We start from the raw sequence: 144,179 nt of genomic DNA on the forward strand, positions 1-144,179 counted from the left end.
CAAGGAATAGTTCTTGACAAGAGAATCTTATATGTCAAGAGGTCAGTGGGAGTCTTAAAGGTCTTGAAAAGTTTCAAGAACTAATTAAGAATAAAACTGTTGTTTATCACTAGAACACGACTTGAGGTTTATAGCATATCGTGTTGACATATTCTTGTTTCTATGCCCATTCTAGTTAAAGTTCTCTATGCATGTGGGTTCTATGAGTTCTCAGTTGTTTGCGTAACAACCTGGAAGCAATGGTATGCCTTTGTGCTACCAGGTGGCAAGAAGTTAAGATTAAACAAGTTTAGTCAATATGAGTTTGGATTTGTCACTAACCTCCTCTCATGGTTATGAGAAATTCACATGGATAGGAACACATACACCATAAAATCTAAGTGTTATAAGGTTTGTCTTTGATTCATGAAAATGATGGTGAGGAAACGCTTTCGCTAAATAGATTTTAAGTAGATAGCAATTGTGATATTTGTGTTCTCAATTTCATTAGTGGAGCGTGTGTGGTTAATCGACACACTAACATGGACTTGTGAGAAATGGCAAAGGTCTAAACAATTGAGACTATGATTACGGTATCCCTTTTTCATAGTTCTAAAATTTGTTTAGACACAAATGTGAGCTATCTAAGAAAAGGGTGTACGATATTGATTTCTATAAGTCCATCTGATTTCTGGATACATATCAAAGCTAGTGGGAGCATAAATGTTATGCTAATAATAATTATCATGTTAGTGGGAGCATGATTATTATGTTTAGTATTGTAAGCTAGCAATATTAATTATAGAAAGAAAAAGGGTTTCAATTCGTGAAGTTGCGGGGGTTGAAAAGTTGTTTTCTATAATTAAGGGAGAGGAAATTATACTTCATTCCAATTCTAAAAGCTTAGATACTGAGTTTTTAATCAAATTTAGTCATAATTACATTATTTTCATTCTAAAATTCGATTATGATTACAACATCCCTTTTCATAATCTGAATTATGAGAACATGACAAATAGAAATAGAAATATTATGGCAAAAGAATGTTATAGTATCACGTTTTTATGTAAGACATCATGAATCGTGTCCCATATGCTTCGGATATAGGATCGATTACATGTGTTTTAATATTCATCTGTTCTAAATTTTTCCAAATGCCTAGGGCATTAAGAGGGGAAAAGTATTAGAACTGGATATGACTAAAATGATTAAGAAATTGTCAAGGACAATCTGAGGTTTACCAAAGATTGGTTGCTCATGGACAATTAGAAGTATCATGTTAATTTTGGAAGGACCATATTGACATATTCTGAAAGGAGGAAATTCTTGTTCAGAAGTGATAGTCAAAATGGGAATGTGGAAATGTTTCCATAGGTGGAAGTTATTCATTAAATCTATGTAAGATTAGAAAACTAAATACAAGAAGGATGTTCAAAGGAATGTACTTTGAATATGAGACTTCGTTTCCATGGAATTGCTCTCCATTGGAATAGTTTGTAAATATTTGTTGCCAAGTCTTTGTGACTATCGTGGATAGACATTACAAGAGGATCAATGCATATAAGATTAGAATCTAACACATTTCAGTAAATGGAAAAGCATATTGTATTCTTACATTTGCGGTAAGGATTTGGGATTGTGAAATGTGTATCAATGGAATCATGTTCAATTGGTCTATTTCACAGAGTAAGGATCATAGACAAACATAGTGTGCATACTTGGAGTATGGGAGAACTATTGTTTGGACAAACATAGTGTGCATGGTTGGAGCATGGCATGACTATTGTTTTAATTCAAGTATTAGGTTGATAAATCGAAACATTATACAATGAATAATGATTAATCAATATGGCGATAAATAAAAGGTGTTTTATTTATATTCATAAGTTCTGAGACCATATTGGATTTGATTATTCTTGTGTTTCACTTTGCATTTTTGGACTTTCCAAATAACTAGGTTATTCAAACTCTCCACAGTCAATCATACTTTGGAAGTAGGTATGAATCCAGACTGTCATGAATTGGGCTTGTAGATGTCTAAAGTGTTTAGACATAGTAAAAGTTGTTGCAACATTCATGAGTGCTCCTGGAATGAGATTCGAGTACTGGTTTAAACCCATGCTCATTTAACTCACTTCATGGATTTTATCACGAGTGATCATCAGACAATAATATCTTATAATCTTCAAACCTAGAGATATGAGTTGTTGACTATGAGTTGGTTGTACATTGATTGTACGAAAATGCATTAGTAACTTGATGTTATCAAATGTGACTTTGTGTATGATTCAACAAGTAGTTAGTACGAGCATATGAGTCGAAGTTTATCCATTCATTTTACCCTTGGAGGGATAAAAGTGATATCTATGGGCCCCTCGATGATTTAGTGATGACAAATGTAAGTGCTCGGCCGGGCCTGGACTGATTTGATTTGTTCAATTAGTCAGTTGTCATAAATCGGAAATCGGGAAACAACAAATGGACAGAGAGAATGATTATAATCCATGTCTCAGTGCATATGATATCTAGAATGGGGGAATATATGATCCATTATCTAATGGACATGTCATTGACAAGGTCAGAGTTCGACATCGGCTTTTAAGAGCTACGATTGCTAGTTGGGTTTTGGAGTCATGCTTGCAATAATAGTTTTAGACTTATCCAACTGGGAGACTGTTGGATTAGATGTATAAGCCCATAACTATTATTGGTATGTACTTGACCCGAGAGTAGCATGGTTCATTTAGGTTGTATATCATCAGGACAATTTGTTAGGATAGACTCTGGAGAGAAGGTTATGTATGATTTATTAATATATTATAAGTTCTAATATATTAATATGAAATCATATTTTTAATTAGTATTGATCAAGATTTAGTTTGGAATTAATTTAGTGATCGAAAGCGAGTAATTAAATCTATGGGGACTAATTATGGTAATTAGTTATATTTATATGTGTTGGGCTTATCATCCATGTTGGACCAAGTTTATGTATGGATATATAAAGAGTTGGGCCACATAAACCATGGATCATAAACCCATGGGTATGGGTTTGGGTTAAAACATGACCTTTGGAATTCCACACATAAATATGTTACTTTATAGCCAACATCACCACTAATGTATTCTTGGAGGATATGGACGGTTTTGGTGTGTATGAATTCTCTCTCAAGTTTCATCCTTTTGTCCATGATGTGTTGTGACTTCATTTGAGGATTCCACATTATTGGGGCTAAGCTCTTAAGGCCAAATACATCAAGACTTTAAGCTACATGAAAGGTATGTTACTCTAACTATTATCTTATATGGTATATGACAATTTCATGCTAGTTATAGGATCAATGCCTTGAAAACCATTTGCATGTATAATTTAGGAAAACATAGATCTAAGGTATTTAGGGTTGTATGTACACCATAGGATGTTGTAATATACAAAACCCTTCATCTCTCTCTCTCTCTCTCACTCACTCTCTCTTATGATCCCTCATAGATCCTTAATCTTTCTTATTACTGTTGAATCCTTCAGGGATTCCATAGTCTTAACCCCTTGTGGGTTACATCTAAGTTCTTACCAAGAAATCTCTTATCTTGTTCCTCTTAGGGAACCTTTCTCTACATTTTCTGACCATACTTAATTTGAATTCCCACATGAATCGTCTATATATATATATATATATATATATATATATATATATATATATATATATATATATATATATCCCTAAAAGCAATAATCTATCTCTTTCCCCATAGGGACATAATCTCATTCCTGAAGGAATAATATTCTTTTTCCCTGTAGGAACCTCTATTTTACTCCAGTAGGAATCATATTCTTTTTCCCCAAAGGAACCACACACTCATTCCCGTAGGAGCCATATCGTTACCGTCGGAACCATACTCTTATTCCCAAACGAATCATACTTATTTGTCCACGAAGGAATAATAGTCTTATCCCCAAAGGAACCATCTTTCTCTATATCTTTATCTTGGTTATGCGAGTCATTAAATAACACTTGTACCTTGGACATTCTTTCTCTTTGTCTCAATAACATATCATTTATTGCTTATTTAGTACTTAACTCATTAAGTACTTAATCTATATATATGTCTAGTATGAAAAAGGCATTCTACACAATACTAATGAAGACCAGACACAAATACTTACTACTATGGTTATGTTGCACAAAGTCACCCATTGTTACTTTCTACTATCTCCAGGATACTAACAAATACCATTCTCACCTCTAACCATGCGTAGGATTATACTGAATATAATCATGTTCTTTTTTTTTTATCTATTTTATGGGTATTACTCATAATACCTATATCTTTCCTTGTACATATACAAATTCTTTGGTTACGTACACATGCTCGGGTACATGGTCTTACATGCATAACCACAAGCACTTAATCTTCATAGGATCATATCCTACATGATTCTTTCTTTTCTTTCCATATGTCATGCTTAGACACATGATTCTAATATACATAAACATACATACATATATAAATAAAATGTATAAAACAATTTATAGAAAGAGAGTGTGTGTGTGTGTGTATGCGTGTGTGTGTGTATTTGTGTGTGTGTGTGTGAGTGAGAGTGAGAGACATAACTCTCCTTGTTAGTTATTGAGGACTAACTAACTTTCTTGGCTCTATTATTCAAATGATACATCTTGGCTCATCTACTTCTTAAAACTTGTCTTAGCCTATTACTAGCTTATCTACTTCTTAATGTCAAAATGATCACTTAATTTATCATAATTCTAACATTTCATGCAACAACAGCAAGTGGAAACCTCTGCCATCCCAGTACCGAGCAGACCATACGAGGGAAAACTCCCGAAATGTGATAAGTGTATTTTCCATCATCATGGGGCTTGCCATGAGATTCAATGCTGTAATTGCCTAAAAATAGGGCACCATGCTCGTAGCTGTGGAGCACCTGCACGACCCATCACTAAAGCCCATGACATCAGAGTTAACCAGGCTTATAATGGTGGTGTTAAAACTAGACCCTATGAAAGGAAAATTCCAAAGTGGATGAACAAGGAGAACACTCGTGTCCACGTCACTCTAGCTCGACATTTCACTTCCACCACCAATGTTGGTGTTGTCCAGATATGTCACCAATGCGGTGAAATTGGACACTTCAAGAAAGATTTCCCGATAGCGAAGAACTCGGGTGTAGATGGGAAGGTTCTCAGGATCACAGCTGCAGGAGAGCCTACTCCGGAGCCCTCTTTAATGTAACTTAGGTGTGTGGTTGTAACAGACTTATAAACTATCCAGAACTAGTGTGACTAGAGTCTTACCTTTTTGCGAGATTTTGTCAGTATAAGGATGCTCGTGCTACGTATACTTCTCTTTTGTAGCTTACCTAGTTTGCAGTAATGGTCTTGTTGTAAGTCTAAAGTATTGTAACTCCGTTGATGGTTGCACAGTTGTGTTTTGTCTGTAAACGTCTTATGTTCAAATCTAATGTCTTTAAGTTTTAGTATTGTAGGGTTTCAAAGCACTCCATGGATGATGGCAATGGGCCCCTTTGATGAATTCTAGGTTAAAAGCCCAAGACTTGTCTTTTCCCTATAAATAGTCATGTATTATTCACAATTAGGGTTAAGAGTGAGGCAAAATGTAGCCGCCACGTGAGGTTTCTTATGTAGTGTTAGATTCTTTAGTCTATGCTGAAAGTGTAATTTATTCCTCATATTTGAATAAATTGAGTGATCATTCGACCTAATCTTCATATTTGTGTTTGCACTTATTTTCCGCATCTTGTTCATCAAATCTCAGTTAGGGTTTTAATTCCAACAAGTGGTATCAAAGCGGGTCTTTGAAGATCTATTGATTTTTGAAGTATCGGTTCTTGATTTGATGATTTTCTACACATGTTATTGAAGATTTATTGGTGTTTTGGCGTTTTGGAATCAAAATCTTGTTCAAGCTATTGTTCATGAAGATTTATGATATTCTTCTATTGTTCATTGTGGTATTTCTCTATTCTTTGGATCTGATTTGTTTTTAGATCAATTTTTCTATAGATTCATGTTTGAAGCCAAATAATCGATTCTTATTTCCATTGATTTAGCCCGATTGTTTTAAGCTATATTCATTCATCCGATGACGTATTGTTCTTGAGCCCATATTCATTGTTTACTGTTCATTCGTTTCACTCAAAAACCCATTAATTTCGTTCAATGTTCATTGATTGTTCTTGTATTTCCGTTTGACATAACAAAATAACGCAAGTCAAAATTCTTCTTTGATTTAAGAGTTTAACTTCATGGTGATTGAACACTTTTTTGTTCTGCTGTAGCTTCTCGATTTCTATTTGATTTGCTCATCGCTTTGGTCTTGCTGTTGAGTTTTGGTCTTAAAATCGATTTCGTTTGACCTAATCGACTTTGTTCTCTAGTTTTAATTTGACCCAATCAACGATTGATAATAATTTTAGTGAACCAGAATCACATCTTGGTATCTGTATGATCGGTTGTGATAATGGGTCTAGATTTGCCATTCGATGTTAATTAGGGATTGTTGTTGATGAATTGATCATTTATATTTTGAGAACTGATGAAGACGAATCAATGAGTGGATGTTTTTGGAACAATGGGGTAATGAACAATTTGGTAGTCGGAATGATGCCACTCGATTGAAACTTAAATCTAAACTGAAATTGCAAAATCAATCTGAATCATGTTGCTCAGAATGAAAGAATCGGAGCGTTCAGGAATATAAGCGATTGGAAGAAGATGTTTTTGGTGGTTAATTCTAAAAGTCAAAATTGGAACAAATGGTCTCACCTGCGAATACAATCGGATACAAAGGCTGTATGGGAATGACTGTGAAGTTCAGAACAGAAACCTTATTCGCATTTGATGGTAGATTTTGGGAATTGAAGTGCAGGTCTCGTAATCGTCATTGGCGTATCGATTGGGAAATTCACTCGGAATCAGAATCGGTAGTGTGATGTTGGATCGATTGATTCGGAATCGGAATTGTGATTGGGCTTGTATTCGTAACTCACATCTACATCAGAAACGAACCTGTGCTCGGAACGTTGAGTTAAATCGGAGTTCGTACTTTTGTTCGATCTCGGAATCGATTGGCATTCGGAACTGGATGCTAGGAATCGATGCATTCGGAGTTCACTGTTGCTTGAAATTATTTGGATTCCGAACTTTGGATGTTTTCCGATTGGTTTTCAGTCGATGTCTCGGAATCGGAGTTCTATTTACGGGTCGTGAGGCTGTGTTCGTCAATCAGACGATAAATGAGGAAGATGACTTCGATTTTACACATTTTGCCCCTGTAACTTCACCAACATGGCAATTTTAATTTGATTTTCGGAATTTGTTACAAATCAAAGGGAAAATGATGCAGAGTTACTATTTAAGTCCCTGAATTCCAACAAGTGACACTTTCAGCCCTATATTCAGAAAAGTTTACAAATTTAAGGGCCGATGAACAGTTTTGAATTCTTTAACGCACATATTTTTTCGTGAACAGAAAAATAAAGATTTCATCAAGTCTTGGTGTTTCGGAAAGTCGTTTTTCGTGATAATGTCAAAATTTTACGACTTTTTCGGATTTTATTCTTCATTGTATATATCATTTTGTCGTGGGGGAGCACATTAATTTTTATCCATTCAAGATCATTCTCATGACCATAAGAAGACTTTTTAATCACATTTTCGATTATAAAGCGGGAGAGAATTTGGTATGGCCTTTCGAAATTGGATTTGTGACTTTTCAAAGTTCAATTTTTTTTGATAAAGCTTGTGGTAGAATTATGAAGGTAGCTTTTACAGTGGAAGTTCTTCATCGAGCTCTGCTAAAGTTTTTACAGAGAAGTATCCTTTACAGTGGAAGTTCTTTATCGAGCTCTGCTAAGGACTTGTTATATCTCCAACCTCTAGTGTTTTCTCGATCAAGCGGAATTACGAATCTTAAAGTTTGGGTTGTTACATGATATTTTTTGATGGCTTATATCATTAGTTTATTTGAAGATCATTGTGACTTGGAGGGGGAGCTCTTCAAAGACAAGAAGTGATTCAGTTTCTTTGTTCTGAAGTGGGTTTTTTTTATGGCGGGTTTGGTTTTTATGAAGATTTTTTTTGGGATTACATTCAAAAATAAAGTTTAAAGACATTACTTCAGTTCTTGATTTATATATCCTAGAGTATGTGTTTGAAGACTACTAAAGAATTAAGATTCATGGATTGATTCATATATTCCTCGTTGCAGAACTTTTTATTTGCTAGATGCTTGTTTTGGAAGTTAAAGCATTGTCATCCATTCCATACTTTGAGGGGGAGATTGTAGGGTTTCAAAGCACTCCATGGATGATGGCAATGCGCCCCTTTGATGAATTCTAGGTTAAAAGCCCAAGACTTGTCTTTTCCCTATAAATAGTCATGTATTATTCACAATTAGGGTTAAGAGTGAGGCAAAATGTAGCCGCCACGTGAGGTTTCTTATGTAGTGTTAGATTCTTTAGTCTATGCTGAAAGTGTAATTTATTCCTCATATTTGAATAAATTGAGTGATCATTCGACCTAATCTTCATATTTGTGTTTGCTCTTATTTTCCGCATCTTGTTCATCAAATCTCAGTTAGGGTTTTAATTCCAACAAGTATGATTCCGACATTATCATACGACTCGATTCAATTTGTTCTTCACGAAAATAGCTTCATACATACATCTCTTTCTTGTAGATCACTTTTCTAGCGAAGCCGTCATATTAGAAAACCGAAGTACTCATGCCAGGAGTACCTCTTAGTTATTTTCTTTCCGAAGAAATCCCCGAAGTACCACTCGTGCAGTACGTCAAGATTAATCCAAGGATTCATGCGATTGATCTATCACGGAGGAATGTATACATAAGAGGGATATATAATCAAGGTTCTACAGATTTAGAATTAATGATTCCGCTTTAATTTCTTTTTCCTTGAAAGGAAGTGAGCTTAAAGAAGAATCAGTTATTCGACTACCTTTTCAATCTTAAGTATATACGGCTCGTATACACAAGATTGTGATTGTCAAAACATGTGTGAATTCTAATATGAACTTCAGGACGGAGAACTGCCTAAGCCTACGAGTAATCGCATCGTCATGTGAACAAACTTAGAACCCAGTACGACTCTTGTAAACAGATCGCCCTATAGTCTAAACACCTACGGAGATACCAGAATAGTACAGAAAACTTAACGAACTGCACATAAATAGAATTAGAAGACTAGACTTCTCACGCTGGAGAACCCCGATCATATTCTTCCAGAGATCGACGGATCGCATCGTATGTACCTCGGCTATCGAGTACTCCGTCAAGATTTTTCATTAGAAATCGTTATCTTTGCCTCGCATAGATGAAATGGTTGAGCAAACGCAAGGAAATAATTACTTTCAGAAATGGATCTGAGATCCGAATATCACCAGTTCGAGTGTTAGGGAAGGATGTCCGGAAGACTATCTTCCGAACTCGATGCGGACACTTCGAGTCCGTAGTGATACCCTTCGGATAGGACCAATACGCCCATAGCTTTCATGAGCTAAACGAGTAGGGAACGTGTTTGTTACTTGGATCAGTTCGTCATTTCTCCATGTAATGACTTACTTATCTACCCTCTTAGTAAGAAGAAATCCATGGAAACATTTCCTTCAGAGGAACTTTTCGCGAAGTTCTCTAGGCACGAGTTTTGAAATTGAAGAGTCAAATTCCTATGACACACTGTTAGTGAAGTGGGAAATTTTGAGTACTCTTACAATTTGTCAAAACTGTTGAGAATTTGTCGACACCGGATACACCGACACAAAATTCGCCAAATTCTAGGTCTTACCGACCTACTGTCATAGTTCATCTAGAACTCCTCATAAATTACAGAAACCCTTTCGACCTTGACCCAGCAAGGAGTGGCCCTTGACTGGGAAGTTAAACAAGAAAAGGGAACTTTGGAGATTCCAAGTGAGAGACCAAATTCTTTAGGAAGTCTCACTCGGGAACGGCTTAATACGCTTCGTAAAGCGTGGAAAGCTAAATCCAAGATAGACAGGACCTCTGAGATTCTTACAGAATCAATCCTGTATCTCGCAAACTAGACCTACCCCGCGAACTCAGTAGCGTAAATGCTACTCTTCGCGTCTCGATCGTGAAACCATGCCTTTCCGTTAGGACTCTTGTAAGTCCACTCGTCGAGATCCTCGCCTTAGTATTAGAATCGTAGTGACCCTCGACCGAGAGGTCAAGCGAACGAAACAATGCCGTCGCCAATTAGTGAAGGTTCATTGGATTGCCAACCGAGAAACCAATTTCACTTAGGTGCGCTAGAACCAATCGACTAGGACGTTTCCTCCTCACGACTCGATCATTCGTACCTACTTCCTTGCCTAAAATTATAATTTCGGGATGAAATTCCCTTTAATAGGGGGATGATGTGACAACCCTAAATTTCCATTCTGTACAAACCATTTGAGGCTAATAGAAGTAGAACAGTTTCAGTGAAATTCCAGACTTCGGGTATAAGTTTGGCAGTTTTTCAGGATTTACACTTAAGGAGATATCAGGAGAGTGGATGCACTAGGGTTTTGTGCAACACTGTTATTCCAATACTCTAGGATAGTAGAGTTCATTCCGGGAATAAAAATATTTTCTGCCAAAAATCTCAGGACTATATATCGAAATCTGAACCAAAATAGTTCATTAGTTACATTTCCAATTAGAGAAAAGCCAAATTCTCTCTCACGGATCTTCGGGTTTTTATCCCAAATTGTGAGTACTTCGATCTAGTTATATTATATAGCTTAGATTGTGTTTAGAAACATCAAAATCGGACCAAAACCCCAAGATTTGGGAGTGTACCGCCCAAGAACACTTGGGGAGTAAACTCCATTTTAAGGGCCAAAAGTGTCCCAATGCCCCTCAAAGCCTTGGAACTCAAACTAGAAGCCTCCATTACAATGTTTAGTCCACAAAACAATTAAGAATCAAGGGTGAAAGTGAGTTCACGGACCAAGAGGTTCTTGGGCCGTGAACTCCAGTTTTGGTTGCCAAAATTCCCTAAATTCCTTCATTAAGCCAAGAGACGAGCATAGTACATTACCTTGATGTATCTAGGACCCAAAACAATCAAAATACCAACACCTATGGGTGTTCACGGCCGCAAACACATGGCCAAATGGTTCATGGGCCGAAAACTCTAGTTAGGGGTGTTTTGATGCCACAAACACTTCCTAAGGCTTAGGCTTGAATTTAGACATGTACCCTAAAGTGTTTATAGCCTAGAAAACATAAGGAATCACAAGTATTGAGGAGTTTACAGCCAAGACAAGTTCTTGGGCCGTAAACCCCTATAAAGGGGAAAAATGACACCTAAATTCCTTCCTTATGCCTAGAACCCAACATAGATCATATCCTTGATGTGTTAGGAACCTCAAAACATCAAATGTTACTCCTTACCATGAGTTTACGGCCGTAAACTCATGGGGGAGTGGTCCCAGGGCCGTGAACTCCTCAAAGGAGTTAAAAGGAAGCCCAAACATTTGTTTAAGACCAGAAGCTTTTCACCACTTAAGTTGTATTAAAGTTAGGCTTCATTTAGTGACCCTAAAGAGAGTTTACGGCCAGGATTTTACTCCCCTGGGCCGTAAGCTCCAAAACATATGGTCTTTTAACCATAAACTCCCATACGAGGCCTTGCACTCCTTTGTCGCAACCCATTAGCCTCCTAACACTTGACCAAAAGTGTTTTCCTCGCATTACAATTTTTATACATGTTTAATTGGTGTTATAATCACTAATTGTTTATATACATATGTCTTCATATGTAATTAGGACCATTGTGTGTGTTTAAGACTTCACTTGACACCTAGCAGTCCTACCTCTTCAGTTCATCCGTATCACCCACAACAGGTGAGTTCATACCCCTTAATCAATGTTTTAAAAGTTTTTAAATGTTTTATGGGGGGGGGGGATATAAGTAGAATTATGCTAATTATAATATCAATCATATCTGATTAATAAGTAACATTCAAATGATTGGCTATTCATTAGCCGTTTTACCAAACAATTTCCTTCAAATGGTTTTCATAAACATTTTATATGTTTAAAACTCCTTATTACACTGTACATTTCACCCTGTATGTTTTATTTCAAACTTATTTAAAATTGTGTTTTAAACAAATGTTTCTTTATACTAAATTGTTTTATCAAACCCATGCCTTCAAACCGTTTTATAGATCGACATCAAGTCGATCTTTTCTTAGATAATGATTATGCTAAAAGGTTTTACAAAACATATTTTATGCTTTTATATTATAAATTTCATGCCTATATAGGTATAGTTATATAAGTAATGTTTAAAAGACTTAGGAAGGCTATCCACCTTGTTTCCTTTTCCTAGATTTGGATGTGGTCTGATAGGATATTGGGTACTCGTCCGAAGGTCGTTTAAATATTTATTATATATCATGTGTACATATATAGTCATAAAAGATCCTTCCAGTTCATCCAATGCCCTTGGGTAGCAAGGGTATACATCCATGTTCATACGTACCAGTTAGATTACTAGTAAACTACCATATGGGTAGTTTAGGAAGATACTAGAAGTATTACTAGAACGCAATATCATACAATGAGTCAGTTCATTCATGAGTCAATACTTGCTAGAACATTACAATACATTATTATTCTTACTAAATAGAGAGAACATACATTACAGCTAGAACATTACAGTACATTACTATACTTGCTAGATAGAGAGAGAACACACATTATAGCTAGCACATGTCGAACATTTCAGTACATTACATATACATAAATACGTTGACAAAATTGTGATCCACTGTATCGGAGCATGTCTTAAATGTCATGGCCCGAGTTGTAGCCAGAGTGTCTTAGAGGGAGAGCGTGAGTTTACGTATAGATCTATACTGGATTGACTATCCTACACCTTGCTGCTAGCTACAGCCGGACTTGCAGGTATGCGGGTGCCAAACGTCATTTCTTTTTATGACCATTCGTATGTCGTTGTTACCAGTCAATAGTATGGTGCAATTAATCACATGATGCCTTAATATAAATCCGGTTTAAGGTAGTTAGTACAGCAGTAGTTCTTATAGCGCTACATTTTAGCACTACATTAATTTTCCCTGTACATATAATTAGTGATCTTTTCACTTAAACTTCAAATGTAAAAACTATATTTTGTTAATGATAGTTACACTTGGGAAAACTACACCCTTTTACAAGAAACGAACATTTAGAATAGTTAATTCTTGGTAGAAGACTACATTGAGAACAGTTAGGTCTTGGTAGAAGACACCCTTTACATAATAGTAGGAATCATAGGGATTTCTAGGGTTTTTCAAACGTTTATAGTTGTTTTACAAACATTTTTACACTTACAGTTCATATACATTTTAATACTTACAAATTTTTACATACAAATTAAGACACTAAAATACTTATGATCTCACCAGCTTTAAAGCTGATACTCGCTTTCAAAATTACTTGTATCCTCAGGTCATCATAGACAGGTACCGATGCAAGGATTAGGGAAGATGGAGCTCGTTGAAGACTCATCTTTCATTTTGATTTATGTTTTAGTGTTTATCAAAATTTGACAGAACACACTTGTATAATAATTATATTATTAATGCAATGGATGATGTTGTTGCTTGTTTACTACTTTACATTGTTGTGATACTGTAGATGACGTCCTCCGCCCCAGAACGTTTCCGCCGTTCTTGGTTTTGGGGTGTGACATCTACTTAATCCAACATAAGTCAAAAACCTTTGAAAAGTTCAAAGAGTTTAAGCGAGAAGTGGAGAATCTATTGGGAAGGAAGATAAAGATGCTTCGATTCGATTGAGGAAGAGAGTATCTAAGTATCGAGTTACATGCCTATCTTAAGGAATGTGGAATTGTTTCACAATTGATGCCACCTAGGACACTATAGCTTAATGGTGTAGCTGATAGGCACAACCGAACCTTGGTGGCATGGTTCGTTCTATGATGAGTCGAGCATCGTTACCTATCTCATTCTGGGGGTATGCCTTAGAGACTGCCACACATATCCTTAATCTTGTCCCAACTAAAAAGGTTTCCAAAACACCTCAGGAGATGTATACAATGAAGGTTCCCTCGTTAGCACACTTCAAAGTTTGGGGTTGCAATGCTTTTGTTAGAAAAGAAACTCACGAAAATCTTGAACCTCGAAGTGAGCGATGTAATTTCATTGGCTACCCACATAAATCCTTTAGATATCTCTTCTATAGACTGAGTGACAATGTTGTCTTCGTTGTAAGGAGAGGATTCATTTATGAGAAAGAACTCATATGCCAAGGGGACAGTAGGAGGCAAATTGATCTTGAAGAGCTTCAAGAGTTAAGTGATGAAGGAACCTCAAACACTAGCGCTCAACCTAAGGAGGAAACTCCAGTTGAATCGATTGACGAGTCCTTATCTCTGAGGCGGTCCAGTAGACTTAGATAGAACCCTGAGTTTTATGGTTTCCATATTACTTCTGAGGCTGGTACATTTATCAGCGATAATACACTACTAAATTTGGATGAACCTAACAACTAAGAGGAAGTAATGGCATCCCTGATTCTACAAAATGGAAAGAGGCAATGGACAGCGAGATTCAGTCAATGTATGACAATCAAGTATGGAACTTGGTTGACAATATACCAGGCCGTAAGACAGTTGGGTGCAAATGGATCTTTAAGAAGAAGACCGACATGGATGGGAAAGTACAAACTAATAAGGCACGATTGGTTGCGAAAGGCTTTACTCAAACTCCAGGAGTTAACTATGATGAGACCTTCTCACCAGTGGCTAAGATTAAATCTATAAGGGTTGCTAGCCATAGCTGCATTTCATGATTATGAAATATGGAAAATGGATGTCAAAGTCGCTTTCCTTAATGGAAAGTTGGTTAAGGATGTATACATGAATCAACCAGAGGGTTCTGTCGATGCAAAGTACCCTGATAGAGTATGTAAGCTTGAGAAATCCATTTATGGATTAAAACAAGCATCTGGTAGATGGAATATTTGTTTCGATGAGAAAGTCAAAGAGTTTGGCTTTTCGAGAAGTGAGGATGAGTCTTACGTATATGTCAAAGCTAGTAGGAGTATAGTTAGCTTTTTCGTGTTGTATGTGGATAACATACTACTCATAGGAAAAGACATCCCAACCTTGCAGGAGGTTAAGTACATGCTTGGGATGTACTTCGCTATGAAGGACCTCTGAGAAGCTGCTTATATTCTAGGGATAAGGATTTTGATAAACAGGAGTAAAAGCCTAATATGACTTAGTCAAAGTACTTATTTGAACATGGTGATGAAACGTTTCAACATGCAAGATTCCAAGAGAGGAGAATTACCTATCCAAAGCAATGTCAGACTGAGTAAGACTCAAACTCTGAGTACCGATGCTGAAATAACATAAATGAGTCGAATATCATATGCTACTGCAATTGGCTCGATCATGTATGCTATGACCCGTACTCGTCCTGATATAGCCTTTGCATTGAGCGTGGTTAGCAGATATCAATGGTATCATGGTAAAGCTCACCGGACTGCGGTAAAGAACATTATAAAATATCTGTGAAGGGCTAAGGACTGGATCCTTACTCTTGGTGGGAGTGATAACTTAAGAGTGGTAGGGTATAGTGATGCCAACTTTTAGATCGACAGAGATAATTTCCGCTCTCAGTCGGGCTGGATATTTACCATAAAATGGAGGAATAATAACTTGGAAAAGTTCCAAGTAGGAGAGTGTAGCCGATTCAATGTGCGAATCAGAGTATATAGCAGCGAGTGAAGCGTCGAAAGAGGAGATATGGATGAAGAATTTCATCGGGGACCTTGGAGTTGTACCAGCTATAAAGGAGCCCATGGAGATTTTCTGTGATAGCGACAGTGCAGTTTCCTTATCCAAGGAAACAAGAGATCATAGTAGATAAAGAAACATCAACAAAAAAATATCACTTCATAAGACATCAAGTAGAAGAGGGACTCCTCGTGGTTAAGAGGGTATCGTCAGAAGAGAATCCAGCAGATCGCCTTACGAAGGGACCGCGTAGGGTTAATCACTTGCGACACGCTAGTATTGTCGGGTTGAAGGACGATATTAGTTTTAGGGATTAGATAGAATTTTAGAAATTTGTAATAGTTAAAATGTAATTGACATTTGGTGATTGAATAAAAGGTGTTTTTATTTATAAGTAGTGTTACTGTCTTGTGTCCAAAATAATAAGATTATTCAAACTATCCATAGTCGATCATACTTTGGAAGTAGGTCATGAAAGAAGACTTTCATGAATGGATTTTTTGTATGATTTTCTAAGGTGTTATACATAGCAAAGATTATTACAAACATTCACGAGTGCTCTTGAAATAAGATTTGAGTATTGGACAAAACCCATGCTCACATATCACTTCATGGAATTTATCATGAGTGATTATGAGATGATAATACTGTATAATCTTAAAACAAATATATACGAGTTGGCGATTATTTGTTGATTGTACATTAATAGTGCGAAAACGCATCAGTAACTCGATTTTATAAAACGTGTAGTTATGTATGATTCGATGAATAGTTATTACAAGCATATAAGTTGAAGTTTATCTGTTTCTTTTATCCTAAGATGATGAAACCTGAGATCTTGGGCCCCTCGATGATTTTGTTTTGACTTATGTGTCGGGACCGATCTGAACTCTATTGATGTGTTCAATTAAGTTATAATCAAACAAATCGGAAATTGGGAAACCAACTAGAGGACCATAAGTATGACTATGTTGCATGTATTTTTCCACATAATATCTTGTAGATCAGATGACTATATGATCACTTATCTAATGGACACATCAGAGTATGTGAACGGCTTGCTGAGCGCTACGATTCCTAATTGGATTTTAAGTTGGCAATTACAGTTATTAGACTTATCCAAGGTGGGAGACTGTTTGAAAATGTGTCTAAGCCTACAACTATAATTGGTATGTTCTTGACCCGATAGTAGCATGGTCCATTTGGTTTGCATTCATCAAAGTAATATGTTATGAAGAATATTTGGGTAAGAGGTTAATTACGATTTATTAATATATAACAACTATAATATATTAATTGAGGAATCATATTATTTAATTAATATTGATCAATAATTAATTTAGTGATCAAAAGAGACTAATTAGAATAATACATATGAGTTGGGCTAAAGATCCATGATTTGATTTGTGATGTGCTTATGGGTTAATCCATTAAGTGGTTATCCAAATCAAATGGATGATTCATGGGCTAATGTGTATGGATTAGGGTTACACATGACCCTTGATACTCTACACACACACACACATATATATATATATATATATATATATATATATATACATATATATATATATGTATGTATGTATGTATCTATAAGCTTGAAATCGGTTACACCTTACACACTAAGAAGGAGAATCTAATTTTAGAGTCACAATAACCTCTTTATATTCCTCCTAATTTTTCCTGGTGTTTTGTGATTCCATTTGAGGCATCACACTACTGGTGCTAAGCTTTCATGAGGCCAAGTTATTCAAGCTACTACACAAGGTAATACTCTAGCTAGTTTGTATGATTCAAACATCACCTTGCATGCTAGTTTAGGCTTCATGCTTTGGAAAATGTTTATTGCAAGTATAATTAGAGAAAACTTAAATCCAAAGAATTATGGTTGTATGTGCACCATCATAATGTTAGAGTACATAAAACCCAACACTCTACACATCTATTTAGTCAATTCTCATTTAATTAATACGTGTCTTAATTTATTATGTCACATACTTGGCCCAAACAAAACATAAAATACGAATTTTACCCATTTGACCACATGTCACACCCCGAAAACCGAAGGCGGAAACATTTCCGGGGTTGACTCCACGTTGAGTATCAAATCCAATGTACATAGTAAGTAAAGTAGAACAACCATTACATTACATATAAAAAGTTTTACAATTGTTTCAAAAGTAAAGTAGTACAGTTTGTGATACATAGTATATATATATATATATATATATATATATATATATATATATATATATATATATATATATATATATATATATATAAACAAAACGAACGGGTCTTGTATGCACTCCAACCTGGATCAAGTGGATCTTCGGGTACCTGTTCTGTCAATGACCTGAGAACACAAACGGTTTGAAAATCAGCATAACGCTGGTGAGTTCATAAGTAGTTTTTGTTTTGGAAAATGTTCATGTTTCCTTTCTGTTTCTGAAAATGTAACACACGCCAAGAAAATCCCACATTTTCTTAAAAAGGTTGGTTGGTTGTTTCACATTATGTAAAGTAAAGTTGTACACTCAAAACATGTTTACCCTTGTGAAAATGTACATTTGGGTTATCTGTTTTGTTATTCTGTTCTGGTTATGTACCAATGGATCCCCAGGAAAGTCCCATACTTTCCTGATTGTATATTACCAATTGTAAAAGATGTAAGGTTATCCAGTTTGTTACACTTTTCTAGTTATGTAAATGTTTTCCCCATGAAAGCCCAATGCCTTCCTGAATGTTGGTTACCATTTGTAAAAGATGTAAATATGTATTCTGGTTAAACCTGGTTATGTACAAGGTTTCCCAGGAAAGTCCCATACCTTCCTAAATGTTGGTTATCAATGTAAAAGATGTATTCATTATTACTATAACTAAATCTCTGTTATCCTAATTGCGAGTTCCATAACCATACTATAGACTGAACCTGTGGCAATAAGTCGTCCACATCCTTATGACTTTCGTCACCCTTGAACCATTTCGGTTCGGCTGTAGCTAGCAGCCAGGTGTGGGGTAGTCAACCCCGTATAGATCTATACACTCAAGTCACGCTCTCTAAATCCCAGAGATTCTGGTTACGGGTGTAGTCCTCGACTTGCGTATCTCTGTGGAGTATTCGCCGAGGACGTGTCTCCAATCACACAGGAATAACAAATTTACTAGTGATAATATGATAGTCCTCCACTCGAGTATCTCTGTGGAGTGTTACCGAGGACAAACAGTGTACAAGTTTCATGTTATTATGTTCTAATGTCATGTTTTTAACTGATAAAATGTCGAAAACATTTGTGAAATATATAAAACATAACAGTTTATAAAACCCATTTCACAAATAAATGTTTACGTGATCTGCATGCTCAAATGATTATCAGTTGTATCAATCAGTATTAAAAGCATATAAAATGTGAAACACACACACGAAAACAAGTTTTTGAGTACAAGAAATCCTTGTACTTTGCTTGTGTTCCCCCTGAAAACAGTGAAAAAGGGTAGGGGTATGAACTCACTAGACTCGGAAATGCGACGGTTTCGGATACTAGACGTTGGTTCGGGGCTTGATTACTCGCAATGTCCCTATGTAAAATGAAATAATGCCCATACATATCTAATTAGATTTACAATTACTAATTATATGGAACGTTACGCTCCAACGAGGTTAAACACCTCAAAACGAGCGTTTGGAGTAACCCGGGTGACATCTTCGGACGTGTATTGACACTAGGAACTTGGGATTTGAGTTTACTCCCCAAGAGTAAACATATTAGGGAGTTTACGGCCATATAACACCCACATACATGAGTTCACGGCCGTGAACTCATGTGGGTGTGATTTTGAGGGTTTAATGACTTGTTTGGACTTGGGGATTGTTGGAATGAATTACTAAAATGCCTTGGAATGATTTAAATGAATTTATACCACTTAAAAGGGAGTTCACGGCTGTAAAATTGGAGTTTACGGTCGTAAACTCTCCTATGGTCAAGAGAAATTGATTTGAGGCACTTAGAGCAATCACATGTGTTTCTAGTAATTTTTCCAAGCTTTTGGGTGATTTAAGGGCATCATCTAACACACTTTTATGAGTTTACGGCCTAAGAGTGTGTGCCAAGGCCGTAAACTCCTATATGTGGTATTTTTGATATGTTTAAGGCCCCCAAACTAATTTTAGATGGTTCTATGATTTATTACAAGGCTATTGGTTAAGTTTCAAGGCATTCTAACATGTATAAAGGTGTTTACTCCCCATGTTTGAGGAGTTTACGGCCTAAGCACATGCCTTGGCCGTAAACTCTCTTTTGTCCCATAAAATTCATGTTTAAAGTGTTACAAGTCCAAGATTGAAAGCCTCAAAGTCGTATCTAAGTCCCAACAATGATTTGGAAGGGTTAATTGGCTTAAAAACCCCATTTTTAAGTGTTTACGGCCCAAGCTTGATCCTTGGCCGTAAACACATGTTCCAGGTCCTAAAACTCAAATTAAACATCAATTTGAAGGCTAAAGAGGCTAGATAACAAGTTAGGGATGTTACCTCTTTGATTTGGAGCCTTAAATCTTTGTTTTTGGACCTTTGATTATGGATGAGGAGAGAGGTTGGAGAGTGATTAAGGAAAGATGGACAAAAGCTTCAAATGGAAGCTTTGAATCCTTATATAGTGCTCGGGAATTGGACACGACAGAATTCTACCCGATACCAACGTTAGGCGGGGCTTTTGGTCGCACCCGACCAAGTTGCCGTAACCCGATATGGTCGATTCTAGAATTATTCCGATGACTATTATGGGGTGTTAGAATGATTTCAAATGGCATTAAGACACCCATTAAGTCATTTTAGGTTAATACAAGTTAATGACTTAATTAATTGACGAAATCGGAAACGGATTTGGAAACGGCGTTTGGTTGATCGAATTGGATTACAATTTGAGTTACAAGAAGTGATATGAAATTTCGGGTTGTTACACCATAATGCATTTTCTCATGCATTCTTTGTCTTAAACTTACTCAACTAATATATTCTAAGTGAATTAAACTCTGATTGGCCATTTTCATGATGTCACAACTTTATATTCTCATCTCTTAACTATAATTGACCATTTTCCTATTTTTGGACAATATTTGACTAAAGGTCAACTTTCTCTAAGGGATTCCATCCTTGGAATCTTCTCTTACTCTCTTGGTCATTCTATTACTCAATGAACCATATTTAAGGTTATTCTCTACTTTAAACTCTTAACCAGAAATATCAATCTACTTTCCAACTCTTTTCATAATCAATGTAATAGCAAATCTCTTTTCATTTATTTACTTTAAATGGTTGTTAAGGGACGTATTCTAATCTATCTACCCTTATGCAAGCATATTGCATAGTTATCGCCATTTCTCCTCTTTTTTCCCACTTTTACAACTATGTGTAGAACTTACCTATTTCATTCTTTTGCTCACAAGTACACTAACACATTTCCTAATCTTCTACTCTTACGTAAGTTATCATGTCAAATGCGATTCTACCTCACCATTATTACTCTAGACGGGTGACTACTCACCATTTTCTAAGACTCTTCTAACTCTTGTGAAGTTATACATTTCTTAATCTTCTACTCTTACGTAAGTTATCATGCGCTAAGCATGTCCTCTAGGGTTTGGATTGTTCTCTCACTTTGTCCATCGGTCTGAGGATGATACGCCGTGCTCATATCAAGTTTGGTTCCAAGAGCTTTCTGAAGAGACTGCCAAAATCGGGAGGTAAACCTGCTATCTCGATCAGAGATAATGGACGCAGGTACACCGTGCAGTCGGACTACTTCTTGGATGTAAATCCGCGCGAGTCTATGCATCTTGTATGATTCTTTGATCGGAACGAAATGAGTGGACTTTGTCAAACGATCGACAATCACCCAAATGGTATCATACCCACTCGGACACTTGGGTAGTTTGGTGATGAAATCCATGGTGATCATCTCCCATTTCCATTCGGGTATCTCAGGTTGCTGGAGTAGACCCGAGGGTTTCTGGTGCTCAACTTTTACCTTGGCGCAAGTCAGACACTTGCCCACAAATGTAGCTATTTCAACCTTCATGTTTGGCCACCAATATTGCTTCTTGAGATCTAAGTACATCTTATCAGAGCCCGGGTGAACAGAGTATATGGTTCTGTGCGCTTCCTCCATAACTATCTCTCTGAATCCTCCAAACTTGGGAATCCAGATCCGATCCATGAAACAATGGACTCAGTTACCTCTGATCTCAAGTTTCTTTTCCATTCCTCTCAAGGCTTCGGTCGACACATTCTCGGGTGTGAGGGCTTCCAACTGGGCTTCTCGGATTTGCATGGGTAGGTTGGAATGGATGGTCATCGTCTAGTTCTTCACTTTACGGCTTGCACTCTCCTTTCGGCTAAGTGCATCTGCTACCACATTGGCCTTGCCGGGATGGTAACGGATTTCACACTCATAATCACCGAGTAGTTCTACCCATCGCCTTTGTCTCATGTTTAAGTCTTTCTGGTCAAAGATGTGTTGCAGGCTCTTGTGATCGGTGAAGATCGTGCACTTGGTTCCGTAGAGGTAATGTCTCCAAATCTTCAACGCAAAGACTACGGCTCCTAACTCCAAGTCGTGTTTGGTATAGTTGACCTCGTGTGCTTTCAAATGTCTAGAAGCATAGGCAATTACTTTTCCCCTTTGCATAAGCACACAACCTAAGCCTTGATTAGACGCATCGCAGTAGACAACGAAGTCCTCTGTCCCTTTGGGTAGGGACAGAACAGGCGCGCTGCACAAGGCTTTCTTCAGCGTCTGGAATGCGGTTTCTTGCTTATCACTCCAACAAAAGGGTACACCTTTCTGTGTTAGAGTGGTTAAGGTTTTGGCGATTCTAGAAAAGTTCTGGATGAATCTTCGATAATAGCCAGCGAGACCCAAGAATTGTCGGATTTCTGTGGGTGTCTTCGGTGCTGACCAATTCTCTATCGCCTTTATCTTGGAAGGATCTACATGAATACCCTCCTCACTTACTACATGACCGAGGAAAGTTACCTTCCAAATCCAGAACTCGCATTTGGAAAATTTCGCATACAACTTCTCGGATCGCAGGGTTTCCAACACTAGCCTCAAATGTTGTTTGTGGTCTTCTTCGCTTCGGGAATAGACGAGTATGTCATCAATGAACACAATGACAAACTTGTCCAGATAAGGACGACACACCCGATTCATCAGGTCCATGAACACCGCCGGTGTGTTGGTTAGACCAAAGGGCATCACTACGAACTCGTAGTGTCCATATCGAGTCCTGAAAGCTGTTTTGGACACATCACTTTCATGAACTCGTAGTTGATGGTACCCTGAACGAAAGTCTATCTTGGAGAAGTAACTGGCTGCTTGGAGTTGATCGAAGAGGTCATCTATTCGCGGAAGAGGATATCGGTTTTTGACAGTCAACTTGTTCAGTTCGCGATAATCGATACACATCCGAAAGGATCCATCTTTCTTCTTGAGAAACAATACCGGATCTCCCCCGGGTGAGGAACTTGGTCTAATGAATCCTTTACTGAGCAATTCGTTGAGTTGACTGGATAAGTCCTACATTTCTGCTGGAGCTAAACGATACGGAGACTTCGCTACAGAAGTAGCTCCAGGAATTAGGTCAATACGGAACTCGACCTGACGTTCGGGAGGAATTCCTGAAAGCTCTTCGGGAAATACGTCAGGAAAGTTACAGACTTCGGGGATGCTCGCGAGGTCTTTAACTTCCTGCTTCTCGTTGATTACATGGGCCAAGAATGGAATACACTCCTTTTGCAGGAGCTTCTGAGCCTTGATGCAGGAAATGATACGAAGGTTGGAACTGAGTTTATCGCCATAGATTACTAGAGTTTGACCCGAAGGAAGGTTGAGACGGATTGCTTTTTCGAAACAAAGGATGTCCGCATGATTGGGACTCAACCAATCCATGCCAATGATGACATCAAAGCTCTTTATGGATACTGGCATGAGATCGATAGGAAACGAATGGTCGTTCAGGGTAAGGGTGCAACCTACGAATACTTCGCTCGCGCTTTCTTTCTCACCGTTCGCCATCTCGACGGTAAATGTTTCGGTTAAAGGTCGGGAATTATGTTTTAGGTTATGTTTGAATGCATGACTAATAAAGCTCCTCTCAGCACCCGAGTCAAAAAGAATATTAGCATATGAGTTGTCGAGAAGGAACGTACCCGAGACAACAATGGGATCGGCGACCGCTTCCTCCCGTCCCATGGCGAGGACTCTTCTGGTGTTATCAGCAGTAGACTTCTTAGGGAAGTTCCTTTTAAAGTGCCCAGCTTCACCACAGTTGTAACAGGCTTGACCAACGTCTGCTCCAGAAGATTGATTGGCTGATTGGGCCGGAGCTTTGCAGAATCGGACTGTGTGCCCCTTCTTACCATAATTGGTACAGGAAAGTTCTCGACAGGGGCCAGGGTTGTGGTGATATTTGCACTTTTCACAGAGAGGGAGATTACCAGCATACCGGCTGGTAGGAGTTTGAGCTGTGGATCCCATAACAGAAGCAGCAGCAACGGGGGTAGTAGCAGCATGAACTGCTACTGTTTGCTGTCTTTTGGAGGATCCTTGGGAAGATTGACCCTTCTTTTTCTTCCAGAATTTTCTTTTCTCACCACTGCTTTTAGTCGACTCAGGGGCGGTGGTGGTTTCCTCGACATCATCACTGTGGTCAATTATGGCTTGGGCTAAAGTCTTAGCACTATCATATGTGTCCGGGCGAGCATCTAAGACATGAACTTTTGTTGGATTAGTTAGCCCCCAAATAAACCTCTCGATCTTTTTGCTTTCAGGAGTGACCAAACCAGGGTAAAGGAGTGCGAGATCATCAAATCGGGAAATGTATGCAGCAATGTCGGAACCTTTCATTTTTAGGTTCCAGAGCTCGTGCTCTAGCTTCTGCATTTCACCACGGGGACAGTATTCGACAAGGAGGAGTTCTTTCATGGCGTCCCAGCCCATGGCATTGGCTACGGGTAGGGTCAAGGATTTGACTCGGCCATTCCACCAAGTCAAGGCTTTATCACCAAAGGTACAGGCTGCAAATTTCACTTTATCGGACTCAGCACAGGCACATATTTCAAAGATGGATTCGATTTTCTCGAACCATCGGGACAAGGAAATGACACCACCAGTGTCATCGAAGGATGAAGGCTTCGCATTGATGAAGTCCTTGTAGGAACCCTCCTTTCGTTGTTCCTGATTACTTTCTTGATCTTGAGTACCACCTCCCGAACCACGGGTGTTTAATTGGGACATAGCAGCTGCCACCGTGGCGGTAACAGCTGTTTGGAATAACACGGGATCAATTTCAGGAGGAGGTGGTGGCGGAGGGTTGTTAGTCATTGAGCTGGGTCTCTTTCTGGGAGGCATCTTGATCTAATAAGATTAAGAAAGAGAGGATGATAACTCCTCTGAATTGAATCGAGAGACATGACAGATATTTATTCCAAATAAGCGATAAAGCAGGAAAGAGTTATCAAAGCAGGTAAACTATCGCTAATGGAATGATCAAGGATCTATACGTGAACGAGGATTCTTACAAAATATTGGCTCGAAAAATACTCCCATAGTATTTCATGATTCGTTACTACACTGGCGCGATGTTTGTGGTATTAGGGTAAGTTTTTAGACATGCCGCATACCACAGTCACTCCCAAGCACATGTTGGCTGTGTCTCGAATGAATATAGTTGGCCAGGCTATATTGACCCTAGACACGACTACATAACTGCCCAGGTTTAACCACAGTACACAACACCCATTTACTTATGTTTTGTTCTACTTGTAATTACGGATCTCGACAGCTCGGTATACTTATATACTTTTTGAAAATAATTATAGTTTGAAGATACTTTTATTTTAGAGCACTTAGGCCCTTTAGTGTTTATAGTTTTATACCATGTAAGGTTTGGTATACTTTGTTCACTATAAACAAGGGCTCTGATACCAATCTGTCACACCCCGAAAACCGAAGACGGAAACATTTCCGGGGTTGACTCCACGTTGAGTATCAAATACAATGTACATAGTAAGTAAAGTAGAACAACCATTACATTACATATAAAAAGTTTTACAATTGTTTCAAAAGTAAAGTAGTACAGTTTGTGATACATAGTATATATATATATATATATATATATATATATATATATATATATATATATATATATAAACAAAACGAACGGGTCTTGTACGCACTCCAACCTGGATCAAGTGGATCTTCGGGTACCTGTTCTATCAATGACCTGAGAACACAAGCGATTTGAAAATCAGCATAACGCTGGTGAGTTCATAAGTAGTTTTTGTTTTGGAAAATGTTCATGTTTCCTTTCTGTTTCTGAAAATGTAACACACGCCAAGAAAATCCCACATTTTCTTAAAAATGTTGGTTGGTTGTTTCACATTATGTAAAGTAAAGTTGTACACTGAAAACATGTTTACCCTTGTGAAAATGTACATTTGGGTTATCTGTTTTGTTATTCTGTTCTGGTTATGTACCAATGGATCCCCAAGAAAGTCCCATACTTTCCTGATTGTATATTACCAATTGTAAAAGATGTAAGGTTATCCAGTTTGTTACACTTTTCTAGTTATGTAAATGTTTTCCCCAGGAAAGCCCCATGCCTTCCTGAATGTTGGTTACCATTTGTAAAAGATGTAAATATGTATTCTGGTTAGACCTGGTTATGTACAAGGTTTCCCAGGAAAGTCCCATACCTTCCTGAATGTTGGTTATCAATGTAAAAGATGTATTCATTATTACTATAAGTAAATCTCTGTTATCCTAATTGCGAGTTCCATAACCATACTATAGATTGAACCTGTGGCAATAAGTCGTCCACATCCTTATGACTTTCGTCACCCTTGAACCATTTCGGTTCGGTTGTAGCTAGCAGCCAGGTGTAGGGTAGTCAACCCCGTATAGATCTATACACTCAAGTCACGCTCTCTAAATCCTAGAGATTCTGGTTACGGGTGTACTCCTCCACTCGCGTATCTCTGTGGAATGTTCGCCGAGAATCATACAGGAATAACAAATTTACTAGTAATAATATGATAGTCCTCCACTCGCGTATCTCTGTGGAGTGTTACCGAGGACAAACAGTGTACAAGTTTCATGTTCATATGTTCTAATGTCATGCCTTTAACTGATAAAATGTGGAAAACATTTGTGAAATATATAAAACATAACAGTTTATAAAACCCATTTCACAAATAAATGTTTACGTGATCTACATGCTCAAATGATTATCAGTTGTATCAATCAGTATTAAAAGCATATAAAATGTGAAACACACACACGAAAACAAGTTTTTGAGTACAAGAAATCCTTGTACTTTGCTTGTGTTCCCCCCTGAAAACAGTGAAAAACAGTGAAAAAGGGTAGGGGTATGAACTCACCAAACTCGGAAACGTGACGCTTTCGGATACAAGACGTTGGTTCGGGGCTTGATTACTCGCGATGTCCCTATGTAAAATGAAATAATGCCCATATATATCTAATTAGATTTACAATTACTAATTACATGGAACGTTACGCTCCGACGAGGTTAAACACCTCAAAACGAGCGTTTGGAGTGACCCGGGTGACATCTTCGGACGTGTATTGACACTAGGGACTTGGGATTTGAGTTTACTCCCCAAGAGTAAATATATTAGGGAGTTTACGGCCATATAACACCCACATACATCAGTTCACGTCCGTGAACTCATGTGGGTGTGATTTTGAGGGTTTAATGACTTGTTTGGACTTGGGGATTGTTGGAATGAATTACTAAAATGCCTTGGAACGATTTAAATGAATTTATACCACATAAAAGGGAGTTCATGGCTGTAAACTTGGAGTTTACGGCCGTAAACTCTCCTATGGTCAAGAGAAATTGATTTGAGGCACTTAGAGCAATCACATGTGTTTCTAGTAATTTTTCCAAGCTTTTGGGTGATTTAAGGGCATCATCTAACACACTTTTATGAGTTTACGGCCTAAGAGTGTGTGCCAAGGCCGTAAACTCCTATATGTGGTATTTTGATATGTTTAAGGCCCCCAAACTAATTTTAGATGGTTCTATGATTTATTCCAAGGCTATTGGTTAAGTTTCAAGGCATTCTAACATGTATAAAGGTGTTTACTCCCCATGTTTGAGGAGTTTACGGCCCAAGCACATGCCTTGGCCGTAAACTCTCTTTTGTCCCATTAAATTCATGTTTAAGGTGTTACAAGTCCAAGATTGAAAGCCTCAAAGTCGTATCTAAGTCCCAACAATGATTTGGAAGGGTTAATTGGCTTAAAAACCCCATTTTTAAGTGTTTACGGCCCAAGCTTGATCCTTGGCCGTAAACACATGTTCCAGGTCCTAAAACTCAAATTAAACATCAATTTGAAGGCTAAAGAGGCTAGATAACAAGTTAGGGATGTTACCTCTTTGATTTGGACCCTTAAATCTTTGTTTTTGGACCTTTGATTATGGATGAGGAGAGAGGTTGGAGAGTGATTAAGGAAAGATGGACAAAATCTTCAAATGGTAGCTTTGAATCCTTTATATAGTGCTCGAGAATTGGACACGACGAAATTCTACCCGATACAGGCGTTAGGCGGGGCTTTTGGTCGCACCCGACCAAGTTGCCGTAACCCGATATGGTCGATTCTAGAATTATTCCGATGACTATTATGGGGTGTTAGAATGATTTCAAATGGCATTAAGACACCTATTAAGTCATTTTTGGTTAATACAAGTTAATGACTTAATTAATTGACGAAATCGGAAACGGATTTGGAAACGGCATTTGGTTGATTGAATTGGATTACAATTTGAGTTACAAGAAGTGATATGAAATTTCGGGTTGTTACACCACAATGCATCTTTTCATGAATTCTTTCCCTTAAACTTACTCAACTAATATAATCTAAGTGACTTAAACTCTTATTGGCCATTTTCATGATGTCACAACTTCATATTCTCATCTCTTAACTATAATTGACGATTTTCCTATTTTTGGACAATATTTGACTAAAGGTCAACTTTCTCTAAGGGCTTCCATCCTTGGAATCTTCTCTTACTCTCTTGGTCATTCTATTACTCAATGAACCATATTTAAGGTTATTCTCTACTTTAAACTCTTAACCAGAAATATCAATCTACTTTCCAACTCTTTTCATAGTCAATGTAATAGCAAATCTCTTTTCATTTATTTACTTTAAATGGTTGTTAAGGGACGTATTCTAATCTATCTACCCTTATGCAATCATATTGCATAGTTACCGCCATTTCTCATCTTTTTTCCCACTTTTACAACTATGTGTAGAACTTACCTATTTCATTCTTTTGCTCACAATTACACTAACACCTTTCTTAATCTTCTACTCTTACGTAAGTTATCATGTCAAATGCGATTCTACCTCACCATTATTACTCTATACGGGTGACTACTCACCACTTTTCTAACACTCTTCTAACTCTTGTGAAGTTATACATCTGACTACTTCACTTTCATTCTGAAGTGTTGTAATCTACTGTAACTCTTCTTACTCCATAATCTATTGAAAGTTTATGCACTAAACTTTCTCATCTATCTTTTTTTTACTCTCGGGACATCCAAATCTCATCTAAACATGTAATTTTCTTCCAAGTACAATGTTTATCCTTCTTGTCTTGCCACTTGATCCCCAGGCAGCTTAATGGTTCAACTGAATCCACATAAGTGCAGTATGTATGTAGAGCCCATACTTTTGCATGCACACACTACTAGAAAAACAACATTTTTCGATGCTCATTGCGCATCGTAAAAGGCTCAGAAGACGCGCAAATGCGCGTCAAGGAAGGCCCTGCCATAAAGAGAGATGACGCGCTTTTGCGTGTCGTCTATAGACGACGCGCATTTACGACGCTCATTTACGACGCGCAATGCGTATCAAGGAAGGCCTTGTCATAAAGGAAGACGACACGCATTCGCGTGTCATAACCTTACGACGCGCGTGTTAATGACACGCAATGCGTATCAAGAAAGCCCCTGTCAAGAAAGGCCATGTCATAAATGAAGATGACACACATTTTTGCGTATCATAATCTTAAATGTTTAAAAAAAATATTATTTATAGATTTACTAATTTTCAATTTAAATAATGCATTGAAAATCTCATAATACAAAATAAAATACCATAAATAACAAAGATAATTCATTTCACAAATATGTCAAATACAAATAATTATTCCAATAGTGAGTAATGTTATAAAAAAAATGAACTCATTTATATACAATTCCATTATCTAGCTTACTATGTGCCAACAACTCTCTGTGTGTTTACTTTTGCTTGAGTCTCGTTTCCTCCAAAGCTTCTAAATCACAAACCTTTTTAAACATACTAGAGACGGGATCCAATCCATGGGGTATTTTTGGAAAATAGTCTGAACATTCTTGACAAATCATCAACCTGCAAGTGAAGGGTAGAAAGGGAAGAAACAAATGTTCACAACCAGTAAGAAATCTAAACACTAGAAGTTTCATAGTGATTTTTGATTCCTATAAACTCAAATGTGAGATGAGAGGCTTGTTCACAACCAGTAAGAAATACTAAGTAGAAAGAAACAAGCCAGCACCATTTTCTGCTTCTGCTGCAAGCAGTAATATGGAGCGTGACCCACGACAGATGAGGCAGTCGTCTCCTTGAAAGCTAAATACATATGTTCTCGCAACACTAACATAAAAAAACAAACAATAATGAGAATAATTTGTGGCATTCATCACCTTTAGTATCCAGCCACAAATCAGGACCAATTCATCCATCAAACACACAATCAGCTCTCAGCAAGCCCACTCCACTACCCTCTCCAACAACAAGTCAAAGTAAGCATCATCCAAGTGTTAGTGCCAAAAAAAATCAAAACATTCATTAATTTTAACGTGTTGGGAGGAGAGCAATTAGGTAAAAGGATTGAGAAATTGATACCCTTGCTTATCTTAGCAAATTTGGTTTGGAACACCTGCACAATCAAATATAAATTATCAAAAGACTAAACGACTATCTTACTCTTACATTGAAAAGTCAAAGTGCTGATTTAATATGAAACATGGGTATGACTGTATAAAAAATGAACCTTGAAGCCAGTGTCACCTGGATTGAAGTAGAATCTCTCCTGGTATCCTGAAAAAAAAATGAAAAAAAAACAAGAAATATAAATGTAAGATACCATGTTTTTTTTTTTTATTAAAGATTGTGCCTTTACAAATGAAAAATATGTTGAATTGCAAGTTGTGGGGAAAGAATACGACAAAATTGGGTGACTTTTTCAGCAGATGCAATACGTACTTCAGCTTCATTATCACAAAGTAGCCTCAGCGTATGCTGGAACTAACTCACCCCTGTTATAATTTAGATGCAAAATGTTAAAAAATGAAAATAGAAAAAGAAAATAGAAAAATAAAAAAGAAAAGAAACTGTTTTGGATTTGAAAATTGAACATACTTGGTGGGTTCAGGGCCCACACCTTCACATAGTTCATACAATTGATTAGCAACTATATAACGAACACGCAAAGACTTGTCCTGTTTTTAAGAGAAAACATTCAAATGTTGTTTTCACTTCAAAAAATAAAAAAAAAATTCACTTGTTAAAAAAAATTCACTTGTTTTCAATAATGTAGCACATCCAATAATGATGTGTCATTGTCCCTGGCTTTTGATGTTTGGCAACCTAGGACAAACCAATATCATTTACCGTATCTTAGTTTTCAATATATATATATATATATATATATATATATATATATATATATATATATATATATATATATAAAATAAAGGTTGGTACCTTACAAGCCTAATCATTAGATACAACATAAACTGTAAAACTCTTTTTAATGTATTAGTATCGGTATCGGTTTATTATAACCTGGAGCCATTGGCCGTGACACCAAAAGATAGCATTTCAAATGCTTAAATGAGTGATGATAATCATCGATTGTTTTTTTTTTCTAATCCTCATGAACAAAATGCTAAGATTGTCTTTTTGCAACTTATAGCATTTCTACATGTTGTACTAAAAATGTTTTAAAGGTTGTACTAAAAATTATATACGCTAAAGTGTTGGTAAATCTCAATTATTCAACCTCCAAATAAGCGGAATGTTTTCTAAAGCAAAGCTATAAGTGGAAAATGTCATGGGTTTCAATCTTTTCTCCCAATAATTTCCTGTTGAAGAACATGGCCAAAAGGTAGAAACCTTTTAGGAATTCGTGAAACCCATAGGAATATGGCATCACATACATAAGACAAAGCACACAAAAAATAGTGTATGCTTGGTTTATTCTAAAGAATAAACTATGTCCACAGCCATACAATCGAGTTTGAGTTATCATAGTAAGGGTTTTTAAATTAAAAATGATAGTATTTATAAGTGGGGAAAGGGGAAAGATCTTACCAAGAGTGATAAGTAGACATCTAGCTTGTTTAGATTCAAATAAATAAAGTTGATGGCCTCTCTGATCTCAAAATCAGTCCATTGAGAACTTTCTTGGTTTACATCTGGCAGTGTCTCAAACATCAAAGGAAACGAGTAACCCCCGTCAACAAAAAATCCAATCTGCAAAATGAAAATTTAATTGAAAGTTAGCAAATTTTTGTCCCATCCAAAAACGTATAGAAAACATAGCCTTAACATCCAATCAACTTGAACTAAGGCTGTGTTTGGTAGCCAACCTAGTTAAATAAATAAGGGTAGATTTGCAAAAAGGCCCATGAGCTTATCAAGAAACTATCTCAGCTAGCTTAGAAGCTACTTTAGTTGTCTCAACAAACACTACATTACAATTACCTCAAAAAATAAGTTAGCTTAAACGCGCCAAACACAACCTAAGTTATCCATTGTCTCCCTTTTTAAGTAGCATATGAAATGGAGGGTACTTGCCTGATGTGTTGCACTGAAATGGCCAATTGTTGCTTCTAAAATTAAAAATAAGTCATTTACAGTGCCTAGTAATGCAGCCAATGACTTCCCAGGCTCCTTAAGTATCTGCTCCCTCGATTTCTCAACCTCCACATAGACCTGATGTGTAATAAAAGATAAAAATATGATTCAACATTGAAATATCAAAAGGAAGGTTTCAACTCACAGGACCTGTGCTAAAAATGTAGCCAGTGAGTATCTTATGCTACTTAAGACACTTATCCTCTCAGAGATATATACAGATGCTGAGGATGAAACTTGTTGCATGCCGGTACCATGGAAAACATAGCCATGTAACAACTGGGCTGAACCATCAAGAAATGCTAAAGGCCCTCTCTCAAAAACCATCAAGTATACATTATTAGAAGTTGATCCTTGATACAATAACACTATTGGAGCTGTAGGAATTTAATGCGCTCCTATGGATTCTCTATTGAATTTATGGAATTCATATAAGTTTGCCTTAAGAAGTTCATAAACGATTAATAAATGCTCTAGAAAGTATTTATTATAAACAAGTTAATAATAGAAAAAGGGAAAATCAAATTAATAAAAAAAAAGTTATGAATTTGACTTACTCGGTAGTAAAAGTAATCATAAAGTATGAGAAGGTGATATTTGTCACTGGGTTCATTTTTGTTGATATATTTTCGAAGCTTTATCTCATTAAGACTCTGGTTAAAAGAGTTTGTTGTTTTTTTATTATTTTCACACACACATCCATTCCAGTGTGAATATCATGTGCTTGAATAGCTTTGTTGAATGCAGCAGAACCAAGATACTCTGTAACATGATACTTACCAGCTATCACATAATTTAAAACTACATGGAAATTCTTGTCCTCCTCAAATCCAGTTATGAGAAAAAACAAAAATCAAGGGTAAAATGGTAATTTTAGATGCAAGAGAAGACAATAAAGATTAATAAGACAATAAGATACTCTGGGACATTTTCTGTTGTTGTTTCTGTGACATCTTTAATTCATGGATCATGTTCGGAATGATTTGATTCTGTACTTGGCCCATCCACGACCTCAACTGGAATATGTCTTAGTTCTCTTGGATGAGACAAAAATGGTTCACTACCCCTGAACCTTGGCCCACTATCAAACATACTTCTTGTGAAGTTTGGATCAAGAAGAGAGAATAGGTTCATGCTGATATCTCTAGCAGAAGGAAAGAGGGAGAGAGGAGGTCTCTGAGGTGGAATAGTTCGATTATCTATGTCCATGAAATCCTCAAGTGGGGCAGCAATGGAGGTTGTCTGTCTTCTATAACAACATAAGTGAAATATATGTAAGAAAGTAAGATGTTTCTATCTCCTTCTGTGAAATGTGCATTAACAGCTACATTAAGATCTCCACCATGCTCCTGACAGAAATATAGATAGAAAATATATTAGTAAACTTTGAAATTTACAAAATTAAATCCAAGAAAACATGAAGCAAAAATACTCAAAGCAACAAATCATCACGAAAGCAAATTCAAAATTAGACCATTTTGAAATAATCTCACTTGTTGACCTTTTTGATGCCAAACAAGTTATTTACAAACATGTACCAACAAAAAATCGCTACCTTGATTGAACTTCATAACAAGTAATGTTTGGAGATTTGATATGACAGAAAACCCTACCACTTTTGTGTATATAAGTACTAATTTTGAAATCAAGCCCTAGCCCTTTCTACGATAACATAGTAAATCAAAATTACATCTGTATGGAATTAGTTTATTCGAATCAAACAAAAAATTATGGTATAGTTAAAAACTAACCCCTATATTCTATTATAATATCAAAATCAAGCTCAAGATAACATATAAGCATGAATTAACACTGTTAATATGTACCAAAATAAATCAAATAAACGATAACAATTAATCAACCGATTCAGATGAACCGGTGATGCTCATGAATGTATCGATTGCTTCTTGATTAGGTGTCACCATCGATGGGGGAAGTACACATCGACATGGTGACAGAAGAAATCCGAGACCTGAAGCCCAAAAAACCCTAATAAAACAACTAAATAACGAAAATCGAATAGAAAATAAGAAAACTAACTAACAGAAACAACATAGAATCGAAATTAAAGAGCAATTAAAAACCCTTACCAAAGAATTTATGCATGAGTACAGTTAAAGAAGGCCTAAAAGAAATCCAAGACCTGAAGCCAAAAAACCCTCGATTGAGAGCAAAAAAGAGCAGATCCACCAACAGAAAGAGAATTGAGAGATGTGTAAGCCATGAATCTTGGAAGAACATCAAAACCAATTTACGATCGACTGTGAGAATGTGGGTAAAGGCAGGGGAGCTAGGGCTTCTTGTTGGAGGCACTGGAGGTGGGTGAAGGCGGAGGCCCTAGGGCTTCTTGTTGCTAATTCAAAGATCAACATCGATGGTAGAAGGTGGAGGCATCAGTAGAGGGAACAAGGTAAAAAGAGAGGAGATCGAACCATTTAGTGTGAGGGTCGATTTGGAAGAAATCTCAAACCCTTAACCTTAAACATGATGTGAAGCAATTGATCCATAATCTTTTTCATCTCCGTCAATTCCTTGGCTTCACATAATCGGACAATGGTGGTAAATGAAGCATTCGTCAACAAGGAAGGTGCACCACCGTAGTTTGAGGCTAGAAGAGGAAATGAGGATTGGAGGTAGTGGATGTGGATGAGGGGTGGAGACGAGGGAGAAGAAGGTGGGGGTTTAAAAAATTTGGGGATTTCATTTTCCCTCCGAGACGCGTGTTTCTTAAAAAAAAAATATAAAACGACATTCACAGACAACGCACAAGTGCCTTCCGTGTTTTTAATATTTTTACATATGACATTAATTTAAGGGCACTCAGTAATGCGCGACCTAAATCCTTAAAATTTTTGAAGAGATGACACTTTTTTAATGTCGCTCTCTAATGCGTAACATAAATCAAAGAGCGTTGTGTTTTGCGCGTCGTAAAAGGGTCTTTTCTTGTAGTGACACTATACTTATCTAGATTCAACCTCACCATTGCATTCCTTGGTTCACAAGTGTTATATGTATTTCGTGCTAAATTCTTCTGCATTTACCACACCATCTCTTTTCCTCTAACCGCTTGATGCTCAAGCAACTTAATGGCTCCAATGAACTACAATAAGTACCATTTGTCTGCAAAGCCCATACATTTCATGCACATCATACTTACTTAAGTTCAAAATTACCACTTCATCGCCTAATTCATAAGTATCTTATATCTTTTCTCATAAACCAATTTTTAACATGAAAACTTTTGGGTACTTATCTTTGTCAGTCCCCAGCTACTCGCGATCCATTTACTATGACTTTCTCATCTCTTCTTACTTACTTTATACTTGATACATCTAACAGAAGTATTTTCACATACATATTGTTTTCTTACATTGGGAAATCATACACTCCAGTGTTTCCAAATTTTCATTTCTAGGTGACACTTAGCCATTATGTTCTCCACTAGGACTCTACAACCAATATTAGATTCTTTTCATGAGTCCACTTTCTTTCTTATTCCTCTATCTATTTCACCATCATTTTTTAACTGTCCGTTATTACACATAAGTTCTAGTCTCTGTATTTTTTCTTTAGCAGTTACTCATAAGTATACTGCCATAACATACTCATATCTACACATTCTTATGGGTCCATCCTTTCTCATCTAGGAGTTGCACCTCCTCATCTTTCTCTCTTGTAGTCACACTAACAAAGTATCCCCTTAATTTACATACTCTGTCTCTTTGATTTCCTTAAAAGTCTTTACCATCTTCTCATGTTCCTTTGTTCTTAACACAGCCCCATTGGAACATTTTTACTATCTCTCTTTCTCTTAAGTTTCCATATTGACACTTGTTTCAGTGCTTTGTATTTATCTATATTTCTATCTTATTTTCCTTTACAATATCTCTGGTCAATGATATCACTATAGCATCCAATAAAATGGTGCAAGCATTCACTATACACATCTTTTTACCTAGTCCAAATAATGTTGGACTTTCTATTTTCTACATGCCTATTACTCTCAAGCAATGTCAATCTACTCTTGTACTAACAAGTATACTTCTCTACTATAACATCCTTCAAATCTAGAATCGCTCTATCTTTCTTTTCTTTCTTTGGGTATACAACCCCTCTTTCTCTTTTTCTTGTCACCATTTCTATCTCTATAATTTTTTCGTCCGCCTTTATGTCCCCTTTCTTTATAAATCTATACCAATTCTTATTTTTCGAACACACGGTCTATCTAGTGTCCATCTAATAGGATACTTCATTAATAACACATCTTTCTTTCACGATACCTCAGTGTCGTTCTTTATACATACTCTTGGCATTTATTTAACTAAAGAGCCCATCTTTTTTCATTTCGCAAAATGACTTTTCTTCCTTTCTTCTCTAACAAACTGGACCCAAACCTTCAAGGTTGGTCAATATACTAATCTTTAACTTTTCAGACTCTTTATCTTCACAAGTCATTAGCCATGTACCACAATCTTCTTATCTATCTTCCACCGTTTTAGACAATGAATGTATACAACAAACCGAATTCACTCAAACTATGGCTCTGATAGCAATTGTAATGTCTCGTACTTTCTATCACCTAATCTAATGGGATTATCAGAGTTATTACTAAAAATTTGCGGAATCCTATTACCTCGTTAAAATAAAAACATTTTATATCCCAGGCATAGTCATGGGTTTACAATAAAAATCTTCATACAAATTGGAACAAAAAGGAAATAAAAACTATTCTAAGTCCCTGTGCTTTTGTCTTCACTTTCAGTACCATGACTGCTGTTACCTGAACCTGAAAAACATGAAACATCTTTGCAACATCAGACAACACTATTTGGTGAGTTATGTTCTTTCTATTTTCATGTTACTATGCTCTTGTTATCTTTCATATTCTAATCTTTCTTTTTTCCTTCTATCCAAAACTTTATATTCATAACTTTTCTTCTCATTGTATAAAATCCTAATCTTTCTCTTCTCATTATATCTATCTCTGTTCTTCTCTCTCCTCATGCCCCAAACTTATATTCTCTCTTACTCATACTCTATCCTCTTCTATTCTTCTGCAAAAGCATACACTGTTATTCTTACGAATCATCCATATCTTCTATCTTTCTTACCTTATTCTTAGGATCATCTCATACTATGTACATACTCCATCTCTGTCTCTAGCTCTATCTCTTTTTATGTACTCTATTCTTCCTTTTTTTTTTTATTTCTATATCTCTTCTCAACCCTTTCTCTACTATAATATTTTTCTTCACTATTCTCATCTCTAGTGCCCGAACACTTTATTCTCATCTAGACCAGATGGTCACATCCCAATAGCTCTACCAGATATTCTCATTCGGTCTTGAAAGATCTATTATGCTCAAGAGTCATATTAAAGTGTTATTGCTAATTACCATATGATACTAGTAGGTCACACTAACAACCACTTGATATAATTTATTATTTATTAAAAATTGGTTTTAATAAATATCCAATAAAACTCTTATAATTAAATTAGAAATTATTATTTCATGGAAATAATAATTTTCATTAGCATGTAGCATTACATAATTCATATGGTGTGGATTAATAAGTCATGTGCTACATTTTGGACTAGGTAAAGCTTTTGTCTTTTTAGCAAAAGACAAAGTTTATATCTTATAAACTTTGAGTTTATAAAATATAAACTCAACTTTTCTCTTTTTAAAAGGCATGGCCGGTTTTGAAGAGAAAGAAAAGAGGTATGGGTTAACAAATTGTTTAATCAAAAGTAACTCAACTTTTTTCTTTTTAAAAGGCATGGCCGGTTTTGAAGAGAAAGAAAAGAGGTATGGGTTTCCAAATTGTTTAATAAAAAGTAATGAAGCATGGTGCATGCATGGGGACAAGGTTGTCTAAAGGTCTTAATGGTTAAAGACTTTAGGTCATGTGTATGCTTTAATTGGATAAAGTCTTGCACTCTTGGGCATAGATTAGTTACAATTGTCGAAACCTATTCTCTCCCTCTCATTCTCTCTTAATTAGTTAAGAACACTTGAAGTTACTTGCGTCTTCATGCCCTCTTTAAGTTCATATTGGTTATGAACTTAAAGCTTAAGGGTTTAAGAGTTTCGGAATAGCATCTAGATCAAGTTGGGTCATTTTATGTGTCTCAAATGTTCCATCTTCTTCATCAATTTCCAAGCCTCATAAGAGGACCCAAAGAACAACAAAGTTTGTTATTTCTTCATCCTTTCTATGGTTGGTGTCTTTTCTTTCTATAACTTGCGAGGAGATCCGTGGTGGGTATAAAATGTTATGTTATGTTTATATTTTTGAGTCTTTCATTGCCATATTTTTAAAGTTTAGGAAACTATTTTGAAATAAAACCTAACAATTGGTATCAAGAGCCACCTTGCGAGTTTGGTTATTTTTTTTTTTTTGGAAAACTTTGTTTGTAGAGAATATGGATAACTTGTTTTTGTATAACAATAAGTTCATACATATTTTGTATGACAACTTTATAATTGTTATTTTTTGTGACAAAAGTTTCAGGCATATTTTGTCACTTAAAGTTGTCTTAGAAAAACAAAGGTTGTTTTACGTGTATGTTGATGTATATGATGTGCATAAACTAGCCAGTGACCATTGTGTGTGTTGTGTTGGTTGTTTTATAATAATGATTGTAATAATTTATTTATTAATATGTTATTTAATAAATTAAATAGATTTGTTTTCTTGGTTTAGTTTTTTTAAGTAATAGATTAGTTTTTAGAATTAATTTATTTGTACAAAAATGTAACAAGGGATGAAGTTGGAACCATTTTTTGAAGACAAAAGAGCAATTTTCGAGTCTAAAAAGTGTGTAGGATTTTCAATGACATTTTCTAAAATGTGTCACTTATGCTCTTTACAAAGGGTTGTTGGACTTTTAGTAGGGGTGTCAATTTATGACACGACATGACAAAAATATACGAAACGAAACGAAATCGGGACGAAATCAAAATTCTAATTCGTGTTCGTGTCGTTTTCGTGTCAAGATAAAAAACCGATATCGTGTCGTGTCGTGTTCGTGTTCATAAATCGACACGAAATTGACATGATTAAGCATGTCGTTATCGTGTTTTTCGTTTTTGTCGTGTTATATACCTTTAAGTATGAACGAAATACACTAATAGATATGTAATATTATATTTGTCGTGTCGTGTCGTGTTGTTGTGTTTTAATTGGTTCGTTTTCTTGTTACTGAAAAAAAAACACGACACTGTGTCGTGTCGTTTTCGTGTTATACAAAACTTTGTCGTGTTGTGTCGTGTCAGACAAAAACACGACACGACTGCCCGATTTGATAGCCCTAACTTTTAGCGACAGTTGCTGAGTTTAGTCTTCAAGAAGTTTTTACAATCCTTTGCAAACAATTGGTGTTTACTCAAGTGGAAGCTTCTTCAGCAACATTACAAGAAGTTTTTTGGTCCCCTTAAATGTCCCTTTAGAAATGGACTTGTCGTTTTTGTGTTGGCTCACAAAAATGTCATTAGTTGGTTGTGTTCATGCACATATCTTTTTATGCATGTTTGTGTTGTTTATTTTATGCAATTATTATCTGTGGTTGATAAATTAGTTTTTCGCATTATAAAATAATTTTGGACAAAATAAACATCACATGGATCTTGAAGTTGAAAACTAGACATAAGATGTAACAAGTTATAATTTTTAAAAAACAAAACCTGGTTTTATAAAATCAATAATAACGATAAATTTTGAAATACTCCATTGTAGTTTTTAAAAAAGTGATTTTTGTAACTTTTACAAACTCCAAATATATAAGAAATAAAATGAAGTTTTATTAAAGATATAAAAGGTTCAATTGCACTCAAACTTAATACCGGTTATTAAAATTATATTGCGTCAAATTATATAAAAACTAGCTTTTGATATAGAACCTTTAAAAGTAATTTTCTTTTGAAAATATGATTCCATTGTTTATTATATGCATGTAATAAACATGATATTATATGTTTTTAAACTAGAATTATAAAACATATAAAGACCCTTTTTTACAAACCTCAAATCTAAGCAATCCTTTTGAAGAACACTCACACATCTCTTGTGTGCACTAATGAGATAAATGATAGCTAACCGCTTAGTGTTATCTTTTGATGGTTGGGGTGTCTTCGCGATTTCTATAACCAAAGTATAGGCCGATTACATAAGTTTTTCAAATTAGATGATCTAATAAAAAATCTTTTTTGATAAAGGATATCTAAGCAAGAGAGTTCTGAGGCATAGATGGGATCAAACATGTCTAATTAAATTTGTTACTATAGATCTCATAAATCTAGGAATTATATAGAAATATATAATTGATAATCGATAGCTACCAGGTTGAATTCAAATGGATGAGATAAAGGATACCTAACCATTTATTTGTTTTGAAACATGGATCCTAGACTTTGATAATTAATGTTTTTGGAAACTAAAAGGGTATTAATTATTAAAGATTAAATATCCAAAATACTAAATTAATTTTATTAAAATTTTGGTAGTTAAATAATCCATTCTCATTATCATGAATTGTCATTTTCTTTAATGACTTAATGAAACAATAACATTCACTAGATACGACTTTAATGAATGGGTTCATGTTTTAAGAGACAATCTCGTAAGAGATATGAAACTGTATACACTTAAAGGTCCTAGTCATAAACTATTTGCTTTGAGCAATAAACCTGAAAATGATACCTAGTAAAGGCATCCTTGTGATGCTAAAGATGCTTCTAACATCAAGCTATGAATAGTTATTCATGACTTGTATGAAGTCTTGTATAATTTAAACATATATCTGATGATATAAGAGGTCAAGTAATATCCCAATAAACAATGATGTTTTATTAAAAGCTAGTTTAAACATTGGAATAATGCAAGGATAAAAGAATCACCTTGTGTGATCCAGGAGGCCCATGTTTTATGGACTGAACACATTTAAGCCCAAGAAATCTACAAAAGCCCACATAGATGTATCTTGTTTCGTTTGTGAAGAAACTAGACACTGGAAGAGGATTTAATCCTCTTATTTGGAAAGAAAGTTTGGAAGAGACTAGTACCTCTAGTATCTACTAGATAGAACTCATACTTTTCATATAACACTTAGGTAGTTGGTACTTAAATGTTAATCTAATATTTGAAAATGGATTGCAGATATTTATTGAAGAGTAACCTGTTGAGCAGAATCAAGTTCGAACTACACTCTCGGAGTTTATTTATTTCTTTTATGTTTAGAACATAAAGTACTTGTAATGTACAAAATTATTTGTTTTCGAACAATGTATTTTTTTAAATTTAGCATGTCTAAATTTATGTCTCAGTTATTTTATTCAAATGTGTGATAATTTACTCAATCGTTTTTCATAACGATAATATTCATATTCAGAAATGATTAACTTCTATTTATGAGACTACATCTGTTAATAGAATTGTAAAGTAAATATCATCATTTTTATAAATAAAATTAAGTTCTATATGCAAGACCTTTTTTTGACTTAAACTTGTTTTAAATCAAACTCATCTTTGACATTGGTATCTTTTTTATATAAATGGTATTCATATATTCCAACTTCAAGAAAGGGGTCTTTGAACGAAAAAATGTAGTTTATTTGACATATGTGAACCTTATTTGTATGTAAAGGATTCCAATGATATTTTCACTAAGATGTAGAGAAAATAATTAAGGAATTATACATTTTGGTGTATGACTTCCTTTTTAATAAATGTCTGAGATTAAGCATAAGATACAAAATAAACTTTATTAACCACTATGGTAGTTTTAATTATATTTTAGATGGTGAAGCATAATTGTGAAATCCTTTTTGAAGGTTTCAAAAGTTCAGATACAAACCGGTAAAAACCATCTAACACATTAATCATGATAAAGGATGAATTAAATATTAATTGGTATGATTTACTTTCTAATTAGTAGAAATATCACCCTTTAATCATTTTGGGATATTACTACAATTACTATTAATTGTATCTTGAATACAAATACCAACTAATAAGTAGATTAAGCACTTTGTAAGATTTAGTATAGAAGGGCTCCATCCTCATCTTACGTAATGTCTTATAGATTGGAAGCCGATGTTCGACTAAAGCTTTTAAACCCAAAATCTAATAAATACATATTTGTATAAAACTCTAAATTTGGATTAGACTGTTATATTCAAAACCACCAAGAATATGCTCTTTTATTATTGTGAAAGCTAAGTTAGTAGAAAGCAAGCTTCTAATGATACAGCAAGTGGGAGGTACATGAAACTTGAAGTAGCTGAAGAACCATAACCTTATGTAGTAATAGTTGGCACTATTTTTAACAAGGATTGTTAAACTTGAATAATAGCTATTCACAAACACAAATTGTTCGCATTAGTCGTAGAAATCATCTATGACTTGAGAAATGTGGAATCTCTCATTTATGAGATTTTATTGACGATTTTTGGAAATCCATAAAGTAACAAGATGTTATGTCAGATCTCGAATACGATAAATAACTTAGAGCCATGAACATGAGATGTAATCCATGTATGAGAATCAAGTATGGGATTGATTAAAATTTCTTCTTATAGAATGGCTAGAATGAGTAAATGATTCTTCCAGAAAGAATAAATTACATGGATAACCATAAACATTTAAAGCAAGAGTTGTTAGAAAAGGATGTTCTCATACTAATGCCATTGACTATGGTCCTCATCATACTCATGACATCGAATGTGATCAGACCTTTTTCACAAGTAGCTATGATTAGATCAACAAGGATATTATTTACTATAAATTCATATTCTTAATATGAGATATAGAAATTAGATTTCAAGAAAGACCGTTTTTTCTAATAGACATCTACAAGAAGATATCTATATACATTAGCCTCAAGGTTCTCTTAATCCATGTTATCCTAACAAAATGTGTAGAGCTTGAGATCCACTTGTGGATATAAAGCTAACATCTCAATGTTATGATCATCATTTTATGTAAAACCTCAATGTGAGTTTTCTATATCAAAATGAATAGAATATGTGTGTTTGCTAAGAACTAGTGGGATAATAGTGAAATTCCTAATCATGTATAAATGAGACAAACTTAATCCTTTGAAATCACATTCTGACTAATCAAGGTCATTTTCACCTTAACTCGGAAAGTGTTTCTAAAATGAAAGACTTGGGAAGGAGAAGATACATTCTTGGAATGTAAAATCTATAAGTGATAGATAAAATGAATGTTAAAAGTTTCATGTCCTTATACATATATTGGAGAATTCTTGGCATTATCATATGGCAACATTTTGAGCTAGCCTCAAAAGTACATAATTCAAATGCTTGAACTAGATAAAATGATTTATATTCTATTTTCTTGGTAAATGAATTCATCATTTACGTCATATTATGCATAGGACATGGTATTTCATCATATTGTAAGCATGTCTTATGATACTAATTGAATACATAGTTAAGTCGTCGGATGACTAAGAAAGCATTCTAAGAATACTTTAGAAGAACTAAGAGAATGTATATGAGACAATATGTTTAGAAAGGATCTTTATGGAAAGAGCTACACAAGATGTTAATTTCTAAATAGATATAAATAATTATGAATTATAATTGGATTTTGACTTCATTTTGGAATGAAGGGTATGTTTTGTTGGAATGAGGTCTAAGCAAAAAATAATGACACAATGTATTACATAATAAGAATACTGTAACATCCATAAATTTTTATGCCAAATTTCAACTTTTCAAGCATAAATAAAACCAAATAGTAACAATTTACAAAACATTTTATCAATATCCATCAGAGTGTCCCAAAACAAGATCATAATGATGAGGAGCGGTACGGTCACGCCTTTGCCTTGCCATGATCTCCTCCTGAAGTACCTCAAACAATAACTGCAAATTGTAAGCCCGAGGGCCTAGTGAATTACCCTCAAAATACCAAATTTGTAACCACAATTCAACAACATGCATACTGGGCCATTGGCCTGACTGGACCGCCCTCAAGGGCCTACAAACTATTGAATCTACACCGAGCCTTCAGCATGACTGGACCGCCACGTGGGCCTACAGTCTCCCCAAGCCACTCATAGGGTATGTTGGCCTTCAGCACAAAGCAGGACCGCCTCAACCCAAATCAACAAGCAAATAACCATGTGCGCATACAAAAATTTACTGTCATATAGAAAACATCGAATATATCTAGCTCACTGATTACCACACACAACAATCTGTCATAACTAGAGCACTGACCTAGCAAGACACTAACATAGCAATCCCTACGGATCATAAGAGCATAACATATAGTCTATCCTGATTCTGATCTAACAGATCATATCCACATGTAGCATACCATAACGATAACAACTAAAGGGCCGACCTTGGTGCCTCAGAACCTATCGATATAGTGAGGATAACTCACGTCGCAGATGTCGACTCAGAAGGTAAACTCCAACTCTCGGATCACTTGACATAGGCTCCACCACCTATTATCACACAACATACTCATAAGTCCTTAAGCTTTTGAGGTACTCCATAACCCACTAGTCAACCCCTGGTCAATGTTAAAGCCCTCAGTCAAGGTCAACAGTCCATGTTAACCTGAACTCGCCGAGTACCCTCGGCTAGTCGCCAAGTACCCTCGGCTAGTCGCCGAGTACCCTCAGCTAGTCGCCGAGTTCCTTGAAGCACATTCCAACTCGCCGAGTCATCGGGGTGACTCGTCGAGTTCCTTCGATTCCGATCAAACTTTAAGGCCACCCATCGAGTTTCCTCCTTGCAACTCGACGTATACACACACATACATATCCTAGAGAAAACTCATCCGACTCGCCGAGTTGTTCTTCAACTCGTCGAGTCTATGACAATCTTCATCGGACTCGCCAAGTTGTTCATCCCACTCGTCGAGTTTACAGCCATCTTCATGTGACTTGCCGAGTCAACCTTGCGACTCACCAAGTCCATTCAGTCCTTTTTCTATACAGACTTGTTTTGAGCCATGCAACGGCTCCAAATCACAGATCCAAGCTTCTACGGTATGCTTATCACATAAAGTTGCACTCTTTACGTGCATTCATGGCTATAAAGGCTCTAAATGCCTATTTTAAGTACTTAACGGAGCTTCATGCTCAAGGGGAACCTCAATCATGACCAAAACTGTAACTTTATACTTCTAGAATCCAAGGAGGGTCCAGATCTAAAGTTACAACCTCAGATTTAGCCCATAGCTCATCCTACCAACTTAATATTCCACAAAAACCCTAAAACTCAACCAATAGAAGAGATCTACAAGGAAAATGGCGATTTGGGTACCTCTAGAAGATGATAACTGAGATAAGTGTTGAATCCCACACTCTACTTGCTCCAATCTCCTTCTCCTCCAAGCCTTCTCCCTCCAAAAATCCTCTTTTCAAACTTCAAACACACAATGGGCACACACACACACACGTATTAGGGTTCTCAAGGACACTCTAGAACTGTACAGAGGCCCAAGGGAGGCTAAGGTTCCTTTAAATAGGGTGCAAAACCCCAAGATTTAGGGTTTCATCTGCCAGCTCCTACTCGCCGAGTCCCAATATGGGCTCGTCGAGTAGGTCACTTAACTCGCGATCCCACCCCGCTGCTACTCGACGAGTAGGGCAACCAACTCGTCGAGTAGGGCCTAGCCCAAGAAAATTTATTTAAAACAATACCTGAGAATCGGGGTATTACAAATCTCCCCCACTTGAAGTAGACTTTGCCCTCGAAGTCCGCTGGAATAAACAATGTCGGTTAATGCTCGCGCATCTCCGCCTCCGGCTCCCATGTCCACTCGGATCCCCTCCGATGTTCCCACTGTACCTTTACTAAAGGTATTTCCTTGTTCCGTAGAATCTTGTTCTTCCTTTCCAAAATAGCCAACTGCCTCTCCACATAGTTCATGCGCTCATCGACCTGAATATCATCCATCGATACCACTACCTCTTGGTCCATAATGGATTTTTGCAATTTTGCTACATGGAATGTGCTGTGGATCCGGCTAAGCTCCTTCGGAAGCTCTAGGCTATAATCCACCCTGCCAACCCTGGCAACAATCCTGAACGGCCCAATGTAATGGGGACACAAATTTCCCCTCTTCCTGAAGCAGATCACACCCTTCCAGGGTGAGACCTTCAAGGAGAACCATGTCAGCCACCTAAAATTCCAGTTCAGCTCGGCGTCGGTCGGCATAACTTTTCTGCTGACTCTGAGCGGTCTGCAAACGCTATCTAATATGCTGTATCTTTTCGGTAGTCTGTGGAACTACCTCTATCCGCCCCATTACCCTGTGTCCAATCTCACCCCAGCAGATTGGGGTTCTACACTTACGGCCATACAACAACTCAAAAGGTGGGGAGCCAATACTTGAATAATAGTTGTTGTTGTAGGCGAACTCTTCAAGCGGTAGGTGGGAATCCCAACTCCCACCAAAATCAATAACGTACACCGTCAACATATGCTCGAGGGTCTAGATGTTCCGCTCACTCTGCCCAGATGTCTGCGGATGGAAAGTTATACTAAAATGCAGTCGTGTACCTAGTTCCTCATGGAACTTCTGCCAAAAACAGGAAGTAAACCTGACATCCCAATCGAAAACGATAGAAACTAGAAACCCATGGCGAGAGACAATCTTGTTGACATACATGTCGGCTAATTTCTCTGCCGACGAACTCTCCCGTATGGACAAGAAATGGGCACTCTTGGTCAACCGATCCACGATGACCCAAATAGCATCAAACCCCTTCGCCGTCCTCCGCAACTTTGTAATTAAATCCATCAGGATCTGCTCCTAATTCCACATGGGAATCTCTAGAGGTTGCAGCTTTCCATGCGGCCTCTAATGTTTGGCCTTGACCATCCTACAGGTCAAGCACCTCTCACCATACTCAGCGATTTCTCGCTTCATTCCGGGCCACCAATAACTCAAGCTCAAATCACGATACATCTTGGTGGCCCCCGGATGAATAGAAAAATGAGACTTATGAGCCACCTCCATGACTATCTGTCGAACCCCTCCAGACATCGGAACCCATACCCTACTGTATCGGGTCAATAACCCACGGCTATCCTGAACAAATCGGGCACTCTCGCCCTTAATTCTCCCCAACTTCCAGTTCTCCGGTCTCATACCCTCAACCTGAGCATCCCTAATCATGCTCACAAGCAGGGAATCCTCCGCTATCCTCATACACCTTGTTAGAGTAGAAGACCCAACTGACTTGCGACTCAAAACATCCGCAACTACATTCGCTTTACCAGGATGGTAAAGGATCTCACAATCATAGTCCTTGACCACATCCGGCCACCTGCGCTACCTCATATTCAGCTTCGGCTGATCCATGATGTGCCTGAAACTCTTGTGATCCGTATATATAATACATCAGACCCCGCATAGATAATGCCTCCAAATCTTGAGAGCGAAAACCACTGCTCCCAACTCAAGATCATGCGTAGGGTATCTCGTCTCATGCGGTTTCAGCTAACGCAATGCATAGGCTACCACCCATCCATTCTGTATGAGGACTGCCCCTAAGCCCGTGATGGACGCATCACAAAACACTACAAAGTCCTCGACTCCCTCGGGGAGTGTCAACACTAGAGCCTCACATAAACATTGTCGGAGGGTCTCAAACGCCCTCTGCTGCTTAGGCCCCCACCGGATATCCACCCCCTTCCTCGTAAGACGAGTGACGGGTACTGTAATCTTGGAGAAATCTCGAATAAGTCTCCGGTAGTACCTTGCTAAGCCGAAGAAACTCCTGATTTCTGAGGGAGATCTCAGAGTCTCCCACTGCATAACCGCCTCTACCTTGGCCGGATCGACCAATATCCCCTCCTGATTAACGAGATGTACGAGGAACTGAACCTCTCGTAACCAAAACTCGCACTTTGAGAACTTGGCATACAACCGTTCTCGCCGTAGGACCTCATGCAGCTCCGTGAGATGCTCCTCGTGCTGCTCTCAGGTCTTGGAATACACCAAAATATCATCTATGAATACAATGACCGAGCGATCGAGCATCGGTCTGCAGACTCGGTTCATCAAATCCATGAACACTGTTGGCGCATTAGTGAGCCCAAACGGCATCACCACGAAGTCGTAATGACCATAACGAGTCCGAAAAGCGGTCTTCTCTACGTCTTCCTCCCTCACCCTGACCTGGTGATATCCTGACCTCAAATCAATCTTGGAAAACCAAGATTCACCCTACAGTTGATCGAAAAGATCATCTATCCTTGGGAGTGGATAAAGTTCTTCACCGTTAACTTGTTCAGCTCTCTATAGTCAATGCACATCCTGTGTGAACCGTCCTTCTTCCAGACGAAAAGGATTGGTGCATCCAAGGTGAACTAGTCGGGGGAATAAACTGCTTACCCAACAGTTCCTGCAACGGAGATGACAACTCCTGCATCTCTGGAGGTGCCATTCGGTGCAGCGCCTTAGAGATAGGGGCCGCACCAGGCACTAGATCAATCCTGAACGCAATCTGCCTCTCCGGAGGCACTCCGGGTAACTCCTCTGGAAACAGGTCGACAAACTCTCTAACTACAGGGACCTCCGAAACTGAGGGTTGATCCCTATCCCGCATATCCACCATGTACGCTAAATAACCGGCACACCCATGATGTATATATTGTCGAGCCCTGGCCGCTGAACCAAACCCTGATCTCATCTTGGTGCCCTCGCCATATACCACCAGTTCTCCCCCACTTAGGTTTCAAACTACCACTCGCTGCCCCTCACAATCGATCATGGCGCCAAATCGACTAGGCCAATCCATCTCTACGATCACGCACACTTCCCCCATGGGAATAGGAATCAAATCTATCAGGAAGGGCACCCCGAAAATCTCCATCTCGCATCCCTGGTAGACCGAAGAAGCAGAAACCCAATGCTCGTTTGCAATCAAGACTCGCAACGGGCACTCAAGATCCTCTACCGGCACACTAAACACTCTACTAAAAACCCGAGATAAGAACGATGGACTAGGCCCAAAGTCAAATAATACCAGAGCAGGAAAAGAATTCACTAAAAACATACCTAATCACAGGTACAACCAATAAGCATATCACAAAAACAATAACTGAGACAGAAAACAGAAACGTACCAGCTGATGGGTTATGAGCAAAACATCATTCTTGTGGTGTACATGCAAACCCTAATAGCTTTTTGGATCTAGTTTGTCTAATGAACATGCAATTGAATATCCAAAGCTATAAACCCTAGATCTAGCATACAATTAATCATATTAACAAAAATAGGGTTTAGATCTTACCTTGATTGTTATGTAGCAATAACAATCTCAAATCCTCCTTTGTAATGGCTTTAGAAAGCTTAGAGTCACAAGTGTCACTCCTCTAATGGCTCACAAACACCAAGAGCAAGAGGATGAAGAATGAGAAGAGAGGAGGCACCCAAAACGTGTAAAAACCTTAAGGAATCAGTTGGCCACGTTTTTGGTGCCCTAGGGATCCTTAAATAGTGAGGCTATTAGGGTTATCTAACAAGGAATCCCTAATTTGACTGCTTAGGCCCTAAGCAACCCATGGACTCACTCCTTAGAGGCCTTGGACGATTTCTAATGGGTTTCCCCATAGAATTCGTCCACTCCATCCTTTATGGATTCCATTAGCCCAATATTCAACTATCACACAATTGACAGTTCTAGTCCCCTTTATTTAATTAATATCTTTTAGCCACAAAATTAATTCTTGACTAATATTAATTAAACAATATGATTTCTCCTTTAATATATTATTCTCATAATATATTAGTAAATCATAATTAATCATCTCTCTTCATAATTCATCCTATCAAGCTACATTGATGAAGGCAACCCAAAAGGACTATGCACCATCGGATCAAGTACATACCAAAATAGTTATGGACTTAGACACTAATCCAACAGTCTCCCACTTGGATAAGTCTAATAACTATTCTGCGTATGACTTCAGATCCTGATCTGCAATCATTGCTTTCAAAAGCCGTTGTGAACTCTGATCTTATCAGATACGCGTGTCCTTTAGATAAGGGATCATATATTCCTCGATTCTAGATATCGTATAGATGTGAGACATGGATTTCAATCATTCTCTCTAGAACGCTTCCTGATTTCCGATTTATGACGACTGGCAACAGACTACAATTGAACACATCAAATTAGTCCCGTCTTGGCCAAGCACTTAAATGCCACCACTAAATCATCGAGGGGCCCACATATATCGCTTTCATCCCACTTTTGATAAAAGGAACGGATAAAATTTGATTCAATGCTCGCTTGCACTCACTCACTGAATCACATACAACAATATGTTTTATGACACCAAGTTACTGGTGCATTTACATATTATCAATGTGTAACCGACTCGCAAGATACAACTCACACATCTCGGTTTCAAGAATATAAGATATTATCGTCTCACCAATCACTCGTGATAAAATCCATGAAGTGATCCAAGTGAGTATGGGTTTAATACAATGCTCAAACCATATTCATAAGCACTCATGAACGTTGCAGCAAACATTTGCTTATGTCTAATACACTTTAGACAATCCACACACCAATTCATGACAGTCTTCATTCGTACCTACTTCCAACATATGAACGACTGTGGCCTGTTCGAATAATTTGATTGTTCTGAACCAGTTTAATTATTCAGGAAGTCAAAACATTCAAAGTGAAACACAAGAATAATACTCATCATTTGTTGTTTCGGGTAATCAACTTCTTACTTGAATTATTACTACACTTGTCCCATGCTCTCAGCATGCACACAATGTTTACCTACGGTCTTTACTTTGTGAAATAGATCAAATGAACTCATTTCACAACTCCCAATCCTTATCATAAGTATAAGAATATCAAATTCTTGTTACTTATGCTGGATTCTAACATTTTATGCAATGATTCTTTCATAAAGGCATAGCTCAAAATCATCAAGACTTGGCTAATCCCTATTAGAAACAATTCTATAGATATGATGTCTCTCACTCAAAGTACATTCCTTTGAACATCTTTCTTGCATAAAAGTTTCTAATCTAGACATAGATTCTCAATATCCAACTCCCAATATGAAAACATTTACATAATTGCCATATGACAATTCATTCTTAATAGAATCTTATCTATTCATAATAATGTCATCCAATACTATACTTCCAACTACTCAAGAGCGACCAATCCTCAGCGAGCTTTGGATCGTCCTTTGATTGTTGTTTAATTATCTTAGTCAAAACTGATTCTTGTCCTTTTTCGCTCTAAATGCGTTTAGACATTTGGAAAATTTTAGAATGGTCAAATATTATAGCATTTGCAATCAATCCTATACCCGAAGCGTATGGGACACGATGCATAATGTCTTACATAAATATGTGATACTTTATCAATCTTATGCCATAATATTTTATGTGTGATGTTCTTACAATTCGAACTATGAAGAGGGATACCGTAATCATAATCGAAATTTAAGAGCACACTATGTATCCTTTGACTAAATTTATTAAAATTTCTCAATCTAAGCTTTAGATTTTGAAACGAAGTACAATATTCTCTCCTTAATTATAGCAAAACAACTTTTGAACACGTACGACTTTGCAAACTATAACTCTTGTTTTATATAATTAATATTGCTAACTCGCAATACTTGCCTTAATAATCATACAAGCACAACATTTATGCTCCCACTGTCATGATGATTATTATCATATAAGCATAACACTTATGCTCCCACTAGCTTTGACATGTATTCAGAAAACAACTTAACTTCCAGAAAAACAATTCCAATTGAATTTCTTAAGTTCATATTTCTAATCCCCAATGCTTTGATAATCCTTTATCTAAGCTTCTTAAACTTATACACCTTTGCCTTAGATAGCCCATCTGTGTGTCTAAACAATTCAGACTAATTGCCAAATCTCACAATCCGAATTATGGAAAGGGACACCGTAACCATAATTGAATTCAAGAATACAATTTTCACAGTCACTATCTTAAAATCTCTCTTAGTGAAAGCATTTCCTCACAGTCATTTTCATGAAAGAGGGAATCTTATGAAACTTAGATTTTAATGGTGTATGTGTTCCTATCCATGCGAATTTGTCAAAACCAAATTTTGCGACAAATCCAAACTCATATGGACCGAACTTTCTCAATCTTGATTTCTTGCCTTATGGTAACACGAGTGCCCACCATGTCTTCCAAGTATTTAAGCAACTCACCCTTTCCTATCAAGGTACTTTTCATTGATCAAGGTGCTTGCCTTTTATGCGTTCAAATTAGAACTCACATGCATAATTAAATCAACTGGAACGGCACAGAAACAAGATAGTGTCAACACGATAGGTTGTAAACCTCAAGTCGTGTGCTAGTTACAATCGATAAGGTTTATTCTTGATTTGTTCTTCGAACCTTTCAAGACCATTGAGACTCCCACTGACTCCTTGACATATAAGATTCTCTTGTCAATAAATATTTCTTGACAAACAAATATTCAAGAGTTAGTGTAGCTTTTATCAAGACAAAACACTTCACAAAGTTGGTCTTAGTTGGTCTTTGTCTTATCCAAGACATTACAACTTTCAAATTTCAAATGTGCAAGAATAAGAAATCCTTTTCCAAATTCCACATTTGATGAATGTTATAAACCTTCTTGAGACTTGTCACTCAATTCACAATCTTAACTCTAAAACTTGTGTTTGGAACGAAACACGATTGACTTCTTGATTTAACCACTTCTTCAATTCTTGATTCCTCTTCTTAGACATACAATTGTACTAAGACTCACTTAGAGGATCAATTGAGATATGGTTCTTAATCATTAAGACCTATCATAAAACATAATAAAAGGTACTCTCCCTTCTTCTTAGAATAGAGAAACTTTTATCTTTCTGCCTACTTGATTCTTCTTTATTTGTTCTACTATTTATTGAAACTCTTTCAATCAGCTGAGAATTACACCTAATCTCATAAGTATAATCATATTTACTTAACCTTAGTAAATCATGACGAATGTCTTTGTTACTCTTGTGGTGGACTTGATCAACACACAACCTTGTGTACTCGATCTCCTAGTTCTTCACTTGACACTTTGTCAACAAATTAGTCTAATTTCCAAATATGAAATTTCTCATTCATCATGCAACCAAGTTGTATGATTCCAAGTTTCTGTCCAATTGAAACTTGGGCGATGAGAAACTTTCCCTATTTCTTGAATTTTTGACCTTTCCACAAATAACATAATTAAGAATCAAATCCATTATTGCTAATAATAGAAACTTATAAACATCAATTTTTCATGCACGCCGTTGCAAGGATAAATAAATAATATAAAATCAAAATTTATTTTATTGTGGAAAAATTTGTCCTTACATTGCAATTCAACTGAAAAACTATGTTGTTACATATTCCTAAGCAATCTATTCTAACTCCAAGATGTAGCTTAAGAATCTAATCTTCAAGGAATGCGATCGAAATCCATTTCTTCTTGATTAGATTCAGCTCACTTCTTCCCTTAAGCTTCATCTCTTTTCTTTGATCCTATAAAACATCAAAATGCAATCTTATCACATCATGTATTAAGAATATTGAATAGGAACTTAAAAGAGTTAGTTACTGGATTTAACCTAAAGTAGATCCATATGTTTTGACTCTCGCATCTCTTAGATCTCTTAGCTAAATTGGGTAACTTCGTCTCCAATGTCCCTTCTCTTGGCAATAAAAGCAAATTGACTCTTTTGGAACAGCACACGGAACTACTTCAGACTCTGCCTTTCTCTTATGATCAAACTTTTCGATCATGGCATGCCTTTTGTTATCATTGCCTATATCCATAGAGGTTTGGGAGGCAGATTCACCAATCAACTTTTCTTTACCAGTGCGCCAAATCATTGTTGATTCAGCAGCAATAAGCATATAGGTGAGATCGATGAGGGTCACGTCGTGGTTCATCATATAGTACTCTCTTACGAACTCACTATATGATTCAGGAAGCGACTGAAGAACCCAGTCAACAACCAGCTCCTCACAGACAACGGATCCCAACATTCTTAACCTATCAATGTGTGACTTCATCTCTAGGACGCGTGCACACACTGACTTTCCTTCTTCATGTTTATTTTCCAAAAGGGCTTTAGTGAGCTTGAACTTTTCAAGCCTTCGAACTTGTGGGTTAGGGAGAATAATTGGAGGAGGTGGAGGAAGTGATGTATGATCTCTTATTCCTCGATCGAATCATGGATCATCATCTTCATTTGGAATGCTTGTTCCATGGGATTTCGGAAGACCATAGTTGTCATACTTTGACATCTACAAAATGGGAGAAAATTCGAGTTAAGTTGATTAGAATCCTCGATGTGACACCCAAATGAAACATCGAGGCTAGGATCCAACACAATACTCTATAACCTAGAAGAGGGATGCCGTAATCCAGTTGCAGAATATTTTAAGGTAGGTAAATGACGATTTACCAATTTCCACCATGAAAAACGAAAAAGAAATTTAAGTTTTAAATCTATTTAAAATTCCTAGATCTTTTGAGATTCATTGAACTTTTCAATGGCATGTTTAAATCTCGATATGCCCCTCGATTTGTGACTGGGGTGCCGAGGATGACAAAACAGGGTGTGAATAACCATGCAAACTTACATGGTGCCCCAATGTTACAGTCACCTATTCGGTGTGCCGGTTAACAAGACACGCTCCACAAAAATATTACAAACAATGAGTCACGCTTTGCTACCTTTGCTTAGAACCATTTAGTGTGCCGGTTAACGACACACGCTCCACTAACGTCTTCGCAAGGGCACAAAGTGTAATTTCATGGAATTACATCAATTCACTTTTGCCTAAAGTAAATAAGATTGGGAATTTTGTAAAAGTATTTAGTTACTTTTGTACTTCATTATACTTGTAATGGAAGGTTTCTGTCCTATCCTACCCGTTCGGCTAATGACCCTCCACTAGTCAAGAGTGCGGTGGGTAAGAGTGGATACCCATTCAATCGCCATTTTATAGGCAATTTCCTTAAACACCCCTTATAGACCAGCTTCGTGAATGAGGCCTACTAACGGTAAGACTGACTCTTTACTCATATATATAATATTACACTTTTAATGTTACATATATATAGTATAGGGTGTATTTTACACTTTTAAAATACTAGGTGGTCTAATTTAATAAATCATACTTTTAATTTAACTAAATGTGAACCAAAACTTTATGGATTTATTAAATCTATTTTAATTATACACCTTAATTAATTAATAAAACCATAAGAGTGTGATTTGAACTTTTCAAAACAATACTAGGGTTTTAGAATTTAACATTTCTTAATTAAACCTTTAAATTCCAAAACTTGAGGGCAACTTTTGAAACATTTTAAAACATTAGTGTTTAACTTGTTTAAATTTCAAAAACAAAACTTTTAAGTTCAAATTTAAACTATAAAACCTACAGGGACTAATTTGAAACTTTTCCAAACATTGTCAAGAATATTCTAGATCACAAAATTCAAATAAGGCAACTAACAATTAATTGGTGGTTATCTAATTTGACCTAGTCCAAATTCTTGCAAGATAATTCACCAAATAATCCAAATAGTTAAATCTAATCATATAAGGAAATAATTATCTAACTAATATCAATTTATCTTTAATTTTGGCAAAGATAATCACCCAATATCATAAAAATCTGATTTATATCAATAAAAAACATTTTGGTAACTATCCCACAGCCAAAAGAACACAAAATCCCTATTTTCCCTCTTTCTGACCAGCTAACTCGTCGAGTCAGGCATTGACTCAGCGAGTTCACCATGGACTCGGCGAGCTCATGTATGGACTCGACAAGTTCAACCCCTAGAAACCCTAAATTTCGATCTTTAAGCAAGGATAATTCACAATAGCATCAAATACATCAAACAAACAGCCATGGCTCTGAAACCAATGATGGGTTATGAGCAAAACATCATTCCTATGGTGTACATGCAAATCCTAATAGCTTTTTGGATCTAGTTTGTCTAATGAACATGCAATTGAATATCCAAAGCTATAAACCCTAGATGTAGCATACAATTAATCATATTAACATAAAATAGGTTTTAGATCTTACCTTGATTGTTATGTAGCAATAACAATCTCAAATCCTCATTTGTAATGGCTTTAGAAAGCTTAGAGTCACAAGTGTTACTCCTCTAATGGCTCACAAACACCAAGAGCAAGAGGATGAAGAATGAGAAGAAAGGAGGCACCCAAAAACGTGTAGAAACCCTAAGGAATCAGTTGGCCACATTTTTGGTGCCCTAGGGATCCTTAAATAGTGAGGCTATTAGGGTTATCTAACAAGGAAACCCTAATTTGACTGCTTATGCCCTAAGCAACCCATGGACTCCCTCCTTAGAGGCCTTGGACGATTTATAATGGGTTTCCCCATAGAATTCGTCCACTCCATCGTTTATGGAGTCCATTAGCCCAATATTCAACTATCACACAAATGACAGTTCTAGTCCCCTTTATTTAATTAATATCTTTTAGCCACAAAATTAATTCTTATTAATTCTTGACTAATATTAATTAAACAATATGATTTCTCCTTTAATATATTATTCTCATAATATATTAATAAATCATAATTAATCATCTCTCTTCATAATTCATCCTATCAAGTTGCTTTGATGAAGGCAACCCAAAAGGACCATGCACCATCGGGTCAAGTACATACCAAAATAGTTATGGACTTAGACACTTATCCAACACCAGCAACCACATCCGGTGCCGCCTTGGCCTCCTCGGCCATGAGCTGGAAGGCGCGACCCTGCGCCTTCGGAGGCTCCACCTCGACTGGCCTCCCATCTCCAATCCTCACAATAGCTGGTCGGGACCCTGCACCGGCTTGGCGGCGAGTTGCGGACAGTTGGTCTTCACATGACCAACCTTATGACAATGGTAACAAATCCTCATATCTGCTGGAGGGGTGGAATGACGGCAGTCCGTGGCATAGTGCCCCTCCTTACCATATTTTGTGGCACCCACCTCCTGCTCGACAAACTCCCGAATGACCCCTGCCATACTTTCCACAAGTGCGGCCCAGCTGACTCCTAGCCCGAGTATCAATGGTATTAAACCGCTTAGGCGCCAACTGAGACTGTGTCGGTGCCCAACGCTGCTCCTTCAGCTGCAGCTCTAACTCCAACTCACGCCGCCTCGCGGCTTCCTGAAGATCCAGGAGGGTATCGCATCACTGTGTAGACACAAACTGTCGAATATCAGTCTTGAGCATACTCAAATAACGAGTCATCTGACACTTCTCTGAAGCAAAACATAGCCCTCTCCGTGAACATGTGGGTAATCTCCATCACAGACTCACCATCCTGTCTCAATGTCAAGAACTCCTGAGCAAGCCACTCCCGCTCAATGCGTGGAACGTAGCAGGTGCAGAACATATCCCGGAACTACTCCCATGTAACAGCAGCTCGCTGATCATCAGTACACGACCATGTCGTCAACCTCCACCAGTCCTTTGCCCCAAGCCTCAGTAGGTTCAGGGCACACCTGACCTTCTGGTCAGCAGGACATGAACACGTGAAGAAACATCCCTCCACGTCAGATAACCATCCGATAGACCTGATCGAATCCTGTGTACCATCAAATGTCAAGGGATTCGTATTATCGAAGTCCCGGTACTGGAAAGCCCTGCTGGCTACTCCTCTAAACCCTGCCGCAGTTACAGCTGAAGTGGCTGCAGCGGCAGCTGTCTCTGCTAGAGCTGCATATTGCTCATCAAAGTACTCAACCATCGCGGACTTAATCGACCCAAACATCTCTGGCAACTGTGCTCTGAACGCCGAGGCAATCTCGTCATGCATAATCTCTCGGATCCTGGCATCCAACTCCCCAGTCCCTATCTATACCACGGGCTTAGGTGCTACAGACACCTCCAACCCTTCGTATCCCGACCCGATCCTGATCCTGATCCGGATCCAGAAGCAACATGTTTCGTCACCAAAATACTAGAGTATATACAAGTCATCAGATAAATAACATAATATTGGGAGACCAAAACCCATAAACCCTAGGGGTTGTGATTTCCTTGCTACGCGTATGTGAAGAGATTTGAAATCGAATTTAAAGATCAATTCACGTAAGAATTAAGAAAGAAGAAATACGATGAACACGAGAGTAAATATAATAGTTGATCAGCTCATATTATGCTTTTGATTTTACAGAGTACAAAGGAATTCTCTGTAAAGAATATGCGAAAGTTTTTATACTCACTCAGTACAGTCTCCTATTTATAGGAGTACAAAAGCATAACAAAATACTAAGGACTAGACATTTAGACTATTCATTAAAATGCCTTAGTAAATATAACATTACATCCGAAGATTCTACTTAGGAAGATTAGAGATCCTTCGTAACCATACAACTAACACTTCGACTTATTACAACATTTATACCCTAACAATCTCCCCCTTTGGAATAAAGGTCGAAGTCTTCATGAAGTTAGTAGTTGAACAACATACATCAGCACTCTTCGGATTTCCATGTACCAAGAGATAACTTTCTTTATCTCCTTCTTGTCTCCATCTGAATTCTTCTTGCAATGATTCATACGAACAATTAAGTTCGTATATTGCGAATTTGTATATCTTTCCACTTCAGAGGTTTGAAACAAGAATCTCTTGGCTCTTCCAGCTTTATCTTTTCCTGCGAAGACTATCCCCAATGGCTTTAAACATATTTCTCCATCTTCGTACTTTTTCAACTCAACCTGCTTCTTCGTAGGAGCGATTGGTGCTGTAATGTCGATGCCTTTAACAGTAGCAAGTTCGACATCAGTTTGAGCTAGGCATTCGAAATAATTCTCCAAGAAAATTTTTAAGTGCCTACACCCAAGACTGAAAACATCTGGTTCTGTTTCTTGGAGAAAAGAGAAGGACTTGTCTTTAAGAATCAGAGCAACATTGATGAGATCATAAGTGTTCATCAATAGAAAGTCCGCCACAGTGAACTCTTGTATCTTTCCACTTGCTCTTGTCACAACATATTTCAAATTCTGAAATTTTCCTTCGAAAATAACATCCCTTTTAATGGATATCACCTTCTTAATCTTCTCCAAGTACCAAACTTCTTCTTGAGCCTTTGCTAACACAGCATGAAATCTTATCTTCATCTTCTTTCCCTCTTCGACATCTATAGACTTTGTCTCTGCTTTAAACTGTGGCATGACGAACATCATCTCGTTGATCGGAAAGTCAAGTTGACCATAGTTAGTATTTGTCACCACAAAACTCTTCTTCGGAATCTTTTCAAACGAATAGATATGATCGAACATCACCCTTGATTCAATAGTTTCGTAGTTGAACAATTTCGAAGGATCTCCCTTATCAACATTCGAACCTTCAAGAGCTCTTTGTCGCATAATACTTTCCACATGCCTCATTCTTTCAACTTCAGCTGCCACCTTAGCTTTCTTCTCTTTGTTAGTCTTCTCAACCATGACTCCTTTTCCTTTGTCTTTAACATTCGAAGGAGCTGCATTCTTTGACGAAGATACATTCGAAGGAACTACATTCTCAATTACAATACCTTTTGTAATAGGTCTTGAAATTGGAACAGTTGTAGTCACAGTCGAAATGACTGGAGCAGCTGAAACTATTGTTGGTTTAACCACAACTTTCGAAGGATAAACTTTTCCTACCACCTTCGAATCTTCAGATATCTTCTCATGTTCCCCAGCCTTTGCTTGATCAACCTTTTCTCCCCCTTGCACCCCTGTGACAGCAGGTGGGGCATCTGATACGTTCGGCAAAAGGCTTGAAATTCGAAGTAATGGAGTAAGGTGTTTTTGAAGAATGGCTTTGAAATGAATGAATTTCTGAGAAAGAAATTCTTGAGAGATAATTGGAGAAGATGATTTCGAAGATATTTCTTTGAGTTCTTTCAGCAGCTTCACCAACTCTCCAAAATGTTGTTCTTCTGTGGCTGAAAGAGAGATCATCTGAGGATTTACTTGTTCGAACATCTTAACACATTGAACAACCGCATCACAAATGATATCGATCTTCTGATGTGCTGATTCATACCCCTGTTGAATATGCTGAACTTCCTTTGTCATTTCTTCACGAAGTTCACAAATCTGCATATTGACGTCTTCGCGAACCTTCTTAACTTCCTGTACGAAGAGCACATGTCTCTCCTTCGTAACAGTCTTCAAATCCTTTACTTCTTTCAGAAAATCAGATCTCGTAGAACTGATTCTATTTTCAGTAGAACTATCAGTCTGATCGGTCTTCTCAAGAATGCGGCTTTCAGAATCACGTATTAGCCCTCAAGTCTTCGAAATCACCCTGCTTTCCATTTCCTTCATAAGAGAATCAACTTCCAAGATATTGATTCCAGCACTTCCTACATCTGCTTGAGATTGCAAGATAGAATTCAATTTGGAATTCAATATCTTGAACTGCTTCATCGTCATCAGCATATGGTCAGGAAAATCTTCTTCATCTTTATCAAAGGAAAGAGCTTCGAATGTTCCTCCAAACCCTTTGTTGTCTGTTTCCTCATCAATAGCCATTGTTTCAGGAACAGGTGATGATGGATTTGGTGGTTCGGTTGATTGTGTAGAGAATATGGTGGTGAAAGGTTGATCCATTATAGATTGGAATGTTGGAGAATCACTTGTTGAAGTAACCTGTGGTAAAGACGTTGGCTCAAGGATCTTTATGTCAGCAGGCTTCGAATTCTCTGTAAACTGAAGGATTTCTACTTCTTTTGGAATGTCATCTTCGGGAGTCTCAGGCACTTGATCCACTTCTTCGATTCGTTGGGTTTTCTTCAAAAATTTCACCATCTCTTTAGCCATTCGCTTTTTAGAAGATGGAGACACTGGAGCTGGAATTTCTCGAACGGTAACCCCTTGATGAGTAACCTGAGTTTTCTTCACCAACTGAGATTTTCGCTTGATTTTTATTCTTTGAAAAACCCCCGTCTTCGAAGGAATCGTTTCTTTAGATGTAGTGGCTTCAATAACCGGTGTATCAGCCACTGAGGTTAAAACCAGAGACACCTCTTCGACATTTCGAGATGTAACGATTAGCTCCCGATTTTTTTGTTCTTCTTTCACACCTTTTTCCGAAGTGTCACCCTCTGTCTTCTTTGACTTCTTCGACTTCTTCTTCTCTTCTTGTTGTAATATTCCAGTCACAACGGTTGTGTCAATGGATTGTAAGTATGACACCAACACATTATTCGTGGGATCCACTTTCTTTAGCATTGCATCCGGAATGCGAGCAACTGTGGTAAAGATAGCCGGATCATCATGTACCTCCTTCGGACTCCCGTACATGTGGAAAACAGCTTTCTCTTCGTAATCAGGAACTTCGATCTTCTCCTTCTGATAGACATATTGGATTATCAGACTCCAATATCTTGCACACGAAATCCCCTGCTTAGCATTGGTCTTCGAAATACTTGTTATGAACTCTGTCCATAACTGCTCTGAGTAATCAACTAGTAAATCATAGTATAGCCCAGCTACCATTGCATAGACCTCCATCCTTCCTTTATCCAACCCCACAATTCTTCCAGTAAGACATCTAAGAAAGATGCCAAATAAAAAGTTCCAAATTGTTGGTAACCCCGACTTCTTGAAGTCACTAATACATGTCAATGGAGGTTCGTGACCCATCTCATTGAACATATACACCACTTGCGAAGAAGTAAGTTCATCATACGGGCCAGAATTCGGAATTCCCAAAATCTTGCAAAACAACCTCTTTGAGATCCTAATTCTTGTATCTGTGACCATTGTGAATTCAACACATCCAGTCTCCTTGTTGTATGATGCCGTAGAACCTGCTTTTGACAACCAGGACATTGGAGCAGCAAAAGATTCAAACATTGCTTTAGACAGAACAGAATTCTGTAAAGCAACCACAAACATGTGTAGTTGCTCCGGATATTTTGACAAATCCGATTCTACTTGATCGTTGGAACCCTAGATCTTCAGAATCGGAACACTGATGATCTCGTCTGTTGTTGGTGATGAAGTAGTCGCCATTTAAGATGATTTTGAGAAAAGAACTTATGAAGAAGATGAATTGCACAGAGAATTTTGTGTTTCTGAGAGTTGGATCGCGTATAATGTTCTTGAGTTTTCATTTGCCCTTTTATATGTAACCCTAGAATTTTGAATTTGAAGCGGGATACAATAAATGCTTGCTGACATGGCACCTTGAAATCCGGAATGTACTCATCAAAAAGTAAAAATCGTAACTATCAACACGCCTTACACGCTTATCATACACCATGCGTCATCAAGAGATAGGACTGTTTGGTATTCCCCAAAAGAATTGTAACCGTCGGATGCCTTCGGAATTGAGGTCAGGCTCTTTCACTTTGGGGTTTAAAAAGCGAAGTCATTTGCCAGAATTTCGAAATCGTCAGTTTAAGTTGGTGTTACTCAAACCTCGAGGATTTCGTGTGTGCTGTGTTCCAAAAGAAATTAGATGAGAAACAAAATAAAAAAAAACTTTTGAAAACTTGTGATGTCAACAATTTCTTTGTGACACAAAAACAATTTTATCCCAGGCAAAGATAACTTCGAAAATTATCAAGAGAGATAATTAACAGCTTGTGTGGTTTCCCGTGAATTACAATCGATAACTTGTAGAGAAGTTTCGAAGGGTTTCTTTTATAGGTCAAATGGGTGGCTTCGAAAATTTCATTACATATCAACCTTAAAATAAGGTGAGAAATTGTAAACAACATTAGTTGTATAACCAATGTAGTTAGTGACAACTTGGTTGCGAATGATATTCAAAGTAACTTAGAATTTTGAAAATATACTCACACGGAAATCATATTCATAAAAACATTTATGCTGGATCTTGTTGGGAACAAACATCGTAGTTTTCAAATGTTTGATTAAGATCACTCAAAAGAAATGAATAGGATTTGGAGTATAAAAGGTACTGAAGCAAAAGCTTCGTAAGATCTGGAACATGGTTCCCCGTCAATTCCTTAAGGTTTATCAGATTTTGGGTTTCACTTCTATCACGGACTCATGATATTACATCATAAACACAGAGTTGTGATTTGTCTAGGTTTTGATTGGTTTGATCAAAGACCTCAAGGACAAATTGCTTCGAATATTTGGAATGTAAGAATCGTTTGGTTTAAAAAGATTGGATAAGAATCGAAGGGTACCTCTGTTATAATGGACAAAACAGAAAACTCTTAACTCATTTGAGAAGAGTAAGGTAGCTCTTGTTGATTTATGCATATACAAGCCTTGTTGGGAAGAAATTTTCATGAGATAATTTCATCAAGGCTTTCATTTCCCATACATAGAATCATACGAGGCTTGAGACAACATGCAGCAGCATGCTTCTAGGGACATCCTAACTAATCCAAAATGTATAGAGATCATACCTTTCCTTCGAAACCAGTTGCATGAATCCTTTGCATTCGAAACTTGACAAAACTCACAACACACATGTTAAAACCGAAAAAAAATAAAAAATATTTTTGGTATTTTTGAAATTTTTCAGAAAAATTAAAGACAAACTGAAACAAAATCTTTTTGGATTTTTGATTTTTCAATAAAAGAAAATATTTTTGATTTTTCAGGTTTTTCATAAAAAAAAAATTAAACAAACTAAAAATCTATCCTTAGTTGAAATGTGTACAAATACGAAACATTCGAACCGTTGACTTGAACACTAATCTCTGATTTTGTTATTTCAATAAGAAGTAAATCTTCCGAATGCGAAGCGTTCGAAGCGTTGACCATGAACAGTAACCTCTGATTATTAAAAAACTTCCGAATGCGAAGCGTTCGAAGCGTTGACCATGAACAGTAACCTCTGAACACTGAATCATTCTTTCCGTCCATACACCAAATGATTCAGACCCATCACTCTTCGCTTTTATCAGTTTGAAGAGAATTTCCATCAATCATTCCCAATCCATCTAAGATCCGAAGAAACGATTTTTCTTCCAAAGCCTTTGTAAAAATATCTGCCAATTGGTCCGTTGTTTTTACAAAATGAACTTCAATATTTCCTTCTTCAACATGATCTTTGATGAAATGATATCGAAGAGCAATGTGCTTGGTCTTCGAATGCTGCACAGGATTATGACAAATTCTTATTGCAGTTTGTGAATCACAATATAAAAGAATCTTTTTCATATTAATTGCATAATCTCTTAATTGACTTTGAATCCAAATCATTTGTGATGTACACGCAGCTGCAGCAACATATTCAGCTTCAGCGGTTGATATTGAAACACATGTTTGCTTCTTCGATTGCTAGCTGACCAACTTTCCATCTAGCAATTGACACCCACCAGTTGTGCTTTTACGATCAAGACTGTATCCTCCAAGATCCGCATCCGAATAAGCTTGTACAAAGAACCCTATTTTCGAAGGATACCACAATCCTAACGAAGTAGTACCTTTCAAATATCGGAAAATATTCTTTACTGCTGTGAGATGTGGTTCACGTGGATTTGATTGATACCTTGCACAATTACAAACAGAATACATAATATCAGGTCTACTTGCAGTTAAATACAATAAAGACCCAATCATGCTTCGATATAAAGTAATATCAACAGCAGATTTATCTAACGAAGGAGTTAGCTTGATGCCCGTTGCCATTGGTATTCGTAACCTTGTGCTATTTGTCATTCCAAACTTTTCCAACAAATTCTTCGTATATTTCTCTTGATTAATGAATATGCCTTCCCTGTTTTGTCTAATATTCAAACCCAAAAAGTTATTAATTTTGCCCATCATACTCATTTCAAATTTTGCTTTTCATCAAATCTTCGAATTCTTTAGATAAAGCAGGGTCAGTTGAGCCAAAAATTATATCATCAACATAAATTTGAACAAGCATCAGATGATTTCCAATTTTCTTTCGAAATAAAGTGGGATCAACTGAACCTTGTTTAAATTTATATTGTTTCAAAAATGATGTTAAAGTTGCATACCATGCTCTTGGTGCTTGTTTTACCCAATATACAGCTTTATCTAAAATATAAACATGATCAGGATGCTCTGAGTTTATAAAACCTGGAGGTTGTTCAACATATACCGTTTCTTCGAGTTCTCCATTTAAGAATGCACATTTGACATCCATTTGATAGACATCAAAATCTTTATGAGCTGCAAAAGCCAGAAAAATACGAACAGCCTCGAGTCTTGCAACAGGGGCAAATGTTTCTTCGTATTCAATTCCTTCTTGTTGAGAATATCCTTTAACAACAAGTCTGGCCTTATTTCGAATAATGTTTCCATCTTTGTCAGTTTTGTTTTTATAAATCCATTTAAGTCCAACAACTGACACATCATCAGGTTTTGGAATTAATCTCCAAACCTTGTTTCTTTCGAATTCAGACAATTCAGCTTGCATAGCAACAACCCAATCAGAGTGTTCCATTGCAATCTTAACTGTCTTTGGTTCAATTTTGGAAATAAAAACATGAAACATGCAGAACTCTTGATGATTGTTCAGTACCTCATTTCGTGCATGAAGTTGTGCTCTTGTCATGATTCCTGCTTGTGGATCACCAAGAATTTGATCTTTTGGATGATTTCTTTTCCATTTATCCAATGGTGGATAATTAGGATCAAATTCCAAAAGTGCATCTTCGAACATTACATATGTTTCTGATCCATTTATAGAAATAGAATCATCAGCATCATCAAAATGTTCTTCTTCAAGAATTGGATCATTCTCTAGTATGAGCTCCCCCTCGATGATTGACTCCGTTTGGATATTTTGCTCTGGTTCACTGATCGGTTCTTCTTCAAGAATTTGCTCCTCTTCGACACTAACATTTGTTGACATGTTATCTTGTTCACTATAACGCTCCCCCTCAACAAAAGTATTTGAATCCAAGTGCTCCCCCTCCACTTGATCATCACTTGTTCATTTGGGTTTAAATTTAAATTCGAAGTTGAATCATTGTTATACTTTGAATTTTCTGATGTTTGATTATCAGTTGCATTTCTTTCTGCATCAATTGCTTGATCTGAAATACCGAAAATCGAATCATAATCAACATCATTCATTTCAATTGAATCATCTATATTTGAAGAATTTTGGAAAATAGGATAATTCACAAATTTATGATAAGACTTTTTAATGTAATGATCATCAAATGTCAAATTAAAAGTTTCTTCCACTTTGCGAGTTCGCTTATTTAACACTCTATAAGCAACTGAATTGTGTGAATATCCCAAGAAAATTCCTTCATCTGCTTTTGTTTGAAACTTCGAAAGATTATCCTTGAGATTCATTATGAAACACCTGCATCCAAAAACATGGAAAAATTTGACATTAGGTTTTCGATTATTGATGATTTCATAAGGAGTAACATTAAACCGTCTATGAATAAATGATCGATTTTGAGTAAAACACGCAGTTGAAACAGCTCCAGCCCAAAGATATTGAGGTAAATTCGAAAATGCCAACATTGTTCTTGCAGCTTCACATAATGATCGATTTCTTCTCTCAACTACACCATTTTATTGTGGTGTATAAGGAGATGAAAAATTATGCGAAATTCCTTTTTCCACCAGAAAGTATCGAAGACATGATTTTTGAATTCAGTTCCATGATCACTTTTAATTTTTCGAACTGTCTTCTTCAATGAAACTTCCGTCTTTTTGATAAAATCAATCATCATTTGTGGAACTTCGGATTTTAACCTGAGAAAATAAACCCACGTGAATCTTGAAAAATCATCTACTATTACCAAAATGTACCTTTTCTTGTTAAGAGTAGCAACTGTTGAAGGACCACATAAATCTATATGCAGGAGTTCAAGGGGTTCAACAATCTTCGAATCTATTGTGATTGGATGACCTTGTTTGTGTTGTTTCCCTACTTTGCAAGCTGCACACAAACTGTCAGTATCATATTTAAGAATGGGTAAACCTCTTACCAGATATTGTATGACAAGTTTGTTGATGTTTCGAAAATTGAGATGTGATAATCTCCTGTGCCATAACCAGCTAACATCAGCAGCAGCCTTTGAAAGTAGACACACAATGGGTTTGCCTACAATAGGAACAATATCCAATGTAAACATATCACCTTTTCTTTTTGACTTAAGTAAAACTTCCTTAGTCTTGACATTCGAAATGACACTTCCTTCTTCATTCAAAAGAACTTGATTGCCAGTGCCCACAACAAGTTGTGAAACACTTATCAAGTTGTGTTGCAAACCTTCAATAAATGCAACTCTGTTGATAGTGAAATTTCCATTCGTTATCTTCCCATAACCCTTGACTTTGCATTTGTGATTATTACCAAACTTAACCACTCCACCATTTTCTAGGCTTCGAAAATCATGCAAGTTTTCCTTCTTCCCAGTCATGTGACGTGAGCAACCGCTATCAATATACCACTTGTTATCATATTGCTCGTCACAAAGTACCTGCAATCATTGGAAAAATTTAGGTACCCAAGCTTTGTTGGGTCCATTCAAATTAGGTTTGAGATTCAATTGTAAAGTACAACCATTAGCCCAATCATATACTTTGGTTTTGAAACTGTCTATAAATCTAACATTTTCATTCGAAGGGTCAGATATATGAGTTTTTATTCTATTCAAATTTTCACTAATTTCACCCTTCGCATCTTGAGTTTGTGATTTTTCCCTTTTTGCTCTTGTGACTGGCTGCCAAACTTTAACTGATATATTTGACTCTTTAGATGATAAGCTACCATTCGTTGAAGGATTAGCATATTTTTCATATGCCTCATGTATCTGTTCTTTCGAAAACTTACTTGATTGGTATATCTTTCCTTTTCCTTCCAACCAATGATCAATGTTTCTCTTTGTTGTTATTCCCTTTGCATATGAGACTTTGTCAGCTTGTTTCTTCAAAGGATTATAACATTTTGCTGTATTTGGAACATAATCAACTTTTGGTTTTGAAAGATATGATTCATAATAAGATGTCTTGTTTTGAAACTTTGAAGTTTGATTTCCAACCTTTTTCTGAAAAAAAAAATTGTTGGTATTGTAGATTTTTTTTCATTTGAAACTTTTGAATTTTTATTTGAAAACAAAGCACTTTTCTCTTCAAAAATTTGAGATTTTGATTTTTCTTTAAGAACTTTTCTTCTTTTTGAAAAATTTGTTGATCTCATTTTTGATGGTTCAACAGTTTGCCAAAAAATTGTTTTCCTTGGTTGACGTTTCGAAATATTATTTTCCTTTGAAAAATTTTCAACTTGAGCTTTAAATTCTTTTGAATTTAATTTTATCACTTTGTTAATTGTTTTAACATCAGTTTTAACATCTTCGTGCTTTGAAAACATATTTGCAGTTGGGACAACTTCCTTCTTTTCAACTTTTGACTTTTCAATCCATACTCTTTTTGGTTTATGATGTTGAAATTTATATGAATTCTTTGTAAGATTATTTTCAACTATACTTTGATTTGAATAGAATCCTTCATTTGATGTTTGCATATTGTCTTCCACAACCATCTTTTTGAATTTAGGTTTTATATTTTCAACATTACCTGTTGTTACGAAGACTTGATTTGGGAACACAATATCATCAGTGCATTTGAAGATTGGATAAACAACAGTATTCGATTCAAGATAATGAGCACCTTTTTCACTAAGAATTTTCTCAAATTCTTGTGTATCCAAATAGACTTGATCAACAACCACTCGAGGAATTTCAATTTCTTCCAACCTTTGACTTTGCTATGAATTTGTATTTTCTTCTTCATTGTCACTATCATCCGTTTGACTCTCATGTATTTCCACATATTCCATATCACAAACTTTCGAAGTTGAGGGTTTATTAGTGTCAATTTTCATTAATAAATCGTCACATTTTTCTTTCCCTTTAAATGAATTTTCAACATTTATGACAGACAACTGTGAACAATCTACATCTTCTAAATCACTATTTTCATTAATATTATTAGAATTTTCTTCAATATTAGCATTATTAGTTTCACTATTAGATGTAGAATTCTCAGTCTTTTTCAAAATTCGAAGTTGTTCTGATTTAGTTAAGGTTTCATTTACAATTTTTACTAAATCATTTGCATCAAGATAATCTTCGACTTTTGCAATTCCATATCTAAACCTATCATCTGGAACTTTGTTGAAATCAGAAAAAAAATTTCACAATCATATGAAATACTATCAACCTTAGCTCTATCATAAGCTAAAAATGGTAGTAATTTTCTATGTTGTTCCTTACTTATTTCACACGAATGATGTAACTCAGTTAATTTTCCATACAATCTTTTTGCTGAATTACAAAAAACATTTCTCTGAGCTAACAACAAGTTTATTTCTTTTCATAATTTTTCTCTATCCTCCATGATATTTGAAACTTGCAATTCTAAGTAATCAATCCTAGTGACTTTTGAATCCAACATTTTTCTATTCTCTAGTAATTGATCACTTAAGTTTTTCGCTTCATTGCTAGCAGACACAATGATTGAATCAAAGTAAGTAACAGTTTCATCAAAAGATACTAACTCAGAATTATATGCAGAAACTGGAATGTTAAAAGATTCAAGAATGTTACGTACCTTGGTAGTCATAGGCGACTTGTCAGTAGACTTCGAAACGAAGCATTGCCCACACACTTCGTCAGTCTGTTCATCATCTGAATCCTCTTTCATTTTTGCATACATAGCTCCATGAGTTGGATTTTTCATCTCTTCATCATCTGAACCTGAAGACCATATTTGATATGTGCCATCCGATTCAGTTTCTCCATGAGCCACCAATGACAAATTCTTCGCTTTCTTCTTTACTTCCTCCAGTTTCTCAGTGTAGTAAGCTTCATCTTTTGTTTTACTCTTCTTTTCTTCCTTCTTCCTCAACAGGCAATCTACTGCCAAATGATTTGCTCCATAGCAATAATGACAATTGATCCCTGTATCACCTTTCAATAGCATCTTCATTTGCTCCATCTCATTCTTCGAATTTGTCTTCATTTCTATTTTCTTTTCATCCAGTTTGTTTTTGTTCTCAAAACTACCCTTCGAATCTGATGACTTCTTTGGATTAAAATGTTTCTTAAAAAATTTCTTTACTCTATTATTTGAGTAAAAAGCAACAGCCTCATCATCAGAATTCATCAAAAAACCTTCTTCTTCATCAGACTTCAATTTTTCACTTTCTTTTTTTGAAACCTTCGAAACTAGAGCCAAAGGACCACCAAGACTTGCTATAGCTTCTTCAGCTATTTCACTAACTTCATTTTCATGAGATTTTAATTGATTGTACAAGTCATTCAAAGTCGAAGTATCAAAACTTTGTTGATTTTTCACCATCATGCTCACACTTCTCCACTCCTTTCGAAGTCCCATTACAAATATCAAATTGTACTCCATTGGTGACCTTATTATACTATAACGATTACAACGATAGATTAACTCGTTGAACCTATCATAGTATGCTTCAATAGACTCATTTTCTTTCTGTCTGAAATCTTTGAGTTCTACCAGGCATTGTTTCACAGATGTGATCTTCGTCTTTTCACTCCCTTGAAATTTGTCTTTGAGATTGTTCCAGATTTCTTTAGCTGTTTTTCATGTTCTGACATAATTGTACACAACAGGAGGCAACGCATCTCTTAATTCCCTCATGCATTTCTTCTCCAGACGTTTTAAACGATCGGTTTGATTATCAACTTCTGAACTGCTTGAAGACATGCCGATTGGCTGAACTTGTGCAGGTTGATTGATTTCTCCTGAGATGCATTTCCATAATTCTTCATCCAATCCACTCAAGTAATCTTCCATACGAGCTGCCCACTGATCATAATATTTTGGAATAAGCATTGGAATTTTTGTGGATGATCCAAGCAAATGAGAAAATGATGTCATCGAATTCAGATTGAATGACGCCATTGTTGTACGGACAAAAACTTCAAGATGATACTAAACTTTTGAGAATTTTGAAAAAAAAATTGTATAATTCAATTTAGAATTACACACCGAGCACTCGATTAACAAATATTTTTGCAGAATCAAATCCTAGATTGAGATCTAGATGAATTTTTCAAATTCAAAAAGGACGGAAACTTTTTGAATCAAACAGTAGATTCAAAAACCTTTTTGATCGAATGAAAATCAGATCACAAAAAGGATTCCTGCTCTGATACCAATTGAAGAGATTTGAAATCGAGTTTAAAGATCAATTCACGTAAGAATTAAGAAAGAAGAAATACGATGAACACGAGAGTAAATATAATAGTTGATCAGCTCATATTATGCTTTTGATTTTACAGAGTACAAAGGAATTCTCTGTAAAGAATATGCGAAAGTTTTGGTACTCACTCAGTACAGTCTCCTATTTATAGGAGTACAAAAGCATAACAAAATACTAAGGACTAGACATTCAGACTATTCACTAAAATGCCTTAGTAAATATAACATTACATCCGAAGATTCTACTTATGAAGATTAGAGATCCTTCGTAACCGTACAACTAACACTTCGACTTATTACAACATTTATAGCCTAACAGTATGGGTCTTGTGCTTTCAGTAGTACGGGACCATACTACCTTCCACACCTACCCATATTTGTCTCAAGTATCACCACAATGCCCTAACAATATTGTCAACATAGAGATGCGCTCAACCCTCACTTCTAGAGGAATATCAACTATCTGGCATCTAGTCTCACCGCTTCTCATGACTTACACGTCCATGAAACTTACATCATCCCCCGCAACTCTAGTGCATACTAGCTGCACATAACGATGGACCCAATAGACTTTCGAATATCCAATCCTACCCGAAGGCTGAATCAACATTCTCAGGAAATAAAGTATTTATTATACATAGTCGTGATGCATACACTAAACATCTACAGTTATAATGTCAATACCATATACAAGAAACCCTAGGCTAATAGGCATCATATAATCAAGCAAATCTACCATGAGATTTCTAAAGATTCCTAGGCTAGCACTAGCATGTTGTTCTAACGTATAAAAATATCAAATAACTGTATGGTACTTTGGGATTCACTTACAGGCTCCGGCTGATCGTACCCTCTGCATCCTCCATCCTTTATTTTGAAAACCATTTTCGAATTTATTTCGAAAATCTCCTTGATTTGAGACTGGGTTCACACGTGTGTTTCCCCCAATTCACTCAAACCAAGGCTCTGATACCAACTTGTAACACCCATAAATTTTTACACCAAATTTAAACTTTTCAAACATAAATAAAACCAGATAGTAACAGTTTACAAAACATTTCTATCAATATCTATAAGAGTGTCCCAAAACAAGATCATAAGGATGAGGAGCGGTACGGTCATGACTTTTCCTTGCCATGATCTCCTCCTGAAGTACCTGACACAATAACTGCAAACTGTAAGCCCGAGGGCATAGTGAACTACCCCCAAAAAACCAAATTTGTAACCATAAATCAACAATAGACATACTAGGCCGTTGGCCTGACTGGACCGCCCTCCAGGGCCTACAGCCTACTAAATCTACACCGAGCCTTCGGCATGACTGGACCGCCACATGGGCCAATAGTCTCCCCGGACCGCTCATAGGGTATGTTTGCCTTCAGCACAAAGCAGGACCGCCTCAACCCAAATCAACAAGCAAATAACCATGTGCGCATACAAACATTTACTGGCATATACAAAAACATCGAACATATTTATCTCACTGATTACCACACATAGCAATCTCTCATAACTAGAGCAGCGAACTACCAAGTCACTAACATAGCAATCCCTATGGATCATAAGAACATAACATATAGTCTATCCTGATTCTGATCTACCGGATCATATCCACATGTAGCATACCATAACGATACCAACTAAAGGGCCGACCTTGGTGCCTTAGACCCTATCGATATAGTGAGGATAGCTCACCTCGCAGATGTCGACTCGGATGGTAAACTCCAACTCTCGGAGCACTTGACACAGGCTCCATCACCTATTATCATACAAGATACTCATAAGTCCTTAACCATTTGAGGTACTCCATAACCTACTAGTCAACCCCTAGTCAATGTCAAAGCTCTTAGTCACGGTCAACAGTCCGTGTTGACCTCAACTCACCGAGTACCCTCGGCTACTCACCAAGTTCCTTGAAGCACATTCCAACTCGCCGAGTCATCGGGGTGACTCATCGAGTTCCTTCGATTCTCGATCAAACTTTAAGGCCACCCGTCGAGTTTCCTCCTTGCATCTCGACGGATACACACGCATACATATCATGGAGAAAACTCATTCGACTCGCTGAGTTATTCTTCAACTCGTCGAGTCTATGACAATCTTCATCGGACTCGCCGAGTTGTTCATCCAACTCTTCGAGTTCACAGCCATCTTCATGTGACTCGCCGAGTCAACCTTGCAACTCGCCGAGTCCATTCAGTCCTTTTTCTATACAGACTTGTTTTGAGCTATGCAGCGGCTCCAAATCACAGATCCAAGCTTCTAAGGTATGCTTATCATGTAAAGTTGCAAACTTTATGTGCATGCATGTCTATAAAGGCTCTAAATGCCTATTTTAAGTTCTTAATGAAGCCACATGCTCAAGGGGAACCTCAATCACGACCAAAACTGTAAATTTATGCTTCTAGAATGCAAGGAGGGTCTAGATCTGAAGTTACAACCTCAGATCTGGCACATAGCTCATCTTACCAACTTAATATTCCACAAATACCCTAACACTCAACCAATAGAAGAGATCTACAAGGAAAATGGATATTTGGGTTCCTCTAGAAGATGATAACTTAGATAAGTGTTGATTCCCACACATTACTTGCTCCAATCTCCTTCTCCTCCAATCCTTCTCCCTCCAAAAATCCTCTTTTCAAGCTTCAAACACACAATGGGCACACACACGTATTAGGGTTCTCAAGGACTCTCTAGAACTGTAAAGAGGCCCAAGGGAGGCTAAGGTTCCTTTATATAGGGTGCAAAACCCCGGGATTTAGGGTTTCATCTACCAGCTCCTACTCGTCGAGTCCCAATATGGAATCGTCGAGTAAGTCACTTAACTCGCGATCCCACCCCGCTGCTACTCGACGAGTAGGGCAACCAACTTGTCGATTAGGGCCTAGACCAAGAAATCTTATTTAAAACAATACCTGAGAATCGGGGCGTTACAAATACACTAATTTAGAAGTTGATTTCAAATATGATTGGATGAATGAGATCATTAAAAAGTTATGTTGATATTTTCCATTCAAGGATAACATAGAAATCTTTGTGATTTCGAGAGTATACATAATCAAACTAAGAGACTCTATGTCACGAAAGAACAACAATCATATTCTCGCAGATATTTAACTCTACTTAGAGTAAAGTGAAGTATGGAGATGAAAGTATTCACAGAATTCACCCAAATTAAATTTTGTTAGATCCATTGATAAAGTCATTCTTTTGATCTAATTATGAATGGTCACTCTTCAGCTATAAGACTTTATTATTATAGAAATGGTATTTTGATTTGGATTTAGTATTTGGATATTGGAACATTATATCAACAACTATTAGATAATGTTATGATATATTGGGATATAGTTATCACATTAATACTTGTTGTGTACTATATTAGCAAATTTAATCCATGAATAATGTTATTATTCAAAAAGGTCATAGTCTGGTTATAATTATGGGAGAAATTATGAAGTAAGACTAATATGAATTGATTGGTTAACTCTCACTAGATGAAAGTAGGAAAGTGGTTGTAACCAAGTTTCATAGGTACTTGTTAGAGAACTAGTATTGAACCGACCCGCATCAAGATCATCTCATGGATTGTAAGTCCCTAATTTTCCTATGTATCAATCGGATCCGTTTGATGGTGTGGAATCCCAATCAAACGGATGATGTCAGATCAAATAGAAGAGAAGGAGAAGAAGATGATGACGAACCTCAATGTATTAATAAATATAATGATGATCCGGATACAAGAGATTCACACACACTAACACACAATAGTTCTTCTGTCTCTCTGGTCGTAAACTCTCTAGGGTTCATCTATCTCTACTCCTCACCCTAACACCTATATTTATACTAGGGGAACACGGGCCGGAAACACATGGGCCGTAAATGAGTTTACGGCCGTAAGGTGTTTACGGCCGTAAACTCAGCCGTAAACATGACCATAAACTCATAAATATTACAGAAAAATACAATTGCCCAGAAAAGCAAAGTATAAACCATATTTTGACCCAACATGGATCGCTATCATAAATAATACTTAATTAAAATTTACTACCTTTTTATCCTTAACACCTGAGATACATAGTGGGACTTAAGTGTAGGGAGTACTATCCTATGATATGGTCAAATGTTGTACCTTAAGCGGGCAGTTATAAAAGTTATTTTCAAGTGTGGTGTGAAATATGCAAGAGGCTTATGTAGTCAAGATGGGATTTGTTCCTCTTATGTGTTGAGAGTTAGACATCTAAGGTGCCTTACCAAAACTTGAACAACTAATGAGATTGATCACGATCTATATCGCATGTTCAACACAATGTATGTAGCAAAGGGTAACTGATAAACTTACCTTATACATAAACTGTAGTTTTGAGTTTTGGTAATTGGGCGTTGATAGAATTGCACAAATTCGTATCTTGTTGGGGGCAATGAAATATTGCTAGACGTTCACTACTGTCTATATCAGTCTAATATGAGTCTTGTGTAAGTGGGAGATTGAAAGGTCGGGTATGCTCAAGAGTCATATTTAAGTGATATTTCTAATTAACATACGATACTAATGGGTCACACTACCAACAACTTGATAAAATTGATTATTTATTAGAAATTGGTTTTAATAAACATTCAATAAAACTCTTATAATTAAAATTGGATATTATTTATTCTTGGAAATAATAGTTTTCATTAGCAAGTAACATTACATAATTCATATAGTATGAATTAATAAGTCATGCACAACATCTTGTAGTAAGTAAGTCTTTAGTCTTTTATCAATAATTTTTTTTTATATCTTATAAACATTGAGGTTATAAAATATTAACTCAACTTTTCTCTTTTTAAAAGGCATGGTCGGTTTTGAAGAGAAAGAAAAGAGGTATGGATTTCCAAATTTTTAATCAAAAGTAATGAATGATGGTGCATGCATGGGGACAAGGTTCTCTAAAGGTCTTAATGGTTAAAGACCTTTAGATCAGGTGTATGGTTTAAATGGCTAAAGTCTTGCATTCTTCGAGGTAGATTACTCTCAATTTCTACAACCTATTCTCTCCCTCATTCTCTCTTAATTAGTTAAGAACACTTAAAGTTACTTGCACCTTTTTGCCCTCTTTAAGTTCATATTGGTTATGAACATAAAGCTTAAGGCTCTAAGCGTTTTGGACTAGCATCTACATCAATTTGAGTCATTGTTGGTGTCTTAAAGGTTCCATCTTCTTAATCAACTTCCAAGCCACCCAAGAGGATCCAAAGAACAACAAAGGTTGTTATTTCTTCATCATTTCTATGGTTGGTGTTTTATATTTCTATAACTTGTAAGGAGATCATTGGTGGGTATAAAATGTTATGTTATGTTTGAATTTTTAAGTCTTCCGTTGCCATATTTTTAAAGTTTTTGAAACTATTTTGAACTAAAACCCAACAGGTCTTACCTCTTTCTCTCTCTTGTTATCCCTATTGGATACTTAGTTATTTTCTTACTCTTGAATCCATCAAGGATACCTTACTCTTAACCTCCTATGGGTTACATCTAAGTTCTTACCAATAACTCTCTTATCTTGTTCCTATCAAAGAACCTTTCACTACATTCTCTAACCAAACAGAGTTTAATTCTCCCCAAGAATCATAATCTATATCCCTAAACGAGATCATCTATTTCTTTCCCTGTACGAACATTGTAACATCCCAAAATCATGACCAAATTTTCCTTTTTAGAACCATTCCAATTTCATAAATTACATAAAATATAGTTTCCAAAAGAACCATAAGCATAAATTAGAGTATCCCAAAATCATAAGTCATATAAAAATCCAAGATGATATACACAATCAAGCCTTCGCCTTGCCCATGTCATATGAAGTACCTGAAACCATAAAATCAAAATTGTAAGCCAAGGCTTAGTGATATCCCCAAAATACCCCCACACAAAAATATAAAAACATGCATATTGAATCCATAATCATCAAACCAGATTACCCCTAAGCCCATAACATAAGTCTAGATTGCCCTCCTAGCCCACAACTTATGTCTGGATTGCTCTTGAGCCCACATCATAAGTCTAGTTTTCCTACCCGACCCTCAACTTATGTCTGGATTGCCCCTAGGTTTTTTGGCCTCCGCACATAGCAATATTACCTCAACCCACCTACACTATGTCAAAAACTAATAATCATACAGATCTAACGGATCACTATAGCATAGAAATATCCTATATACACGTAACTTAGTGGGCCAACATTGGTGCCTTCGACCCATGAGTATAGTGAGGAAAACTCACCTCATAGTTTAAAAGATAATTAAACTGAATGCTACTCCAACTACCGACTCTACATGTCACCTATACAAAAATTAGGACCAAGCCTCAATCTACTACTCAAACACTCTATTTGTCCTAAAGTCAAACTTGAACAACGGTTAAAATCGACGGTCAACGGTTAATTGTCAAAATACTCACTTAAGAGTCACATAGCCAACCATCACGTCGAGACCATCTAGTGGTCACGTCGTGGCCTAAGAAGAAAAGAAAGTCACGATATTCCATTCTCACATCATGACCTAGAAGGCCTCATGTCATGCTCACGACGTGAGATACGCTCTGAACTGCTTCATTCAATAAGCTCTTAATCCTTCTAGACAAGCAACCAAGTTTTCCAAAATTTATTATCTATTCCAAAACATCATAACGATCATGGTTTTTTGTACATGCATGTCCTAAATACAAGTTAGGGAACAAAAGGAGGAAATGGAGTTAAGAGCTCATGCAAGAGACTTAAAACCAAACCATACTTCTGATGGGTATTATGTGAAACATATAAACTCCTATGTGTGCATGTAACCCTAGTTCTTAATCTATTGTTTCTCTAAATGAACATACAACTTTGAACAACAAATAAGAAACCTTAGGATGCCTAGCATATTTTTGAAATTATACTAATTAAGGTTAGTAGAAAGATACATTGATTGTTATTGTAGAGAATAACAAAGAAACCTTCTTGCTGATCTCTTGGAAGAAAGCGCCACAAGTGTCGCGCATGGTTCACATCCAAACCTTAGCGACTAAGGACGTTGAAGAGAGAGTTGAGAGAAGAATAATTTGGGCCCTACGACTGTCGGAAGAGTCATTCACGAAATTCTTAACCTTTAGGGGTTTACATAGGAGTCTAGGAAGGTGTTGGAAGGGGCAGGTATCTCTAAGATAACCGTAATCCCTTAGCTTCCTCCTAAAGCATCCAAGGCACCATTAGAGCCCATGGAAACCCTAGAACACTTCTAGATTTCACCCCCTCCTTATGGGAGGTTCTAGAGTTCATCAATGCTCAAATATCGAACATTGCCATCTTTAGTCCTCCTACTTTAATTAATCAAGTTAATCCCAAAATTAATTCCAATTAATTTCCGATTAATTATTAATTAAATAATACAACTTCCAATTAATATTTTATTCCGATAATATAATAGAAAATCATTTATTTTTCGTTTCTAATTAATTTATCAACCATGTAATAAGTTAATAAATAAATATCTCTCTCTCTCTCTCTCTCTCTCTCTCTCTCTCAATAAAAGATATCATATTCAATTGCTAGGTATGAGGGCAACCTAAATGGGCGTGCTACCATCAATTCAAGTTTATACCAATTATAGTTATGGGCTTAGACATCTAATCCAACAGTCTCCCACTTGGATAAGTCTGTAACTATAATTTCCAGTATAACTTCCAAACTCGTTAGCAAGTTGTAGCATCCGAAAGTCGTTGTCGAACTCTGACCCAGTCAGTTAAGTGTCCTAAGATAAGTGATCAAATATTCCTTCATTCTACAAGATATCCTATAGACATGAGACATTGATTATAATCAAGCTCATTGTCCATGTTTTGTTTTCCGATTTCTAATTTATGATGACTGAATTCAGAATACTAGCTGAACACATCAATTTAATCCAGGTGTAACATCCATAAAAAACATGCCAAATTTAAAGTTTTTAAAACATTTCAAAACCAATGATTATTACAAAAATTGTTTTCAAAATAGTATAATGTCAGAGTATCCCATAATAGAATCATGAAAACATAAGGAGGTGTACCATCACGCCTTCGCCTCCCCGCGATCATCAAAAGTACCTGAAACAAACTCAACAACTGTAAGCTCGAAGCTTAGTGAGTTCCCCCAAAATACCCATACATACAACAATATACACATAATCACAAACGACATACTATAGGTCCAATCAACCATCGGGTTGGAATACCCCATGCCCTCAACTTGTAACATCCCAAAATTTGAGGCCAAAAATTTCGTTTTTAATTAAGTGGTTTATAAATCAAGTTTATCAAAACATTGCCAAGATCATGTCAATACGTAAAACCATAATATCATGTCTCAAACCAAACCATCTGAAGTAACGAACTGTCAGAGTACAATCCCAGAAAACACTAAGTGGAAGTCATGTGTGTATGTGTGATGCCTTGCTACAGCACCGACTCCTTCCTCTTGGACGAAGAGGTACCTGAAACCAAAACTAAAACTGTAAGCACAAAGCTTAGTGAGTTCCCCCATCATACCCCATACCATACAATCACATAACATACACACTATCGGGCAGTTCTGGGGTGCCGGTCCAACCCATGTCAAGCCATTATGGGGTGCTGACCTACCCAAGACAAGCCATTATGGGGTGCTGACCCACCCATGTCAAGCCATTCTAGGGTGCTAACCAGTCCATGTCAATCCATTTTGGGTGCTGACCTACCCTCCAGTCTGTCTCAACCGAACACGGGGACTAACTCACCCCCTACAACTAACATATAATATCATATCATAATCATGTTTTCAAACATATCTGGGGTGTCCGACCTACCCATTGGTCCTAGCAACCAAATCGGGGACTAGTCCCCTACTACTGATACTATCTCACATAACATAGTAACTAGCAAACTAGCATACTCACATATCTAGAAATCTAGTATACTCACATATCCAACAATAACAGACCAGACAATTATCACAAAGATAATCGTCCCAACTACCAATTACTAGTGGGTCGACCTTTGTGCCTTAGACCCACTTCTATTGGGTGGTAACTCAATTTGAGGTCGTGTAGTGTCTGAATTGTCCTCGGCGTGAAGGTTGGTTCTCCTCGACTCCTCAATCCCTACATGACAACCTTTAATTCATCAAACCGAACATACAACTTAACCAAGTTCAATACCAAAAACAGGCAAAGTCAACATTGGTCAAAGTCAACACCCAGTTGACCTGACTTGCCGAGTTGGTCTACCAACTCGTCGAGTCCATCTCCACTAATCCAATCCAACCCCGACACCACTCGTCGAGTCTAGCAAGAACTCGACGGGTTCTCCTTCATTTAAACCATCGGGACCATCATCATCCGACTCGCCAAGTTCATCTTCATCCATGACTCGCCGAGTCTGTCTTCATAAGTTGGGAGATTGCCTTAGTTTCGCCGAGTCTGTTCTAGCACTCGTCGAGTCCCATGATTTCCAGATCCAAGGCAAACCCCTAGCAGGCTGAGCGTTCCTTCCACTCAACCAAAACCATTTCCAAAAGACGTTTTTGGGAAAAAAGCGTCTCGACTCGCTGAGTCACCCAAGTGACTAGCCGAGTCCCTCCTTATCCAATACTATACATTCGATTTCAGTGGGACTTAATGCATCCAAATCATAGATCTAACCTCCTAGGGTCCCTTTTATATGTAAAGTCTCAAGCTTGGTACACATGCATAGGATCTTTGGCTCAAGAAGCCATAAAAGATGGCCTACAATATCCATGGGTTGTTTATGGCAACAAAGTTGGCATCTTTATGCCATATAGACCCCCAATGGCCCCAGATCTGAAGTCATAACTTCATATTACACTTCATAACCCGAAAATGGCATAGAAAGCCCTAAATATACCAAGATCCAAGCCCTAAAGATGATTATTTACATGGAAGATCAAGATATTAGCTTTTTACTTTAAATGAGCCACAATCTCTTGATATCCAAGCTCCCACTTGAACTTCCGAGCTCCATTCCTCTTCTAAAGCTTCAAAAACCGCCAAGATGCACAAAATAACCTTAGAACACTCAAACAAGGCTAGGGTTTCGAGTTAGGGTTTGCTCTAGACGATGGGGACTCAGTTGAAGGGTTATAATTTGTTTATATAGGGTGCAAACCCTCAATTTAGGGTTTCACTCAAACAGTGTCTACTTGTCGAGTAGGTCTCCCGAATCGTCGAATAGACTGCTTAAACTTCCCACATATCACGACTCTACTCGACGAGTTGGACCTCCAACTCGTCGAGTCCCAGAGAAAACATAATAAGTGCTTGAATTAACATCATACCAGAAATCGGGTGTTACACAAGCATCAGGTTGGAATGCCAATATACTATGGGCCCAGTCATCCTCGGGATGGAATACCCTTGGCCCACAACCATCAGGTTGGAATGCCCACATACTAAGAGTCCAATCATCCTCCGGATGGAATACTCACAACCCACACCGTCGGTTTGGAATGCCCATGTCTGTTGGATCTCGTACAAAGGATATAAGCCTCAACCACCAATCAAACATGTGCACATACATATCAGATAATCACATAACAGTCTATAGATAGGCAAACCCATCTAACAGATTATAACAACATAATAACATCCTATCTACCAGGATACTGATCTAATAGAGAATACTAACATAACATCACCCTATCTACTAGGATACTGATCTAACAGCATAATACCTTCCTATCTACCAGGATACTGACCTAACAGATCATATGAGCATAACATATCAGGATAACAATCCAAAAGGGCCGGCCTTAGTGCCTTAAACCCTTGAGTATAGTGAGGAAAACTAACCTCACAACTATCAAACTGTAGTGATATGATCAAACTCTGGAATCACAGCCACAAACTCCACCACCTGTATTCACCATAGGACCACTTCCATAAATTCCCAATTTATTAAAATACCCCCAAAAGTCAAACTGGTCAACCCTTGGTCATGCTCAAAGTTAACGGTCAAGGTCAACAGTCCATGTTGACCTCACTCGTTCAGTGCAGCTCACTGACTAGTAGAGTCCTTTAACTCAAGAATCTTGAAAACCCTAGTGGACTCGCTGATTTTCCAGACAACTCGTTGAGTCCATGCTTGTCCCAAAGTCAGGAAAACCCTAACTGACTCGTCGAGTCGTCTCACTGACGCGTCGAGTCCATGTAGAAATCAACAACTGCTAATCTTCATCAAACTCGTCGAGTTGACCATGAAACTCGTCGAGTCCCATTGGTCCACCTCACATTCAGATGTTTTTAAGCTACCCCAAATCTCCAAATTGTAGATCAAGCCTCCTAGAGCATGATTTCCACGTAAAGTTGCAAACTTTACGTACATGCATGGTTCTAAACGCCAAAACCAAGCTAAGGGAAATATTTAATCCATAGAGGAGGGACCAAGCTTACTAAATCTGATAACTTTATGGCAATAGGGACCTAGAAAAGTCTAGATCTGAAGTTACAACTTCAGATCATGACCAATACCCAGCTGGTTCACAAATATTGTAAAATGCCCCTAAACTTAAGCATGGAGAGATCTAGATAAAGGGAAGTCAATGTAACGACTTGTTACCTTCAAAATGATGCCAAGATGAAGTAGATTCAGATCCACAAGCTTCTCTTTGCTCCAAGCTCCTTAGACTTCAAGCCTTCTTCTTAAAAACCACTTTCCAAGCTTCTTCACAGACACAAATGGATAATATTCGAGATGAGGGTTTTCTGGACTCAAGGGGGACGGTAAGAGAGGCTTCTTCACCAAAACCACTTTGCAAGATTCTTCACACACACAATTAGCTCTCCCCCACGTGGGGTTCGAACTACTACTTGCTGACCATCGCAGTCGATCACAGAACTAAAGTGCCTAAGCCACTCCATACCCACGATCACACACACATCCCCCATGAGAATCGGAATCAAGTCTATTAGTAAAGATATCCCGAAGAACTATAACACGCAACCCCGATAAACTGAAGAAGCGGAAACCCCGTGTTTGTTGGCGATAGTGACTCACAACGGACACTCTAGCTCTCCTATAGGCAAACTGAAGTCCCTTCTGAATGTCTGAGAGACAAACGAACGACTCACACCCGGGTCAAATAATACCAAAGCAGGTAAGGATTTCACTAAAAACATACCTAGTCACGGGTACAAACATATAAGCATAAAACATATATAATTAGTAAGGTAAAAGATAGAAACAAACCAGCAACCACGTCTGGTGCTGCCCTAGCCTCGTCTACCGCAAGCTAAGAGGCACGTCCCTAAGCCCACGGGGCGCTGCTCTACCTTGACTCCCATCAATAATCCACAGTGTAGCTAGCGTGGGAGCCTAGACCAACTTGGCGGCTAGTAGGGGACACTGGGCCTTCATATGGCCCACCCTCTCACAATGATAACAAAGTCTGACTCCAGGAGCTGGAGTCAGCTGCCTGCAATCCCTGGAAAGATGGACCTACTTGCCACATTTGTGGCACCCGCTCCCCGATCGAAAAACCCCTGAATGAGCCTTCCCGCAATTCCCACATGTGCAACCTAGCTGACCTCCATACCTAGTATCAGCGGTCTTGGACCGCTTCGGCACCGACTGTGCCTGTGCCAGGGCCTGCCTCTACTCCTGTAGCTGTAACTCAATCTCTAGCTCACACCACGTAGCAGCTTCATGTAACTCCAACAGTGTATCACATCGCTGGGTAACAACAAACTATCTGATATTAGTCTTGAGCATGGCCACATAACGTATCATCTGAGCCTGATCAGAAGCAAACACCGTGCAAACCATCGCCCTCTTAGTGAACATGCAGGTGATCTTCTTCACCTGACATCGTACCCTGTCTCAGATCCAAAAACTCTTGTGACAGTCGCTCGCTCTCACCTTGTGGAATATAGCGAGTGTGAAACATCTCCCTGAACTACTCTCAAGTAACCGCAACTCTCTGATCATTCGTGTACAACCCAGTCATAAACCTCCGCCAGTCCTTTTCCCCGGACCTCAGCAAGTTCAGGGCACATCTGACCATCTGGTCAGCAGGACATGAGAACATGAAGAAACATCCTTCCACGTCAGACAACCACCAAATGGCTATGATCGGATCCTGAGTCCCGTCAAAAGTCGGGGGCTTCTTATTATCGAAGTCACGGTATTGAAAAGCCTGACTGGCTTATCCCCCAGCCGTCGTTACAATTGTTGCAACAGCCGTCTCAGTAAGGGTTGCATAGTGCTCATCGAAATACTCAATCGTGTGGTATTAATAGACCCAAACATCTCCGGAAGCTGTGCCCGGAACAGATTAGCACCCTCATCATGCAGGATCTCTCGAATCCTAGGGTCCAGGTCATCCGCCCTCATCTGACCAACATCCTCGTGCACTGTTGGTCCCTCCTGACCGTTGTCTCCTAATCCTGATCCGGATCCAATAACAAAGCGTCTCGTGACCACCATATTGAAAATATACTAGGAACATTTCAGATAATCCGCAAAAATAATGGGGAACCAACTCCTAACCAAACCCTAGGGGTCGTGACTTCCCTGCTACGCATATGTGCACTGTGCTTTTAGTAGTACGGGCCCATACTACCTTCCACACCTACCTATATTTGTCTCAAGTATCATCACAACACCCCAACAATATATAATAACATGGCAAGCACTCAATCCTCATTCCTAGCAGAATGCTAAAGATCTCACACTGGCCTACCGACCTCAAACAAACCAACCATGAAACTTCCACCAAGCCCGGAACACTCGTGTATGCTAGCCATACATAACGCTGGACCCTATAGACTTTTGAATACCTGATCCAACCCTAAGACTTTCATCAAACCAGAACAAGAAATAAGGCCAAACCAGACGTTCTCTGGCTATAAGATCTTAATTATGCGGTCGTGATGCACACAGTAAGCAACTACACTAATGATGTCAATTTCATATAAGAAAAATCCAAGGCTATCAGACATCATACAATCAGGCAATTCTATCATCCAATTTCTGAAGATACTGTTCTAACATATCACAAAATCAAATAATCTGTATGGTATTTTGGGGTCTACTTACTGGCTCCGGTTGATCGTATTTTGAAAACCATTTGAAAAATTATTTTAATATCTTGTCCTTTGTTTGAGACTGGAGACACACATGTGTTTCCTCCAATTCACTCAAACCAAGGCTTTGATACCAACTTGTAACATCCATCAAAATCATGCCAAATTTAAACTTTTTAAAACATTTCATAACCAATGATTATTACAAAACTTGATTTAAAAATAGTATAATGTTAGTGTATCCCAGAAACAATTCATGAAAACATAAGGAGGTGTACGATCACACCTTCTCCTTCCCGCGATCATCAGAAGTACCTAAAAAAACAACAACTGTAAGCCCGAAGCTTAGTGAGTTCCACCAAAATACGCGTACACACAACAATATACACATAATCACAAACAACATACTATGGGTCCAACCGACCATCGGGTTGGACTACCCCAGGACCTCAACCATCCAGTTGGAATGCCAATATACAATGGGCCCAGTCATCTACGGGATGGAATACCCTCGGCCCACAACCATCAGCTTGGAATGCCCACATACTACAAGTCCAATCATCTTGGGGATGGAATACTCATGGCCCACAACCATCGGGTTGGAATGCCCAGGTCTGTTGGCTCTCGTACAAAGCAGATAAGCCTCAACCACCAATCAAACATGTGTGTATATCATATAATTATATAACAGTCTATAGATAGGCAAACCCATCTAACAGATCATAACAACATAATAACATGCTATCTACCAAGATACTCATCTAACAGACCATACTAACATAACATCATCCTATCTACTAGGATACTGATCTAATAGATCATAAAAACATAATATCATCCTATCTACCAGGATACTGACCTAAAAGATCATTGTAGCATAACATATTAGGATACACAATCCAAAAGGGTCGGACATAGTGTCTTAGACCCTTGAGTATAGTGAGGGAAACTCACCTCACAATTTTCGAACTGTAGTGATACGATCAAACTCCGGAATCACAGCCACGAACTCCACCAACTATATTCACCATAGAACCACTTCCATAAATACCCAACTTACTAAAATACCCCTAGAAGTCAAACTAGTGAACCCTTTGTCAAATTCAATGTTAACGGTTAAGGTCAATAGTCCAAGTTGACCTAACTCGTTGAGTGCAGCTTACTGACTAGTCGAGTCCTTACAGAACTCGAGAAATCGTGCAAACCCTAGTTGACTAGCTGATTTTCCAAACAAATTGTCATGTCCATGCTTGTCCAAAAGTTGGGGAAACCCTAACTGACTCATCGAATCGTCTCATTGACTCGTCGAGTCCATGTAGAAACCAACAACGACCATCTTCATCGGACTCGTCGAGTTGACCATGCAACTCGTCGAGTCCCTTCAGCAGACCACTCATTTAGAAGTTTTTAAGCTACCCCAAAGCTCCAAATTCTAGATCAAGCCTCCTAGAGCATGATTTCCACGTAAAGTTGCAAACCTTACGTACATGCATGGTTCTAAATGCCAAAACCAAGCTAATGGAAAGGTTTAAACCAAAGAGGGGGGCTCAAGCATACTAAATCTAATAAATTTATGCATATAGGGACCTAGAGAATTCCAGATCTAAAGTTCCAACTTCAAATCATGACCAATACCTGAAATGGTTTACAAATATCCTAAAATGGCCCTAAACATAAGCATGGAGAGATCTAGCTAGAGGGAACTCAATGTAACGACTTGTTACCTTCAAAATGATGCCATGATGAAGTGAGTTAGATCCACAAGCTTCTCTTTTCTCCAAGCTCCATAGACTTCAAGCCTTCTTCACAAAAACCAATTTCCAAGCTTCTTCACACACACAAATGGAGGGTATTCGAGATTAGGCTTTCTGGACTCAAGGGGGACAGTAAGGGAGGCTTCTTCATAAAAACCACTTTCCAAGCTTCTTCACACACACAATCAGTTCTCCCCCACTTGGGGTTCGAACTACCACTCGCCGACCCTCGTAGTCGATCAAGGAACCGAAGCGAGTAAGCCAATCCACACCCACTATCACACACATATCCCCCATGGGAATCAGAATCAAGTCTATCGAGAAAGATACACCGAAGATCTCTAACATGCAACCCCGATAAACTGAAGAAGCGGAAACCCCGTGTTCATTAACGATAGAGACTCACAACGGAAACTCTGGCTATCCTTCTGGTAAACCGATATAATCAGGTAAGGAGTTCACTAAAAACTTACCTAATCACAGGTACAATCATATAAGAATAAAACAGACATAATCAATAATATAAATCATAGAAATATACCAGCATCCACGTCTGGTGCAGTCCTGGCCTCCTCTGCCTTAAGTTGGAAGGCACGTCCCTGAGCCCTCGGAGGTGCTGCTCTGCCCTAACTCCCGTTAGTAATGATCAGTGTAGCCACCGCGGGATCCTGCGTCGGCTTCGCGGCTAGTAGGGGACACAAGGCCTACATATGGACCACCTTCTCACAATGATAACAAAGTCTGACTCCGGATGCTGGAGTCTGCGGCCTACAATCCATGGCAAGACGTTCGTGCTTGCCACATTTGTGGAACCCACACTCCGATCGAAAAAGCACCGAATGAGCCTTCCCACATTTCCCACAAGTGCAGCCCGACTGACCTCAAGACCTAGTATCAGCGGTCATGAACTTCTTCGGCGCCGACTGTGCCTGTGCCAGGGCCTGCCTATGCTCTCGTAGCGGTAACTCAATCTCTAGCTAATGTCGCGTAGCGGCCTCCTGTAACTCCAACTGTGTATCACATCGTTGGGTAGCAACAAACTGTCAGATATTAGTCTTGAGCATTATCAAATAACGTGTCTCAAATCCAAAAAACTCTTGTGACAGCCGCTCGTGCTCCGCTTGTGGAATATAGCGAGTGCGGAACATCTCGTTGAACTACTCCCAAGTAATCGCAGCTCTTTGATCAATCTTGTATGCACATGTCATCAACCTCTACTAGTCCATTGCCACAGACCTCAGCAAGTTCAGGGCACATATGAGCATCTGGTCAGTAGAACATGAGTACGTGAAGAAACATCCCTCCACGTCAGACAGCCACCATATGGCTATGATAGGATCCTGAGTCCCGTCAAAAGTTAGGGGCTTCGTATTATCGAAATCCCGGTATTGAAAAGCCTGACTGGTCCTCCACCAGTGGCTCTTACAGTTGTTGTAGTTGTTGCGGCAGCCGTCTCATCAAGGGTTGCCTAGCGCTTGTCGAAATAATCAATGATGACGGTATTAATAGACCAAAACATCTCCGGAAATTGTGCCCGTAATAGAGTAGCAACCTCATCATGCAGGATCTCTCAAATCCTGGTGTCCAACTTATCCGCCCTCATCTGACCAACGACCTCGGGCACTGTCGGTCCCTCCTGACTGTCGTCTCCTGATCCTGATTCAGATCCATCTACAAAGCATCTTGTGACCACCATACTGAAAATATATCAGGAACATATCAGATATTCCACATAAATAACGGGGAACCAACTCCCAACTAAACCTTAGGGGTCATGACTTCCTTGCTATGCGTATGGATCCTGTGCTTTCAGTAGTATGGGCCTACACCACCTTCCACGCCTATCCATATTTGTCTCAAGTATCATCACAAAGCCCTGACAATATATAATAACAACACAATCGCTCAATCCTCACTCCTAGAGGAATGCTAAATATCTCATACTAGCCTACTGACCTCGCACAATCCACTAGTGAAACTTCCAACAACCCTGCAGCACTCGTGTATGCCAGCAATATGTAACACTCGATGCTATAGACTTTCAAATAACTAATCCTACCCTAATCCCTTCATCAAACAAGAAAAGGAAATAAGGACAAACCAAACATTCTCAGGCTATAAGATCTTAATTATGTACGGTCGTGATGCATACACTAAGCAACTACAGTAATGATATAAATTTCATTTAAGAAAAACCCTAGGCTATCAGGCATCATACAATCAGGCAATTCCATCATGCAATTCCTGAAGATCCTTAGCCTAGTTCTAGCATGATGTTCTAACATAACACAAAAGCAAATAATTCATAAGTTATTTTGGGGTCTACTTACTGGCTCCGGCTAATCGTACACTCGCATCCTCCTTTATATTTTTGAAAACCATTTGAAAAATGATTTTAAAATCTTTTCCTTAGTTTGAGACTGGAGACAAACAGGTGTTTCCTCAAGTTCACTCAAACGAAGGATTTGATACCAATTTGTAACATCTATAAAGTTCATGCCAAATTTAAACTTTTTAAAACATTTCAAAACCAATGATTATTACAAAACTTGTTTTCAAAATAGTATAATGTCAGAGTATCCCATATTCAAATCGTGAAAACATAAAGATGTGTACGATCACGCCTTCGCCTTCCTGTGATCATCAGAAGTAACTAAAACAAAATCAACAACTATAAGCCCGAAGCTTAGTGAGTACCCCCAAAGTACCCATACACACATCAATATACACATAGTGACAAACATCATACTATGGGTCCAATCAACCATCGGGTTGGAATACCCCATACCCTCAACCAAGAGGTTGGAATGCCAAGATACTATGGGTCCAGTCGTCCTCGAGATGGAATACCCTCGACCTACATATTTCGAGTCCAATCATCCTCGGGATGGAATACTCGTGGACCACAACCATCGAGATGGAATGCCCAGGTCCTTTGGCTCTTGCACAAAGCATATAAGCCTCAACCACCAATGAAACATCTTCCCATATATATCAGATAATCACATAACAGTCTATAGACAGGAAAACCGATCTAAGAGATCATAACAACAAAATAACATCCTCTCTACCATGATACTGATCTAACATATCATACTAACATAACATCATCCTATCTACTAGGATACTGATCTAACAGATCATAACACCATATTACCATCTTATTTACCAGGATACTGAGCTAACAAATCATACTAGCATAACATATCAGGATAGCAATAAAAAAGGGTCGGCCTTAGTGCCTTCGACCTTGAGTATAGTGAGGCAAACTCAACACACAACTGTCGAACTGTAGTGATACGATCAAACTCTAGAATCACAACCACGAACTTCACCACCTATATTCACCATAGGACCACTTCGACAAATTTCCAATTTACTAAAATACCCCCAGAAGTCAAACTGGTCAACCCTTGGTCAAAGTCAAAGTCAACGGTCAAGGTCCATAGTCCATGTTGACCTAACTTGTTTAGTGCAGCTCACTGACTCGTCGAGTCCTTCCAGAACTCGATAAATCGTGAAAACCCTAGTTGACTCGTTGATTTTCCTGACAATTCGTCGAGACCATGCTTATCCAAAAGTCAGGAAAACCCTAACTGACTCGTCTAGTCGTCTTACTGACTCGCCGAGTCTATGCAGAAAACCAACAACGACAAATCTTCATCGGACTCGTCAAGTTGACCATGCAACTCGTTGAGTCCCTTCAGTACACCTCTCATTTAGACATTTTAACCTACCCTAGAGCTCCAAATTGTAGATCAAGCCTCCTAGAGCATGATTACCATGTAAATTTGCAAACTTTGCGTACATGCATGGTCTTAAATGCCAAAACCAAGCTATGGGAAAGTTTTAGACCAAAGAGGAGGGACCAAGCTTACTAAATCTGATAGCTTTATGGCTATAGGGACCTAGAGAAGTCCAGATCTGAAGTTACAACTTTAGATCATGACCGATACCTGAAATGGTTCACAGATATGCTAAAATGGCCCTAAATTTAAGCATGGAGAGATCTAGCTATAGGGAAGTCAATGTAACGACTAGTTACTTTCAAAATGACGCCAAGATGAAGTAGAGTCAGATCCACAAGCTTCTCTTTGCTCCAAGCTCCTTAGACTTCAAGCCTTCCTCACAAAAACCAAATTACAAGCTTCTTCACACACAAAAATGGAGGGTATTTGAGATTAGGGTTTTCTAGACTCAAGGAAGGTAAGGGAGGATTCTTCATAAAAAGCACTTTCCAAGCTTCTTCACACACACAATTAGTTCTCCCCCCCCCCCCCCCCTTTGGGGTTCCAACTACCACTCGCTGACCCTTGTGGTCGATCACGGAACCGAAGCCACTAAGCTAGTCCATACCCACGATCACACACAGATACCCCATGGGAATTATAATCAAATCTATCGGAAAAGATACCCCAAAGTTCTCTAACACGCAACCCCGATAAACTGTAGAAGCTGAAAACCCATGTTTGTTGGCGATATACACTCTCAACGAACACTCTAGCTCTCCTACTAGCAACACGAACTCCCTACTGAATGTCTGAGAGACAAACGACTGACTCACTCACGAGTCAAATAATACTAAAGCAAGTAAGGAGTTCACTAAAAACGTACCTAATCACGGGTATAAACATATAAGAATAAAACAGGTATAATCAGTAAGATAAAAGATAGAAACATACCAGCAACCACATCTGGTGTTGGCCTGGCCTCCTATGTCGTAAGCTAGAAGGTACGTCCCTAAGCGATTAGGGGCGCTGCTCTACCTTCACTCCCGTTAGTAATCATCAGTGTAGCCTGGGAGAGAGCTTGCGCCGACTTGGCGGCTAGTAGGGTACACTAGGCCTTCATATCGCCCACCAGCTCACAATGGTAAGAATGACTGACTCCGAGTGTTGGAGTTTGCTACCGGCAATCCATGGCAAGATGGCCCTACTTCCCACATTTGTGGTGCCCGCTCCGTGATCGGCAAACCCCTGAATGAGCCATTCCTCACTTCCCACCAGTGTAGCTCGGCTAAAATCCAACCGTAGTATCAACAGTCTTGCACCGCTTTGGTGCAGACTATGCCTGTGTCAGGGCTTGCCTTTGCTCCCATAGCTGTAACTCAATCTCCAGCTCACGCCTCCTAGTGGCCTCCTGTAAATCCACTAGTATATCACATCGTTGGGTAGCAACAAACTGTCAGATATCAGTCATGAGCATGCTCAAATAACGTGTCACCTAAGCTTGCTCAGAAGCAAACTTCGGGCACAACATCGCCCTCTCAACGAATATGCGGGTGATCACTGTCACCGACTTCGTACCCTATCTCAGATCCAAAACTCCTATGACAGCCGCTCGTGCTCGACCTGTGGAATATAGTAAGCGCGGAACATCTCCCTGAAATGCTCCCAAGTAACCGCAGCTCTCTGATCATCCATATACAACCAGTCATCAACCTCCACCAGTCCTTTTCCCCGGACCTCAACAAGTTCGGGCACATCTAACCTTCTGGTCAGCAGGACTTGAGCACGTGAAGAAACATCTCTCCACGTTAGACAACCACCGCATGGCTATGATAGGATCCTGAGTCCTGTCAAAAGTCGGGGGATCGTGTTATCGAAGTTGCGGTAATGAAAATCCGGACTGGATCCTCCCCATGTCGCCATTACAGCTATTGTAGCAGTTGCGGCAGCCGTCACAGCAAGGGCTGCATAACTCCTGTTGAAATACTCAAGCATGGTGGTCTTAATAGACCCAAACATCTCCGACAGTTGTGCCCAGAATAAATTAGCAACCTCACCATGCAGGATCTCTCGAATCCTGGCGTCCAACTCATACGCCCTCATCTGTCCGACAACCTCGGGCATTGTCGGTCCCTCCAGACCTCCGTCTCCTGATCCTGATCCGGATCCATTGACATAGTGTCTCGTAACCACCATACTTAAAATATACCAGGAAAATATCAGATAATCCGCATAAATAATGGGGAACCAACTCCAAACTAATCCCTAGGTGTCGTTACTTCCTTGCAACGCGTTTCGGTCATGTGCTTTCAGTAGTACGGGCCCATACTACCTTCCACACCTACCCATATTTCTCTCAAGTATCATCACAACGATGTAACTGTTGGATTAATGTCTAAGTCCATAACTATATTTGGTATGTACTTGACCCGACCCGGCATGGTCCATTTGGGTTGCACTTCACCGACACAATTTATATGGATAATCTTTTGAGAATAGTATGTTTATGATTAATATTAATATATTATAAGTTCTAATATATTAATATGGAATCATATTATTTAATTAGTATTGATCAAGAATTAATTTAGAATTAATTAAGTGATCAAAATGAACTAATTAAATATGGACTCTTGTATATATGGAATGAGCCAAGTTCATTTAGGTTGGGCTAAGCTTTCATGGATAGTCCATGGAGTGTTTAACCCATGGATCATATGAAATGAAAGGTCATGGGTTTAACCCTATTCTCCATACTATATAAAGATGTCCTTGGTTGGTGAAATTGGCACTAGTGTGGATACACTAAGAAGGGCTAGCCAATTTCACTAGAGAGAACCAAGTAATCATATTCTCTAAAGTATTCCAAGGTGTCTTGGTGATTTGTGATTCCACTTGAGGCTTCCACACTATTGGGGCTAAGTACTTAAAGCTTGAAGACATCAAGCTCATCAAGAGGTATGTATTCTATCTTGTTACATTCATAGTTTTTGTATGCTAGATTAGGATAATACCTTGGATGTTCTTATTTGCATGTATAATAGAGAAAACATAGATCCAAGGTATTTAGGGTTGCATGTACACTTAAGAAGTGTTAGAATGCTCAAAACCCAACAGTGGTATCAGAGCCTAGGCTTGTTTTCTTGTTATACTTGCAAAACTGCTTAAAAAATCGAATTTCTTGCTGTCTGGTCATCAGACTCGGCGAGTCCATCAGGAGACTCGGCGAGTCCATGCCTAAAAAGTGATGAATTCGATCCAACTCGCCAAGTTGGTTCATGCACTCGACGAGTTGGAACCCCAGACAGCATAAACTCGACTTTTTTGGCTAGAAATGGACTAGGAACATTACCCTAAGTTGTTTTTGAACTTATAAACGTGTTTTTTGATGTGGTAATGTTCATGCTAATCCATTTTCAAAGATAATTGTCAATAGATTCATGTTTTGTATTAGTTTAAGGTTTAGACTAATTACATGAAAAAGTTTGATTTGAATTATCTTGTTCTTATGAGTTGCAAGAGATTAATAGAAAAGTTAATTGAAATAGTTGTTTTCAATCCATTTTAATCTAAGAGTTCAGTATAAAATGTGTTTGTGTAACTTGTCCTCAAGTTACATGAAGAGTCTTGTGTCATTGAATAATTTTTTATGACTTCATAACTTGTCCTCAAGTTATGGAAGTTCAAGAATCACTTCATTAAAGAAAAATATGTAACCATAATTAAATCTATAAGTTATAAAATAAAGAAACAGTTAGTTCTTTTATTAGTTTAAAGTCTTCCATAACTTGTCCTCAAGTTATGGAACTTGAAGAGTTTTTGGATTAAAACTACTTTAAACACATAAGTTATGGAATTAATTAGTTTTGAATAGTTTCAAAACTTGTCCTCAAGTTTTGGAATTTGAAAAGTTTTCCTTATGAATACTTTAATTCCAAGTTAGCCCTTAGAATTTTAAAAGTTAAAATTCAACCCTTATACTTTATAATATTATAAGTTAATAATATATATATATATATATATATATATATATATATATATATATATATATATATATATATATGTATAAGAGTAAAGTCAGTCTTACCGCTAGTACGCCTCATTCACGAAGCCGGTCTATAAGGTGGGTATAAGGTTGTTGCCTATAAAATGGCAACTTTATGGGTGTCCACTCTCACCCACCGCTTGCTTGACCGGTGGAGGGTCGTTAGCCGAACGGGTTTGACAAGACTATAATTCTCCTTCATTAAAAGTATTAATGATAATACTAAGTAACTAAACTCTTAATAATACCCAATCTTAGTTACTTAGGAAAAATGTGAATAAGCTGCTAACCCATGAAATTACACTTTACACTTTGTCTAAGTCGTTAGTGGAGCGTGTGTGGTTAACCGGCACACAAACTTGGACTTAACAAGGTAGGTAAAGGGTGACTTAATATTTATCATAGTATCGATGGAGCGTGTGTGGTTAACCGGCACATCGATTGAGGGGTAATTTATTAAGGGTACCAAGTGATTTGCATGGTTACTTCACACCTTGTTTTGTGATCCTCGGCATCCCAGTCACAAAACCTGAAGGGCACACTCGAGATTGAAACATGCCTTTGAACAGTTCAATGAATCTCAAAGATCTAGGAGTTTCAAAACCAATTAAAACCTAATAATACATTTCGTTTATCTTGGTGGAAATTGGTGAATCGTCATTCACCTACCTTCAAATATTTTATAGCTTGGATTACGGCATACCTCTTCTAAGTTATAAAATAGTTTGTTGGGTCCTAGCCTTAATATTTCATATTGGGTGTCATATTAAGGACTTTAAAATCAACTATCTTGAATATCTCCCAAAAGATGTCTGGTATAGACACCTATGATCTTCCCAAATCTCTTGAAACAAGGTTTCCTAATGAAGATGATGTCCCATGGAAATCATACTTCATGCACCTCCTCCAATTATTCTCCCTAACCCACAAGTTCTTGAAAAAGTTTAAGGTCACTCAAGCCCTATTGGCAAGGCAAGGTCAAGGTGTGGTCACATCTTGGAGATGTAGTCACATATTGACAAGCCGGGAGAGTTGGGTGTCAAAGTCTTGAGAAAGTTGGTGGTTCAATCACTTTCTAAGTCACATAGTGAGTTCTTTTGGAACACCTATGAAACAGACTATGACAAGACCCTTAATGATCTTATCTATTTGTTAAGATCAACTTCCTAAAACTTTATGGACATTGACAATGATGACATTGGATATCTAGTAAAGCTCTCTCATCCCGGTGGAAAGGGATCAGCCATAGTCAACTCGGTTGACCAAATGGTAAAGAGAAAAGCTAAGTCTGTGATAGTCTCGTGTACCATTATCAAAGGGTTCATATGTTTATATTGCCAAAGGAAGGGGCATTGGTCACGAAGCTGCCAAATTTACCTAAGGATGTTAAAGTCAATAAGTTTGACTCTACTTCAGGTAAAGTCCACTATCTAACTTTGTTAAGTTTCTATTCTGAGATTCTTGATACTTGATGTGACTGGGTCACATGGTGATGTTTTAAGAATCAAAGAAAAAGTGGAGAAACTTAAAGAAAGAATATGCTGAATCTGATCGCATAGATGGATTTCTATCGCATAGTTTGAAAAATCGGATTCTTGAGCTACTTCTTAGGAGTTATGAGATATTGCTTAAGGAATAGATAACAACAAGTTTTCATATGGATTGTAAGGATAAGTTTTTCCGCAAAGTTTGAAAATAAAAGAAATATTTTTGATTTTATTTATTTTAAAATATCCTTACAATGGCATTTAAGGAAAAATTGTTGCTTATATGATTCCATTAAGAGCAAGAGTGGAAATATGAAATTGATTCTTTCATTTATGGTAATGTCTAGATTTACCAAATAAGGAAAGATTCTCATCACCCAAGTTTCAATTGGACCGGAACTTGGAATCATGCAAGTGGTATAGCATGATGAATGAGAACTTTCAAGTTTTGGAAAATTAAGACTAATTACTTGTTCACATGGATGTGTGAGTCAAGTAAAGGACTAAGGGATCGAGTACACATTCTTGTGCACTGATTAAGTCCACCACAAAAGACTGATAAGACTATTCGTCATGATTTACTTAAGTTCAGTAAATATGATTATACTTACAAGCTTAAGTGTAACTCTGAGACATTGGATAAGGTTCCAATGTATGGCAGAGCGAATAAGAAGAATCAAATTAGGCAGAAGGATAAAAGTTTCTCAAATCTGAAAAGATGGGAGAGTACTTTAGTATCAGTTTTGTGATCATCTTAATGATTAAGAAACCATATCACAATTATTTCTCTAAGGGAATCTTAGTGCATGCTTATGACTAAGAAGAGGGATCTTGAATTGTTAAAATGGTTAAATCAAGAAGATGAGTCATACTTCGTTCCAATACAAGTCTTAGAGTCATACTCCAAGATTGTAACGTGAGTGACATGTCTTAAAAAAAAGGGTTTAAAACACTTGTCAAATGTAAGAGTAAAAGTTTTCTACTCTTGTACATTTGAAATTGGTAAGTTGTGATGTTTTGGATAAAACAAAGACCAACTTAGGCCAATTGTGTGAAGTGTTTGTCTTGATTAGAATCCACACTATCTCTTGGATATTTGACAAGGGAGTCTTATAGGTCAAGAGGACAGTGGGAGTCTTAAAGGTCTTGAAAGTCTCAAGAACTAATCAAGAATAAAACCTAAAGTTCTTCACTAGCACACGACTTGAGGTTTATAACCTATCGTGTTGACATATTCTGTGCCCATTCCAGTAAAGTTGGATTTGCATATGAGTTCTTAGAGTTCTCATTTTGTTGCACAACAACTTGGAAGCAATGGTAGGCCCTTGAGCTGCCAGGTGGCAAGAAATTAAGATTGAGTTCAGTCCATATGAGTTTGGGTTTGTCATTATCCTTGTCTTGTGACTATGATTTTGACCATTCACATGGATAAGAACACATACACCAGTAAATCTAAGTGTCATAAGGTTCCTCTCCGATTCATGAAAATGATGGTGAGGAAACACTTTCACTAAGTAGATTTTAGCTAGATAGCAACTGTGACATTTGCATTCTCAAAGTCGTTAGTGGAGCGTGTGTGGTTTACCGGCACACTAACCTGGACTTGTGAGAAGTGGCAAAAAGGTCTAACCATTATGATTACGGCATACCTCTTCATAATTGTTTAGACACACGAGTGTGCTATCTAAGGGAAGGTGTATGATTTTGATAAAGTTTTATCAAAACAATCTACTATCAGGAATCTGAACTTTAGTAAGAAAGTCAGCTGATTTCTGAGTACATGTCAAAGCTAGTGGGAGCATAAGTGTTATGCTAATAATCATCATGTTAGTGGGAGCATGATAATTATGATAAGTATTGCAAGTTAGCAATGTTAATTATAGAAAAACAAAAGTTTCAATTGGGAAAGAGTTGTTTTGCTATAATTAAGGGAGAGGAAATTATACTTCATCTCAAATCTATAAGCTTAGATCGTGAGGTTTTAATCATTTAGTCAAGGATATATATGAATTTCATGTTGGAATGGCTCAACATAAGGAAATTCTGTATACGGGTCCGTTATTTGCGTTCTAAAATTCGATTATGATTATAGCATCCCTTTTCATAATCTGAATTCTGAGAACTTGGCAAATAGAAATGGAAATGTTATAGCAAAAGACTGGTTTAGTCTTTATGTGAGACATCATGAATCGTGTCCCATATGCTTCGGATATAGGATCGATTACATGTGCTATATTCATCCTTTCTAAAATTTTCCAAATGCCTGGGGCATTAAGGAGGGAAAAGGTTTAGAACTGGATATGACTAAAAGGATTAAACAATTGTCGAGGACAATCTAAGGTTTACCAAAGGTTGTTTACTCAAGGACAAGTGGAAGTATAGTGATAATTCTGGAAGGACCATATTGACATAATCTGTAAGGAGGCAACTCTTGTTCAGAAGTGATAGTCAAAATGGAATCTGGAAATGTTTCAAAGTTAGAATTTTCAATCTGTGTAAGATTAAGGAAACTTAATGCAAGAAGGATATTTCCAAGGAGTTGATCTCCTTTGGAATACTTTGTAATGATTGTTGCCAAGTCTTTGTGAGTTTGTGCATAATCGTTACAAGAGTATCAATGCATATAAGTTTAGAATCTAACAGATTTCAGTAAATGACATGAATTTGGAATTCTTGCATTTGCAGTAAGGATTTGGGAGTGTGAAAAGAGAATCATTGAAGCTATGTTCAATTGATCTAGTTCACAAAGTAAAGATCATAGACAAACATAGTATGCATACTTGGTGTGTGGCATGACTAGTGTTTAAGAAAACATAGTGTACATGCTTGGAGCATGGGACAACTATTGTTTTAAATTCAAGAATAAAGTTGATAGCTGAAACAGTATACAATGAATAATGTGTAATCATATGGTGATAAATAAAAGGTGTTTTATTTATGTTCAAAGGGTTGATACCATATTGGATTCAATTATTATTGTGTTTCATTTTGCATGTTTTGACTTCCCGAATAAACTGGGTTATTCTTCCGGAATGACTAAGTTATTCAAACCATCCACATTCGGTCATATGTTGGAAGTAGATATGAATTAAGACTGTCATGGGTTGGCTTGTAGAGGTCTAAGGTGTTGGACAAAGGGCTACAACACTCATGAGTGCTCATAAGTTCTGAGTATTGGATTCAACCCGCGCTCATTGGAATCACTTCATGGATTTTATCACGAGTGATCATGAGACGATAATATCTTATATTCTTCAAACCTAGAGATATGAGTTGTTACTATGAGTTGATAGTATATTGATTGCATGAAAACGCATACGGTAACTCGGTGTTATAAAACGTGCCTTTGTGTATGATTCAACAAGTAGTAGAACAAGCCATATGAGTCGAAGTTTATCCGTTCCTTTTACCTTCGGGATAAAAGCGATATCTGTGGGCCCCTCGATGATTTGATGATGACAAATGGAAGTGCTCGGCCGGGCCAGGACTGATTTGATTTGTTCAATTAGTCAGTCGTCATAAATCAAAAATCGGGAAACAACTAATGGACAGAGAGAATGATTATAATCCATGTCTCAGTCCATATGATATCTAGAATGGAGGAATATATGATCCCTTATCTAATGGACAAGTCATTGACAAGGTCAGAGTTCATCTACAAGGTCAGAGTTCGACAGCGGCTTTAAGAGCTACGATTGCTAGTTAGGTTTGAAGTCATACGCAATAATAGTTTTAGACTTATCCAAGTGGGAGACTGTTGGATTAATGTCTAAGTCCATAACTATATTTGGTATGTACTTGACCCGACCCGGCATGGTCCATTTGGGTTGCACTTCACCGACACAATTTATATGGATAATCTTTTGAGAATAGTATGCTTATGATTAATATTAATATATTATAAGTTCTAATATATTAATATGGAATCATATTATTTAATTAGTATTGATCAAGAATTAATTTAGAATTAATTAAGTGATCAAATTGAACTAATTAAATATGGACTCTTGTATATATGGAATGGGCCAAGTTCATTTAGGTTGGGCTAAGCTTTCATGGATAGTCCATGGAGTGTTTAACCCATGGATCATATGAAATGAAAGGTCATGGGTTTAACCTTATTCTCCATACTATATAAAGATGTCCTTGGTTGGTGAAATTGGCACTAGTGTGGATACACTAAGAAGGGCTAGCCAATTTCACTAGAGAGAACCAAATAATCATATTCTCTAAAGTATTCCAAGGTGTCTTGGTGATTTGTGATTCCACTTGAGGCTTCCACACTATTGGGGCTAAGCTCTTAAAGCTTGGAGACATCAAGCTACATCAAGAGGTATGTATTCTATCTTGTTACATTCATAGTTTTTGTATGCTAGATTAGGATAATACCTTGGATGTTCTTATTTGCATGTATAATAGAGAAAACATAGATCCAAGGTATTTAGGGTTGCATGTACACTTAGGAAGTGTTAGAATGCTCAAAACCCAACAGTAACAATATACAATAACATGGCGAGTGCTCAATCCTCACTCCTAGAGGAATACTAAATATCTCATACTCGCCTATGAACCTCGCACAACCCGCCCAGGAAACTTCCACCAACCATGCAGAACTCGTGTATGCTAGCCATACATAATGTTGGACCCTATACACTTTTGAATACCTGATCCTACCCGAAGCCCTTCGTCAAACAAGAACATGAAATAAGTCTAAACGAAACATTCTCAGGCTATAAGATCTTAACTATGTCTGACCGTGATCCATACACTAAGCAACTACAGTAATGATGTCAATTTCATATAAGGAAAACCCTAGTCTATCATGCATCATACAATCTGGCAATTTTATCATGCAATTCCTGAAGATCCTTAGCCAAGTACTAGCATGTTGTTCTAACATATCACACAATCAAATAATCCGTAAGGTATTTTGGCGTCTACATACTGGCTTCGGTTGATTGTACACTTGCTTCCTCCTTTTTATTTTTTTTGAAAACCATTTGAAAAATCATTTTAAGATCATGTCCGTAGTTTGAGACTGGAGACACACGAGTGCTTCCTCCAATTCACTCAAACCAAGGCTCTGACACCAACTTGTAACATCCATAAAAATCATGCCAAATTTAGACTTTTTAAACCATTTCAAAACCAATGATTATTACAAAACAGGTTTTCAATAGAGTATAATGTCAGAGTATCCTAGAATCAAATCATGGAAACATAAAGAGGTGTACGATCACGCCTTTGCCTTCCCGCGATCCTCAAAAGAACCTGAAACAAAATAAACACCTATAAGCCCGAAGCTTAGTGAGTTCATCTACAATACCCATACACACAGAAATATAAACATAATCACAAACATCATACTATGGTTCCAATCAACCATCGGGTTAGAATACCCCAGACCCTCAACCATCAGGTTGGAATGCCAATAAACTATGGGTCCAGTCATCCTCGGGGTTGAATACCCTCAGCCCACAACCTTCGGGTTGGAATGCCCACATATTACGAGTCCAATCATCCTCGGGATGGAATACTCACAAACCACAACCATCGGGATGGAATGCCCACGTCTGTTGGCTCTTGCACAAAGAATTTAAGCCTCAACCACCAATCAAACATGTGCATATATATATATATATATATATATATATATATATATATATATATTAGATAATAACATCCTATCTACCAAGATACTGATCTAACAGATCATACTAACATAACATCATCCTATATACCTGCCTATAGACTGTTATGTGATTATTTGATATACATATATATATATATATATATATATATATATATATATATATATATATCAGATAATCACATAACACTCTATAGACAGGCAAACCAATCTAACATATCATAATAGCTTAATAACATCCTATATACTAGGATACTGATCTAACAGATCATAACAACATAATACCATCCTATCTACCATGATATTGACCTAACAGATTATACTAGCATAACATATCAGGATAACAGTCCAAAAGGGTCGACCTTGGTGCCTTAGACCCTTGCGTATAGTGAGGAAAACACACATCACAACTGTCGAACTATAGTAATACGATCAAACTCTCGAATCAAAGCTACGAACTCTCCCACCTTTATTCACCATAAGAAAACTTCCATAAATTTCCAATTTACTAAAATACCCCCAAAAGTTAAACTAGTCAACCTGTAACACTCGTGTTTCTAGCCTAGGCATTTATATTGAGTTGATACTCTAGGTTAACGTTTGTAACTCATTTTGAAGAAATGAAAGGGAGTTATGTGTTTTATGCTTAATTATTAGGGCTTAATTAATTAAGAATAAAAATAAGCGTCAAAATTAAAGTGTGAGATAAGCCCGATATCTTTAGATAAAGTTGCAGTGGTCGAAACAAGGATTTCGGGGATATAAAGAATACCAAATTCCGAGTTATAACGAAGAAGTTATGACCTGTCGAAGTTTCGCGACAAAACCGGCACGATGCTGAATGTCGTAAAAAGTGAGTTTTTGATAAACTACCTTTTAGCCTTAGTAATCTAAACGAAAGTTATAGTATTCCTTAAACCGAGAAGTTCGATAAAAAGAACGCCCAAATCTGACATCGTATGAGGAAGTTATGATTTTTCGAAGTTTCAGCGTAGCAGTAGACATCTAAAAACTCGAATTTTAGATCGAGCGATTTTTAGCCAATACAACCTAAACGAGAATTGAAGGTCTCGTCATTAGGAGCACAACGGCAAAAAGTCTGACGAAAACGAACGTCGGATGAAGAAGTTATGAATTTTTAACGGATTTGCTGTCCCGGTCTGTTAAAAATAATAATATAAAATTTAAATTCAAAATTAACCGACAAAGTCTAACGGAAGTTGTAGATCGTAATTTTAGCTACGCGTGCATATAAAGAACGTCAAAAACGGAGCTCGTATGCGAAAGTTATGGATTTTAGAAATTTTGGCGCGAAAACCGAGAAATTTCGCATAGTCACACTTTGCCACGTCACCCTCGCCTCGCATGTGACACGTGTCCTGCTGAGTCACCGAAGCTGCTGAGTCACCAGGCTGCTGAGTCACGAAGCCACCTGACGAGGCGTGTCATGTCCTTCCGAGTCCGAGCTGCGGTCCAATCCGCTGACTACACGTAGAAGCCTCGGTGGCAAGCCTCGCATCCGATGCATGTGTAGTGACTCATGAGTCCGAACCCTCGCAGGTGCCACGAACCCCCCTCATCGGATCCGGACTTCGGTCCAATCGCAGGCCGCCAGCAGCTCCTTCGCACGCGCAGCCCTCGTGCGAGACACCCCTCTGCGAGCCTTCTCAGCCGTCGGATTAGAAGACTTCTGACCGTCCGATCAGAAGCTTCCCCCTATAAATAGGAGGGTGCGAGACCTCCCGGGTATTTTTGGAATTTTGCCATATTTAGCCCCTAAACCCATATTTTCTTCATATTAACATCCCGCAAAGCCCCGGTATCGATTGTAAAGCCCGGAATACCCCACGAAGTGCCCGAGAAGCCCGGAAAATTTATCTTTTCGGTTTCGAAGCCCGACTTTTACAAAGCCCGGTTTCTCAATAAAACTCCCGGTTTTATTAGAAACGGTCGTTTTAGGAAACGAATTGCTGCCCGATTATCATCAAATCATGTAAGTGTATAGTTACTTTCATTTTACACATAGATATGAAGTATTTACCTTATAATACGTGCTATGTGTAAATATATTAATTATTTATTTGAGGTGATTGTTGTGTTGATGTTTTATACAAATTTTAAACTGTATAAGTATTTTTATCTACAAATATGTTGGGTAGAACATGGGTAGATTGTGATGTGTGATAAAATAAAATTGATGAGAGGCCTCGATGTGTTTTGAGATCCAGTCATCTAGCGGAGTTTGGATGACGACCACGGACTTTCTAGACAGTCCAGTGGGAAACATTAGCAGGTCCGCAACCTGTAGGTGTTAATGAACTAAGAGTGTTCATTCGCTGTACTCCATCCCCCTCATGGTTGCCTTTAGGACATGTATGGCTGAGGAAACCCCTTAGCAGTAGTGTCCATCCCGATGATATTCTTTAGGCTAGGTCCCTTGTGACAAGTGTTTAGGGACATAAAGTGAGGATAACGGGAACGGGTAATCAGGGTTATTGTTGATTGATGAACTTAGTAAGTTTATTATTATTGTGGGTTGAAAACCCTATATGCTCACCAGGCTCCCAAGCCTAACCCACTCAGCTTTTTATGTTATAGGTAGTGGACCCCGAGCATAGTCGGAGGACAACGAGAGATTTTTTGGATTATGGGCCAGTAGTTGTAAATAACTGTTGAAAGGCTTATAATGTCTTGTTTATGCTTTTGATCTGTATCGGAACATGACATCCCGAGGTTTTGATATATATATGGAAAACATATACCTTCTTAATGAAGGGTTTTGATAAACTTTTATCATATTTTGTTTGGGGACCAATTCCGCAACATCTTTTAAAAAGATTGCGCTGATTTTATTTTAAAAAGCATAAATTAAATCGGTTTTTTCTGGCCGAGAAATTAGGGGATGTCACAGTTGGTATCAGAGCATTAGTTTAAGCGAACTAAGAAATTGTAGAATTTCTAAGACTTGAGCTTAGAATGCTAAGTGATGATTGTGAGATGAGTGTCTACCATATTTTAGACACGAGCACTAGTTTATTTTAGGGAAGATGCCTAAAATGCCCTTATGTGCTAAATGTTATGTGTTTGCCATGTGTGCCATTATTTGTTCGGATCTATGGTCTGTTGCCGGCCGGATCTGGAAACCTTATGTGTATAGGATTCTAAGCGTATGATTACGAGATTAGAACTAACACGTAAACGTTTCGGAGTGATAAGAGAATTGACATGTCTAACAAGGATAAAGACCTAAATTCGCCTTATTCGTTATATAGATTGTAATGGCCATAACTCGTAGTGGAGCTGCAAATGCAAAAGGAAACAGGGATCAACAGCCTCAACCTCAAGTAGTTGAGCAAGTACCTGTTGTAGGAGCTGCACCTGAGCCAATGACGATGGCTGGGGTACAAGCAATGATGCAAATGATGTTAGATCGCCAAATGGAGGAGACAAGGCGATTACTACAACAACATAGGGTAGAGACTATGATGCCTGTTGAACAGCCCGTATTGAATGAAGGGCAATCAGTAGGAGGGAACTACAATGGGACTCTTGGTCAAGCCAACCCACCGATAGTTAGACAAAACAACCAGGATGGAGGAGTTGATGGACGCGGATGCAAATACAAAGATTTCATGGCATCCAAACCGCCGTGTCTATCTGGGAGTCCGACACCGGTGGAAGTCATGAATTGGATCTCCGAAATGGAGACGATGTTTGAAAGTTGCGAGTGCAGCAACAAAAAAAAGACCGCACTTGCAATTCCTTTGTTAAAGTCTGGTGTGTTGAGCTGGTGGAAGTTACTAGCTGATTCGATGCCCAAGGGTGAAGCTAGTAAGATGTCATGGGAAGAATTTGTGGTCCAACTTAAATTGCAGTACTGCTCTGAGCAGGATCTTCTGGAAATCAACAATGAGTTTCAGAATTTAAAGAAAGGAAAGATGAGCGTTACTGAATACGCTGCTAGTTTTATGGAAAAGATGAAGCTAGTTCCTCATCTAGTTCCAACTGAACTCTCTAAGGTCAACAAGTTTGCCCTCGGATTACCAGCGGACTTTGGTCCGATGGTTAAGCAAGCAACCACTTTGAAAGCCGCCATATGGGCTGCTAAGAATGTCGAGGTTCAGATCAAGGAGAAGGGTTTGGAGAGGGCAGAAGTTGGTGAAAAGAGAAAATTTGAAGGAACTTCGGGTTCCAACAAGAACAACAAATTTTCTAAGTCCAAGAAGTTTGGAGGAGGAGGAGGTGAAGTGAAATGGTGTGAGAAGTGCAAGAGAAAGCACTCTGGGAGATGTAGTGAGGAGGTGAATTGCTTCAAAGGTGGAAAGACTGGGCATTATGCCAACATGTGTCCGTCCGACAAGAGGGTATGTTTTGAGTGCCATGAAGTAGGGCATGTTCTTAAAGACTGTCCAAAGAGGAAGGATGCCGCAAAGCCCAATCTACCACCAAAGCCGAAGGCGAGAGCCTTTCAGATGACACTTGAAGCTGCAAAAGAAGAAGTCGATGTCGCTTCAGGTACCTTTCTCGTAAACGAATTGCCTGCCTAAATTTTGTTTGATTCTGGAGCCAATTACTCCTTTATATCGCATGAATTTGGTAGAAAGCTAGCTTTGCCTGTAGATAGGCTAGTTAATGCCTTATTAGTCGAGATTGCTAGTGGCAAGTTTCTACCTGTTAGCCATCGTATGAAAAACATCCTCATTGACTTGGATGGGAATAAGTTCCAAGAGGAATTATTGCCTATCGAGTTAAATGGATTCGACATAGTTTTAGGAATGGATTGGCTTAGCGCCAATGATGCAGAAATACTATGTAGAAAGAAGATAGTAAAAGAAAACCCGCTAGGGAAAGAGTCGTTTATGGTGTACGGAGACAAACGCAGAGTAAACTCTGGAATCATTTCCCTAATGAAAGCCAGAAAGTGTTTAGCCAAGGGATGTACATCATATCTAGCGTTCGTGATCGATGCCAAGATGGAAAAGAAGGAGGTGCAGAATATTTCGGTGGTGTGCGATTATCCGGAAGTCTTTCCCGAAGATCTTCCCGGATTGCCCCCTGATCGACAAGTAGAATTTCGTATCGACTTGTTACCAGGAACGACGCCGATAGCGAAAGCACCTTATCGATTAGCGCCAACCGAAATGAAAGAACTTATGACACAACTTCAGGAGTTATTGGACAAAGGTTTCATTCGACCTAGTTCATCACCCTGGGGAGCCCCTGTGTTATTTGTAAAGAAGAAAGACGGAAGCATGAGAATGTGCATCGATTACAGAGAGCTGAACAAAGTGACGATAAAGAACAAGTACCCGTTGCCAAGGATCGATGACTTGTTCGACCAGTTGCAGGGTTCGAGCTATTTCTCGAAGATCGATCTTATGTCGGGTTACCATCAACTAAAGGTGAGAGAGCAGGATATCGAAAAGACTGCTTTTAGAATGAGATATGGACACTATGAATTTTTGGTTATGTCGTTCGGACTAACCAATGCCCCAGCAGCTTTCATGGATTTGATGAATAGGGTTTGTAAACCATTCTTAGATAAATCCGTGATAGTATTCATAGATGATATCTTGATTTATTCGAAAAGCAAGCAGGAGCATGAAAAGCATCTGCATGAAGTGCTAGAAGTCCTGAAAAAGGAGAAGCTGTATGCAAAGTTCTCCAAGTGTGAATTTTGGATTCAACAAGTCCAATTTTTAGGTCATGTGGTTAACCAAGAAGGGATAATGGTCGACCCAGCAAAGATTGAAGCTGTAATGAAGTGGGAACAACCAAAAAGTCCTACGGAGATTCGAAGCTTTTTAGGATTAGCTGGATATTATCGAAGGTTTATCCAAGGCTTTTCTTCGATTGCTACTCCGTTAACAGCTTTGACCCATAAAGAAGCCACTTATGCTTGGAATGAGAAGCATAAGGAAGCCTTTGAGAAGTTGAAGAAAAGATTGTGTGAAGCACCGATTCTTTCATTGCCTGAAGGAGTTGATGACTTTGCAGTTTATAGTGATGCATATGGAGTTGGGTTAGGTTGTGTTCTGACCCAAAGGGATAAAGTGATCGCGTATGCATCGAGGCAATTGAAGGAACATGAAAAGAACTACCCCACTCATGATTTGGAGTTGGCAGCGGTAGTATTTGCCTTGAAGATATGGAGGCATTATCTTTATGGCACCAAGTGTAAACTTTTCACTGATCATAAGAGTCTCCAATATCTCTTTAATCAGAAGGAATTGAATATGAGGCAACGACGCTGGCTAGAGTTACTCAAGGACTACGACTGTGAGATACTTTACCACCCTGGTAAAGCAAATGTTGTTGCCGATGCTCTCAGTCGGAAGGTAAACCTTGAAAAGAAAAGGCCAAGAGCGTTGAGAATTGAAGTTTTCTCGACAATTGTGGAAAGTATAAAGAAAGCTCAAGAGGAAGCTTTAGAGAAAAATGACCGAAAGGAAGAACGTTTAGGCAAAACATTAGTGTTCGGTACAAACAACCAAGAGTTGAAGGTATTTCAAGATAGAATTTGGGTACCTAAGACGGGCGGAATAAGAGATCTTCTGATGGAAGAAGCTCACAAGACCATGTACTCGATTCATCCCGGCAGTACAAAAATGTATAGGGATCTAAAACCCTATTATTGGTGGCTGACGATGAAGCTCGATGTTGCTAAGTATGTGGCCGAGTGTGTAACTTGTGCTAGGGTTAAGGCACAACATCAGAAACCGTATGGGAGTTTAGAACCTTTACTCGTACCCATGGGTAAATGGGAAGACATCACCATGGATTTTGTGACTAAACTGCCTAGAACAAGGAACGGTCACGACATGATTTGGGTGGTCGTTGATCGCTTCACTAAGAGTGCGCATTTCATAGCAGCCAAAGAGAAGTGGTCTATGGATAAACTTGCGAATTCTTATGTGAAGGAAATTGTGAGGCTTCACGGTGTTCCATTAACGATTGTGTCCGATCGTGATAGACGTTTTACCTCGAGATTTTGGAGGAGTCTACAAGAGGAATTGGGTACCAAGTTATGTTTGAGTACAGCTTACCATCCGCAAACCGATGGTCAGAGCGAGCGAACGATTCAAACATTGGAGGATATGCTGAGAGCATGTACCCTAGAATTCCAAGGTAACTGGGATGAACACTTACCTTTAGTAGAATTCTCTTATAATAATAGTTTCCACTCAAGCAATAAGATGGCACCTTATCACGCTTTGTATGGGGAGAAGTGTTGAACGCCATCATGTTGGCTGGAAGCTAGGGAAAAGCAGTTTATGGGACCTGAAATAGTCCATGAGACTGCTGAAAAGTTGAAAGTGATAAGGGAAAGGATGTTAGCTGCTCAAGATCGACAAAAGAGTTATGCTGACAAGAAAAGACAACCGATATCCTTCGATGTTGGAGATTCGGTTTTACTTAAAGTCTCGCCGTGCAAGGGACTTATAAGATTTGGTAAGAGAGGGAAGTTGAGTCCAAGGTTTATTGGACCATTTAAAGTTCTTCAGAGAATCGGGAATCAAGCTTACAAGCTAGAGTTACCGGAAGAACTAGAGGGTATTCATAACACCTTTCATGTGTGCTATTTGAGAAAGTTCATAGGAGATGTGCCCGACATAATTCCAATTTCTGAGTTAAGGTTGGATGAAAACAAGAGGTTGATCGAAGAACCTGAGGCAATCGTTGACCGTAAGACTATGAAGTTACGACGCAAGATGGTCGATTTAGTGCTTGTGCGCTGGAAACATACGAATGGACCAAATTTCACTTGGGAAACGGAGAGTGACATGATGAGTCGCTACCCGCAGTTTTTTGGTGATATGTGATTCCGGGGACGGAATCATCCTAAGGGGAAGAGAATTGTAACACTCGTGTTTCTAGCCTAGGCATTTATATTGAGTTGATAGTCTAGGTTAACCTTTGTAACTCATTTTGAAGAAATGAAAAGGAGTTATGTGAATATTATGTGAATTATGTGTTTTATGCTTAATTATTAGGGCTTAATTAATTAAGAATAAAAATAAGCGTCAAAATTAAAGTGTGAGATAAGCCCGATATCTTTACATAAAGCTGTAGTGGTTGAAACAAGGATTTCGAGGATATAAAGAATAACAAAATCCGAGTTATAACGAAGAAGTTATGACCTGTCGAAGTTTCGCGACAAAACCAGCACGGTGCTGAATGTCGTAAAAAGTGAGTTTTTGATAAACTACTTTTTAGCCTTAGTAATCTAAACGAAAGTTCTAGTATTCGTTAAACCGAGAAGTTCAATAAAAAGAACGCCCAAATCTGACTTCGTATGAGGAAGTTATGATTTTTCGAAGTTTCAGCGTAGCAGTAGACAGCTAAAAACTCGAATTTTAGATCGAGCAATTTTTAGCCGATACAACCTAAACGAGAATTGAAGGTCTCGTCATTAGGAGCACAACGGTAAAAAGTCTGACGAAAACGGACGTCGGATGAAGAAGTTATGAATTTTTAACGGATTTCCTGTCCCGGTCTGTTAAAAATAATAATATAAAATTTAAATTCAAAATTAGCCGACGAAGTCTAAACGGAAGTTGTAGATCGTAATTTTAGCTACGCGTGCATATAAAGAACGTCAAAAACGGAGCTCGTATGCGAAAGTTATGGATTTTAGAAGTTTTGGCGCGAAAACCGAGAAATTTCGCATAGTCACACTTTGCCACGTCACCCTCGCCTCGCATGTGACACGTGTCCTGCTGAGTCACCGAAGCTGCTGAGTCACCAGGCTGCTGAGTCACGAAGCCACCTGGTGAGGCGTGTCATGTCCTTCCGAGTCCGAGCTGCGGTCCAATCCGCTGACTACACGTAGAAGCCTCGGTGGCAAGCCTCGCATCCGACACGTGTGTAGTGACTCATGAGTCCGAACCCTCGCAGGTGCCACGAACCCCCCTCATCAGATCTGGACTTCGGTCCAATCGCAGGCCGCCAGCAGCTCCTTCGCACACGCAGCCCTCGTGCGAGACACCTCTCTGCGAGCCTTCTCAGCCGTCGGATCAGAAGACTTCTGACCATCCGATCAGAAGCTTCCCCCTATAAATAGGAGGGTGCGAGACCTCTCGGGTATTTTTGGAATTTTGCCATATTTAGCCCCTAAACCCATATTTTCTTCATATTAACATCCCGCAAAGCCCCGGTATCGATTGTAAAGCCCGGAATACCCCACGAAGTGCCCGAGAAGCCCGGAAAATTTATCTTTTCGGTTTCGAAGCCCGACTTTTACAAAGCCCGGTTTCTCAATAAAACTCCCGGTTTTATTAGAAACGGTCGTTTTAGGAAACGAATTGCTGCCCGATTATCATCAAATCATGTAAGTGTATAGTTACTTTCATTTTACACATAGATATGAAGTATTTACCTTATAATACGTGCTATGTGTAAATATATTAATTATTTATTTGAGGTGATTGTTGTGTTGATGTTTTATACAAGTTTTAAACTGTATAAGTATTTTTATCTACAAATATGTTGGGTAGAACATGGGTAGATTGTGATGTGTGATAAAATAAAATTGATGAGAGGCCTCGATGTGTTTTGAGATCCAGTCATCTAGCGGAGTTTGGATGACGACCACGGACTTTCTAGACAGTCCAGTGGGAAACATTAGCAGGTCCGCAACCTGTAGGTGTTAATGAACTAAGAGTGTTCATTCACTGTACTCCATCCCCCTCATGGTTGCCTTTATGACATGTATGGCTGAGGAAACCCCTTAGCAGTAGTGTCCATCCCGATGATATTCTTTAGGCTAGGTCCCTTGTGACAAGTGTTTAGGGACATAAAGTGAGGATAACGGGAACGGGTAATCAGGGTTATTGTTGATTGATGAACTTAGTAAGTTTATTATTATTGTGGGTTGAAAACCCTATACGCTCACCAGGCTCCCAAGCCTGACCCACTCAGCTTTTTATGTTATAGGTAGTGGACCCCGAGCATAGTCGGAGGACAACGAGAGATTTTTTGGATTATAGGCCAGTAGTTGTAAATAACTGTTGAAAGGCTTATAATGTCTTGTTTATGCTTTTGATCTGTATCGGAACATGACATCTCGAGGTTTTGATATATATATGGAAAACATATACCTTCTTAATGAAGGGTTTTGATAAACTTTTATCATATTTTGTTTGGAGACCAATTCCGCAACATCTTTTAAAAAGATTGCTCTGATTTTATTTTAAAAAGCATAAATTAAATCGGTCTTTTCTGGCCGAGAAATTAGGGGATGTCACACAACCCTTAGTCAAAGTCAAAGTCAACAGTCAACGTCAACAGTCCATGTTGACCTAACTCGTCGAGTGCAACTCACTGACTTCCGAGTCCTTCCAGAACTTGAGAAATCGTGAAAATCCTAGTTGACTTGTCAAGTCGTCTCACTGACTCGTGGAGTCCAAGCAGAAACCAACAACGGCCAATCTTCATCGGAATCGTCGAGTTGATGATGTAACTCGTCGAGTCCCTTCAGCCCATCTCTCATTCAGATATTTTTAAGCTACCCAAAAGCTCCAAATTGTAGATCTAGCCTCCTAGAGCATGATTTCCACGTAAAGTTGCAAACTTTACGTACATGCATGGTCCTAAATGCCAAAACCAAGCTAATGGAAAGGTTTAAACGGAAGAGGAGGGCCCAAGATTGCTAAATCTGATAACTTTATGGCTATAGGGACCTAGAGAAGTCCAGATCTGAAGTTACAACTTCATATCATGATCAATACTCGAAATGGTTCACAAATATGCTAAAAAGTCCAGATCTGAAGTTACCTTCAAAATGATGCCAACATGAAGTAGAGTCAGATCCACAAGCTTTTCTTTGCTCCAAGCTACTTAGAATTCAAGCCTTCTTCACAAAAAACCACTTTCCAAGCTTCTTCACACACACTAATGTGGGTATTAGAAATTAGGGTTTTTTGGACTCAAAGGGGACGGTAAAGGAGGTTGAGGGAGGCTAATGACCCTTTAAATAGTGTGCAAAACCCCAGAAATTAGGGTTTCATTTTCCAGCTCCTACTCATCGAGTCAGGGTCCTCTGACTTACCGAGTAGGTCCAATAATCCAAACGGACTAACCCGCCTTTACACAACGAGTTGGGGCAACCAACCCGTTGAGTAGGTCCACAAACATATATATAAGGTTTTAAAACTTATACATGGTAGTCAGGGTGTTACAATTATCCCACACTTGAACTAGACTTTGTCCTTGAAGTCTACTGCGGCGAAAAATTTTGGATATTTCTCCCACATCTCTGCCTTCGGCTCACATGTGGTTGGATGTAGTCAAGGACTACGACTGTGAGATCCTTTACCACCCAAGTAATGTCTATGGGGTCTATTGTACAATAGACCCCATAGAGGTAATGTCTCCAAATCTTGAGAGAAAATGCCACCGCACCCAACTCCAGGTCATGAGTATGGTATCTCATCTCGTGCGGCTTCAGCTTCCGCGAAGCGTCGGCTATCACCCGTCCTCTCTACATGAGGACTGCTCCTAGTCTTGTGATGGATGCCTCACAGAACACTAAAAAATCATCAACTCCCTCCACAAGAGTAAAGACTGGAGCCTCGCATAGTGACTGTCTGAGGGTCTCAAACGCCCTTTGCTGGTTTGGGCCCCACCAGAAATCCACCCCCTTCCTCGTCGGATGAGTGAGGGGTACTGCAATCTTGGAGAGATCTTGCATGAATCTATGGTAGTACCCTGCCTATCCCAAGAAGCTCTTGATATCCGAGGGAGATTTTGGAACCTCCTACTGATGGGTTTTGGCCATATGAACACTCCTATGTGCACATGCAAACCCGAATGCTTGGATCTAGGTTTCTCTAATTGAACATGCATTGAATCCAAGACTTCTAATGGATAATAGAGTATAATAACAATAACAAAATCAGAATTAGAAGATTACCTTGAATCACTTGCTTGATCTTCTTGTCCTTGGAGCTTTAGAGTCACAATTGTCACTCCTCTAATGGCTTACAAACACCAACTAGCAAGAGGATGATTTGAGAGAGAGGAGAGAGGATCAAGAATCGGCCAGGGTTTCTTCTTAGAGCATAGGTTCCGATTCCCTTGACCCTTAGGGTCTATTTATACTAGTGAGGCTCCTAGGGTTTCACCCTTAAACCCTAATTGGATAACTTAGGCTCTAAGCAATCCAATACCCTAATTGATAAGCTCTAGGACGAATTCTAAGCCTATCCTAAGCCCTAGAAGTTGTCCACCCCTTATCTATAAGGGATTATAGCCCAAAGTACAACTATCAAACACTTGACAGTTTATGCCCTTTTATTCAATTAATCTCTTTACGTCACCAAATTAATTCCTAATTAATTTATGACTTATATTAATCAAATAATAGTATTATTATTCCTTATATTATTCTCATAATATATTAATAATATTTCTTCTCTCACAATAAATCATCCTGTCAAGTTGCTATGGTGAAGGCAACCCAAAAGGACCATGCACAACCAGGTGAAATACTTGCCTAATATAGTTGCAGCCTTACACACTATTCCAATAGTCTCCCACTTCGATAAGTCTAGTAACTATATACACAAGTATAATCCGATTAGCAATCGTAGCTCTCAAAGACTCTGTCAAACTCTGATCTAATCAATCTTCTCCTTCAGATAAGGGATCGTATAGTCCTCTGGTTAGATATCATGCTGGCAATTCTATGGAACCAATTTGTCTAGCATTTGGTTTCTCGATTTCTGATTTATTTGACATAGAACTTAATAGAACACATCAATTCAGCTCTGACCGGGCCCGGCACATAATTCAAATCAAATCATCGAGCAGCCGAGATATCGCTTTTACCCTCTTAGGATAAAAGTAACAAATAAAATTCAACTTATATGCATTTACTTATTCATTAATCAACTATACACAACAATGCGTTTTATAACATTAAGTTACTGATGCGGTTTCGCATTATCAATGTACAACCAATTAACAAATAACAAACCATATATCTTGGTTTTAAGACCATATGATATTATCGTCTTGCGATCATCCTTTTCATCACATTCCATAAGATGATTCCAGCAAGCGCGGCTTTGTTCCAATGCTCAAAACCAGTTCATAAGCACTCATGAACGTTGCAGCAACCTTTTGCTATGTCTAATACCATTTAGACAATCTACACACCAATACATGACAATCTTCATTCATATCTACTTCCAACATATGAACGATTGTGGACAATTTGAATAATTCGATTATTCTTAATAAGCTCAAGTATTCCGGAAGTCAAAACATGCAAAGTGAAACAATAGTTACACAATTAACATAAGACAGTAACATTACTCATAAATAATACTCTTTTATTTAATCATCAAATGTTAATTACATTTATCTATTACACGTTTCTACTACTATCTAATCTATACTAATATCATCCTTCAGCCCAATACTCTAAGCATGCTGCAAGTGCTTAACCCTGCTCAGTCCCTTCGTAAGCGGATCTATTCGGTTATCTTCTGATGATATCCTCTTCACCACGAGTTGTCCTTCTTCTACATGATGTCTAATAAAGTGATATTTCTGTCGATATGTCGAGATCTACCATGATCCCTTGGTTCCTTGGTCAAGGCAACCGCTCCTTCATTATCACAAAAAATCTCCAATGGCTCCTTTATGGTAGGTACAACTTCAAGATCACCGATGAAGTTCTTCAACCATATTGCCTCCTTCGACGCTTTGCTCGTTGCAATGTACTCTAATTCACACGTTTAATCAGCTACTATTTCCTGCTTGGAACTTTTCCAAGTCACTGCTCCTCCATTCATGGTAAACACCCAGCCCGACTACGAACGGTAGTTGTCCCTGTCGGTCTGAAAGCTGGCGTCACTATACCCTCGCACGTTCAAGTCATCACTCCCTCCGAGGACTAAAAACCATTCCTTCGTCCTCCGAAGGTACTTAAGGATATTCTTGACTGCAATCCAATGGGCTCTGCCAGGGTTCCATTGATATCTAGTAACCATGCTCGAAGCAAAGGCTACATCAGGGCGAGTACAAGTCATAGCATACATGATTGAGCCAACTGCGGAAGCGTACGGTACTCGGCTTATTTCTGCTATTTCAGCTTCGGTACTCGGACTTTGAGTCTTACTCAACTTGGCATTACTTTGTATCGGTAATTCTCCCTTCTTCGAGTTTTCCATACTAAAACGTTTCAGTACTTTATCTAAGTAAGTGTTCTGACTAAGTCCTATTAGTCTCTTACTTCGTTCTCTCACTATCCTTATTCCCAGAATATAGGAAGCCTCTCCGAGGTCCTTCATAGCGAAGCACTTCCCGAGCCAGGACTTAACCTCCTGCAGAGTCGGGACGTCGTTTCCTATGAGTAGTATGTTGTCGACATAAAAAACGAGGAAGCTTACTATACTCCCACTGGCTTTGACATATACACATGATTCATCTTCGCTTCGTACAAATCCAAACTCTTTGACTTTCTCATCGAAGCAAAGATTCCATCTGCGAGATGCTTGCTTAAGTCCATAAATGGACTTCTCAAGCTTACACACTCTATTCGGATGCTTCGGATCAACAAAACCCTCTGGCTGAGCCATGTAAACATCCTCAGCCAACTTCCCATTAAGGAAAGTGGTCTTGACATCCATTTGCCAAATCTCATAATCTTGAAATGCGGCAATCGCTAGCATCACTCTAATAGATTTTTATCTTCGCAACTGGTGAGAAGGTCTCATCATAGTCAACTCCGGGGGTTTGAGTAAAGCCCTTCACAACCAATCGCGCCTTATACGTGTGTATGTTTCCATCCACGCCGGTCTTCTTCTTGAACATCCATTTGCACCCAACAGTCTTACATCCGGGCACATTATCAACCAAATTCCAAACTTGGTTGTCATACATGGATTGGATCTCGATCTCCATTGCCTTTTTCCATTTCGCAGACTCCGGGCCTACCATGGCTTCCTTATAGCTATTAGGTTCATCTAAATTTATTAGTGTACTATCACTAATATGCGTGTCCCCTTTGGTAGTAATATAAAAACCATACAACTGGGGTTGAACTCTAACTCTTTCGGAACATCTAAGAGGTAATGATTCGTCAATCGGTTCAACTGGAGTTTCCTCCTCGGGTTGAGTGCCAGCGGTAGAGGTTCCTTCATCAATCGACTTTTGAATCTCTTCAAGCTTGATTTGCCTCCCACTGTCTCCTTGGCTTACAAGTTCTCGCTCTCTGAAAACTCCTCTCCTCGCAACAAAGACAACATTGTCCTTTGGTCTATAGAAGAGATATCCAAAGGATTTCTGCAGCTAGCCGACGAAAATACATCGCTCACTACGAGGTTCGAGCTTGTCGTGAGTATCTCATCTTACGAAAGCCTCACAAACCCAAACCTTGATATGTGCCAACAAGGGAGCTTTCCCTGTCCACATCTCGTGAGGTGTTTTGGCAACCTTCTTAGTAGGGACTCGGTTAAGGATATGGGAGGCAGTCTCTAAGGCATACCCCCAGATGAGATAGGTAGTGAAGCACGACTCATCATAGAGCGGACCATGTCTAACAAGGTTCGATTATGCCTTTCTGCCACACCATTCAACTGTGGTGTCCTAGGTGGCGTCAATTGTGAAACTATTCCACACTCCTTGAGATATTCGTGGAATTCAAGACTTAGGTACTCTCCTCCTCGATCGGATCAAAGCATCTTGATTTTCCTGCCCAATTGATTCTCCACTTCATTTTTGAACTCTTTGAACTTTTCAAACGTTTCTGACTTTTGCTTGATTAAGTATATATACCCATATCTACTATAGTCATCGGTAAAGTCACATAGAAGCAGTTCCCATCCTTTGTGGTTGATCTAAACGGTCCACATACATCGGTATGTATGAGGTCCAATAGACCCTCACCCCTTTCACATGTACTAGTGAAGGGTGACATGGTCATCTTTCCAAGCAAACAAGACTCGCATGTGTCATCTTCCCTAAGGTCGAATGACTCCAACACTCCATCCTTTTGGAGTTGGGTTATGCGCTTCTTGTTGACATGTCCAAGACGACAATGCCACAAGGATGCTTTATCCATACCATTGGAAGAATCCATGCATAAAACATCATTTCCTAGGTTATCTACAATCATAACAGTTTCATAAATTCCATTACATGGTATTGCTTCAAAATATAAGACACCATTTAGATAAGCACAAATAGAACCATTCTCATTATTAAAAGAAAATCTAAATCCTTGTCTAAACAAACCATGAAATGAAATGATGTTTCTTGCCATTTCTGGCGAATAGCAACAATTGTTCAAATCTAAACATAAACCATTCCTAAGCACTAGAGAATACACTCCAATCTTGGTCACAGGCGATGATCTTCTATTCCCCATGATTAGATTTATTCTTCCATGCTCCACATCCCTATTTCTTCTTAGTCCCTGCAATTCAGAACAAATGTGGTAACCACAACCGGTATCAAGGACCCAAGAAATAGCATGAGATGAATCATTAGATTTAATTGTGTATATACCTGTGAAAGACGGCTTGATCTTTCCTTCCCTAATGGCTTGTAGGTAGTCTGGGTAGCTTCTCTTCCAATGCCCTATTTTGTGGCAGTGGTGGCACTCTGCCTCCTTCGGGTTAGGGTTAGGCTTAGAGGGATCAACTTTGGTCCGACTAGAAGAGGAACCATCTCGGGACTTTCCCTTGCGGTGGATCTTAGACGGAGCCTTCCTCTTCTTGCCTCTTCCTTGCCCAATGGCCAAATCAGGAGCAGCGGGTGGATTGGGAGTGGGTGCAACAGACTTGTCCTTGAGGTTGCTTTTAGCAACCCTAAGGAGACCTTGGAGCTTACTTAGGGTGACCTCTTCTTTGTTCATGTGGTAGTTCATCCTAAATTGATTGTAACATGGAGGCAAAGAGTGAAGCACCATGTCGATCGCTAAGTCTTCCCCAAAGTCAACATTCAACTTGCGAAGACGATCGACATACCTTTGCATCTTTTGTAGGTGCATGGTTAGAGATTCTCCATGACCCATTTTGGCGGATATCATGTTAGTGAAAATCTCGTAACGCTCCTGCCTCGCGTTTTAGTGGTATCTCTCCAACAAGTCTTGGTGCATTTCGTACGGATACATGTCCTCATAGGACTTTTGGAATCCGGCGTTCATTGTGGCTATCATGATGCAATGAACCTTCGTTGCATCACGTTCATGAGTCTCAAAAGCAGTCATTTCAGCCGGAGTAGCGATTTCTGGGTTGATCTTCTCGAGCTTCTCATCGAGGACATACTCCTTGTCCTCGTAGCGAGCAATTGTGCGAATGTATCTTATCCATTCGCTAAAGTTCGTCCCATCGAAAGTCACCTTTTGTCAAAGGCTCATCAATGTGAACGAGATAGCAGCAGCGTTGTTCGCGTTCGACATCTACAAATAGAAAGGATAAAGATAGATTAGAATTTGAATCCCTAATAATCACCCAATAAGAAAATTAGGGCTAGGATCCAACAACAATATTTACATATTAGAAAAGGGATGTCGTAATCTAACATGCAAACAATTTGAAGGTAAGTGAATGATGATTCACTAATTCTCCACCATGAAAACATAACTTTAAGTTCTAAATGTATTGAGAATTCCTAGTTTAAGATGAGATTCATTGAAACTTTATGATGGCATATTTAAATCTCGATATGGCCCTCTCGTTTGTGACTGGGATACCGAGGATCACAAAGTGGGTGTAAATTACCATGCAAATTCACATGGTGCCTTCATTGTAACAATCACCTATTCGATGTGCCGGTAAACCACACACGCTCCATCGAACTATGATAAAAAATGAAACACCCTTTGCCACCTTTGATTAGAACCAATTAGTGTGTCGGTAAACCACACACGCTCCACTAACTTCTTAGCAAGGGTGCAAAGTGTAATTTCATGGGATTGCATCAATTCACTTTTCCTAAAGTAACAAGGATTGGGAATTTTTATAAAAACATGTAGTTACTTTGTAATTCATATTATACTTTTAATGAGGAGATGAGGTTGCCCTATCCTACCCGTTCGGCTAACGACCCTCCACCGATCAAGCAAGCGGTGGGTATGAGTGTACACCCATTAAGCGTCATTTTATAGGCAGCAACCTTATACCCACCTTATAGACCGGCTTCGTGAATGAGGCCTACTAACGGTAAGACTAGCATTTTAATTATACATACATACATATATATATATATATATATATATATATATATATATATATATATATATATATATATATATATATATTAATCTTGTAATATCATATTAGTATAGTGTTGAATTTTAAACTTGTAAAACTCTAGGGTTTGGAATTTATATTGTCTAAATTAAACTTTTAATCGCAAAACATAAATTTAAAAACTTGAGGGCAAGTTTTAAACTTTTCAAAACATAGGGGATCAAATAACAAATAATCTAAATTAACATTTAATCACATAATTATCCATATTTGATTTATTTAATAATTTCTTGCAAAACAATTTACCAATTTAATTAAAATAATTAATCAATTAACACATAAGGAAATAAATATTTTATTAATTGATAAATATCTTCAATTAGGTCAAAAATATACTCATATATATCATAAAATCGGATTTATATTGATCTAATATGATTAAGGCAAGTATCTCAAAGATAAACAGCAAGAAATCCCGAAATTAGCTCTTTCTGACGCTTGGACTCGTTGAGTACCACAATGTACTCGCCGAATCCACTATGGGACTCGCCGAGTTCATCAGATAGAAACACAAAATTCAAATTTTGAAGACATCAAACAAGCAACCAGTGCATCAATTCAATAGAAACCAATCTAGGCTTTGATACCACTGATGGGTTTTGGCCATATGAACATTGCTATGTGCACATGCAAACCCTAATGATTGGATCTAGGTTTCTCTAATTAAACATGCATTGAATCCAAGACTTCTAATGGCTAATAGAGTATAATAACAATAAGTAAATCAGAATTAGAAGATTACCTTGAATCACTTGCTTGATCGTCTTGTCCTTGGAGCTTTAGAGTCACAATTGTCACTCCTCTAATGGCTTACAAACACCAACTAGCAAGAGGATGATTTGAGAGAGAGGAGAGAGGATCGAGAATCGGCCAGGGTTTCTTCTTAGCGCATAGGTGCCCATTCCCTTGACCCTTAGGGTCTATTTATACTAGTGAGGCTCCTAGGGTTTCACCCTTAAACCCTAATTGGATAACTTAGGCTCTAAGCAATCCAATACCCTAATTGATAAGCTCTAGGAAGAATTCTAAGCCTATCCTAAGCCCTAGAAATCGTCCACCCCTTATCCATAAGGGATTATAACCCAAAGTACAACAATCAGACACTTGACAGTTTATGCCCCTTTGTTCAATTAATCTCTTTAAGTCACCAAATTAATTCCTAATTAATTTATGACTTATATTAATCAAATAATAGTATTATTATTCCTTATATTATTCTCATAGTATATTAATAATATTTCTTCTCTCACAATAAATCATCTTGTCAAGTTGCTATGGTGAAGGCAACCCAAAAGGACCATGCACAACCGGGTCAAATACTTGCCTAATATAGTTGCAGCCTTAGACATTATTCCAACACCTACTGCATTACCGCCTTGATTTTGGCCGGATCAACCAAAACCCCTTCCCGGTTAAAGAAATGTCCAAGGAAGTGAACCTCTCGTAACCAAAAGTCGCACTACGATAACTTGGCATAAAGTCGTTCTCGCCTCAAAACTCCCAATACCTCCCGAAGATTCTCCTCGTGCTGCTCACGGTTCTTGCAGTACACCAAAATATCGTCTTTGAACACAATGACCGAGCGATCGAGCATTATTTTGCAGACCCGATTCATCAGGTCCATAAATACCGCCGACATGTTGGTGAGCCCAAACGACATCACCACGAGCTCATAATGTCGGTAACGAGTGGTGAACCCAAGCAGTCTTCTCCACATCCTCCTCCCTAACCCTGACCTGAGGATACCCGGACCTCATGTCTATCTTGGAGAACCAAGATTCCCCCTGCAACTGATCTAATAGATCATCTATCCACAGGAGTGGATAACGGTTCTTCACCGTTAGCTTGTTCAACTCCCGGTAGTCGATGCACATCCTGTGTGAACCATCCTTCTTCCTGAAGAAGAGAGTCGGCGCTCCCCACAGAGAACTACTCGGACGAATAAACTACTTGCCCAACAGTTCCTTCAGCTGTGATGACAACTCCTACATCTCTGGTGGTGCCAACCTATATGGCACCTTGGCTATAGGGGCTGCGCCTGACACTAGGTCGATCCTAAACTCAACCTGTCTCTCTGGAGGCACTCCGAGTAACTCCACTGGAAACACTTTAGCGAACTCCCTAACCACTGGAACCTCTGAAACCGAGACATGATCCCTGACCCGCGTATCCACCACATACGCTAGATAACCCGCACACCTGTGCTGAATGCACTATCAAGCCCTGGAAGGTGAACAAAACCCCGATCCCAATCTGGTGCCCTCGCCGGAAACAATCACTTCTCCCCCACTTGGGGTTCGAACTAGCACTCGCTGACCCTCACAGTCGATCATGGCACCGAAGCGACTAAGCCAGTCCATACCCACGATCACACACACATCCCCCATGTTTAAGGCGACGGTCATGGCAGCTATTGCAGTTGCTATGTCTCATGTAAATACCCCTGGTGCAAGGGGATCAGGAGTTGGTGTGCATCCCTCTAACCACGGAGAGAGTCACGGGCACTCATGAGAGTGTACCTATAAGGATTTCTCGAATGCCAAACCCATGACATTTTGTAACAGCCCGGAATCCCAAATATTGATATAATTATGATTTTGGGGTGTTTTAAGAGGGGACTCGGTGAGTTGGAGCCTAGACTCGCCGAGTAGGATCGCAGACCGGGTCGCGGGTTCACGACTGGACTCGACGAGTCCAGATATGGACTCGGCGAGTCTGCGCTGTTTAGCGAAAACCCTAACCGTTCAGGTTTGGGACGTATAAGAGGCACTTATTGGCCGTCATTGTTCATTTTAGCCTTCTGAGAAGAACCCTAAATCGATTAGGTGCATCTGGAGCAAAGTTCAAGGGCCATTGTTGATCTTGGAAGTGTTGTTGTGCAAGGAAGAGAAGGGCTTGGCTAAAGGAACAGCAAGGGAGTCACGTTCTGAGGATTTGGGGACTCAGAGGGCACATTATTCAGGTAAGAATTCGAGTTATGCTCTGCTATGTTGATGTGTTCATGGAATTAGGGTTTGTGGAACCCTTTTGTGATTAGATTGAATGCTACCCTAGTCCCCCAAACGATTGTAACCCTGTATTGGGACCTTTGGAGGTCCAGAATGTCCCATGCCTGTACATTTCGGGAATTGATGAAGGTTTTGGATTGGAATCCTTATGCCTTAGGTCAATATGCATGTTATGAATCATGGGGTGTATCATGAGCACTGAAATGAGGACCTTACGTGGTGGACCAGTCTAGGAAGGCCAGGCCTATGAATGGTCGGAGCAGTTCTGCCATTAGAAAGCAGTTTGAGCGGTTGCATGGCATGGACTCGCCGAGTCCGATGAACAGACTCGGCGAGTAGCTTGAAGAATAACTGGGACTCGTCGAGTTGTTCTTCAGATTCGGCGAGTTGAGTCGGGGTGGCCCCGCGATTCTTCCAGGAGGAACTCGTCGAGTAAAAAGGGGATACTCGACATGTAGAAAGGGTGTCTTAAGGAATCGGTGAGTTAAGGGCGAGTGGACTCAGAGTCGTTGAACTCGGCGAGTCTTGGGGTGACTCGGCGAGTTAGGTCGCGGGTTGAGTGAAGTTCTGACCATGGGGACTCGGCGAGTCTTAGGGTTGACTCGGCGAGTAGGGACAGTCAGGGGTTGACTTTGACCTTGTCTTTGACCAAGGATTGACCAGTGGTTCCAGGGGTATTTTGGTAATTGTTGTTATTGTTTGAGTTCAGTGCATTGGTGACTGTCCAGAGGTGGAGATCGTATCAGTGATCGGAGCAGCTTGAGCTATCTGTTCAGTCGGCAGTTTCGAGGTGAGTTATCCTCACTATATCGCTAGGGTTTATGGCACCAAGGCCGACCCTTTTATCGGATGGAAATCCGGGTAGTTGTCATTGCATGTTATGGGCCGGAAGGCATTGCTATGTGGACCGGAAGGTCATGGCCTGGAAAGGCGTATTTATGCATTTAGTATGTTGACTGATCCATAGGGTAATGTTATGCTAGTGACCGGCTAGACCGGTATCTTGTTTAGAGTAATGCTATGTTATGTGATCTGTTGATCGATTGTTGTCTATGAACTGCTATATGATTATTTGTTATGTTATGTATGCATTGTATGCTTATGGGCCGGAAGGCAATATGTTATGGGCCGGAAGGCAATATATTACGGGCCGGAAGGCGATTATGTTGTGTTGAGGACCGGAAGGTCAGGGCCTGGAAAGGCGTATATGTGGTTGGTATTCTGGGGGTATCTCACTAAGCTTTCGGGCTTACAGTTGTGGTTTTATGTTTCAGGTTCTCAAGAGTCTGTGGCAAGGCAAAGGCGTGATCGCACCGTTCCTCGCGTTAGTGTTTTATGATATGAACCTGGGAAAGTACTCTGTTTAATAATGTATTGAAAACCTTTTTGTAACAATGTTAATAAAATGGGTGATTTTGAAAAGTTTTAATTGTTTCGAAATTTTGGATGTTACACATTTAATACCCCTGGAGGAGTTATGGCATTAAAACAATGGATTGAGAAGACAGAGGCAATTTTTCAAATCTGCTCCTGTCTGGAGAGCAGGAAGGTCAAATTCGTTGTTTGTACCTTTGTGGATAGAGACCTAACATGGTGGAATGACCATGTTAAGTCACTAACCCTGGTAGTGGCTAAATCTATAATTTGGAAGAAATTGAAAACAATATTGATGCGGGAATACTATCCATGAGGGGAAATTCAGAAACTTGAGTAAGAGCTCTGGGGTCTTTCTATGGTTGGTTCGGACATAACAACCTACACAAATCGATTATGTGTCTTAGTGATACTTTGTCAAGAAATGGTTGCTCTGGAGAGCAAAAAGATAGAGAGGTATATTTGGGGACTGTCACCCCAGATTCAGGAAAGTGTCATAGCTTACATGCCTGTTACCTTTGACAGTTCCAAAGAGCTGGCACAGTCTCTTATAGAGGACAGAGCCCGTCAAAACTCAGTGGTTGTTGCACCAGAATAACCGAGGGGAAAGAACAACAACAATAGTAAGAACAACAACAGCAAGAAGAAAGGTTTGAATAAGAGGAAGGACAAATCTTCACAAGAACCCTCGAAAAAACAACAACTAGTGGTAGTCCATGTTGCTACTGTACCTACTGCAGTTATTGCTAACCCTGAACCAGCTAAGCCTTATGCTGGTAATCTCCCCAAATGCGACAAATGCAATTTTCACCATAACGGAAATTTCTGGGAAACGCAGTGTCGTAACTGCAACAGAAAAGGGCATACTACTCGATTCTATAGATCACGACCCCAACCGATTAACCAAGTACCTTCCGCAGGAGTAGTTCAAGATTTCTATCAATGCGGTGATGTGGGGCATTACAAAAGATATTGTTCAAAAGTTGGAAATGATGGTGGAGTTAGAAGGATTCTAACTTTGGGTCACAAAGAAGCGGTAGCAGACCGTGCCGTGGTCATGGGTACGTTTCTTCTCAACAACACTTATGCATGCATTCTAGTTGATTGTGGTGCTAAGAAGATCTTTGTGAGCCATAATTTCAAACACTTGCTAAATCAAAACTCCCAACCACTAAATGAAACTTTCACGGTCGAAATGGCTAACGGGAAATCCGAATCCACCAACGATATATACATAGGATGTACCCTTACCTTGAATAACTTTACATTCCCAATAGACCTTATGTTGGTCTCTATCAAAAGTTTTGGCATCATAATAGGTATGGATTGGTTGTGCCCTAACCATGCTGGCATCCTATGCTATGAAAGAGCCATTCGCATGAACTTGCCAACTAACGAAACTCTTATTATCTACGGAGACAAGCCTAGAACGAACCTTCAAATCATTTCTTGAATCAAGGCACAGAAGTACCTTCGCAAAGAGTACTATGATTTCTTAGATTACGTGGTAGACAAAAAGCAAGAAGTGAAAGACATCGTGAGCATTCCTGAGGCCTGCAACTTTCCCGACGATCTTCCAGGAGTGCCTCCCGAACGACAAGTCGAATTCAGAATCGACTTAATCCCTGGGGCTACCCCTTTAGCCAAATCCCCCTATTGTCTTGCACCATCTGAGTTGCAGGAATTATCCAGCCAGCTGAACGAACTCCTTCACAAAAGTTTCATAAGACCTAGCTTCTCACCCTGGGGAGCACCGTTTTTTTTCGTGAAGAAGAAGGATGGATCATTCTCTATATGCATAGACTACTACAATCTGAATAAACTTACCATCAAGAATCGATATCCTTTGCCTCGCATAGACGATCTGTTCGACCAACTTCAAGGTGTGAGGTACTTCTTGAAAATAGACTTAAGATCCGGGTATCACCAGTTATGGATTTTGGAGGAGGACATTCCCAAAACCGCGTTTATAACTCGTTATGGTCATTACAAGTTTGTAGTGATGCCATTCAGATTGATGAATGCACCTGCGGTGTTCATAGGCCTAATGAATAGAGTGTGTCATCCATTCTTGGACAAATTCGTCATAATCTTCATTGATGACATCCTTATCTACTCAATAAGTGACGAGGAACATGGCTAACATCTTCTTCAAGTATTGCAAACTCTTAGAACAGAGAAACTCTTTGCAAAGTTCTCAAAGTGCGAGTTTTGGATAAGGAAGGTTGATTTCCTAGGTCACGTGGTCAGTTCAGAAGGAATACACATGGACCGTTCCAAAATAAAGGCAATTGAGAATTGGTCAGCACCTAAAACACCTACAAAATCCGTTAATTGTTAGGTCTTGCTGGCTACAATTGCAGATTCATCCAGAATTTCTCTCAAATTACTAAACCTCTTACCACCGTGACGCAAAAGGGTTTAAATTTTAGCTGGGTAGAAAAGCAAGAAACAACGTTCCAAACTCTGAAGCAAGCTCTGTGTAGTGCACTAATCCTGTCTCTTCCTCAAGGGACAGATGATTTTATAGTGTATTGTGATGCTTCTAATCAAGGAATTGGATGTCTTCTTATGCAAAAAGGAAAGGTTATATCCTACGCCTCAAGACAACTAAAGACACATGAAGTCAACTATAAAACACATGACCTTGAACTAGGAGCAGTTGTATTTGCTCTGAAGATTTGGAGACATTACTCATATGGCACGAAATGCACAATATTCATGGACCATAAAAGTCTCCAGCATATCTTCGATCAGAAAGAGCAGAAAATGTGACAACGACGGTGGGTGGAGCTACTGAATGACTACGAATGTGAAATTCTTTATCACCCTGGTAAAGAAAACGTAGTAGCTGACGCGCTTAGCAGAAAGGAATACTCGAGACACCGAGTAAAGTCGTTGACCATGAAAATCCATTCACATCTTTCCACACAAATCAGAGAGGCTTAACTCGAGGCCTAAAAACCCGAAAATGTGGCAGGTGAAACCTTGAGAGGAATGGATAAGAACTTTGAATTCAGGGATGATGGAGTCTATTGTTTCGTGAACTGGATCTGGACACCAAAGTTTAGTGGTTATAGAGACGTGGTTATGAATGAATCACATAAAACCCGATACTCTATTCATCCAGGTTCAGACAATATGTATTTGGACCTCAAGAAACTATACTGGTGGCCTACCATGAAGGCCGAAATTGCTACCTTTGAGGGCAAGTTCCTTACTTTTGCCAAAGTCAAGGTAGAGTACCAAAAACCTTTAAGTTTATTGCAACAACCTGAAATCCCTAAATGGAAGTGGCAGCGGATTACGATGGATTTCATAACTAAGTTACCGAAGACATCGGGTGGTTATGATACTATTTGGGTGATCGTCGATAGATTAACCAAATCTGCACACTTCTTACCAATAGAAGAAACAGACAAGATGGATAAACTAACAAGAACTTAACTCAAGGAGATCATTAGTCTATATGGTGTGCCAATATCTATTATTTCAGACCGAGATAGTAGATTCACCTCTCGTTTCTGGCAGTCTTTACAAAAATCTTTGAGAACTAGGTTGGACATGTGTACAACATACCATCCACAAACTGACGGACAAATTGAGAGGACAATTCAAACATTAGAAGACATGTTGCGAGCTTGCGTGATAGAATTTGGGAAGGCATGGGATACCCATTTACCACTTGTCGAACTCTCTTACAACAACAGTTATCACACTAGCATAAAGGTTGCTCCTTTAGAAGCCCTCTATGGCCGCAAGTGCAGATCACCTCTATGCTGGGCTGAAGTAGTTGACACGCAGCTAGCTAGAAGTCAAGTTCCTGGTAGTACTCTTACTGGTCCGGAAATCATTCGCGAAACTACAAAGAAAATCGTACAAATCCAGGAGCGACTTAAAGCTTCTAGAGATACATAGAAAAGCTACGCTGACAAAAGAAGAAAACCTTTGGAATTCCAGGTTGGTGACTGGGTCATGTTGAAGGTCTCACCCTGGAAGGGCATGATACACTTTGGAAAGCGTGACAAGCTGAATCCAAGGTACATTGGACCATTGAGGAATTCTTACTAGAATCGGTCCAGTAGCTTACAAACTCCGACTACCCCAAGAACTAAGTAACATACATCCTGTCTTCCACGTCTCTAACTTGAAAAAGTGTTTATCCGACGAGACTCTTGTTATCCCACTCGATGAGATCGAGGTAAACGAGAATCTCAACTTCGTGGCAGAACCCATAGAGATTTTAGACAGGGAAGTAAAAAGAATCAAACAAAGTCGTATCCCGATAGTGAAGGTTCGTTGGAATGCAAAACGAGGACCGAAATTCACTTGGGACCGGGAGGATCAAATGCAAAAGAAGTATCCACATCTTTTTCCCTAGTCTTTTTGTATCTCTTTAATCCAAATTCTAGGACGAATTTCTCTCCAACGGGGGGATAATGTAGCATCCCGTTATTTCCTATTTGTAAAGTCAACCTTAGTCAACCAAAGTCAAAGGAGGGTCAACTAAGGTCTTTTTTATTGTTGTTGGGGTTTTTATGTAGGTTATAATAATAACCTTTATTTGATAAAAATCCTTTAAATAATTGTATTTGAATTTAGAAGGAAAGGGCTTAAAACCCTCGCAATCATGAACGAGGCTGTGAACTGCTTCAGTCGTAATCATGCTTCGGCCGCACACACCTCAGACCATAAACGAGGTTCACGGCGGTGAACCCCTCGGACCGTGAACCCTCGTGTATATATATGGTTCAGCCTTCTTTTCTTCATTTCTTACACCTCCAAACATAATTCTAAGCCTTTTTCTCCTAAGTATCATCCACCAAGAACATCATATCACTTCAAGAACACATCAAGAACATCCTTGTTCATCTCATTCAAGTGTTAAGCACTAGTTCTTCACTAAATCTAACAGGTATCAATTATTGATCTTGTTATCATTTCAAGAACACCCTTCCATCTTCATATAGTAGGCTAAAGTCCATTGATTTTCTAGTTATCGCAAAGAACACGAAGAACAACCACCTAAAAACCTTTGAATCTCCTTAACAAGTTGCTTAGATTCATTAAGTGTTCTTTATTCATCAAGAACATCTGCCCTTAAACTCATAAAAGACTTCCAAAACGTGAGTAACACTTCTAACATCTTGTTATATAGTAGAAACTCTGAATTCCAACCAAGAAACAAACACTCAAATGCATGATCTTCAAGAGTTCACGGCCATGAACCATTCATCCATGGCCGTAAACCCTTCATATGATCTTTAGGTGGCCATAAACCCTTCATAGGATCATCATGTGGTCGTAAACCCTTCATAAAAAGAAGTCTTGTCTATAAACACTTCATGTGTGTGGTCGTAAACAGCACTATGGCGGTAAACACTTATAGTGTGGCCGTGAACTCCCTTCTTTCAATCACACGTGATTGTAACACTTCACTTCAAGTGTTTCCAAACACCTAAGGTTGTTTACCTTACATGATTAGTTGTTATATACACTAATTATACACATATATGTGTTATTATATGCTTAATAGGATCCAATTGTGTTCAAGACATTACTTGGCATTCTTAACATCCTATATCGATCCTACATTTAAATCCCCCTCTAATATGTGAGTTCATACCCCCGTATTTTCATAGTTTTTAATGTTTTATGGGGGGTGGTGGGGTGGGGAAGGGGGGGGGGGGGGGAATACAAGTCTAACACAAAGATTTTGTGTTACAAAAAATAGTTTCAAAATATCTCATCAAAATGGATTGCAGATATCGTCAAATCAAATGGTTTCAAAGATTGTGTTAAAATAACATCAAGTCACCAAATGTATTTCAAAATATTAAACAGCTTTTAAATGATTTTATAAACTTATATTAATCCCTAGAAATCATATATATATATATATATATATATATATATATATATATATATATATATGTGTGTGTGTGTGTGTGTATATATATATATATATATATATATATATATATAAGGTTTAAAAGACTTAGGGTGATAATTCATTTTTGTCCCTTTTCCTGGTTTGGATGTGGGCCTATAGTATCGGTTATTTTTCCAAATGTGGTTTAGATTTTACTTATATATAATTGTATATGTATATAAATATAGAGTAAATTACTGAAATCATCCCTATGGTTTGGTCAAAATTGTAGGATTGGTCCCTAACTTTTTTTTGCACTCAGGTCGTCCCTGTGAGTTAATGTTGTAACGTTTTTCGTCCTTTACATACATAAAGTTAGGGACCAAAAGTGCAATTTTGACCCAACCATAGGGACAAAAAAATGTAACAAAATCAAACCAAAGGGACGATCCGAGTGCTAAAACAAAGTTAGGGACAAAATGTGCAATTTTGACCAAACCGCAGGGACGATATCAGTAGTTTATTTATAAATATAAAAGCTATTTCATTCAGTTTAGATACCCTTTGTAACATGTTGTGCAAGGGGTTGCATTCATGAACACTTAGTATCAATTCAGAAACTTCATATGAATTATAATATGTATAATTCATGATTCACGGAACATTAATTCACGATTCAAATATACTAAAGTACACTGTTCTACAAGAACAAGGGTTTGGTTCAAAACTAAAACAAGACTATAAATCTTTCATATACTAATTCAGGGGCATACTAACAGTCATTCATTTCAGAATGATTGGGTTTTCATAACTATTGTACATGTAACGCCTATATGCTTTTTATCAGTCATTTGATTCAGGTTGTTTAATTCATTTAAAGAATATAGTTGAACTCCTGATCTTATAACCAGAATCTCCAGTCGGGGATCGAAACAATGTGTGTATAGATCTATATTAGGATTTACAACCCCGCACTCAGATTGCAAGCTACAGTCAGGCATACACACCTACGAGCGACAGTTGTTATCAACAGTTTTTGACGACTTCAAAGTGTCGGGTCAGGCCATCTAGTCGGTATGGTTATAATAACTCATTAAAAAGATATTAACAATATGTTAGTGTATAATTAAATACACGTAAGTACATTTTCAAAGTACCAGTTTACCATGATACAGTTTTTACAATATTACATCTCAATATTCAATAACTGCTGGTGAAGTCAGGCACACTCTCACTTATACAGTATATACAAAAGGAATTCAATAACAGAACACTAGTTTACAAATAGAACGGTTTTATGTGATTAAAACTACTTTTCATATACAGCAAAAATATATCATTTTCTGGAACGGTTTACATATTCAAGAAAAAAACATTCTTTCAAACATAAATACTTATGCACTCACTCAGCTTTATGTCGATACTCTCTTTTCCAATTACTTGTATTCTCAGGGAATCAATAGACAGGTACTCCCCGAGGTTTTGAGAAGATGGAGATATTTTGAGTTATGTCTTCTTCTTTTGTATAACTATTTTGGTTTCATTATACAATGATTGAACACATGTAAATACTTATAATTTTTAAAAATAATGGTTGTTTGTACTTTGATTACTATGATGCATGTGTTGTGATACTACAAATGAAGTCATCCACCCCTGGACATTTCCGCCGTTTGGTTTGGGGGTGTGACAGGCTACTTCCTTATCAAGGGGTACCTCAAATAGATCCTCGGGAGAAAAGGAGAAAAATCCAAGGAAAACAACCAGGATGGTCACAAGATCCTCGAGAAACCAGGATCTCCTCCTCCAAATGGCAAGATAATTAACATTATCTCAGGCAGATCTAACATTTGTGGTACTTCTTACTCTCAGGCTAAAAGACATGCCAAGGTCTCTAAAACAGAAAAGAAGGATTGACCACGGAAGAATATTGTGGTTAGGAATGATAAAGAAATCACATTTGACGAGACGGACAGGGAATGGATCCATGATCCTCACCATGACGAACTCGTGATAACACTGTACGTGGCCAACCACTTCATCAGAAGGATCCTTGTTGATGGAGGATCCTCGGCCAACATCGTACTCCTATACGCACTAAAAAGGATGAACATCCAAGAATAAGAGATAGTCAAAAGATCCTCAGTCCTCATAGGACTTAGCAAGGAAACAAAACGCACAATTGGGGAGATAAAGCTACCAATTTACATAGAGGGGGTAAACTGTATACAAAATTTATGTGTTATTGACACCTCATCTTCTTATAATTTCATACTAGGTAGACCATGGATCCACGAGATGAAAGCGGTTCCGTAAACGTATCATCAGTGTGTAAAAATGCCTACTCCATGGGGAATAGTGAAGATCATGGGAGATCAACAAGAATCGAAGGAATGTTATTAAACCTCTATGAAGCCTACGACCAAACACCAGCAAGCATATCAATTAAGGCAGGGGAATGACATGTTCAAGAAAAGAATGAGAAAGATGTGAAGGAAGTGCCCCTGGGCATCGAGGATCCTGAAGCCAAAGGTTTCATAAGATCCTCAATACCTGAGCAAATCGAAGAAGATCTGTTAAACTTCCTTTGAACCAGAAGAAAGAAATTTGCATGGAAACACGAGGATATGACAGGTATAGACAAGATTATTATCACTCACAAACTTAATATTGATCCGTCTTTCAATCCAATACACCAAAAGAGAAAGAAGTTTGCACTTGAAAGGAATCAGATCATCCAAGAAGAAGTAGAAAATCTCCTCAATACAGAATGATCAAGGATGTGAAGTTCCGAAGATGGATAGCTAACGTGGTTGTCGTACAGAAGAAGAACGGAAAATGGAGAATATATGTGGACTACACGGATCTCAACAACGCTTTTCCTAAGGATCCTTTCCCTTTACCACACATTGACTCTATGATAGATGCAACAGATGGCCACAAACTCCTGACCTTCATGGATGCTTCAACAGGATACCAACAAATCCAGATGGAACCATCCAATCAAGAAGATATGACATTCATAACACCAACATGTATATATTGTTACACTGCAATGCCTTTTGGTCTTAAAAATGCAGGTGCAACATATCAAAGATTGGAGAATCGGATGTTTAAAGACAATCTGGGGGATACCATGGAAGTCTATATTGACGACATGGTGGTGGAGTCAATGAAAGCTGAAGATAATCTCAGGGATCTCAAAAAAGCATTCGACATCCTAGACAAATACAACATGAAGTTGAATCGACTCAAATTCCACTTTGGGATGAAGTCGGGCAAGTTCCTTGGGTATATGGTAACCAAGAGAGGAATAGAATCAAGCCCGGAGCATATTAAAGCAATCATCGAGCTGAAATCTTCATCTTCAACAAAAGACATCCAAAGGCTAACCGGAAGGGTAGCGACACTCAACAGTTTCATTTCAAGATCCTAAGAAAGATGTAAACCCTTCTACGATATCTTGAAGAAGAACAAGAGGTTCTAATGGACTAAAGAGAACAAAAAAGCTTTTTAGGAACTCAAAAAAATACTTGAGTTCTGCGCCATTATTGGTAAAGCCTATAGATGGAGAACCACTTCTCCTCTACCTCTCGGTATCCTCAAATGCGGTGAGTGTTATCTTGGCCAAGGATATTAACAGAGACCAAAAACCTATCTACTATGTAAGAAAAAGTCTTATAGATTCCGAAACTAGGTACTCTCAACTCGAAAAATTAAATCTTGCCTTAGTAACTGCTTCTACTAAATTAAGACATTATTTCGAAACGCATACCCTACATTTGAAAACTAATTATCCTATAAAGAATTTCATGAAAAAACCAGATATGTCACGAAGAATGGCAAAATGGTCGATGAAGTTAAGCACGTTCGACATCAAATATGAGCCAAGATCTACCATAAAGTCACAAGCATTAGTAGACTGTGTGACTAAATATAGTGATGATCTACAAAAAGAACTAGACATGGAAACCAAACAATGCCTAGAAGATGAACATTTGGGAAAATGGACATTGTTCATAGATGGAGCTTGAAACCAAAAAGGAACAGGGCTAGGGATCACACTAAAATCACCATAGGGGGACATCCTACCCCAGGCAGTTAGTTGAGAATTTAACACTACCAAAAACGAAGCAGAATATGAAGCACTCATCATGGCACTACAGTTGGCTAAGGATCTTAAAATAAAGGATCTTCAAGTATTTGTTAATTCTTTATTACTAACTAATCACTTCAATGGATCTCATGCAGTGAAAGGTGAAAAATTAGCACTATATCTGGAGATCCTAAAAAAACTAGCCTATAATTTTGAAAACTTTAGCCTAAATCAAGTTCCCAGAGATGAAAGCATAGAAGCAGATGCTTTAGCCAACTTAGGATCCTCCCTAAGGATCCCAACAAAAACGAAGATCCTTATAACCCATATAATAACTCCATCCATAGAAGCGCTTCCCGAAAAATCAAAAGATCCCGAAAAAAATAAGTATAGCATCCATTGAAGATCCTGACCCTCAGATCCCTCCTCAAAGAGATCCCTACGAACAGGATCCTCAAGGAAGCCCATGATCATGGACCCATCCCATTATGGAGTAACTCCAAAATCGCACGATTCCAACAAAAGAAAAACGAAAAAGAGCATTCAGCACAAGAATCTCAAGATTCATAATAATCCAAGGTAAAATCTATAAAAATTCCATGGTAGGCCCATACCTTAGATGCTTGGAAGATCCTGAAGCTGCAGAAGTCTTTAAGGACATACATGAAGGAGACTGTGGCAATCACACTGGGTGCAGATCCTTATGCTCCAAGATATAAGAACAAGATACTAGTGGATAACCATGAAGAGAGAATTTTACCTACATGCTCAAAAGTTTTATGCTTGACAAAAACATATTAGCATCCTACATCAACCAGCAGAACCTCTTCATCCTATTATCTCTCCATGGCCATTTATGAAATGGGGAATGGATACAGTGGGAAAATTACCAGTAGCTCTAGGAGGAAAATGTTGTTTTTTGAGCATTCTAACACTCCTAAGTGTACATGAAACCCTAAATACCTTGGATCTATGTTTTCTCTATTATACATGCAAATATGAACTTTCCAAGGTATACATCCTAACTAGCATAATAACATTGACTCAAATGAATATATCAAGTTAGAATTACATACCTCTTTGATGTAGATTGTATTCATGAAGCTTCAGTGCCTAGTGCCCCAAGTGTGACACCTCAAATGTTTCACACAACATCAATTGCTTTTGGAATAACCTTGAGAGAAATGTAGAACACTCGAAATCGGCTAGCCCTTCTCTAGAATGATACTAATGCCGATTTTTGTCAAGAATAAGATGCATATATGGTTAGGGTTACACCATGTAAACCCTAATTGACATGGCCTTTCATTTCCATGATCCATAGGTACAAAAACACCATGGAGCATCCATGAAGCATGATGTGGGTTTTAGCCCAACTAGATAATCCATGAGGCATTAGCCCACTATATAAGTATGGATGATTTACACAATCAACCCATATATTTAATTAGTCTTCTTTTGATCACTTAATTAATCCTAGATTAATTCTTGATCAATACTAATTAAATAATCTTATTAATATATTAGAACATATAATCTATTAACCAACCTTAAGTGTTATTTCTCTCATTATAGTCTATCCAAATGCATGATGCCATGCAACCCAAATGGACCATGTCGGGTCGGGTCAAGTATTACTAATTAAAGTTAGGGACTTAGACATTAATCCAACAGTCTCCCACTTGAGTAAGTCTAAAACTATTATTGTGTATGACTTCAGGAACCGATTAGCAATCATAGCTCTCAAAAGCTTCTGTCGAACTCTGACCTTGTCGATGAACTCTGACCTTTCTCAATGACTTGTCCATTAGATAAGGGATCATATATTCCTCCATTCTAGATATCATATGGATTGAGACATGGATTATAATCATTCTCTCTGTCCATTTGTTGTTTCCTGATTTCCGATTTATGACGACTGACTAATTGAACAAATCAAATCAGTCCTGGCCCGGCCGAGCACTTCCATTTATCATCATCAAATCATCAAGGGGCCCACAGATATCGCTTTTATCCCGGAGGTAAAAGGAATGGATAAACTTCGACTCATTACAACCAACTCATAGTAACAACTCATATCTCTAGGTTTAAATAATATAAGATATGATTGTCTCATGATTACTCATGATAAAATCCATGAAGTGATTCCAATGAGCGCGGGTTGAATCCAATAATCAGAACTTATGAGCACTCATGAGTGTTGTAGCCCTTTGTCCAACATCTTAGACCTCTACAAGCCAACCCATGACAGTCTTGATTCATATCTACTTCCAACATATGACCGACTGTGGATGGTTTGAATAACTTAGTCATTCCGGAAGAATAACCTAGTTTATTCTGGAGTCAAAATATGCAAAATGAAACACAATAATAATAGAATCTAATATGGTATCAAAACCTATGAACATAAATAAAACACCTTTTATTTATCACCATATGATTACACATTATTCATTGTATACTGTTTCAGCTATCAACTTTATTCTTGAATTTAAAACAATAGTTTTCCCATGCTCCAAGCATGTACACTATGTTTTCTAAACACTAGTCATGCCATACACCAAGTATGCATACTATGTTTGTCTATGATCTTTACTTTGTGAAATGGATCAATTGAACATAACTCCAATGATCCTCTTTTCACAGTCCCAAATCCTTACTGCAAATGCAAGAATTCCAAATTCATGCCATTTACTAAAATCTGATAGATTCTAAACTTATATGCATTGATCCTCTTGTAATGATTATGCACAAAGTCAGAAAGACTTGACAACAACCATTACAGAGCATTACAAAGGAGATCAGCTCCTTGGAAACATCCTTCTTGCAATAAGTTTCCTAATCTTAAATAGATTGAATAATTTATAACTTTGAAACATATCCAGATTCCATTTTGACTATCACTTCTGAACAAGAGTTGCCTTTTTTCAGAATATGTCAATATGATCCTTCCAACAATTAACACTATACTTCCGACTGTCCTTGAGCAACCAATCTTTGGTAAACCTTAGATTGTCCTCGACAATTGTTTAATCCTTTTATTCATATCCAATTCTAGATCTTTTCCCTTCTTAATGCCCCAAGCATTTGGAAAATTTTAGAACGGATGAATATAGCACATGTAATCGATCCTATATCCGAAGCATATGGGACACTATTCATGATGTCTCACATAAAGACTAAACCAGTCATTCGCTATAACATTTCCATTTCTATTTGCCAAGTTCTCAAAACTTAGATTATGAAAAGGGATGCTGTAATCATAACCGAATTTGAGAACACAAATAATAGACCCATATAATGAATTTCCTTTTGTTGAGCCATTCCAACATGAAATTCATATATATATATATATATATATATATATATATATATATATATATATATATATATATATATATATATATATATATATATATCCTTGACTAAATACGATTAAAACCTCAATCTAAGCTTTTAGATTTGAGATGAAGTATAATTTCCTCTCCCTTAATTATATCAAAACAACTCTTTCCCAATTGAAACTTTTTGTTTTCTATAATTAACATTGCTAACTTGCAATACTTATCATAATTATCATGCTCCCACTAACATGATGAGTATTAGCATAACACTTATGCTCCCACTAGCTTTGACATGTACTCAGCGATCAACTGGACTTCTAGAAATCAATACTTTATTGACTTTCTTACTAAAGTTTAGATTTTTGATAGTAGATTGCTTTCATAAAACTTTATCATAATCATACACCTTATCTTAGATAGCTCACAGGTGTGTCTAAACAATTTTAAGAGCTATGAAAAGGGGTGTCGTAATCATAGTCTTTATTGTTTAGACCTTTACCACTTCTCACAAGTCCATGTTAGTGTGCCGGTAAACCACACACGCTCCACTAACGACTTTGAGAATGCAAATATCACAATTGCTATCTAGCTAGAATCTACTTAGTGAAAGTGTTTCCTCACCATCATTTTAATGAATCGGAGAGAAACCTTATGACACTTAGATTTAATGGTGTATGTGTTCTTATCCATGTGAATTATCAAAACCATAGTCACAAGACAAGGATAATGAGAAATCCAAACTCATATGGACTGAACTCAATCTTAATTTCTTGCCACCTGGCAGCTCAAGGGCCTGCCATTACTTCCAAGTTGTTGTGCAACCAATTGAGAACTCTAAGAACTCATATGCAAAGCCAACTTTGATTGGAATGGGCACAGAATATGTCAACACGATAGGTTATGAACCTCAAGTCGTGTGCTAGTGAAGAACTTCAGGTTTTATTCTTGATTAGTTCTTGAGACTTTCAAGACCTTTAAGACTCCCACTGTCCTCTTGACATATAAGACTTTCTTGATAAATATTCAAGAGATAGTTTGGATTCTAATCAAGACACACAATTGGCCTTAGTTGGTCTTTGTTTTATCCAAAACATCACAACTTACTAATTTCAAATGTACAAGAGTAGAAAACTTTTACTCTTACATTTGACAAATGTTTTAAACCTTCTTTAAGACATGTCACTCAAGTTACAATCTTGGAGTATGACTCTAAGACTTGTATTGGAACGAAGTATGAATCATCTTCTTGATTTAACCACTTCAACAAATCATAGCTCCTCTTCTTAGCTACCAGAATGCACTTAGAGGATGAATTGTGGTAAGGTCTCAAAATCATTAAGATGGTCTTAAAACATGATACTGGAGTACTCTCCCATCTTTCCAGATTTGAGAAACTTTTATCCTTCTGCCTAATTTGATTCTTCTTATTCACTTTGTCATACATTGGAACCTTTTCCAATCTCTCAGAATTACACTTAAGCTTGTAAGTATAACCATATTTACTGAGCTTTAGTAAATTATGACGAATAATCTTATTGATTTTTTGTGGGGGACTTGACCAGTGCACCAGAATGTGTACTCGATCCCTCAGTCCTTCACTTGACTCACACATCCATGTGAACAAGTAGTTAGTCTTAATTTTTCCAATGGTTGAAAGTTCTCATTCATCATGTTATACAACTTGCATGATTCCAAGTTTCTATCCAACTAAAACTTGGGTGAGGAGAATCTCTCCTTATTTGGTAAATTTAGACACTACCACAAATGAAAGAATCAAATTCATATTTCCACTCTTCCTCATAATGGAATCTTATAAGCAACAAAACATTTCCCAAATGCCATTGTAAGGATATTTTAAAATAAATAAAATCAAAACTTTTCCTTTTATTTTAAAATTTTTCAGAAAAACTATCCTTACAATCCATATGAAAACTTGTTGTTATCTATTCCTAAGCAAAATATGATAACTCCTAAGAAGTAGCTCAAGAATCTGATCTTCAAACTATGCGATACAAATCCATCTACGCGATAACATTCAGCGTATTCTTTCTTTAAGTTTCTTCACTTTTCTTTGATTCTTAAAACATCAACATGTGACCCAGTCACATCATGTATCAAGAATCTCAGAGTAGAAACTTAGCAGAGTTAGATAGTGGACTTTACCTGAAGTAGAGTCAAACTTGTTGACTTTAACACCCTTAGGAAATTTGGCAGCTTCGCAACCAATGCCCCTTCCTTTGGCAAATTAACATATCGACACTTTGGTAATGGAACATAGGACTATCACAAAATTAGCCTTTCTCTTTACCATTTGGTCAACCGAGTTGACTATGGCCGATCTCTTTCCATTGGGAAGATAGAGCTTTACTAGATATCCAATGTCATTATTGTCAATGTCCATAAAGTTTTAGGAAGTTGATCTTAGCAAATAGATAAGATCATTAAGGGTCTTGTCATAGTCTGTTTCATAGGAGTCCCAAAGGAGCTCACTATGTGACTTAGAAAGTGATTGAACCACCAACTTTCTCAAGACATTGACACCCAACTCTCCCGGCTTGTCAATATGTGACTACATCTCCAATATGTGATCACACTTAGACCTTTGCTTGCCAATAGGGCTTGAGTGACCTTGAACTTGTGGGTAAGGGAGAATAATTGGAGGAGGTGAAAGAAGTATGATTTCCATGGGACATCATCTTCATTTAGGAAAGCTGGTTTCAAGAGATTTGGGAAGATCATAAATGTCTAAACCAGACATCTTTTGGGAGATATTCAAGATAGTTGATCTAAAGTCCTTAATATGACACCCAATATGAAATATTAAGGCTAGGACCCAACAAACTATTTTATAACTTAGAAGAGATACGACGTAATCCAAGCTATAAAATATTTGAAGGTAGGTGAATGACGATTCACCAATTTCCACCAAGATAAATGTAATGTATTATTCAGTTTTAATTGGATTTGAAACTCCTAGATCTTTTGAGATTCATTCAACTGTTCAATGGCATGTTTCAATCTCGAGTGTGCCCTTCAAGTTTTGTGACTGGGATGTCGAGGATCACAAAACAAGGTGTGAAGTAACCATGCAAATTACTTGGTACCCTTAAGTGTTTACCCCTCGATCGACGTTCCGGTTAACCACACAAGCTCCATCGATACTATGATAAACATTAAGTTACCCTTTGCCTACCTTGTTAAATATGAGTTAGTGTGCCGGTTAACCACACACGCTCCACTAACCGACTTAAACAAAGTGCAAAGTGTAATTTCATGGATTAGCACCTAATTCAAATTTTCCTAAGTAACTAAGACTGGGTATTAATAAGAGTTTAGTTACATAGTATTTATCATTAGTACTTTTAATGAAGGTAGAATTCTAGTCCTTGTCCAACCCGTTCGGCTAACGACCCTCCACCGGTCAAGGAAGCGGTGGGTGAAAGTGGACACCCATTAAACTGCCATTTTATAGGCAGTAACCTTATACCCCCCTTATAAACCGGCTTCGTGAATGAGGCCTACTAACGGTAAGACTGACTTTACTCTGATACATATATATATATATATATATATATATATATATATATATATATATATATATATATATATATATATATATATATATATATATTATTAACTTATAATATTATAAAGTATAAGGGTTGAGTTTTAACTTTTAAAATTCTAAGGGCTAACTTGGAATTAAAGTATTCATAAGAGAAAACCTTTCAAATTCCAAAACTTGAGGCAAGTTTTGAAACTATTCAAAACTAATTAATTCCATAACGTATGTGTTTAAAGTAGTTTTAATCAAAAAACTCTTCAAGTTCCATAACTTGAGGACAAGTTACGGAAGACATTAAACTAATAAAAGAATTAACTTATCTTTATTTCATAACTTATGGAATTAATTAAGGTTACACATTTTATTACTTAATGAAGTGACTCTTGAACTTCCATAACTTGAGGACAAGTTATGGAGTCATAAAACCATTCAATGAGACAAGACTCTTCATTTTGTGACCTTGGCCAACTTTTATGAGTTTTATGAAGCTTAAATGTGACTTTTCATATAACTTGAGGAAAAGTTACAAAAACACATTTTAGAATCAACTCTTAGATTAATTTGGATTGAAAACAACAATTTCACATAACTTCCTATTAATCTAAGCAAATCCTAAGAACAAGATCATTCAAATCAAACTTTTTCATGTAATTAGTCGAAACCTTAAACTAATACAAAACATGAATCTATTGACAATTATCTTTGAAATTAGATTAGCATGAACATTACCACATTAAAAACAAGTTTATAAGTCCAAAAACATCTTAGGGTAATGTTCCTAGTCCAATTCCAGCCCAAAAACTCAAAAACATGTTGTCTGGGGCTCCTACTCGTCGAGTGCATGAACCTACTCGATGAATAGGATGATTTTCCTCATGGACTCGGCGAGTCCAGTGCCTAGAAAGCCAGAAAATCGATTTTTTTAGCATTTTTCAACAATTTGCATCAAGTATAAGAGAAAGCAAGCCTAGGCTCTGATACCACTGTTGGATTTTGAGCATTCTAACACTCCTAAGTGTAGATTCAACCCTAAATACCATGGATCTATGTTTTCTCTATTATACATACAAATATGAACTTTCCAAGGTATTCATCCTAACTAGCATAATAACATTGATTCAAATGAATATATCAAGTTAGAATTACATACCTCTTTGATGCAGAGTGTCTTCATGAAGCTTGAGTGCCTAGTGCCCCAAGTGTGACACCTCAAATGTTTCACACAACTTCAATTGCTTTTGGAATAACCTTGAGAGAAATGTAGAACACTTGAAATCAGCTAGCCCTTCTCTAGAATGATACTAGTGCCGATTTTGGTCAAGAATAAGATGCATATATAGTTAGGGTTACACCATGTAAACCCTAATTGACATGGCCTTTCATTTCCATGATCCATGGGTACAAAAACACCATGGAGCATCCATGAAGCATCATATGGGTTTTAGCCCAACTAGATAATCCATGGAGCATTAGCCCACTATATAAGTATGGATGATTTACACAATCAACCCATGTATTTAATTAGTCTTCTTTTGATCACTTAATTAATCCTAGATTAATTCTTGATTAATACTAATTAAATAATCTTATTAATATATTAGAAATGATAATATATTAACCAACCTTAAGTGTTATTTCTCTCATTATAGTCTATCCAAATGCTTTATGCCATGTAACCCAAACGGACCATGTCGGGTCGGGTCAAGTCTTACCAATTAAAGTTATGGACTTAGACATTAATCCAACAGAAAAGTCTTCATACTGGTGATGACGGATTATTTCTTAAAGTGGATTGAAGCTGAAGCCTTCGTTCAGCTAAGAGACAAAGAGGTGGTCTCGTTTACCAAACATAATATCTTGACCAGGTTT

General features: G+C 38.0%; 1 protein-coding gene across 1 annotated transcript in view; it reads left to right on the forward strand.

The window, feature by feature from the left end:
- Nucleotides 1-144,077: 144,077 nt before the first annotated feature.
- LOC111884695 (uncharacterized) overlaps nucleotides 144,078-144,179 on the forward strand; it is a 444-nt gene continuing 342 nt past the window's right edge. The window contains exon 1 of the mRNA XM_023881012.1: nucleotides 144,078-144,179. This exon is cut by the window's right edge and continues 342 nt beyond it. Coding sequence (XP_023736780.1) covers nucleotides 144,078-144,179 — 102 coding nt within the window.

The sequence above is a fragment of the Lactuca sativa genome, chromosome 2 (assembly GCF_002870075.4).
Source record: "Lactuca sativa cultivar Salinas chromosome 2, Lsat_Salinas_v11, whole genome shotgun sequence".
Lineage (NCBI taxonomy): Eukaryota > Viridiplantae > Streptophyta > Magnoliopsida > Asterales > Asteraceae > Lactuca > Lactuca sativa.